Source organism: Agelaius phoeniceus, chromosome 15 (genome assembly GCF_051311805.1).
Source record: "Agelaius phoeniceus isolate bAgePho1 chromosome 15, bAgePho1.hap1, whole genome shotgun sequence".
NCBI classification, from domain to species: Eukaryota; Metazoa; Chordata; class Aves; order Passeriformes; family Icteridae; genus Agelaius; species Agelaius phoeniceus.
The window spans coordinates 5,506,939-5,649,669 of NC_135279.1; the positions used below are offsets into that span (position 1 = coordinate 5,506,939).

The 142,731-nt window shown below is 46.0% G+C and overlaps 2 protein-coding genes across 2 annotated transcripts; both read right to left on the reverse strand.

Moving 5' to 3' along the window:
- Positions 1-2,699: 2,699 nt before the first annotated feature.
- SAP30L (SAP30 like) lies at positions 2,700-14,222 on the reverse strand. Its single transcript, XM_054642642.2, has 4 exons — positions 13,765-14,222; positions 11,881-12,003; positions 10,174-10,272; positions 2,700-8,272 (listed from the first exon to the last, which is right to left on the reverse strand). Exons 1-4 carry the CDS (start codon positions 13,948-13,950, stop codon positions 8,144-8,146), a joined length of 537 nt encoding a protein of 178 aa, XP_054498617.1. The 5' UTR covers positions 13,951-14,222; the 3' UTR covers positions 2,700-8,143.
- A 7,171-nt stretch (positions 14,223-21,393) lies between these two features.
- Positions 21,394-99,325, reverse strand: GALNT10 (polypeptide N-acetylgalactosaminyltransferase 10). Its single transcript, XM_054642966.2, has 12 exons — positions 98,998-99,325; positions 62,081-62,183; positions 61,089-61,227; positions 57,610-57,776; positions 40,603-40,788; positions 38,912-39,095; positions 37,909-38,026; positions 29,744-29,851; positions 27,747-27,968; positions 26,361-26,477; positions 24,479-24,628; positions 21,394-23,693 (listed from the first exon to the last, which is right to left on the reverse strand). Exons 1-12 carry the CDS (start codon positions 99,169-99,171, stop codon positions 23,526-23,528), a joined length of 1,836 nt encoding a protein of 611 aa, XP_054498941.1. The 5' UTR covers positions 99,172-99,325; the 3' UTR covers positions 21,394-23,525.
- Positions 99,326-142,731: the final 43,406 nt, after the last annotated feature.

A 142,731-nucleotide genomic window follows, 5' to 3' on the forward strand; every position in this document is an offset into this window, starting at 1 on the left:
GGATTGAGAAGAAAAGCATTTTTTTCCCCCCTCAAACTGCAACTACCTTGACAAAATTGTCATGGCCTGTGACTGACCTGCAGGAGCAGCTGAGGGGAGAGCAGGGGCCAGAGCAGGCTGGTTTACCTGCCATGGCCAGGAGCTCCTCCCAAACTGAGATGGGAGGGATTTATGAGTTTGAGTTTGGAACCCTGAAACTCCCTCTGCTCACCTGGGTTCCTCCCAGGCCACAGCTGCTGGGCTGGGGGCAGGAGCTGAGAATCCAGACAGCAAAGTCAGGTGCAAAGGAGCTGGATCCAACAGGCTCTGCCCACACAGGTGTCAGGGCCAGGAAGACACGGGGCTTGTGGGGTGCCCATAGCTGCCCTCTGGCAGTCCATGGCAGTGGTAGGAGAAGCAGCAGAGCCACCTCAGCTACCTGAGAGTTCCCTCTTCCCCACAGCACCAAGGTACTCCTGCTGAAGGTGCTGGGGTGCTTCCTGCAACAGGTAAAGGGAGCAGATCTTGGAGAAAGTGCAAAAGACAATTAAGTAAAAGCACACTGGGGGGTTTTCAGGTGCTTAGGGAAGAAGCCAGCACTGCCTGCAAGGGTAAGAGATGTAAAATGGACCCCAGCTCCTGGCAAAGTGAGACTGAATGCTGGTGGAGCCGTGTAGTTATTCCTTATTGGATAGAGAATTTTTTAAAAAAAGCAGGAAAAGAAAAAAAGAAAGCAAGCCCTGAGTTTCTTCCCCCCACACTCCTCCTGCACAGCCACATCTCTAAGACACAAAACCATTAAATCCACATTCACATTTTTCCCTGGTCCTCTGTGCTGCCCTTTCTGCCGGGGAGCAGGGAAGCAATGCCTGGTTTCCATCAAGGCTGCGAGGAGGCCGCGGGACGGCTCACGCAGAGGATCGGACGTGTTCAATTTCAATGTCCAACCAGGAAAAAAACCCTCAAAAACCCAAACAAACCGTTTTTATGATCTCCACATCCCAGCACAGCATCATCCCGCTTCCGGTCCCTGACAGGCACAGCCAGCTCCTGCCAAGGAGGCGCCTTGGGGATGGGGACACGGCCCCGGTGCCCCCGCGGCTGCCCTGGGCTCGGAGGGGCAGCGATTCCTCCTCTGCCTCGCTGAGTGAACACTGCCCTCGCACGGCAGCCGGGGGTGCAGAGAGGGATGTGCTGCTCCCGGCCGCCAGATCAATCTGCTGGCTCCTTTGTCTGGCAGTGAGAATATCTTAAAAACACTGAGCAGATTCCGCCTTGGTTTCGAGGTTGAAATCTTCTGTGCGTTTCTTGGCAGGGAGCAAACCTGGGATTAAGCAGCATTATTCATTAGTCTATACAAATAACAGAGTAACTGGCAGTTTATTTCTGTCACAAGTTTGCATTACACCCTCTTGTACTAAAGTCAGCACCTGCACAACAGGTTGCTGCTTACAGCTGTCCTCCTTTAGCCCTGCTGCCTCTTCTTCTCACTGTGCTGGCAGAAGAGCCCCCAGTCACCAATTTGGGAATGCAAATGACACAGTTTTCCCCTTCACCGGGTTAGACTCTCCCCTGACACCTCCTAATAAACCCTTGACAGACACAGGCTGTGTGACGTGATCATGGTGCCCACCTGTGTCACCTCTGGTCTTGCCTTCCTCACCTGAGAGCTCCCCAAGGCAGGGACAACCTCCTGTGGCAGAGCAGCATGTTCCAAAATGATCCTGCTTCATTAAGGCCTCCAGACACCTCCACAAAGGCAGGCACTGGGGACACACAAACAGGATCTGTTTTGGGTGTAAAGCTTTGGACATCTAATCATCCTCCTCTGTGAGAACCCAAGTGTGTGAAATGCTTCACTACAACCTCTTCTGGTTAAAAATCAAGGCTAAAAGCACAACTCAAACAGTGCCAGCAGAGCCTTTAAAAACACCATGACAGAGTTCAGACAAACAAATACTCAAGTCCCAGTTTTTTTCACTTGCTTCCTCAGTGCAGCAAAAAAAGTGTAAGGCTGATGGTCAGGAGGATTATCAGAAAAAGAAATGAAACAAAGCATTCCATGGCAAAGGATCTTGAATGCTGGGATGGTCCATGTCATTACTGCTCTGGAGCAGTGCCCACCTTGTCAGCTGGGCATGCAGCTTTGACTCTGCACAACAGGAACTGTAAATCATGCATGAAACAAAGCCAAGGATGTGCCTGAGAAAGGAGCAGAAGCACAGGGCTGAACTAGACATAAAGAAGATTCAATAGGAAACATGAATCAAATGAGAAGCTGCACTTGAGAGACTCCTCATGATACAGGAGGGGAGGAATTCCTATCACAGAAACACACCCCAAAATGCAGGGGCACGTGGCTCTTCAACAGCCTCTATATTTCTTGCAAGTTGTATTTTTGAATTTGTATTTCTTGCAAATTGTATTTTGTTGTATTTTTGTTGCATTCAAAAGACTCCATGAACTGCGCCTGTGCAACCTACCTGGGTTTGTCAGAAAATATCCCATCACCTGAGATTTGTACTGCAGGCTTGGCATTCCCACTGAGCAGTGCCACTCTCTGCTCCATGTCTGCAGTGTTTTCAGCCCTGAGAGGTGGGTGGGAAAAGGCAGTGAATCTGAGAAGCCTGGCACAAAACATCCACACAAAGCAGAACTCCCCTGGCTCTGGAACCATCAGTGCTGAGGGCAGAAAGGCAAACAAGGGAATGTGGGCCTGGTTGCTAGATAGATCATTTATTAAAGTGAAATTCAGAATTTTATCTTTGTCAGACAGTACAGAGTTAAAGTCTCATACACAGTGGAAGCAGGACATTTCCTACACCTCAGAGAAATGAGTTCTACAGTTTTTGCTATAAGTTACTAAGTTGCTTTAACAATACACAGCTATATTACATAGTTAAAAATACAAGGTGTCCAAAACATTTGGCATAAGATCAGCACAACACATGGAGGCCAGAAACAGAAGAGGGAACACAGTTTTCTCTCCCAGTAAGCCTGCCAAAAGACTCCAAACCATTCTGCAAGTTACCTGCTCCCCAGCTCCCCTGCAGCAGCTGTGGAGCAGAGGTGTGGGTAGGACAGGAGTAAAGCCAGCCCTGGTAAGGCTCAGGTGAGCCAGAGGCTCCTGGAGCCTGCTGATGCACAGGATGGCCTGCAGAGCAGCTTGCAAGGGAAATTCAGGTTTAAAGCAGGAGCCTCCCCCTCTCCCCACACTTTGTTCAAGCATTTAGTTCATCCCAACCAGCTGTGTTCACAAGCAAGTCAAAAACAGGAGACCAGGGATAGCTGTGAAAAGTGCAAGGAGTATCTTACATCCTACCAGTTCATTTACACTCTGAAAGTGGAAAATGAGAACTCCCTAACTTGATAAGCTAGACATGATTAAAGGGCATCAGTGACACGAGGAGTGAGGCATCAATGACATTCCTTCACCTTTGGGACTCTTCTGTCCTTTCTCTGGGCAGCACAAGGACTCCTTTTGGAAGGGAGGCCACCTTGTATTACCCACGTTTCTAAACTGTAGAGACAAAGTGACTCTAGTGCTCCAGGCAGTCCAGGGATCTGCAAACTTAAACAAAGAGTCCCTCAGCAGACCCCTCCTCTCCCCTCCAACTGCAGTTCCTGCTGAAGATCTCCCATTGGTATTTACATTTGGCTCAACCAAAAGATGTAAAGTGCACAGCTCACCCTCCTCCCCCTCTCATAAAACATCCATCACAAGAGCTGACACAGAACAAATCTCCCTCCACGCTGCTGCTGCTGCTGTGGAAGTGTGTTTTGTTCAGTCTCCCTGTGGGCCATGTCCTGCTCTATCCTCCCTGTGCCATCATGACCCACATGAAAACTCCCATTTACTGTAGATTATTTCAGTTCTTGTGTTCAAAGCCTCTCTGAACCCAGCTTGCACTTTTGACTCCCTTGAAATGCTAGGCTTGACATGTTCTGGTCAATTTTTGCACCCTGGGGTATCTAGTGGTTTACAGCCACATTTCTAAGGAAAACTGGGACACCAGAATACTGGAGAGAAGTGGTATACAAAGCTCTGCTTTTCTCAGGCTGAGCATCTAAAGTGCCTGGCAAAAGAAACATTACTTTTTACTGCAATTGTTTACTTCAGGTTGATATACAGTAATCTTTCAGATTATGACAATTTGGAAACTGCATTCTAACAGAGCCTCCTTGGATGTGTTTGCACTTTTCAGCCATCAGGCTGCTACTGACTCGAGTCTTTGCATGCTTCCAACTCCCCTGAGTTGAGCTCAAGCCAATAACTACCAGCAATGATTTCTTCTTCTTCCCTGGAAGTGAGCAGAGGGTCAGCATACAGGATGAAATTAACCCCAGAAGAGATGTTTCTGCATTATTTGGATTGCATACTAATGGCTTTGGATCTATTCAGAACTCTAATTAAGTTAATGGAACTCTGCAATGAGAATTGAGCTAGGCTATGGAATTGCATTAGGCTATATAATGGCTGGAGACCTTCAGAGACAATTCCTCTGCCCCAGGGTGAATGTCACCTATGCAGGCTTGTAGGAAATAAGCTTCCACTATTATAAATAGAAAATGACATCTGGTCATCTTCCATGCCCCCAAGGCTTGTGCTCCATGGTTTCAAAGCTAGACAGAATTTAAGGCCCATCTGTGAAAAGCAAAATGCAAAAAAAAAAATATCATACCAGCCAAAGCGATTTGGGTCTTACACCTTTCCAACAAGTCCCATCTAAAAGTGCTGAGAAAATGTCCCACCTCATGGCTTCACAAGTGTGAGGTTCAAACACATTTAATCTGACATTTAAAATAAAAAGTTGGAAAGTCTTTTTTTTTTGTTTTTACTTGGCATGCAGCATAAGGAGTCGAACACACAGCACGGTATCGTACACGACAATTGCATTGTTGCGTTTTCTGGTTATTAGACACTAAATGCTTTTCAAGAATCACAGGCACCCTGAACATGGATATTGCTACTGAATTGACATGTGGTTTCAGTTCATAGCATGGGAGCCAGCAAGTGGCTGACCCTTCCAACAAGACCATCAGCTTTCTGTTGCTCAAGGTGTTTTGCTCTAGCTAAGTTGAGAACAAGGTAATAAGGCATTTGCAAGGGGTTTATAAGGCCATGGGGTCTGACAGCCAAAGATTCTTCTGTTTCTTTGGTGTCTTGCCTCCAAGCTTTCCACCTTATAAACAACTGCTAATGGCTGGTAAACATCTCTTCATCATCACACTTCACTAAGAATTTTTTTTTTTTTTTCAAAAAAGTAGAATTGCTTTAGAAGTGAAACCAACAAGGATCACGTTTAACATCAATTGACTATTTCAGGAAAAAAAGAAAAGAAAAGTTTCCGGGATACCACCTCGGCACAAAAGCATTCCAGTGAATACACCTGAACAGATGGAACCTGCCACCATATTTCCTTGAAAAGAATCATTTTGCTGCTGGCTACTAAAACACCCCAACAGATTTATTTACTCTTAAAAATAAAACAAAATAAAATACAACCACAAAAAGAAAAGTAAATCCCAAACAAACTACATTTTTACAGTTTTGGTCTAGAATCACAGAATCACAGAATCAATTAGGTTGGAAAAGACCTCTGAGATCATCGAGTCCAACCTATGACCAAACACCACCGTGTCCATTAGACCATGGCACCAAGTGCCAGTCTTTCCTTAAACACCTCCAGGGACAGTGACTCCACCACCTCCCTGGGAAGCCCATTCCCATATTTAATCACCCTTTCTGTGAAGAAATTCCTCCAAATGTCCAACCTCAGCTATCCTGGTGCAGCTTGAGGCAATTTCCCCTTGTCCTGTCCCTGGCTGCCTGGGAGAAGAGGCCAACCCCCACCTGGCTGCACCCTCCTGTCAGGGAGTTGTAGGGAATGAGAAGGTGCCCCCTGAACCTCCTCTCCCTCAGCTATTCCTCACAGGACCTGGGCTACAGATCCTTCACCAGCTTTGTTTCCCTTCTCTGGACCTGCTCCAGCACCTCAATGTCCTTCCTGAATTGAGGAGACCAGAATTGAACACAGCACTCGAGGTGTGGCCTCACCAGTGACCAGTGGAGGGAAGAATCACTATGAGGCATAACCCTCTCAACTCAGAAACTCCTTTTCCCTTGGTAGCATCCTCTGATTACATGAGCACTTTGAAGGTTAACATGCAGTCAGAGAATGTACCCTTCTAACCATCTGTCCTGAATGAGACAAGCCAGATCGTGTTGACTGATGTGGGAACTACTCCACCCTTTCAATAAGGAAAGGATCAGCACAAATAGGAAATTTTTAAACATTCATGAAATACTGACACAAGACATTCTCTCCTCATTCCTTGAACCTCTCTCTTGTATGATGTTCTAAAAATCCATACAGAATTGAACAAGGAAATGCTGAAATAATCACACTCCCCAGATGTCACAAATGGGACATGTACCATAACAGAGTATTTCTGCCTATGACACAGGACTTAAGACATGTTGAAGTTTGTTGAACATGTTTTTGGAGTATTAGCAAACAATTCAGAGTGATGTGAACAACTTGCTTTAAACTGCGACTTCAATTTTAAAGAGACCCTGGGAGAGCTTTAACAAGAGCTTCACTAAGTGAACCCTTCATGCCTTACAAAACACAATGCAGTACTAAGCTGGGACCATGACCAGTGTGTTCAGCTCTTAAACAAAGCTTCATCCAGTTTTGAAATAATAAAACCTGCCATTTACAAAATGCTAGCTGAAGTTTTCTACTGTTCATTTCGTTGCTTAAGGCTTGTTAAGAATATCCTCTCTATGTGGAGTCTTGGCATCTTGTACCAGAATGGAGACACTGGTCAGGACAGCAAAGAAACAGAGCAGTAATTTAAATCATGAGATCCCCTGAAGAGAATTTGAGGTTACTGGAGAACAGTCAGTCATGACCAACACTTTTAAAAGCTCCTTTTGCCAAAATAATCATTGTATTATCTGTAAGGGCACCTCGGCTTTAAATAAAATCAGGGTGATCTCCTCCTACAGTGCCCTGCCAGGGAGCACCAGTGTACCACCCTCACTCACACAGCTCTCATGAAAGCACATGTAATGTTCATGAAAGGCAAATGCTTTGATGCTTCTTGCCCATTGCAAAGGGAAATGAAATGAATCATGAAATGCTCCAGTCAGATCACTGCCCTGGTTATGGTGCCTCACCCATAAATCTGCTTTATACTAAACAGAGCCCCTGAATGCACACAGCAGTTTTGTGCCACCTGCTAAAGCTTCAGTATAAAATGCACATCACTTGTGACCAATACTGATCTGACACAGAAATTAAGAGACTGATGTCTCAAGCCATTGTTTTACCTATCATCACTGAAATATGCATAATTCAATTAAATAAGCACTTCTACCAACATGATCAGACATAGCAAATAGGTTGTGTTTGCCTTAATACCACATTCAGAGAAATGCAGAAATTTTTAAATGCTTACAGAAAATTTAATTAGTGAGTTCTTAAAAGAAATTAGAAAAGAGACTGCAGAGAGTTGGTTGGCATCTGTGTCGGATGGGGTCAGAAGGAAAAAAAAATGGCAAAAAAACCCCCATCAATTTCAGAATGGTCAAGTAGCGTTCACTGGAGTAGATCTGGTGAGCTGGAGCATTTGTAGAAGTTTGGGACTTGAAGCACTGACTCAAGGCAAGACAGAGCATGTGTAGGTGAGCAGCAAGCTTCAGACAAACTTCTGACCCATGCACCTTGATCATGAATTTTATCTCTGCTGCTCTTCCAGTCCTGTACCAAGACAAACTGCATGGTGGTTTGTGATGCAGCCTGAATTCAGTGAAAAAAATTCCATCTGGCATTTGAATTGCACTGAGATGTAGATTTCCAGAAATGGTTTAAAACACCAAGTTGACAAACTCCACAGTTCTACAGATTTATTTGGTTTCCCCATTATCCTCATTTCTTTATTCCAATATGACTTTGAAATGAGGGGAAGAAGTCTTCGGAAACATGCTGGACACATGTTTTCAAATACTCCTCATAAGAATGTCTATATTTTTTTCTGTCATCCCGACACTGCATTTAAAAAAATTTACAATATATTTTAACAGTTTTTATAAACCTAAAATGCACAATACCACATGTTCCTTCAAGGTCTCTCTTATTCCAAGCCTTCTTCATCTTCAATCGAGTTGTTTGCTGCCTTCTGATTTCTGGTCCAGCCTGCTCTTGTTGTTCTTCACCATGTAGATGAAATATGCAAGTGTCTCCTTCTCATTCACTGGAATATTCCTGAAATGACGACTGACAGTCTAGAAGGACAACAGGTAAAGAGACAGAAATGCTGGAATTAAAAACTAGAAATACTCAGAACAGGGTTTCTCTTCACTTTCCAAAAACGATTTTATGGCCACTGAGCGCATTATCCTTTGAGTGAAACATGCACCAATTCCAACTGTCAGTCCTCATTTACCTCCCTCTCTCTTTACAGCTGGAATGTGTGTATGAACACAGCATAGCCTTGCTATGTCAGCAGGATTTGCAGCCAACCTACAAGAGGAATTTGGAAGCCAGAATGTCCTCCTGCCAAAGCAGCACAGCTTCTCCTCAGCAACATTTTGTGCTGAGATTATTTGGCGAGGGAGTTTTCCCTGCACCTCTGTGTTCTGAAGGAGAGTGTCAGAAACGCTGCAGCACCTTGCTGTGTGAACCAGGTGGAGCAAAGTTTTAGCCAAAAAGATTTCCTCTGCACTCTTAGGTTTTCACTGAAAGGAACATCAGGGAATTTGCAATGGGAGGGTTAGGGTTTGGTTAGGGCTACCCCTCTCTAACAGTAGTAGAAAACATGTTGGAGCTGGACAAGATCTGCTCCTCACATAGAAGAAACTTTTTTTGGTACCCAACACAGCTCTAGAACAGGATTCTGATACAGGTTGAGCAATAAGTCACTCCTAGGAGATTTATGGAAGCTTGAGTTTCCCTTACAGTGGGACAGCATGAGGAGTGAAAGAGCCTCAGGCAGCAGTGATTCAAGCATGGGAGCTGGATGAGGATCCAGCAGAGAGTCAAAGCTGCTCAGGCTTCACAGGAAATCTGGGAACTGTGTGACAGCTTTAAGTTAGGTTCCCTTTATTTTCTGCCTGCACAGTAATTGATCTTTTCTTTCCTCTTGGGTACATTCATGGTAAATTCCTTAAGCAGGCAGTCCTTCATGGCAGGAGGCAGCTGACAGACAAGAATTGGTTAGTTAAAATATGACAAATCAGGACTGCTAATGAGGAACAACGCCACCCTACTTTGTTCAACTTACTCCTACATGCCCTACACTGCACATTCTCTATATTCTATATATTCACTCCCTGGATGACTTTGAAAGAAAGACAATGTCTTGCTGACTTCTTTGGTCTGTCAGGTTTTTGTTCTTTAAATCAAAAGTAAAAGCAAACCAGACAGTTTTAGGCAGACAGTTGTGAAAGCCACAACTTAGAAAATCAACCTTAGTACTAATCAGTAACTACTGCAGTTTTTTCAAGTTTAGAGAAGATTTTCCCACAGCATGGCTTCAGATCAAGTCAGGAAAGAGAGCAGAGCAGAAGCACAGCAAGCACAACTTGCCCAAATACCAGAGAGATACAGAGAGTTCTTTCTGAACAAATAGCCCATATGGTGAGAAAGCAGCAGAGGCCCTTAAGAAAAAAGCCTTTCATAACACAGATTTGTCAGGACAAGGGAGGGAAATGAAGACTCTGGATCCATGGACAGTGATGCTGCCTTTAATAATAAGCAATTCCAACAAGTTCAAGTGCCTGTGAGGAAAGAAAAACTAACAGGAGCACTTTGGGAGACGATGAGTGGGTTAAATCTGAGTTTCAGCTGAGCAGCCATCCCCAGATAACACCCAAAAACTGGATCCTGTTTCTGTTCCCTAAAGGGCACCAACTGGGACTATGAAAAAGGTGGGAAAGGAAGCAGAGACAACAAGCATGTTACTGAAACAGGCTTTGAACAGCCACTGTCTGTGCCTTCCAAGCCTGTCCCAGGTGAAAGCAAGCAGGCAGCTTTCTGCTGGCATCACTCCCTGAAACCTTCCAGTGGGCACCTGGTCCATACCAGTGAGTTCCACAGGTGTGAATGCCCACAAAATCTGCCCTTGAACAGAAGAGATAAAAAGTTTCCTTGTAAAAGAGATAACACCACTGCTGTCTTCACTTACTTCTGCAAGCTGAGCCTTGTTGAGTCCAGGCCTAGTCTGCAACTTATAATGTCTCTTGTAACGTCGCAGGGTGTTCACTTGGAGCTGGAACAAGTCAACCTGCAAGTGATAAAGAGAAGAAGGCATGAGCACTACCTTTAGCTTCTGTGAGTAGTTATTTTATCTACAAATATCTAAAAATAACTACTTCTTCCTCAACAGGACTTCTCCTTGCTTGCATTCAGAACCACACTGGTTTGTCTTACTGACAAACCTAAGTATATTTTGTATTTGTTAATGCTAAAGGACCAAAATAGCCCCAGGGAAATAGAAATTTTTGTTCTGGTTCACATGCTGTCAACAGAATTGCTGGCCAATTTCTGCTCTCAATTACACCTCTGCAACCTCCAAGCAAAGGGGAACCTTTTGTTCCCACAAGGTTTAAAAAGCTCACACATGAAATAACAATTTAGCAGGCACTGAACAAACGGCTTGTGACATAAAACAGAGTACAGAGATGAAATGAAATTCAAATACTTAAATAGGAAGTGCAGAGTTTAGAAGCAAAGGGGGTGGTGGCGAGGTTACAGCAAGGAAGATGAAGATCATGTGGGAAATGCCAAGTTTCAAAGACAAAAGGAATCTCTGCTGAAAACTGAGAGGGAAATGACATTAAAACTGACATGGTGCAGAGTTCCCAGTTCAGCTGGGTGACGTGCATCCATCAGGCTTCAGTCACCAAATACTCTGTGTGCTCTACAGCACCAACATTTTTAGATGCCAACTGGGTCTTCAGCAATCACCCTGGCAACTACTGCAAGCTTGAACAGGAAAGTTTTGATGGAGAAGCTTGTAGAATGGAAACATGAACAGTGATAAAAAAAGGTCAGGTTATCTTAAAAACAACTCCATACCAAAAACTTGCTACTCTTTCAACACCTCCACACAAGAGGTGTGTGCACCAGCTTTGCACCAAGACACAGCTTTGCTGGCAAAATGACTCTTGGTGGCTTTTTTTTTTTTTTCTTTCAGAAATAAACAGCTTTTTGCCAAAAGGGTTGGCATTTCCAGCAGAGGGCTCTGCTTCTCTGAACATCACCTCTGCACAACTTTTGCCATGTCAACAGTACCAGACACATCACTGAAGGAAGTGCAGCACGCAGTGGCACAGAGAAAGGATTATTCTAGAGTTCTCTATCACAGAAAACTTCCCCCAGGCCTATCTCCTGAAAATAAAAATGTGTCACAAACTATTTAAAGGTAGATTTAAATAGTGCTAAAAAATACCATTATGCAAATATCTGGAGCAGCTCAATATCTCTGGGTATCAAATACCCAATCAAAGAGAGTGACCTATTGAATTCTGTAGTGTGTTTGCAAAATGATGCATACGCAGTAACAAGGAATTATGTTAGGGCATCAGACACCACCAAAAATAGCTTATTTTTAGCCTTAAGAAAAATAGATTAAAATACAATTTTAACTGTATGTACATGAAGTTACCTTATCACAGCTCTTTTTATAGAAAACTTTACATGGGCAAAGAACTCATAGGGGAATGAAGAAAATTAGGACACTACACGCTAGAAAAAATTCTTCCTTGAAAGTGAAATTAACTCCACGGCAGCTTCAATGGCCTTGCAATTTAAAATATAAACATTTTCTGAAAGATGAGAACATCCAAGTGAAACTTCAAGATGCTAAGAAGGGGTAAAGCAGCCCACGAACCTCCGGGACATCCGTGTCGTGCTCAGGAGAGTCACCTCCATCATCGCTCGTCTTCCTCTTCCTCTTGTTCCGAACACTCTGAATGAAGTTCTTGTGGAAATCACAAATGTACAGATGTCTCACCTGAGAACCAGAAGTGGTGAAAAAGCAATCAAAAAAGATACTGTGAAACAGCATCCAACAGCAGCCACTCCAACAGCAGTGTCAGGTGCATCCCTCAAGACTGGCGTGACCGACTGACATCAAGGAATTTCTAATCTTAAATCCCAGCCCTGATATCACACTCTTTATTCAGAGATAACTCACCTTACAAAGACTAAAGGCAAAGAAAACAAAGAACTCAAGCTCCAGCTGAATTGAACCTCTGGAGATAATAAATTTCTTTTTTATGGCTGCATCATATGTCAGAAAAAAAAATGGGTGCTTGTCTGGAGGAAGGGCATTTATTTCAGGACTTACTAGCAGGTAGCTACCAAAAATGTATTCTATTGCATTCTTGTGAATTTTCTGGCTTGAATAGTACAGAAGATTATAAAGGCAAGTGTTTCAAAACCTTGACAAATAAAACTTGGGCTGATCACCTCAATTAAAACAGATCAAATGCAGAATACCCTCCTTCTGATTGCTTGTTCAGCAATGGAATCTCCCTTTTAACAAATATAATGTCACTAGAGTTAGCAAAACAAAGGACTTCAAATGATCCAAATTATTTGGTACCTATAATATAGGCAAAATATCTTCAGATAACACAGGCACTCTACATCCAAATTCACTCCATGCAGCCTGCTTTACACTTTCCCTTTGTTCTGACTGCATTAGTCTCATTTCCCCTTTTTGTTTCTAAAGCCTGGCATCTGTCAACAAAGACTCATTTCTAAAATGCAAGAAATTACTACGCCACTAGACAAATCTGCTGAGAACTACAACTGGGAGAAATGCTCTATTTTTTAAGAATATGTTTCAAACTGAGTCACTTTTCCCGTGACACGATGCATTTCGGCTGTGCAGAAGGGACCCAATCAACTGGGGGAGCTGCCAAACAGACTGACTCAAAACTTCACCTTTTTTTTTTTTTTGCTTTTGCTTTGTTTTCAGCGGTTTTGATCTTTACAGATCAGGCGAAAAAAAAGCATACAGAGCTGAACTCCGTTAACGAAGTCACTTCTGAGAAATTCCTCCTGTGATCTGCTCTGCTCTGCCTATTTCTCTGCTGGGCAAATATCCCGTCTGTATCTCGAGCTGACAGCTGTCAATGTCATTAGGCAGCAAACCGGGCTGTTCTGCGTGCGAATAAACCCTGCTGAAGAAGCAGCGCACCTCACCGCCAGCTCGGTCTTTAACCTGCTTCACCACAACACCAATTCTTACCAATTAAAGAAGTAACGTCAGTGCCGCCTGACTGAAGCAGCAAGCACAGCGCTGTTTGCACCTGACAGCAGCAGCCTCTCCAACCCGAGCCCGCAATGGGAACAGCACTCCTGCCTCCGAACACTGACAGCTCTCTCCTTTGCTTCCTCGCACACCAGCCGCCTCCCAAACACTGCGTTTAGTGCTTTAGCTACGTTGAGCTTCAGCAAGCCGGCAGAGCCACAGGGAAAAGCCGGCTCTGCACCCGGGGAACAGCCGGGTCCACCCAGGCACGTCCTTCCCTTTCCCGAGCGCTGTAGCGCTGCGGACGGGCAGACGCGGTCCGGAGGCACCGGGTGTGCCCCGCACAGCCCCGCAGCCCCAGCGCGAACCCCCCCGGCCGCCCGGGAGCTCAACTCGCCGGGCGGATCCGCATCTCCCCGGAGGCACCGCAGTGCGGTGGCGGCTGGGGCCGGCCCAGCCGCCCCTCCGGAGGGCTCGGCAGCGCCCGGCAGCCCCGGCCGAGGCCGCACTCACACTTTTGTCGATGTCCAGCTTCAGCTTCTTCTGCGAGATGCTCTTCTGGATCCTCTTGCTGAAGGACGCGTTGCCGGCGGGGCGCACGCAGCGGTCCCCGTCGTCGATGAGGCAGCAGCTCTGGCCGTAAAAGGGGGCGGCGGGCGGCCCATCCCGGCTGTCCTCCTCGGTGCTGAACCCATTCATCGCCCACCTGCCCGCCCCTCACCCCGCGCGGGGAGCCGACAACCGGGGGACCAACCGGGGGACGAGCCGCCGTCACTACTTCGCCCTCGGGGGGACCCCGCCGCCTCCGCGGGGGCCCCCCACTACGGCAGGGGAGGGGACCCCCCCTCCACCGCCGCCGTTCAGCGCTGCCCGCGGGGTCGGGCCGGGCCGGGCCCCCCAAGCGCCGCCGCCCGCGGGGAGCCGGGACCGCGCAGCGCTCGCACACACAAAACCGCCTCCCCGGCCGCGGAAGTCCCGCCCCCGGTCCGCAAGCGCGGCTCTGATTGGTCTGAACGGCTGGAGGGGCGGGGCGCCCCGCGCCGCTCAGACCGCCGATTGGCTGCAGGAGCTGTCCGTCCGCCGCCACCGCCCGGCCCCCGCAGCCGGAAGGTCGCCGTGAGGGGCGCGCGGAGGGAGCGGCGGCTCGGCCGGCCGGCCCGGCCGCCCGGCGCTGAGGGGAGCCGGCCGCTCCCCGCACTGCTCGGCCGGTGCCGGGCTGGTTCCGCCCGGAGGAGGCGAGAGGCATTCCGGCCCCGCCGGCCTGGAGCTTCCCCTGCTGCCGAGACGCGCACGGGACGCCCGCATGCAGCAGCGGGACCGCGGGGTCCTGCAGCCGCCCGCGGCGGCACCGGCACCGCTCCTGTGACAGACCCTGACCTGTAACAGGCCTGGAGCTGCGGCTCCCACCCGGCCCTCGTACAAAACTCGGGTCGGCATAGCCACAAATGCCTGTTCTTGGGTCATCGCCTAGGCTGGAGTTCCTGGCTGAACTATAATTTTTTACGTTATAAGAAATACAGTATTTATTTATTTTTTTCCTATTCTTTTTTTTTTCCTGGTCACAAGGCAGGGATAGTGAAAAGATGGGACCTGGAGAAGTGTTTCTCAAAGCAATGTGACTTTAAACTTCGCATTTTTCATCTTCAGGAAAAAAAAAAACCCACAAAACCAAAAAGAACCCTAAAAAACAACAAAAAAAAAACCGCACCCCAACCCCCAAATCTCCCCAAAAATAACAAAGGGGACAAAAAAGGAGGAGGCAAAGTTGGGGGTGGCAGGGAAAGAATGAAATTCCTGCTGATTTGTGAAGAGAAGCTGTAACTTCTGGAAATGCTGTGACTTCTGTAATACCAGACAGCAAATGCTGTTGTCAGAGCTCCTGAGCAGCTCTAAAAGGAAAAGGATTTCATCTTCCTGAAGAAAGGACTTTCTGCTCAGACAGAAGAAAGGTTCTATCGACTAAAATGACTTCAAAGCCTGAAATCCTGCCCATGGAACAATGTGAGTGAGCACTGGGTGAACTGTGCTGAATCACACCAAACACCTTCGCAAGAAAGAGACTCTTTAAAGCCCTTGGTCATCAGCTCAGCCTGCTCCACACAGCAACGCTGGCAAGCAGTTCTGCATGCTCTGCACCAGACAACTGAGAAAAGCCAAAAATCTGTATTTTCCAAGCATTCCTTAGAATACCGAACAAGCCTCAGAATAGATCTGGAGGGCAGAGACTTCATACTCCTCAAGAGTCCCGCCTCTTGTCGTGGCTTTTACTGCGGGTGCCCTCGGGCAATTAGTAATTTCTGTTTGTGCATGTGACCACAGAGAACCACAGTGCACCCTCCTGGGGACACGCTCCCTCGGAGCCGGCCGTTCTCACGGGAAGCTGCTGGAAACAAATGGCTTTACCCACAGAGCAAACAAGCAGTTAGCAAAGAGATCTAAAACAGTAAAACACTACGGCTTGTAAAAGCCCCAGACCAAACTGATTGGAATCTGCCTGCCTGAAGTAGCAGCCTCCTGGCAAAGCCATACAGATATTCCCTTGTTTGGGGGAAAGGGAAAACACCAAGAGGCTGACAGAGATCTCAGAGCTGCTGATAACAAGCTTTCTGGCTTTATCTTAACATTACCAATAAAAATCAAATGGCTGGCTGAGGAAATCTCGCAGAAGGATTATAGGGACAGATGATAATAACTGCAAGCAAGGAGATAAAGGGGAACAAGCAGAACTTCTTCCTGTCCCCTTGAGGAAGAGATTGTGCAGGTGCTCCCTGACTATATTTTGGGAAGAAACAGGCACCATAAGTATCAGAACAGGCTGGTACTGACCATCAGATTGCATTTCATCTTGGGCTGCAACCTCTCATCCCTGCAGATAAAAAGGTTTTAAGTCCTTTTGCAATGCTCACTAGAGGAAAAACCCAGCTTTTGTCATTGCCTGTTTGCTAATTCGATGCTAATTACCTCCTGCTCAGGCTAACACGATGACACTTTTTCCAGTCTTTCAAATAAAAAAAAAAAGCATGGAGGTGTTTTTATAATTGCAGTTTATTTCAGCATATTTATCCTCGTGGGAACCTCCAGATTTCACAGTCTGCTAGTCTGGAACAAGCTTTCTGCAAAATAAACTGCCTCATCGAGACATTCTTTATTAGGTATCTATCACTAACCTGATCCAATAATTCTTTGTGGGAGCTGCAATGAAGTGAGAAACAATGTTTCATAAACCCATCAGTACCCAGGCAGCTTTAGTACCTCTGAAGCAGTAATAGCCTGGCCATCCCAGTCAGCCTCTAATCAAATTTGAGAAGCCTGTGCAGGCCTGTAAATCTCACCTGGAGCAGCACTACCCTCTAAAGAAAAGTCAGTGTAGCTGTCATCTGGAACTTAATATTTTAATGGAGCCATTCAGGGGGCTCAGGACAGAAATACTTCTCTCCCAGTGGTCTGTGCTGCTTGAGATGTCCTGGGAGGAAGGGTTTTTTAAACTTTTCATCATCAGAAATCAGACCATTTCCTTCCACAGTACCTTGAGGAGGCCAATGAAAACACTGCTCTGGCACCTTCCCCCAGACTCCCACTCTCCTCAGCACTTTTCTAGGGTTGCACATATTGAACCTGCTAAAATGCTTAAACTGTCACAGCTTTTGGCACATCCTTACCCTGGGCAATGTTCCCGTGGCCAAGAATCACAGCACAGTCTCCCCTGGGGATCGTGCCTTGCTGGTCCCCCCAGAAAGGCTCCTTTACCCACACACACATTTTCACACATTTCATTGTTTGTCTCCCATCCATTTTTCCCCCAGTGGAGCTGAGTAAAAAGGAACATTGAGAAGGCCACTGAAGAAATGAAGTGGTGACAGCAGGAAGCACTGAAGGTCCCAGTGGGAACATGAGCAATGCTGATACACTTCTCTTGTGGAGATCAGAACACAAACAAGGCCATGAGCCTTGCAAAGCCCTCCCCTGCAAACCAAGGGGTGGGGATGGATCTCCCAGCAGTCACTCCCAAGGCCAAGAGGCACAGAAAGAAGAGTCACAGCTGGGTTATCATCTCTGTTCCTCTGTGCTCCCCCCTGTGCCCTGCCAAGGCCAGTCCACCCCAGGAGGGTCCTACCTGGGCACAAGTCATCCATTACATCCATGGTTCCTTCAGGATTGCACCACTGGGCATGGAGTGACAGGAAACCTGTGCTGGGGAAACACCACACCAGGGCAGCTGAGTTTATTCTCACAAGTAGAAGAGAAATCAATCACTGGAGCAAAACAGGCAGGGACAGTCACGTCTGCATACACAGTTTTCAGAAAACACATTAAAAATTTATTTTAAATATATTATAAAAGGAAGTCCATTCAACTTTAAAAACACTAGGCATTCTATCAATGATTCCCAATTTATGAAAGCTACTACATTAAAGTGCTACAAGTCCTTTACCACCCCCAGATATTAGGCTGTTGGTCCTAATACGCACAAAATAAATACACACTGATTCAAGAGGCACCATCCAGTTTTACAGAGAAAATGCATGCAGTACAAGGTACAGACAAACTTAGACCTAATCACCGAGATCCTAGAGAATGCATTTTGAAACCAATTCCCTTCTCCACCCTAGAGGCTAAAGCTATTTGTTGCTGTTATCGTAAGGGCTAAGGTTTCAGGCTGTTAGCTTGATCAGTTTTTATCTTGTTTTGTGGCTGAAGTTCACATTTGTTTGCTCACTACCAGGGATTAAGACTTTTCTCCATGAGCTGAACTAGTATATTTAAAACCACATTGATCCAATGGCTTTATATAAACTCCCAAATCACTCACAACTGCTGGAATCATTGAAGCCTTTTGGGTCATACAGAAGCATCAAGAAAGCTCAAATGCAGTCAATTGAGGAGTGTACTCAGCTAGCAGAGGCAGAGTCAAAAACAGACACAGGTTTTTTATTAGGGTTTCCATGATCTATCATTGCCTAGTTCCATACAGATTCTCCAAGCTAAAGCAGGGCACTACAAAGTAGAAATCAGAGCAAGAGGTGAGCTTATTTTGGTTACACTTCAAATTTATAATGTGAATAAATCAATCTGACTGGTTAATGAGGAATATGAAATGAATTGATGAGTCTGTGTTGAATGCTGATGGCAATTTCAGATCTCATTTCCCATTCTCCACCCACCACATCTCTCTCCACTTGAACCAGGTGAGGATTTGCAGCTTGTTTTAAAATCTGGACTCAACACTCATTAGGTCAGAAAATAAAGCACTTAAAGGTGAATCCTACACAAGCTGGGAATTGCAGCACACAGACTTTCCTTGCTCAAGGTAAGTAACAGGCCATGGCAGCTGGGAGCAGGGCCCAGTGCTCCTGACTCACCAGCCAGCTCCCCTTTGCTGTGTAACCTGTGAACCCACCCAGCACCCAGGAGCCCCAGCAGCTGGAAGTGGCTGTGGGATGAGGGTACACCTGCATCACTTGGGCTGCTTCACACTTGGCTTTACCAGGGCTCTTCTGACTGCAAGTGTGACAGGCTGACTGCCAGAGGCTGGCTGTTCTCTCCAATCAATTCCAAGTCCCTGTCTGTATCCTGAAAGACAATTGAGAATAAAATCTTCTCCCTTTTCACCTGGCAGTTCCATGCTTGCCCAGTGTGACTGTTAGGAGATGTCTCCCCTGGGTGATGTGAGCCAGCAGAGCTGCTGCCACAGCCCCAGAGCACTGTGCTCCTGCAATGCTGCTGCTTGCCTGTTTGACTCTCAGGGAGAAGGAAAGTTTGCTGACTGGAACACTCCAGTAGTGAAGGAAAGCAAAGCCCTGTGCACAGACTGCTGTAAAACCAGCCATGAGGAAAGTTAGGCTGAGAAATTGCTTTCTTGCTACTTCTGTATTAGAGATTTTAATACACTCTGGAAAAAGTTTCCCAGTGATGGAAGGCATCAATTTCTTCTGAAAGACACTTCTGCTACAGATTTTATATGCTTTTGGGACTTTTTGTGATTTGCATACTTAGAAAATAAAATGCAGGATCCTGCATGCCCGTGAAATCACGAGCCATCACCATGAGGTGAAACATCCAGCAGCTCACCAAGACATCTTCCAGTACAGCTTCAGCTGCTAGAGCACACCCAGAGGAAGCTGCCAACCTTTCCAAGTCTTCCTATTAGGAGTGACAAACCTCCCCAGAGTCATTAACCACATCGATTTAACAGAGGGAGCCCAGGAGCTTCTGAATTACTGTTGTTCACACAAATTTTGCACTGAAAATCAGACATTTAAAAAAAAAATCCCCCACACAAACCCTGCAGGAGTCAAGCTTTCTCTTACATCCTTATCCCCCAACCCCTTCCCCTCTCCTCTCTTGTCCAGCAAGGCACTAGGAAATGGTTCAAGTTTAAGCATTTGCTGTACATTTACATTTAAAAAGGCACATCTTTATTTTAATGATGCTGTATTCCCCTTTCAGGAAGGCTCACACTTTCTTCTATTGTGGTTTGAAAAAGATAATTAATTTCCTAGGTATGAGAAAAGACACCTTGCACATATGAGAGCCCCAAACCTATTTACTGTCTGTAGGCCTTAGAGATTAGCACCAGTATAGATCAACAACAGCTTCAAGAGCAAATCAAAGTATTTTTATGCAACATAACACACACCCTGTAGTCAGGGATTCTGATACTTAAAAGCAGCAAAACTTATGCAGCCACAAAGAGAGGGGTATTTCAATACCTTTGGGGGGAAAATATGAAAACATGTATTTGGCATTAGATAATCATCAGTATTTAATCTCCAGTCTTGACTTGCATGCAGATGTGAAGATTTGATTATGTACTCATGCTTTAGTGATTTTGCTTACAAATAACCAAAAGTAATTAGAATAATTAACGAGATTGCCCTGCAAAGGCTCAGTTACAGATGCAGATGATAAAATACAGCTTATATTTCTCAATCAGTGGATGGTTGGCTAATATTAAGTCTTTGCATTAGTCAACAAAGCCTCTGGGGTACTGAAAAGTGTAACTGATAATTAATAGCTCAAAGCCCAGTGAGCTAGTCAGAAGCATACAGAATTTGTGAGGCTCTCGCCACATTCAGATCCCAAACCTTCAGAAAAGAGATCAACCACACTGAGATGGACCTGCTGCAAGCACTGACACTAAATCTCTGGTTTCTGTGTACTGGTGGTGGTTGTCAAATAGGAATTGCCTCAACTATTGCTTAATCTGTTGGTGCAAGCTGCTAAGAGCTGACCTTTCTCTCCAAATTAAGATTACCAAGTGGTAAAAGATCTGTTCATTGCTGCAGCTCTCTCTGAAGCAAGAATCCAGTGAGCCAAGCAAGGGCTCCCTTCACAAGGTGAGCCCAAGTACAAAGCAAGCCATGCAGTTTAGAAACAGAAGCTAATCCTCTCATTAGAAAACTGAGAGACACAAAGCTGCAACCTGCAAGCAGAACAACCTACAGTCCATTTATAGAATATGCTGATTGTGTCCCAGTTATAAAAAACTAGCACTGTTCATGGACAAACAGCTTCTTCTTCCACAGGCATTAAAACATTCATAAAGACATCTAGTCAGGCCATCTAGTGGCTCCACAGTCAGCACTACTCTGCTAATGAGAGCATTAATAACTTAGGGAAAGCAGCAGTCAGACACAAAGTGCTGGAAGGTGACTCAGGCTCCCACAGAAATGCAAAGGGATGTAATGACAGACATACTGTAGTAACTGAGAACATAAGATGTCAACTCTGCTTGAAGCTGGTCTCACTTCCATCCAATACTGCTGCAGAACTGTCACAAGGGAAGTCTAGGGCTGCTTTTTCTTTCTTCACTCCCAAAATCTTAGATACCAAAATTTGCAAAGCCTGGTCCCAGCTGCAATGCAGTGCCCATGTTTCCTGTTCCTCCATGGACCAGCTAAGTTGGCAGGAAAGGTCAGACATGGCCTCAGCTGTGGGGATGAGAGAGGTGGAAATGATTCTGAGCCTCCTACACAATACAGCAGACTAGAGAGTTTGGGGACAGACAGATTCAGCATGTCCGACACAATACACCAGACTGGAGAGTTTGGGGACAGACAGATTCAGCATGTCCTACACAATACACCAGACTGGAGAGTTGGGGACAGACAGATTCAGGGTGTCCTACACAATACACCAGACAGATTCAGCATGTCCTACACAATACACCAGACTGGAGAGTTGGGGACAGACAGATTCAGCATGTCCTACACAATACACCAGACTGGAGAGTCTGGGGACAGACAGATTCAGGGTGTCCTACACAATACACCAGACTGGAGAGTTTGGGGACAGACAGATTCAGCATGTCCTACACAATACACCAGACTGGAGAGTTTGGGAACAGACAGATTCAGGGTGTCCTACACAATACACCAGACTGGAGAGTTGGGGACAGACAGATTCAGCATGTCCTACACAATACACCAGACTGGAGAGTTGGGGACAGACAGCTGTGTCCTTGTTTGCTCCCAGCTGCCAGGCACAGCCCTACATGGCCTCCAACACATCTGAAACAGGGGACACAACCCTACAATTGGCAACAAAAGGGCTTTTGCTTCTGGAGCTCTGCAGAGGGAGCTACCCTGCTTGTTTTGGGACACCAGGGAAGCATCTCCTTGCCTTCACTTGAGAGACATCCCAGAGCAGAGCTTCCCTGTGCCTCTGAGGAGGGGCAATGTGCTAACCATGCTCATCAAGCATCCCACAGAGGTCCCCTCCTCATCACCCCAGAACTGGGTGCCTGCTACCTACTCTTGCAACACCCCTGCATGGGCAGCTAGACAAACCAAGGAGCTGGGCAATTCCTGCCAAAGGAATCCTGTTCACTGCATCATCATTCCCAGCTTTTACCAGAAAATGCCACTGCTCCCTTCAGTACAAGACTAAGTCAGGGGAACTAGTAAATGTGTTTTTGCAACAACTTCATTTTAAAGCAGATTTTTAAAAAATACTTGCTTCAGATAGACTTGAACCAATGGTCCTCCATTCATTCTTTAGTGTCAGTACATTGCAGCTCCTGGGATGAGACAATCCTGGTTCATGTCTGGCAGACCCCACAGCCAAACCAGAAGGGGTAACACCTTGCACTGCTCACTCACTGCACAAAAGAGAGGGTACCAGGAAAATGGGTCCATCAGTCCCACATCTCTGCTAAAGCAAACAGATTTGCAGTCACAGTAAACTGTACAGAGCTGTGGGTGCTGGGAAATGAGAGATTAATAGCACATTTCCACAAGGCTAGAACACCACTGACCACACAGGACTCAAGAAACTACAGACTGATGAACAAATGGATAAAGACCAATGGCTAATCTCAGCCCTGACTTTATTATCCTGAATTAATCTGCTCACACCAACTGTAAATTAACTTAGCCTTCAAAGCTTTAAAGGAAGAATGGAAATTGTCTTCATGCAGTAGATTTAACTCAGAAATCCTAGAGATGTCTGTGCTAAAAAGGTTATAAGAGGCAAATTTGGAACCTGATATCCAAAGGCTCTTAGCATAAAGTCTTTACCTGTAAGAACTTATTATTTAAAAACCCTCTGCTAATCTTTCACCTTGAAAATTCAACAGTGAGTGACAAACTGACTGCAAAGTGAATGGACCAGAAACTCAGATTCCTCATGGCTAATAACAACAGCCATATTCCCAACACTTGGCTGCACTTCCACTAGAGCTCATTCCTTCATCAGAGCTATGATTTGGAAAGTAATAATACTCAACCTGTTTGAAATATATTTGGTTCTGGGCAAAAAAAAATACACATTTCATTTTACAATAATGGGCTTTTTTTTTTTTTTTTGCTTGGAGGCTTAAATCTTGTCTTCAATATTTTACTTATATGGAGTTTGGAAGATAAAGCATCTATGTGGGAATGCTTCAGTGGGTGGTATAGCAGCTACAAAAAGTCCTGCAGGGTCCTGGATAACAAAATCATTTAACACCAGACCCCAGTGGGAAATAAAACAAAACAAAAAAGGTAAAAAATAAAAAGCGCCATTTGAAACACATTCAGACTCCTCTAAAAACAGAGTTTCTGTTCAGTCTCAGCACAGAAGTGGCTCTGGCAAAGCCTTTAAAATTCCACCATCCCCAGAAGAGAAGGATGCAGCATCTTCACAATAAAGACTGGCCTGCTAATTAACCTTCTCCTGAGATTCTCCCTTTTACCTTCATTAAGTGTTTAAAAAAAAGTATTAAAAAATTTTTTTGTAACCCTCCCCAGTAAAAACTATAATTGTAAAATATATATATATTTTCTCTCAGTCTTTTAAAGGTCAAGATTTCTGTTAAATTTTTCCAAGATGGTTGAGTTTGTGTGTTCAAATATCCACTGCTGTGTTGGAGATGAAGGATTGCAGCTATTCATAAAGATCTTTCGATCGCTCTCACTGCAGTCCATACAGCTGCTGCTGACTGGGTGGTAGAGAGTCTTGTCCTGGAGGAGAGAAATTTGATGTCAGGTTGCTTAAGTGGAGAAGAAAAGTTGTTTTAAAACCAACAGAAAGAAGTCTTAAAAACCAATTATGTCACTTGGGTGTATCTGAAGTTGTTCCACACTTAAGTGGTTGACAAGTGTCTGGGTTCATTCCCACCCCTTCCAGCCCAATCCCTCACCTGCACTGGGACCCTCTAAAGCTTCCCAGGGGCTCTCAATGGAATGCTGTTGAATCCCACCCCCTCCAAGAGAATGCAGCCCAATCCCTCACCTGCACTGGGACCCTCTAAAGCTTCCCAGGGGCTCTCCCTGGAATCCTGCTGCATCCCACAGGGGCACCATGCCAGCAGATTGCAAGGACTAGGACAGAGCACTTAGACAAGAATTTACTTACCTGTGGCCTACAATGGCATTGCTTAGTAGGAGAATGAATAAATCCTTATCTGCTTTTGGCAGGACATTGCAGTGCTCAGAACAAACCAACTCTCAGAACACCTCTTTGCAAACTCAAGGGCATTGCACTACCTCACTGTCAGCTATGGGGACACTGCACAGAGATTGTCCCCTGCTCAGGAGCCCTGGGGTCCTCACCTTTCTAACCAGTGAAACAGGGGAGTCACCTCCTTTTAACCAATGGTACAATGACAACAGGCTGTCTGCAGATTCTCTTATTACAGCTACACCAAGAGAAGGAATAAAACGTTGTGGTGACATTTTCAGGAAACGTAAGCGCCTCAGGCAATTTGACACCTTAGATGAGAATACACCTACACACACAGACTCACTTTTCTGTATCTCCAGAGCTGGTTCCCCTTCATTCCATGACAGTCATAGAGGGTCACAGGGCTGCTGTGGGAAATGGCATCAAAACAAAACTTCTTGGTGTGCTGAGGATCCCCTGGACGGATGTCCTCTCTCCAGCTGAAGGTGAAAACCTGTCAGGACAAACAGGACCCTCACAATGGCTGGTCATAATACTTCCACTGGCAGAATGGTGTTCCCTGTGCCCACAGGGTGGGGATGCCTTCAAGGGAAGGACAGCATCTCCTAGAGGAAAAACTCCTCCTGTGTCTGGGGACAGGGACTGTTGACCAGGGGACTCTGTACCAGCTGTCACACAGCATGTGAAATGAGCCTGTGCTGCTGCAGCCAGCCATGCTGGTCAGCCTGGGTACTAGAGCAGCCCTGGATGTCTCTGCAATGCAGACATACATCAAGGATTAGGTGAGCAGCTGACCAATTACAGCCCTTCCCAGCCAGCAAAAAAAGTCAGACAGCTCCAGCAGCTCAGAGTTAACGCTGGCAGTGAACACCAGAGGCTGCACAGGCAGCCTGCAGTCACCTTGAGAAATTGTCCCACACTCCTGGGACAAGAGAGCAGGAGCCACAGCTTCCCACCCCACCCACAGGAGAGCAGGAAGGGCAAACACTTGGGCGTTGCTTCCTGATGCTCCCTTCTACTGACCCTGCCATGAACTCTCAGCACTGCCAGGTGAAATGAAGGAGGGACTCCAGAGAGCAGAGGAAGAGCTTTAACTCCAGTAACTGAGCACACCTATGCCTGGCAATGCAGTGTCCTGATGAAAGGGCAGCACTGGCCCATGTGCTTCTGCAGGGCTGCCAGCCAGCATGCCTCCCTTCCAGTCCCTAAGGAAAAGGCTGCTCTGGAGGCTCCTGTGGAGGCAGCTGGAGGAGCAGTTCTCCCCAGAGATCTCTCACAGGACACTCAGAAAGGCAAGTAACGATCAGGGAGCTGCTATTTGAAGCAGTGTGGCCAAAAACTTTTGTACAAAGAAACTACTTTGTTCTTGGCTGTCTTTTAAATCCCTCTTGAGACAGAAATTACCACAATCATTTAGGCTCAATGCTACTCAGAAGTTCAAGCCACATTCTCTTCCTAAACATAAGCCAAAACTAATTTTCAAGATCCTCCTGACACAACAGAGGCTTAGTTTTGGACTGTGCCTGAGTAAATTGGTTTTGTTTCTATTTTTCACGCATCAAATTGATATGCAATAACCCTCTGTCTCCTACTATTGAAGCCATTCCCTGAAGAGTTATGCATGGCTCTGTAATAGAGGCATTGTTTTCTTGATTCTTTCTCAGCTCAGCTGCTACAGTTTAGACAAACTAATATTTTCCTCCCTTCTGTTACAATAAAGCTGTCGTTTCTGGCACCTCATATGTTGAGAGGGTGAATCTATAACCTGGCTGGTTTCATCTCCCCAGCAATGGCTGGGTGTTTATAATGCATTTGCCTCCTGTCAGGAGGATGATAGTGAACAGTTATTGAATGCTCCTGCAGGTTCATTAATATGCATGATGCTCCTCTATCACTTCTTTCAGCACAACCTTTGAAGTTAATATTCACTTTGTTACATATTACAGCTGCCTTGTTACTGGTTTATTGTTTTGGCACACTGTTTTCTTGTCATTTCTTTTGTTCACTCTGAGAACTTCAAAGCAGGGGTAAAAGCTCTGCACAACCTGCCAGGCTCCAGACCCCCCTGTGCCACAAGCACCAGCCACATCCTGTCCCAAAGCACAAGCAGCATGTGAGCCTTGGGGTGCACCTGACAGCTCTGAATGCCCTTCCTTCCTTCAACACTGGTCCTTGGAACCTGTCCCTGCCCAGATCTAGTGGCTGATGATTTCTCAGGCTGTTACCTGCACGTTGTTCCATGCTGCCTCTCCTCTGTCCTTCACACAGTTTTCCAGCCTCAGTGGGGATCCCAGGGCTCCATGCTTAGTATCCACACACAGTCCAGTTCCCACATTGCGGATCTGAAATAGTGAATTAATCACTGAATCTCTGAAATAGTGAATTAATCACTCAATCTCCTACTCCTACAAGGAAAGAAAGCTCAAATAGTCTCAAATTGCAGCTGTATTTATATGAAGGTAGTTTTTAAGATTCCTCTCTTAACTATGAGTCTGAGCTGGTCAGTAACAGCTGGAAGAAAGCACAGAACTCAAAATGGGACCCAGCTGTACCCCCAGCACACAGCAAAACCCAGCAGTGACAGGACTGCAGAGCCCACTGTGGGCTGGGTTGTCTGGTAGTGCCATTTTTCACAGGTCTGTACCTTGTACCTCCTCTCTTAAGTCTGTGCCAGTGTGAATATTCTATAGCAAATGTACAATGAATGCTGCTCTTCTAGGTTCTTAAGTACTTTAGATTTGTGAGTTACTCTTGTGCTGTAGTAAATTCTACATGCAGCTTTTGTTGTATTATTTAACTTAAGCTATAGATTAAGTGCTGTTAAGTTTAAATGCTGTTAAACCTGTTGGTTGAGTTCAGAGCTAAGTTTAGTAAGGGAGTCCACTCTGAACCTTGTGACTCCACAGAAGGATCTCCCTTATTCTTTTTTAGCCTTACGCTTTCCATCTCCAGTCTTCACACAGGCTGATTTCAATTTTAGATTAATTGATTTTAGATTTTAGTTTGCTTTTTCTCTGTGTGCTTTAACCCTCAAGAAAGCAGTAGAATGAACCTTACAAATAAATTTTGTCATGCTTTCACTTTTATATCACACCTGCTTTTGCCAATACCTTTGCCAGTGAGTCTCTGAGCAACCCAAAACACTCAACCACAAGAGTTGTGTGTAACAATTCACAGCCTCAATCCCGTGGTGATTCTACTCCCAGAAGACAGCTGACTTTGAAAACTACAGTTGGTTTTCCTGCCTTTCACATGGGAAAGCTAAGGACAAGAGTAGCTCAACACAGTTGTGAAGCCCTTTGAAAATACAAGATTTCACTATTGCTCAGCTGCCGCCTCTCCCTAATCCTCCCTCTGGCATATTCTGCTTTCTGCTAAATACACAACATGCAGAACAAGCCAAGTCTCTATTCTCGTTGGAGCTGTGCACTAATAGAAGCAGCTGCCTGCCCAACTGCCTGCTTTGATCAGGCCAGTGCAATGGTAGAGGAGTTTTGGGTTTTGAAACATCAAGCAGATCTTTAAACACTCGCTCGCACCTTACTCACAGCAACCGAGGCACATGGGCAGCCTTAAAAAACCAAACTGCAGATGTCAGAGCACAAACTTGCCTCTCCCCAGGCAGCTGCTGGAGGCTCCACTGGTGGGTAGAACTTTGGCAAGTCCCAGGCGACCTCGTTCATGAACCACTTGAAGCTTTTGCAGTTGAGGTTGTTGCGCAGCTCCTTCTGCGCGGCAACGTCGCCCGCGGAGAGGTGCCGGTACTCGGGTCTGCGCTGGTAAATGTACTCTGCATATTCATCCATCCACACCTCAGCCACCCTCTTCAGGTTCTGGGGGGGGAGAGTGAGAGGGGAAACCACCTGAGAGAGCTGCACAAACCACCATTAGCATTCAGAGCAGCTCGCGTGTTTTTGCTCAGAAAGGATTTTCATTCACATCCACTCTTTCTCTCCAGCTTCAGGACAAAGATTATTTTTATTACTCTGTAGTTCCAAGGGACTTTTAGAAAGATATTTTCAGTTGAGGTCAAAACAGAATCCTGGCACTTGGCCATTATATCTAGTTCCTTGTGGCTAAGAAAAACAACATTAATCAAAAGTTGTTTTTTTTTTTTCCTTTTTTCTGTAAGGAAAGTAGTCAGAGCATGATGCTGGTAAATACCACAGGACATTCAAAGGTCTCTGACAAAAAGCTGCTTTCTTAAATCCTTCTTATTGCATCTTTTATATCCATCTAGGAATGGGATTTGAAGTACTCCCTTCTGAAAAGCTCTAGTTCACAATACTCTTTCTTAGCACTATTTTTCCATTTTCTTGGGTAAAACTCTTGAGATACCTCAGGAATACAGAGCTTTCAGGTGATGACCCTTCAGAATAGAAGCAAAGGGTTTTATCTTGTGCCAGCAGCACATTTCATGTATTACTGTAAAGCTTAATCCCCTGTGCACCTCCAAGACAGCAACAGACACCACCCACTCAAGACAACCTGCTTGTCACAATGCCCTTGGGAGTGCTGGAGCTTGGGCTGCTCTCTGGGAACATCAGGCAATTCTTGGTGCCCCTTGGTAATGTGCCATGTGCAGCTGTGGCTCCTCACCTGAAGCTGCTCAGTCCAGCAGTGATCATTTACTGCCAAAAAAGTTAGGAAGCTAAGAGTGAGCAGTGTGCTGATCCTGCCCCCAGTGCAACCTGCATACAACAGGAGCAGGTGTTTACCTCAAGGTGTCTGTTAAGATGCCAAGAATCAGCCTTTCCTGCCTCTCTGCTGTCTCCTTCCAGCACTGTGGGAGCTCACAAGAGCCAAGTACTTGAAATCAAAATACTATGAATCAAAAGGAGTACAGCTCCCTCCTGAAGAGATGGCACAGACAGGAGAGTGCTCTGCAGCCCTGACAGGTCATTGCTGGGCTGAGGAATAAATCCAGATCTATAACTGGGGTGATGCCATTAAAGCACTGTAACACTGTGCAAGCCTTAAGATTTCACAACAGCAGGGCACCTCTCTGAGGTTTTTAGTTTTGCAGCCTTCCTGCTCCTAGGATGTTTTTCTCCCACCAGAGGGCAATGCAATCCCTCCTCAATTTGAAAATTAGCTAGAGAAACCCAGTGCAGGATAGAAGAAAGCACTTTCTTCTTTGGGCTACACTAGATTAAGAAATAAGATGGCAAGGAACATTCCACTGTGGAAAATTACAGCTTGCCCATTCAGTGGTCTGTGATGCTTGAAGTTGAGAGGTCTTTCAATCACCAAAACCAATCACCACGCTGAAGCCTGCTGCTCTTAGAGAGCACAGCTATAAAATGACTGAAGTTATTATACAAATAAAGCCATATCTTGTTTTTATAGCCACGAAGTCCCTGCCCAGCACCCAGCAGTGGCTGATGTCTGGAGCATGGCAGCTGTTCATACACACATCTGCAGCTCCCTGGGCTCTCTTCCCTTTGTGCTACACATCCACCACTGCAAAACTGCTCAGCTTGCACTGTACAAGTGCAAATTACAGACAAAACCCCTGCATTTGCCTCCCATTGTGGGGTGAGAGTAGACAGCAGCATGGTCACACTGCAGTCAGAGTCCTGCTGTGGGCAATGCCACTGCCACTTACTCTTGCCAGGCTGACTCCTGTGGGAACCTTGTATGGAACATATTTCCTGTAGATATGACCAACTCTAGAGCAAGGGATGTCCTCCATGCGACCTCCACACATCCATACCTGTGGAACAGCAGAGAAACACATTCAGTCTTGGCTTTGTGGAGGAAAATGAAACAGAAAAGACTTCCCAGTAATAAAAAAACTTAACCGAGATTTTTACATTAAAGTACACTCTTCCCAAATCCCCTGCCCTCCCTGCCTTAGCCCCAAATCCTGTAACAACCCGCTTAGAGCCATTCAGCAAGCTTTGATTTAGCAAAAGTGCTCACAAGCCTTCTATACAGAAAAGAACAGGGAAAAAAATTCAAGCAATGAGAAAACAGCACACACCTCCCTTTAAACTGATCTATGTTATTACAGCAATAGTAACCACCATAGTTAAACTGGGCTGCCATAAAAACCCCTGGGTGTGGGTTGTGTAACAAGGCTGTAAAAGGGAGGCCATCTCCCTAGTACAGGTGATCATGTGTTATGCAAAAGGCTCCAGGGAATTCATGAGCCTGTTCAAGTGCCAGGAATCAGAAGAAACTGCTACTTTTTCCCGTGGTTATCACTGCTCTTTTATGGTTTCATTGCTGACATTCATTCATTGCTTTTGCAGCCTTACAATTAAGTGGAAATCTCTGCCTGGTGAACACATAAATAGCTTTAAAAAAGCCCTCAGGAAGTCACTAGAACACACTGCTAGTTGGAGATGACTACCTTGATGTCTAGGGCGGGCCCAAAAGCTTCCTTCCCCATCTGGGAAGATTTCACTTTGTGCCAGCACTCTGCAACAACTTTCTTTTATTCTTTATAGTGTGGATGTAGTAATTTTGTCCAAGTGAAACAAAAGGAGACACTTTCTAAACCAGCCAATCTACCTCATTAGATTTAAGAAGCATTTCAGTGTTTCTCAGAAATATGCAATCAATACTTAAAGAAAAAGTACCCTTTAGAATGCCAAAGAAATGACTTTCTGAACTCCTGAAGGGAGGCACTGCCTTCGCCCTTCTGTTTGTTCCCAGATCCCATGGGAGTGCCCCAAAGGCCGTGGATTTTGGTGCAGTGCTCTTGGTTTCCCTGTTCACTGGGGCTAATTTGAGCCACCAGAGTTCACTGTACAATGAGCTTAGTCAACAGCTTCACACAGAGCAGGCAATTCCATTAATATTCTACAGCGACAATATTAAATACTTAGCTCGGAAGAGAAATATTTGGCCAAGGCTGCTGCATAATTATTAGCTCTGACACTAAAGTCCTCTGGAGTTTCAGCTCTGTCTGCTGGCCCTAATAATTACAGTCATTTGCTGACTGCATATAACCTAATGGAGGTTGGTTGCTCTCAGTTAGAGAAATATTTTTCACGGGCAACTTCTAAAGTTCAAGGTACTTAATTACATGTCGTTATGGTGAGAGAGACAAAAAGAAAGTTGACAAACACTCCTACAGAATTTCATTCCTTTTGTCCCTGCTGTGTCCTGAGAGATGAAAACGAAACTAGCACTCAGCTTCTGTGAAGTTTCTTATGGAATTAGAAATGCTTTTTATTCTGCAGTGACTGTGCTTTTGGCTGCAAAGGGCCAGAGCGTGATTTCACTGCTGGGAAATTAACAGGCTGAGAAAACAAGGATTTGGACATGGTTTGTGTTTCTAGGACAGAAATGGTTTGTGCAAGGCTGTAAGAGCTGCAACAGTCCTGGGAACCATAAAAACCTTCAGGAGCAGCAGCAGAAGCCCAGAGCTGAGTTGCACAGACACACACACTCCTCAACAACCTGCACTGTATCCTGCAGCAAGGAGCCTGAGGGGTTCACAGCAGCTGCATTTTGGTGTAACACAAGCCTGGCTGCAAACACCAGCCTGTTCTCCTTGCTCCTGCCCACAGGATGCCTCACCTGCCCTGTCTCTAAGCAAAGCTTTCAGCCAGGCCACCACAAACCCAGTTCTCTGGAACATGAGGTCCCTGTGTAAGCTGAGCAGCAGAGCCCTGCTCAGTACAGCTGGAGAGGAGAGAGCTGTCCTTGTGCTGCAGAGCTGGAGAGGCAGCAGGAGTGGGAAGCTGGACAGAACTGATGGGCCAGGAGCTCCAAGCTGGTACAAGACTCCAGGCAGAGATGACAACATCACACAAACACAAGCAATGCGATCAGAAAAGCTGCTTAACTGAGTTGCTTAATAAATAAAACCTAACATCAGTTTGACTTGCTCTTTTCTTGCTCATGCTTTTAAATATTGCAAACAATGCTGCAATGGAGGCAATGGAAGGCTTCCTAATCCCTACCAGCACAGCTCAGTGACCCTTTCAAGGTACTTTGCCACCTCTGTGCCTTTTTAACGTTGCCTCACACTGCAAGTGACAGTATGGCACCCGCAGTACAAATCTAATTTTAAAGGCATGCTTTCTATTCATTCGTTGCTGCTTTGATTTATTTTATTAGTGAGCTGCTTTGTGTGGTGACAGAACTCATTACAACCTCCATAAAGACAATTACCAGTCCTTATCTATACAACTGGAAGAAAGGGGAGAGGGAAAGAGCGTGATATGCATTGGTAAAACACAGCTAACAAAAGCATTAGAAAGCCAGAGCTAAAGGTCAGAGAATCGCATCCAGGGGTCTGTCAAAGAGTAAATGCAAGAGAAGCAAACCCAAAATAGCTGTGTGCTAGCTGAGGGAATGCTTCCACTCAGCTACTGATATTTGGTTGTTTTTAAACAAGAGTACAGTTCCCAGGCATGACACACCAGAACGTACACTGCTAAAAATACCGTGCTGTCAGAGAGCTGAGATGGTGCTGGGCTGTGGGGCAGCACCTCAGGCCTTCCCCACAACACTGACTGTCACTTACTGCCTTCTCTAGGCCTGTTTCTTCTAGGTGTTTTACACACCTTGCCTCCCTCCTCAGCTGACATGACAGAAAACATCAGAGCTTGAACTTGCACCTGATTTCAAACAGCCATTATGCCATAAGAAGAAGAAGAAGAATTAAAGCTGGTCAGGCAGACAGTGCTTCTTACAATAATCTAATCAGATCTCATCAAGAGAGGACAGGAAATTTCTCTTCCTCCTCAGGCACAATTTTGCCAATCTTCATTTTGGGCTTGGAATCCTGCAGCTGACAGATCTAGAATTAAAGGAAAACCTGGCTACACTGAGGTCAATGGGCACACTGAGCAGATTTAGCTAAGGCCACAATCTCACCCTAATAATAAAAACTACACAAGGGAAATAAACTAGCACTGGTGATATTGCTTCCATCTTCCCAGCAGCCTGGAGAGCTGTAACTCCATATTCATAAAGTGACTCCAGAGCCTTTGATTCAGTCAGTATGCTGTGAAAGCAGCAGATAATATGCCACCTATTCTCTACATGGGAATGTTATGCTGATCCAATTCCCTTTCTGCAATTTCAGAAAACAATGTCAGGTAAGACAGCTGAACCTCTCCTCTCAAACACACAATACAATGCTGCAGTTGCTGTGTGAACACAAATTATCTGGGTATACAAGGTTTATGGTTTCCAAAGACTGCACCATGATGAGCCAATGCTTCCCAAGAGAGGGAAAAAACACAAAGGATAGTTAAGCCTTGAAAATAAAGCTGCTTCTGCAAGAGACAAGAGAAATGAAGACCATGGGATGGACCAACAGAGAGCAGCTGGCTGGTTGTGTGAGCACACACTGAAAGGTGGGAAGAAAAGGGCACAGAGGATAAGTCAAGGGGGTTCTCTTTCTAACAAAGTAGGTGAGAGGATGAAAGCAAGGGCAATAACTCAGGGAAATTGTAATCCTCTATACTGGAAGCATCAGCTGCTCCTGCTGCTGGGACTTGGTGCTCTCTGAGAGATTAAGGCAGCCCATGAGGCTGCACTGGGATCTGTGTGTTTGCACAGCACCTTCTCACACACCACACATCAGCAAAGCCCCTCCTCACAATCTGCAGCATTTGAGGGTAATGACAGCACTTCCTGATAATCACATTTCAGGGAGTGGAGGGGAGCACTTCCCTGCTGCTGCTTGGTGGGAGGCTGGTCAGGAGCCTGAACCAAGAAGAGGGTGCACAGAGGCAAAAAATTCAAGGCAATGGTCTGAAACTGATCTGTGCATCACCAGCTAGGAAGGGAGAAAGAAGCCACCCTGTACTGCAGCTGAGAGCCTTAGAATTAAGCAGCATGTGCTGGCTAAAAAAAAAACAACAAAAAACCACCCACAAAAAAAAGCAGCAGAATGCCTGGCCTGTTCCAGTGTGGGCAAATGTGAGCTGCTGGAAAGTGGAGTGAGGATGTGCCTGGAATAAGCAGTGCAGGCTCACAATCAGCACTAACTTCAGCTACACAAGTGGAAATGCTGTCAGAAGGGATCCCTTGGCAGCTGCACCCAAACTACACACCTGCCAGAGCCCAGTGGCAAAATGGGAATCAGAAATGTGCTGCTGGCATGGGGCAAAGGAGAGGCAGGCATTAGGCATGTGAACAGAAGCTGTGCAGCACTTGGATTTGTTGGAAAACATGTAACATGTTTTAAGCAATCCACTGATGGTTTGGGAAAAGGATCTGGAAAAATGCAATGACCTACAATGACCAGAATAAGTGCAATGGCTCTTTTCCCATTGCTGCAGCAAGAATTGAAGACCACAAGTACTAACCAGCTCTTCTGTCTCCCTTTTAATTGTTCTTTCCAGGGAAACTGTCAATTTGGCTTGTTTGCATGGAGCCCTTAGCATTTTATGAAGGCTTTACAATCTCCAAATTACAAGACAAACGTTTCTAAAACTGAAATGATTTATCACCTGGAGAGGGACATTCTGGATTCTCATTCTTTACTCTTCAAGCACAGTGTGCAATTAAAGGACTGAGAACCACACCACTCGGATCTGAGACACAAAGTACATCTCTATTTATGCCTACACAAGTCAGACATATCCCTTTTTACTCTTCTGTTTCCCCATAACCAAAAACATCAGAGACTATGTATTTATGGAAGAGAGGCGTGAAGCAGTTTAGTGAAGATTTATGTAAGCCAAACAGAATAGAAGCCACAAAAATACTGGAAAATAGGCAACACCATCTCAAATAAAACTGAGCATAGATAAGTGCTGTACAAAGTAGCACTTGCAGAAGGGAACAGTTTAAATGCTTCACACATACTGCTCCAAATTAAATGCACTTATGTCAAAAAAAATGAAGTGGTTACGTAGGCAGCTGTTAAATTGTGTTTAGAAGAGGAAAGCTCCATTATAACTTTGGGTAAAGAATTGAGTTTTGTTTCCACAATCAGGAAGATTAAAAAAAAGACCAGGAAAAACTGCAAGAGAGGAGAGGTGAGGAAGTGACTCCAAAAAAGCAAAGAACCCCACCTGAATGAAGCCTGCTGAACAGAGGAACCAGGGGGGCAGCAGAAAGGAAAGGTGACAAACGCTCCACAGAGACAGTGGGGAATGCTTGTTTACCCTTTCCAAAATCCAGGAACACACTTCAAGGTCAGCAGCACCTGGGAATTCACCTGTAACCACCAATGCAGACTGTGATCTGTCTGTGATCTGTCTGTGATCTGTCTGTGATCTGTCTGTGATCTGTCTGGGGTGACCTGAGCAGGAACCCCCTGACAGACCCCGAGCTGCTCCAGATGCACACAGGGCAAGAGAAGGAAGCAGAGCCTGTTTTCTGCTTCAATGTGGAATGGATAGATCAACTCCTTCCTTTCTGAACTAGGAATTTCTGTTTTAAGGGATTGCTAAGATCCAGAAAACAACAAACCAGCAGCGAAGGTTAGAAAGTTCACCTCAATTTTTTGTCCCTCCTACATGCAATGTTTTCTAATGATGTTTGATGCACACGTTTCATACAAAGTGCAAGGCTTCTAGAGTTTGATCTACCCTCTAGCTAAATATTTTCTGAGGTGTTAAACACTGATGCTTTCTCTGTTGGCTTGAAAATTTCTGCTCAGAAGGAAGCAGAGCCAGCTGATAACAGAAATACGTATGATTTCTAAAAAGAAAGGCAAGAGGTTCCTAAATAAACTTGTTTATTTCCAGTCTCTCAGCAACAGAGCCCTGTATTTTAAAATAAAGGCAAAACCAGCAAAGCACAGTCCATGAATGGCCAAAAAAAGAATATGCTTAAGGCAAAAACAGATCCAAACCACAAAAAACCTCCCCCAGAAGTCCTGTACTCCTGGTGAGGCTCGAGAAGGCCAGATCCAATGCAATGGATCACAGGCCAGCAGTACAGAATACCTGCACCCACAACACCCAGGGACAGGAACAGATTCTTTATTAAAGGTGGGCTGTAAATCTGGCATGCTTATAATCTGAATTCCCATGAGATAATGTGAAAGCAGGCACCCCACACCTAAAGCCAGAGCTTTAAATTATTTGACAGTGCACCTTTAACTACAAAATCTCAGTCTGTTTCTAAAGGTAAAAACGTAGCTCTAAGCTCACCAGGAAATGTCATAGCTTCATAAATTCTATGAACAAACCTTCTATTCTTGCAATTCCAGCAGAATTATTAAATCTATCAGCCACAGATGAATGTATCAATTTATCTTAATTTCTGAAAATACACTGAGCCTCTTTCAGTGAAAACTTCATTTTTCTGTTGCACAATGAAAGAAAAAAGGGGGTCTTTGCAGAGATTAATTAAAGCAAATGTATCCCTCCATAAATTACTATCTCTGGACTGAAATAAAACGCAGCATGTTTCAGAGGGGATAAGCAAACAGATGAATGAAGCAGTCTTATTTCCTGCAGATCAAGCAGTGTGACTGTCTGCTGTGGCACTGGAGACAAAGGGCTTGCCCAGCCACTGTCATCACTCTTGGAAACCAGAATTTTCAGAGAGGAAGAGCCTGAATGCTGCCCCTCCTGCAGAGAATGAGAGCCTTACACAATTTCATTACAAGCAACACAAAGGTGAAATGGCTCTAACCACAGTGACACCCCCAGAGAGGGTGCCCCAAGCCCTCCCTTCCTGCCACTGTTACAGAGGACAAGGGACATCCAAGGTGACTGATGGGCTCTGGTGAGGAAATGATGGAACAAAAGGCTGTCCCAAAATCAGTGGCTTTTCTCCCAGTCTGCTGCCCAGTAGCACATGGGGTGTGTGTATGGCAATGTGCCTTGTTGAGGATTGATATTCTCTGAACTGCACAGAGGCATGGAGATTCTGGAATCTGCTGTGTAAGATTTTGTAAGGCTGTCATATCAGCCATGACTTGTCAGGAGAGACAGGCAGAATTTTAGCTGCTGAAGCCAAACTGTGCACCACATCCCTGCTATCCTCTAGCCTCGTGCTAAGGTCAGCTAGCTTAGACCAGTGGCATGCAGACACCTGTAAAATCAAATATTCAACCTCCGAAAGAAACCTCAAACAGAGTTTAATGTAGATATCTTTACTCAGTTTGGTCCAGGCTATGGGAAGGATTCCCCCCACTGAAGAGAAGACTGAGCACCTGCCTTCAGGGCTTTGGGACATTCTGGTGGGTTTCCCAAATTGGATTTCAGAGTGCCATATTCCAACCTAGCACAGGTGCCAGCAGTCTTGGTGGGTTACAGTGACTTGTTATTCTTTGTATGCATTTTTGGTCAGCTGGCTAACTCTTCAAGCCCTCCACTGACCAGCTCAGTCAATCAGTAGCACAACTGTCCCCAGGCCAGGCAGATAATGACCCAAAGTCATTGTCAGCAACAGTAATGACTGCAGTTGTTGAAGATTTCTTCCCAGGTAAGTAAGCTTGAGTTCCTCACAGCCAGGGTCAGCTGGATTGAGTTCAGACAAAGCTGTTCTCCTCTCTGAGAACTCAAACTGAGCACTGAGGTCCTCTGGAACTGGAATCCTCCTGGAAGCCCCAGAGGCAGAGAGCTCCACACCAGCTGACTTACCCTTGCTGGGAAGAGTGCTTGCACCAGAGCTGTGACCACAGAACAGGCACAGCCCAGCTAATCCTGCTCCAAAACTCACCCTCACAGTCACTGCTCACATCAGTGCTGATTCTTCTGGGCACTATCTTTCTATTCCCAGCTCTTTCACCTTTAGTCACACGTAAAAGCAAGGACAAGACAGATCATTCATATTCTGCACCTCAGAACAAATTCTCACTTTTCAAAACAAAAGTAATTTCCAGAGAACATGGCTCACCTTAAAGGATATTTCATACTGCTCTCCTCCCCATATCTCCAGACCTGCATCATACCCTCCCAGCTCCCAGAACCACTTTCTATCGACTGCAAACAGTCCTCCAGCCATTACAGGAGACCTTAAGGAAAAACCAGACTCCATATTACAAACACATTACAAAGACACAGATCTCTAGCTAAACATTTAAAAAACAAAGCAAGATTTGACAAATATTCTTTTCACCCCCCAGTGTTCCCAGTGCCTGTACAACTCTGTCAGTACATCAAACAGCTGTTTTGGGGTTATCTACTGATTTCCCACTTGCAAAGGAGGAGGATCAGACCAGGCTCCCTTCAGAACCTGCCAATGCCTCTCCTCCAAGCAGGCAGGGAGTTGACTATTAAGTGACAGGACACCACCTCAGCCCAAGGGACCTGTATGCTGATGCTCTGCTTCTGTTGTAGGACTGAGTCTTTGAGTTTGACCTCAAAAAGTGTTTTGTTGGTTTTTTTTTTTTTTAAACACTGCAGAGTATAAAGGACAGCAGAACTGTCTCAATGTTGGCAAGCACAGCAACAGCAGAGCACAACTTGATCACAGATTTTCTTCTGCAGTGCACTGTAATAATCAAAATTGCTGTAATTATTCTGCTAAGTTTTCTTCTTCCCCCACCTGGGAACGACACATAACCCACCATTGATTTGTTGTTTTTGGCAGAGCAGTAGGGATACTAAGTTATGTTTGAAAGATCTCAGTAATAAATGACCACATTAATTGTTACACATTAGAGTTTTCAATGAAATGTTAACTTCTGCAGGAATTAACGTGGCAAAAAACAGCAATGAAAAGGAGAGTGTTCACAGCTACTATACAATGCATTTCTTTTAAACCAGCAAAGCAAACAGCTGCCAAAAAAGCAAGGAGCTTAACACCAGCTCCTGGCTTTTGCTACGCTGAGGTGTAAACCAAGCCTGCAGCAGGGTGTTATTTCATTAGCTGGCTCTTAGCAGTCTCAGTAACTTACTCAAAGGGATCACTGGGATCAGGTTTCTGTAACTCAGGAGGAATAGGGATCCTCTTGTAATACATCTCCCAGTCAAATGCCCCTCGCATTGCATCTCCAGCCTGGGTCTCGTATCCAAAGTGGTCGTGATCAATGACATCAATCATTGGGCAGACGATGGTCTTGCGGTTCCGGGCAATGCGATCTGAAGATGGGAGAAACACGTTAGAGAACCTGCACCAGCTGGTTCCTTTCACTGTGAAATTACAAAAAAAAGAGCATCAAAAGATGAAGTTGTCCAAGAATGACACAGCTTTCTTCCTGTTCCTTCTCTCGTGAGCAGATGCTCCAATTTATATCAATTTATCTGCTCCTTCTGCAATCACTGAGAGAAAAACACCAGGCACCCATCACCCAGAAGCAGAATGGGAAGACACAGCCACACTACCACAGAGAACTGACTGCCAGGCTAAAACCAGACTTCTTGTACTCAGTGAGCAATCCTCATTTCCACAAGTGACCAGGATGTGAACCCCTTCTGTGCAGATCCAGATCCAGGGAATAACCCACTGCACCACCCAGCCCTAACTGCCACACCAGAATCTGGCAGGAAGCATTTCAGACTAATGGCATAAGTACTCTCAGCAGCCTCAAGAAATGCAAGTGTTACCTCTTTCCCTCCAACCTTTTCTTCCAACCAAATAATACAACACAGGATAAATTCCTGCATAAACATCTGGAATTCCTTAAATACTTTGTTACTGAGATGGTCTCTTGTTGGAAGTTAGTTCTCAGAGCAGAGGTGATAAAATGATGTTTCAGCTTCCAAAACACATCTCACAGAAATCCTTTCTGTGCTTTAAAAATCAAAGCATCCTCTCTGTGTTCTCATTTAAATGGCACTGGAGCTAATTCTGTCCTCCCTCCCTGGGGTTCATAAAGCTGCAAATGTTTCAAACTATTGCCAAATATAAACTGTAGTGAAAGCAACAGGATAACCATCCATCAATCCTGCAGGAAAATCCGACTCTCTCTTAAACCTCTGCTTGACTATTGTTGCCACAGCCTATTTGAGAAAGTCACACCTCAGAGAGCTCTGACAGGTCACTGGCAGCAGGGCTGTGAAGGAGTTTGGTACTGGCTGGAGGCAGGCAGGTACCAGAAACAGAAGGCACTGTCCCTTCAATTAGTCATCCTTGAAAGGAACTGACACCTCCTCGAAGATGGAGTGCTGCCTTGGAAAGGGGTGCCCATGTTCCACAAATACACACCAGCAGCTCTCATTCACAAGAAGTATTTTTCACAGCCTTGCAGACTATGAAGTTAAATATAGTTATATAGGAGATAAAACCCTTAAAAGCTACTCAAAAACTGTATGTAAAAATCTCTTCTGTATCATAAAGCCATTCCTCTCTGCAAGCTGATGCGATAGTTTACTCTTCTAGCAAGAAGCAAATTATTTCATTTAATGAGGAAACAGAAGAAAACGATTTCTGCTCTTTAATTAACAAAACCACATGACAAGGTTACCGCACAGTGCAGGACCCCAGAACAGAAAAAAAATCTCGTACTGAACACTACAAATTGCCAACAATTCACTTGAGTCTTGTGGTTGGTTTGCTCTTTCTTTACGCTATCTCCCCTCTCTTTCACCCACCTACAGCAGGAGGGGAAAGCAGCAGGTGGGAACAGTTTCAGCGCCCCTGACTCACCGAGCAGAGGTGGCAGCCAGTTGACATTGGCCTCGCAGTGGGAGTCCAGGAAGGTGATGACGTCCCCGATGGCCACCGAGGCCCCCAGCATGCGCGTGCGGATCAGCCCCTCCCTCCTCTTGGTGCGCAGGATGCGCACGCGCGGGAACTGCGCCATGTAATCCTCCAGCCGCTTCTTCAGGTGCTCTGGGGGCAAAGCAGACACTGGCACCATCAACAAACAATTGGCTAAACGTGTACCTGCTCTGGCTGTACCGGGGGAGGTGGATTTTGGAACTGTGGACTCAGCAGGTAACTATGGTGGTGTTCGCAGGGCTCTCAGGATGAGGGAAGAGATGAGAATGTGGACTCCATGTTTCAGAAGGCTGATTTATTATTTTGTGATATATATTATATTATATTATAACTATGTAGCCATGATATCTTCTGAAAAATCCTTTCCTGCGGATTTTTCCTCCTGAGAAGCTGAGAGGCCTCAGGAACAAAATGTAACCAATGGTTATCTGCTGCTGTGGAATGCAACAGGTGCATCTGGGATTGGGCTCATGTGGTTGTTTCTAATTAATGGCCAATCACAGCCCAGCTGGCTCAGACTCTGTCCGAGACACAAGCCTTTGTTATCATTCTTTCTTTTTCTATTCTTAGCTAACCTTCTGATGAAATCCTTTCTTCTGTTCTTTTACTATAGTTTCAATATAATATATATCATAAAATAATAAATCAAGCCTTCTGAAACATGGAGTCAGATCCTCGTCTCTTCCCTCATCCTCGGACCCCTGTGAACACTGTCACAAAACTATACTGAAAGAATAGAAGCAAGGATTTCATCAGAAGGCTAGCAAGGAATAGAAAGGAATGACAAGAAAATCTGTTGACTGACCAGAGAGTCCGAGACAGCTGGACTGTGATTGGCCATTAATTAAAAACAACCACATGAGACCAATCAAAGATGCACCTGTTGCATTCCACAGCAGCAGATAACCATTGTTTATATTTCCTTTCTGAGGCACCTCAGCTTCTCAGGAGAAAAATCCTAACAAAAGGATTTTTCATAAAATGTCTGTGACAGGTAACAAATGCAGTAACAGGAAAAAGGAAATAAAGCTTACTGCTTTTAAAGGTCAAAAAATAACTGCCTAAGCAAGACTTTTGCCTAAGCATCTTTTGAAGATGTTCCAAAACTTTAGAAGCAATTAAACAGAGGAGGAAAAAAAAAAGGAATAAAAAGTATAGGAGGAGAAAGAAAGAAGCAGAGGAAGAGAAAGAGGAATAAAAAGACAGCTGAGCCAGGATTCTTGGACACTTGTGGAAAACCACTGTAATTTAGAAAAGACACAGGGGAATTGGTTTTCAGAAGTAAACCACACTCAGAGCATTTAAGCTCTCTGTGGTTTCTTCAAAACACACAACATAACAATCTACTCATGCACAAATAAAAGCCAGGGAAAAGCCAAGTCAGACACCCCTCCAAGCTGCAAGCAGGCACAGCCACAGTGTGTATGGGGATGGCTTCCTTAAATGCTTATCAGAGATCTGCATTAAAATATGGAAATATTTACACAGCTGAACGTGGACTGGAACCACATCTGAATTAACACAGTGGCAGTCACCATGATTAACAAGAATTCTAACAGGAGAGCTGCAGAGAGAGATCACTGAGTGATCAAAACAATGGACAGCTTGTTCCAAAGTGGAGATAAAAAGTTTGGTCTGCATAACGAGCGAGGGGAACACAGCTGTCTTTACATCAAAGAGTGAAGCAGCAAAGAAAAACCTAAAAATAGGCTGAGCTGACGCTGGCCTCATCACTAATGGGTTGATCTTTCAGGCATCTGAAGTTTTGACAGCAAAGCCCATTCAGAGGGTGCCAGAGATTGTTCATTAATGCCCCACACCACCCACTGCAGTTAGCAACAAATAACCCTGTGAGGGTATTTGCCTTCTGTAGGAACACATCCTCTCCACTCTGTACAGCACATCTTCCTCAGCTTCCAAAGCAGAAATGAAAGGCAGGGGCTGGAAAGGCCAGCAGCAGGAAAGTGTCCCTGATCAGGGCACCAGGGAGGCTGGGCATTGCAACTGAAAAGAGCAAAGGAGCAAATAAATTTAACCTAGTTATGAGCTGTCCCCCTGGTGCTGCCCTGGCAGCTGTGACAATGGTCAGGAGCCCTGGGCTAACACACACTCTGTGCCTGCTCTTTGAAGCAGCCATCAGGTGCCTTCCTTCAAACATCACCCAAATACACCTCCCTGCTTTTGAGGTATTCCCAGCAAGCTCTCTGCCCTGTTCAAAGCTTTGCTTAACATTCCCCAGGATTTTATTTCACAGATCCACTTTAGTGTTTTGCCTGACAAGTGTAATTGTCTCACAGTATCTACATAGGTTTCCCTCTCAATAGAGCCCTTAGGACTTCTTGATGTCTAGAGTGCTTTTCCCTTATCCTTTTCAGGTCTCTTCTGAATAGATCCTCTCAAGCAACCAGAAATTCTGTCCACTCAATTACAGATTTTTCAAATAAGGGCCTTCCACAGAGACTAGACATATTATTAGTGCAGCTGCCTTCCTCCTGAGGCAGTGGGTAGACTTAAAACGAGAAGGGAAAAAAATAAAAAAGAAAGAAAAGCTACCAGTGTTTAACATCACATCTCATCCCTTGCCATTGTTAGTTTGTCACAAAAGATTGTTTCATCACAGAGAACAAACAATCCTCACTTCAAGCATAAATCAGCTAAGCCCAAACCAGGATGCAGACTTTACTTAATGTACCCAAGACAAGATAAACACCAGAGTGGCTGCTGGTGCTCGTTATAATAAAGGAGGGAACTGTCACACAGACACTCTCAGTCTGATTTCCCTAACAACAGCCAGAGATTGATAATAGCAGAAGACACTTGGAAGATCAGACTAGACAATACTTACATTATTCAAGCCAAATCTGTAAAGCACTGGAAAGTCTTAAAAAATCCACAGCTCCAAACCAATGGAAAATATAAAGAGCCTTTCTTCAGCTCTTTATTTTGATTAAAATGAGAAAATGAGACTATGAAAGATCCCAGAGGTTTGCCTACCACATGTGCATTCATCATTTCCATTTTAGCATCACCTGCCTTTCTGAACTGCTCTGGTTTGTGGTGCAATTTCATCTGTGGGGACACCTGGGGCAGCTGAAGTGACTCCTCCAGGGACACAAGCACAGCATGCTCAGCCTGCTGCCAAACACAACAATGCCCTGGGATCTGCTCTGACACACCCAGGAGGTGAACACAGAGTCACTGGACTTGGCCACATCAGCTGTGAGGATGATGATGGCTGCTCTGCTACACTGACTGAGGACAGGGTGATTTGTATCTATTGATGAACAAGCAGCTAAAAATGGAGATTTCCCCATTTTTATAGTGTAATGAGGAAAGGAAGGCATTGGAGGCATGGAGTTTTCTCAGGCAAACACTCTGGAAAGAGACAGCAGAAAGCCCAATCCACTGACTTCTCACTGCATTCCCAAAAGCTGGGTTTGCTTCTTCAGCACTTCACTGCATTTCCATAGCAAGAAAATACCAAAGCATTCCACGCTTGCAGAGAGGAGCCTGCTGTTTGCTGCACTGCTGCAGTGCCTCACACATCAGGAATCCTGCCCCTGATGGTCTGGAGAACAGGGAGAAGCTGCAGGTGCTCCAGCAGCCCCTGTGAGCTCACTCTGCTGCAGGGGACACAGCTGCTGAGGGCTGTCCTCAGGGTGATGCTCGGCTAAGCTGCTCCTCCCACCTGCTGCAGAAAAATCCATCTTTGGTCACTGCATCTTGTAAGATTAAGGCTTCTCTATCATGAACTGCAAGTGGGCAGAGTTTATTGCATCTGCTTTGCCTAACTGAAGAGTCACAGACATCTGAGCAACCTCACAACTCAGTAAAATGTGGTTTTCAAAGAGATTTTTTTTATTTCCTTATCCTTGTGCTATTCCTGTCACATGGCCTGGCTTCTATGCACCCAGATAGAAAATAGTTATTTCATTCTATTTCAAATATTGTCCCAAATAAGCCAAATTTTGCTTTTAAAAGAAAATGAAAAAAAAAACCCAAACAAGTGTCGTTAACTACTACAAAATTTAATGAAGCTTTAAAAAAATATTATGGAATCTTGTCACACTGAGTAATTTTTATTACAAGGGCAATTTTCTTTAATGAAGGTTGTTAGGTGAACTGGACAGATTCCAATGGCTGTGCCTATGCTGGGCAAAGTAACACAGCCCAAAAATGTAAATGACAGTAAGATTATCTGCAGATTAAAAACTATTCTGGTAGTTTGTTAGCACACTTTGCAACAAAGTTGATGTACAGTGTATACCAGTCAAGAACTGCTGCTTTCCTTACTTAGAGCTGTAAATAAAGCTGTGTGAAGACAGCAGAGAAACTTTAACAAGCAGCCTGCTTTACAGAAGAGCCCCAAACTTTCCAAAATAAGGCATTATTTTCCCTAGGTCAAATTTCTCTGGTGGTCTTACTGTCCTTCTTCCTACTGGCCTCATCTAAACAGAGCTGCCCTCAGATCCCTCTAGTCATGGCAAGGACCTTCCAAGATTGGAATTCCTCATATCCAGTTGACTTTTCATTCCAACATTGTACTCTGCCACCTGAAGAGGCACCTAAGAAATTCAAAACCAAGCATATGCAGATGCTGGGGGAAGACAGAAGAGTCCAAGGAGGCTTTTTTGGCTTTTTTTTAATAGCTTATACTCACTGTAACAGCTCTGCAGTATTTGGCAGGGAAGGGAGTACCAATATTTGCCATAGAAAAAAATTACCAGCCATGACTTGAAACTATTAAAGTGATTTATGTCCTGTGAAAGAACTATGAGTGAAACACTTCTGTCCTGCCAGTGCAACATTTCATGGTTCATGTGATACCATCAGCTTTGGTATTTGGAATTTTACACTGTGCAGCACATCTGTAGCTCCAGCGCCTTTTCCAGATGTGTATAATGAACCCAAACCAGAAGGAACAGCACTGCAGAAAAAGGAAAACATTCCCAGACACCTTCCCATGTTACTCAGATGCCATGGATAGCACCAAAGGTGCCCCTGCCCGACAGGACCTGCTGAGGTGCTTTAGTTTACACTCAGTCCTGAAGCTGTGGAGATGGGAGAGCCACTGCCCCCTGAAAACCCAGGGAACCTCCCCCTCCCAGCAAAGGGCACAGGAGGACAGGAGTGGAGGATCTGCAGAATTCCATTTTAGGCAGAAAAGGGCCATTTCCCTTCTCTGCAGGTTATTTTGGCTGCTTTCCAACAGCAAAGCCTGGAGTGCCAGCATGCATCTGGCATTTGTTTACAGGTTACCCCAGCCTGCCATCCCCACCCTCCCACACACAGACATGCTTGTTGAAGATTACAAATGAATCCATTCATTTTTACTTGGCTACTTGGCCCCAACGTGCTGTTTAACAATTTAAGAACGAATTATACTTCTTCCTGAATCCATCATAATGTGCAAGCCAGGCCTCCCTGAAATAGAAGATTCTAAATCATTGGAATTAACTTCTCTCCCTGTTTTGGTGCAGATGAGTAATCCTTTGAAACAGCAAAATGTGCTGTTATCCAAACAGGCAGCACTTCCACTAGTTTTAATTTTCTTTCAATGTTTTCACGCTCTGATCACTGAAGTTGGTTGGGAGGATAATAAATTGATTTAACAAATTGTACTATGAGCACCAGTCTCAGTAATAGAAAACTGATTAGGCTGATCACAGCTTTCCAAGCTGAATCTTCTTACAAAGAGGAAAAGGCTTGAGAAGGGAGAGAATTAATATTTGTTGCTTCACTGATTATAGTTCTGGGGTGGACTCCAAAAGGGGAGGGGGTCCAGTTTCCACTGCCCATTCTGCATCAGTGCTGGGTCTCAGCACAACTTTAAAAACAGGAACTGAGGGGAAAGGGGTTTCTGTGCATGAGACAATAGCTGAATATCACTCCACATGATAATACAGCATGGTTTGGACTTTAACAAAGATTAAAAGGGTTTGCTGAAAACCTTACTGGTTTTGTTCTCTTTCTAAATGGTTTCAAACCAAGCTTCTGTTTCAGGTTCAATAAAGTGAACAGAAGTGGAAGAATGGTGGCCAAGAAATAAGCCAGACTGTGAGTTAGTGGGGAAAAGACCACCAGGTGTGAGCCTGGGCTGTGATAAACTCAGGTTCACAAATTCTGCTGTGCTGCCCGTGCCATCGATTCACCCTTCAGTTTGCAAAGGGAACTCTGTCAGTGCTTCCTCCACCCTGCACAGCAGACATCCCAACCCTGCTCAGGAATCCTTCAGGAGATACCAGCACTGAATGCAGAGACAAAGGTGTCATTTTAAAATGGGGGAATTCACACTTACTGGCATCAGTATATAAACACACCCAGACCCCAAGGAAAGTTTAGTAGGATGTAATTTCAAGCAGGGAAACACACAGGGAGCAATCATCTCAGTGACAGCACAACCTCTCAATCTCTCAGGAAAGTTTAATTTGTAAAGGAGTCTGTTCCAAGTGCTGCTTTCTGAGGGAATCCAAAAAACCCATGTACTTATCTTTCCTTCAGGCTGTAAAGGTGTAAACCTCCTGTTCCTTGGGAGCAGTGCAGCCACCCTGTGGTGTGTGCATCACCTCTTAATTCCTGCACACTGACCTCCTGGCTAACCTACAAGATCAGTTTTTCCCCCTCTGCCAGAACCATCTCTCCCAGGGGAAACAGTCAAGCCATTCTCATTAGTTTACTCTTCTCCCTTCCCATTTCATTAAATATGTATCAAGATTAAAGCACCCACTTAGGTTTTTTCCTCTTCTGTTGACTACATTTCATCTAAAGAGGGTATTTTGTGACTCTCAGTGATTTCCTGTTGATTGCTTTTAACCTCAGAGCTGCTGTGCTGGCACACACACACTGGAGAGATGCAGGGTTTGGCCTACACAGCCTTTGTAGCTGCAAAACAGGGGAGAATTCCTTGCAGTACACTTAATATTCAGCTCAAGTTTGATGTAGCCATGGTGACTGGCAAGGAAGGGCATTACTGTCCCAAATTCCTGCCTTCAACCCAAGCAATCTCTGCGCTCATCTTAAGGCCACATCAGTAGCTTTGTCTGACCAGTTGTTTAACCAAAGGAATTCCTGCACTCTCAAAATCTTTAATTGCTTTGAACCTACACCATCAACTGCTTTTGGAGAGACAAGGAGGGGTGCAAAAGCATCTCAGAATTTTGTTCCAAAGCCTCCTCTGTGCCCAGGGAGTGTTCCAGGACACAGCCACTGCTGCCAGTGATGTTCTGCACAGTGTGTGATGACAGGAGCCTAAAGCCCATGACCAACAGCAAGGCAAAACTTGCAAACATTTGAAGAGATGCAGGCAGATGAAGTGTTAAGACAGTTCCTACTGAAACATTTTGGAAAGTATCAAAGTTGCAAGATTAAAGCCTTAAAAGTCACTGAGTTTTGCAGGGGAAAAAAAGAAAAGAAAAGAAAAGAAGATGCCAAAACAAACCAATCCTCAAAGGGTTGGCTTTGTACATGAATAGTGCTGATAGAGGCAAAGAACTTCTTGGCCTGAAAGTATTTGCTCTGTGCAAATCATCAGAAAAGGAAATATTCCAGAAACAGCACAAGGATTGACAGAGAAATCTGCTCCAGACTTTTGCCTTGTGAGAGAACAGTCCATTAGAGATGTAACTCACTTGAAAGGGGCTTTGATTTGGTAGGAATGCACCCTTTGGGTCCCACAGGCTCTGATCTCAAGTGCCTAAGTGAGGAAGAACAACTATGAAACCTAAAATTAATAGCAGAGAACTACAGAGTTTTTGCTCTGGGGTTGCAGCCAACTTGGAATATTGGAAAACTCACTGATAATCCTTCAGCCCTACAATGATGTTTGAACATTAATCACCATGAATGACAAAACAGAAGGAGTTCTGTCCTGTAGTTCTGTCAGAGAACAGAAAACAATGTATTTGGCAAATGAAAAAATTAGCAATACAGCTGCAGGGAGAACACACTCAAATGACTTGCAGTAACAAACTCTCCCATGCCAGAAGTATAATTTACAAACTCACACTTTACTCTTCTTTTAGACCTCTTCACCATCAGTTCCCAACACTCTGGTTTACTTTACTCACAGGAAATGCAGCTATCACAGTAAGTCAGTGACATCTGCTAGAAAGGTCAATAAATCTATTAAATCCTGAAGCACAGATCCAGGCCTGTTCCAGCTGTACTGATACCAAAGCTAAGCCATCTTGTGGGCAACACCATTCTCAAGTAACACATTAATTTTATCTGGATGACAGAGGACAGGGCAGGGCTGATAGCTGAAGGTCCCTGCTTTTGAATCTGGAGCTTTGGTTCCCCCCTGCCCAGCAGAGTTAAATTTCTGTGCTCCATCAGTGCATCCCTGATGTGGGGAACAAACAGGCAGCAGTGCTCCTCAGGAGCTGATGCTACACTCACAGAACTGTGTGCCATTTCTTTACTAAGAAAATATAACTGCAATTAAAACCAGAAAAGGACTGTGGTTTGGCTTATCCACTTTTATTTCTCAGTTGAAGCAGCGTTTAGCTTCCAATTTTGAAGAAGCTAAATGCTTTTTGAAGAGTGGAAGTTTCCACCTTTATCAGAGTCCCTGTGTGGAACAGCTGCTTTGTTAATACCACTCCAAATGCAGGTTTAAATAGCAGAAACTATGATTACCAGTAATAGATATCATATATGGGCAGAGGGTGTTTGAATCACATTTCTAATTAACTTCTATAGAGAAGCAGCTGTAAAGCATTAAAATGCTGATTTGCACTGCAGCTGGCAGATATCTAGATTTTTGACTCCTAGCAGATGAGGACATGTACTTCAAGGTGAGGAGAATGAAATTAAAGCTGTTTTCCTGCAAAGCTCCTCTAACAGAAGCTACATGTGTAGGGTTTCTTAGTAGCAAGCAATGCACTGAGATTTACTTAATGAGCTGTAATGGAAACTCTGCTCCTCAATTATTTATTTTTTTTTAAACTTTAGACTGCCAGACATCCTTCACTACACAATAATTAGCTGAGGAAGAGGTCACAGTACACTCGACCTTTTAAAGCCACCTCATTTCCTTTCTAGAAGAATCTTTCAGCCACAGCAACTGATCTTAGAGAAATAAATACAGGATGATGAAAAGTAAACTGGTTAATTTAGGCTGTCACAAACAAAGCTGTAGTAAACAACTACAATAGGCCCTCACACTTCTTAAAACACCAGAGAATAAACTTTTAATGCTCCCCAGCCATTGCCTAATGAACAGTGCAGGTTTTAGACATCCCTTTATGAAGGGAATACACGAGTACAGACATTAAACACACATTAAAAATGGATACTCAAAGAAGGGAAAACATGAAATTGAATTTCATCCACATCTCACTGATCCAAAGCAGACTTTGTCACTGTTATCTAAAGTATCCCACACTCACAAGACACTGCCAGAAATGGAGAATAACAAATTACTCTCTTCTCATAAACAAAAATGGGACCTCTGCACCAGTTTTTATTTTATTGCTCCCTTTGGTGCTCACTATGGAAAAGAATGCTGGTGAGTTCACAAATTCACTGCTACACTCTTGTCCCTGCTCTGCTCTACTCCCTGGGAGCCATGCTGCAGCTTGGGGCAGAAATTTCACATCTCTCCACCCAAGAACCACCAACCTTCTCCCACTCACCCAAAGGGAGATTTATCTCACTGTCTGTTACTTCAAAGACATTTTTCATTAGTCTAAACAGATCTGCAATGAATTCTAACAAGGAAAAAAAAAATCCTCTTTATTCTGTGACTTAATTTACAAAAATAATCTTTCTATCAGTTGTTTGGGACAATATTTACCACACCTTTTATGAGACCTTGAAAGCAACACTTAAAGGTTGTGGAAAAGCACAGCTGGCCCAAAAGAGCGTGGCTTTTTCTTCTTTTCTCCATACTTTCTGGTAAGAAGCTTTAAGATGAAAATATTGATAATTCAGCAAGAAAGGCTGTCATCACTTTGTCCTAAGCACAGGCACTCCATACTGAGATGTACTAACCAGATGCACTCCAGTGCATTTAAGAGAAAAAAAAAATTACTTTTACAGTGCATGTGCCTGAAGATGAAAAGATAATCTCTTTAGCTGCATAAATCTGTTACTGTTCCATTTAAAGATCAAAAAGAATTCAAGTATTAAACCTTTTTCTATTTCAGATACTCAGAACATGATTTCTTTCAATTAAGGCCTGGCAGATGTGGTTAATGGAACAGAGCTGTATTTGTTATACACCTGCTGCTGCACCAAAGGACACATTAATCACCCCTGGCCTTCTCCTCACTGCATTACTCAGTGACTTCTGCCCTCCAGACCAAATCATGCTGCTCATGGTTCAGCCAAGTTCCCTCACTCACATTTGGTTTTCCATTCAGATTATCCCATACCTCCAGAATTACCTGTACTGCAATATAAAGAGAGGTTTAAAATGTCACAGGGATTTATCTGTCAAGGGAAAAAGAAGGATTTGGTTGTGCCTCCCCTCTGATAGGGAAGGAATTAAAAAACAAAATTTAAATGGTTGAACATATAAATAGAATAGACTCCTAAAAAAAGTTTTCACAAATTAAGATGAGGTTCAAGGTAACAGAGCAGTCTTGGAAGATGAAGCTGAAATCCAAAATCTTCATAATGCTCACCCAAGGGAAAATGAGTTCCCATACACATTCCTCAGAACAAAATTGTCTCCTTGAAATCCCCTGCAGCCAAGGATGTATTTACAGAGCCTCCTGGACAGCCTAAACCAGGCTGTGTTTAAGGTAAAGGCCAGAGGGTTCACTTTGCAAATGTCATTTTCATACTGGGTCAAACACATTCCAACACTTGGGCTCAAGGATTTGTTGCCTCCCAGTGCCAGTGCAGATTTTGCCTGGCTGCTCTGAGAAGGATGCTCAGATTTCACATCTTGCCACTGTACAGACATGCAACACCCTGGGCACAGGGCCCAGCTGGGTTAACACTTCCAGAACAATCCTGATGTTTGGAGACTGCAGTATTTTCAGTGCTGCCACATCCAGCTTGATTATTGCACCAACAGAGTGCTTTGCATGTAACTCATGCTCTGGAGATGACTGATGCTGCAGTTCTCATCTTCAACAAGGGACAACATTTGTTCTGAAACACTGTCATTTCTACCAAAGTAATCTTAAAAACAAGTAAGAACAGGCTGTCACTCAATATGCAAATAATTGAATGCTGAAACGTGAGTTTTATGGGAAATTCAAGCACTTAGCCACAATCACTGATTTCTGTCAAGCTCAGCCATAAAATAAGATAAACCCTGTGTGGTGTGTAGCCTTTCCTCTGAGCACACAGCCAGCCCCAAGTACACCACAAGATGCTTCTTTTAATGACATTCAGCAATTAAGTCACAGCCTCCTGCACACAGTAAGCTTCAAATGTCTTGAATAATTTTTAAATTTCCATTGCTGCAAAGGGTGAAAAGGTAAAAATCCTACCATGCCTGACATTAGGGGAAAGGCTGAAAAATCCATGATATCAGCTTGCTCCAGAAGCACATAAATGCAAACAATTAGTTTGTTTTAGAGGTATTCTTTTACAGGTGTTTCCTAGATAAGTTATAGGAGCTCTGCAGAAAAGGACCTGGGAGTCCTTGGGCACAAACTGAAGCACAGGAAATGCTGGTTAAGCATAAGGTATTTTTTAATTACTTTTTTTTTAAACTAGGTCACTGACAGAGTGACTGAACAGAAGAACAGGCTCCCCAGAGACATCAGGGAGTCTCAATCCTTGGAGATTTTCAACATTTGAGTGAATAGTAAGATCTGCAGAAACCTGCTGTAGCTGAGCAGAGGGGCTGGGTTAGATGATCTCCAGATTTCCATTCCAAAGTCAGCTATTTGTGATTCTGCACCTGTAAGAGACCTCTCCTCCAAAGCAGAGGAGTTTGCCTTCTGCCTTTCAGCAGGATGTTTGATGTTCCACTGCTGTGCTGGGCCACCAAACATGCACCAGGTGAAAAGCAAAGCCCATTCTGACAGACATCCTGCAAAGGGATCCCCCCCTGCTCCCCCAGCTCAGGGCTGACCACTCATTACTGAGGCAAGGACAGCTTTACATCTGTTCATGCAGACACTGAGACAGCTCTTACAGCAGAGGTGTCCACGAGCTCTGGAATTAGGGGGAGACCAACAACTCATTTAGTACAAGACAGACACCAGAGCTGAAGAGCTCCATTTCTCACCACAGCAATTCTGCTGCAGGCCCAGGGACTGAAGCAGACCCTCAAGAACCATGAACTGCCTGCCTGAGACTTGTTCCCAGCTATCAATAACAAAATGCCATCAGAGCTGACAGAAAAACCTGCAGTGCTACAAACTGACCTGCAATTCCACTTCAGTTCTCCTCCTGCCATTTTTATGAATACAACCAAATTCCCACTCAGCAGCATGGTAATTAGATATTCAAAAAGCAAACAAATTTCACATGACAGTCCCCAGGAAAAAACTGATATACATGGAAAAAACATTTTTGTTTACTTAGGGCCATTCTGGTAACAACAGGCTTGGAGGGATGCAATTAGTATCCTGCAAACCAGCATATGAAAAGGTTTAATTTAACCTATCAGACTGAAAGAATAGCTATAGAAATTAAAAGTGAAGCCACAAATCCACACAGGACTGCCACAGCTAGGAGTTTTTATGATCAGGAATTCTAGAGTGGTAATACACATGTGCTGCATTCAGGATTCTGCTTATCCAGAAGGGGAGGCATTATTTTGGACCACCCTGCAAGAGCTGAGGTTCATCAAACCCTGGAGGTCAGCCTGTGGCTCTCTGGCAGCTCTCTGTTCCATGCAGGAAGAAGCAGCCAGTGCTGGCCAGGTTAATTCTTATTCTCCAACAACACTTTGCTGAATTGGTGCCTCCCTCTTCAATATATTGAACTATTATACTATATATTCAACTTATTATACTATTATACTATATATTCAACTTATTATACAATTATACTCTATATTCAACTATTTTCTTCTGCACAGAAAATCCCTACAAGTGTTCTGAACTGGGGAGAAAGTTCTTACATCACTCTCAATCAAGTTTGTGGGGAAAAAAAAAAAAAGCATTACAGCATTCTTAATGCAATGCTACACATACAACAGAGACTAGCAGTAGAAAAAGTAAAAAAACAACCCTGCAATGTTCACTCTGCTGTGACCAATGGCACATGATGGAAAGCAGCAGCTCCTTTAAAATCAACCCAACCTACCAAGGGAATCCCCACAGAGGAAGATTTAAGTGTCAGAAGGAGCTGCTGGAGGTGGCAATAACTGCAGCTGGAGGCAAAGGGGATGGAGCCACCACACCCATGGACAGGCAGCCCTTCCCACAGCCCTCTGCCTGACACAGGATCCTGCACAGAATTTGGGTGAGAATTTGGGTGAGGTAAAGCTCTCGCCTTTTTTTAGATTTGGACCACTTGCATTATACTGCAGGCATACAAAAAAAACCCCAAAACGTTCCAGACAGCAAGTTGTTCCAGCACATTTTGACTTTCCAAGTACAAAGCAAAGGAAACATTTAAAAAACATGTCTTGTAAAGCTTTTGCTGCTCCCTGTTAAGATTTGCTGTCATCGGGACAGCATTTTTTGGATGAAAAATGTTTATTGCTAAAGGTCACAGAGTTGTCTCTTTCAAGCAAATTAAGAAATAAATGGCTGCTGACACTTCCAGATGATGATTCATCTGTCCAGGAGCTCCAATAATGCACAGCCACAGCTGCCCCTCAGGTTTGCTGCAGACCACAGCAGCCACCAACCAACCCAGAAATCTGTCTTCACTCTCCTGTTAGCCAACTTCTCAGCCCTCTTCATAGACACACCAAAAATTCCTTACACTCAAGCTTAAAACCAGATGAAAAACATATGAAAATAACATCTGTCAGGAAAAACACCGTTTACAGTAGCCAGGTTTCCACACTTACTATTTCCATTATTACCAAAGTCCTCTCTTCTTCATGTGCAGCAAAGAATCTCCATGTATGAGACAAAGGGATGAAAGAAGCTGATGGATCAGCACCAACATTCCCAGAAAGCAGTGAAACAGCAGAACCCAAAGCAGCTGGCAAACCCCAGCACACTGAACCCCAGCACAGGTCAGCACACCAGAAATGCTGGCAGGAGAGAGACAGAGAGAGAGAGAGAGAGAATCTCCTTGCCAGGGAAGGTCAAGCTATTGAAGAATATTCTTTAAAGAGTTATTAAAGTTCTGGAGGTCTGTTTAGACAACCCTCGAGTGAAAGGCCAGCAGGAGATACAGCAGAGATATCCAATGTTTTATCCTGTCAGAGTAACATCTCCATAAAAAAAAAATTAATAACAGATTTTTATTGAGTGATTATCCTTTCCATCCTTGGCTTTTCACTGGAGTTTATGGGGACTATTTACTGATCTCTTCAGGGAAGGAGATGACATTTACTGTTCCTCCTGTGCCCCTCTGATCTCAGCCATGGCCTCTACTGTCACTACATCCAACAGTGATTCTGTAACTTTAAAAGATGCTGCTACAAATTTAGGGGGCTATTATTTCAAACAGAAGCACAGAATTCTTGAGGACAATACAGAATACTTTGCAGACAATGCAGAGGACCAATCATTTATGACTTGCAAAGAAAAATCAAGAAATTTCTTCTCATTCTTTTTACTGTCTCCAGTTCTGTGGCACAGCTGTGATGATCATGAGCTTGGACATGGAGTTCTTATTATCTGCCCAATTTAATCATAAGAAACAGATAACCACAGCAGTTGCCTAACAGTCCAAATCCAAAAATGTGCTCTTTTCGAACATATAAGATACAAGTAAAAGTTTTCCTGGAACTTTTGCTCCTTCGTGCATTTGATGCATTAAACCATCAATTTATCAATTCCCAGTTACTGGGTTCAGGTGTTTGTTGTTTAGGTTTTGGGGACTTTTTAATTTGTTTTTTTGGTTTTTTTTCTTTTTTTTTGTTAAACAGTGGATAAATTACAACCAGAAATTTGTAACCTTTAGCCTTTCAAGTCAAGATCATGTGATTAGGATTTAAGAGCCCTAAGGATCTGTTTAAGCTCACTGAGGGATGTGCAAGCCAACTCCAGTGTGGGTAAGGAAGAAAAGTGCAGAAACTGACAGCACTGAAGGAAAGATGTTTCATCCTAACCAGCAATTGTCCCAGTGTGCAGAAATCAACTCTGCTAGCAGGAAAATACTGGTTTAAAAAAAAACAAACAAGAAAAATCCACCCCAAAGAGAAACCCCACACCAGTTTTTATTAACACACTCTCTTTGCATGAGTGTTATTCTCTTCCCTTGATTTAGCCTCCTGTCCAGCACCTGGAGTCTTTTATATCCATTTATAAATAGATGCTGCACACAAGTGAATCCCAGCTACTTCTTGCAACCTTTGTATGAAAGATGGATGACCAAGGGAGAAGAATTTTTGTCTTATCAGAGGCAGGGGGAACAGAGAAGAGTGAGCTGGACAAACAGCACAGGTACAGATTGAGGAGCAGGGGGGGAACCAGGAGGGCTCTCTTTCACCTGCTCAGGCCACATCTAAAGAACAAGGAAAACAGACCCACAGGAAACGAAATTTCATTACTTCTACTTCTCTGAAAAGAACCCATTTGTACAATTCACTCGTGGTTACAGCATGAGCTTGTCTAATTTGCTTCTAGACTGAGGAGCAATAAAAAGACCTTGTCAGGAAGGTGGGTTTTCCTTCTCCTCACCTTAGCCTGAAAATTCTCTTAAGAAATACTTATTTCATGTAACATTGATTTGTTCAATGCAGCATGCCTTGCTTGCAAACTAATGAGAGAAGAACTTCAGATCAAGTACTACAGCAGTTGGGTAGTGCCTATTTGGAAAGCAGTATAGGTCAGAACACTAAATATTCAAAAGCTTGTTTCCAAGCTCATTTAGGAGCTTCCTAGGTGTAAGGTTTTTGGAGATGTATCCTTTAGGATCTGTACAGAAAGCTCTTTTGCCTCACTTGATCAGTGGCTTGAACTCTCTGCAGCTCATAAAGCTAAATAGTAACTTTACAGGAGAAAACAGAGTTACTAGATCTGACCATAACCCCTCAAAGTCACTGTGCCCTCCTCAACACCAGTCACAGCACTTCCCATGGGATTTCTCCCCCTATGCAATGACAGGGGCATTGATTCCTCCTTCACTTGCCTTTTCCACCACAGCAGGAGTGCAAAACACAAGGCAAAGTGCAGCTTAATTTGCATCAGGCACCATTTAAATGGCTCAGAGAAAAAGATCTCAGCAACCACAGGCACACATTGCTGCTGCAATGACAAGTGGCTGTTCCATTTGTGGTGATGTGTGAGTGACTCCACACCTCTGCAGACAGCACTTCAACCCAACCCAAAGTGACTGCTCCAGGCACTGCAGTACAGAATACCGAGGGAAGTTCCCAGAAAGGGAGAGAAAAGGTTTGGATGCTGCACATTTACTTTTCAGGAGCACAAAATTCATGAGAAAGGCAAGCCAAATCATAGGCAGTCCCAGATGGGAACCTTTTATCAAGGATTCTTTTACATGTTCTGCATCAAGAAAGAAAAAAAAAAAAAAAAGTAGAATGTAAGGAGTGAGCTATTCCCCCCTTCCCACCTCTTGGCTTTTTTTTTGTTATTTCAAGAGTCAACATTTAACATTTTACATTAAGGGCTACACAGGCCCTTAGCTGAATATTAAAACCAGCTTCTCTGGCTTTTGATACTGCCCAGAACACAGGACAGCCCATCCCAGCAGCAGCTACACCAGCACACCCTGAATACGGAACACGAATTTTCTGCTTTCAAAGGTAGCAAGACTGCCCTGAGCTCTGCTGCTGGCAAGTGAAAACCCTCAGGTCATTACACACATATTTACAAGTGCACTGATCCCTCAGGAAGGGAAGGCTGGTGGGAATGTCACAGAAAACCATCCTACCTCTGTCACTGAAGTCATCCACCAGCACGATCTCTGCCACCAGCTCGGGCGGGGAGCGGTTCAGGACGCTGTGCACCGTCCGCAGCAGGGAGGACCAGCCCTCGTTGTGGAATGGGATTATCACACTGGTGTTGGGCAGCTTCTCCAGGTACAGCTTGTTCTTGCAGCTGGACACACACAGAGCAAGTCAAAAGGTGCTGCCAGAACGCACCAGACACACCAAAAAACACCCAAAACACAACAGCGCTTCCATACTAATTACCAGCAAGCAACTTGGTAAAATAAATTTAGTAAACTTCTTTACTCCTCAAAATGATGCAGAGTGCATTAATTCTCTTGATTTTGAAAAAGGGGTAACAAACTCTTGTGGAATGGGATTATCACCCTGGTGTTTGGCAGCTTCTCCAGGTATAGCTTGTTCTTGCAGCTGGACACACACAGAGCAAATCAAAAGGTGCTGCCAGAGCACACCAGACACACCAGCACTTCCATATTAATTACCAGTAAGCAACTTAAAGTAAAGTAAATTTAGTAAACTTCTTTACTCCTCAGAATGATGCAGAGTGCATCAATTTTCTTGATTTTGAAATAGGGGTAACAAACTCTTGCCTTGTAGGGTTCGTTTCAAGGTAGCTTCATTAATAAAATTCTGCTGTATGAAGTGCAGAGTTTACTTTCCTGCAGGTGTGGCCATAAGTGGACTTTACACCTGGTTAAACAGGTAACCTCTAAGGCCACACAGTGACCCAATGTACTTAAAAAAACACCCAGCAGCTCTTCAGTAGGGGCCAAAAATCTGTTCTATCCCTGGAGCCCCCTGTGTCCAGAACCAACCAGTGTGTGCCGTGTGAATGGAGGTGGTACTGTGACAGTGCCAGCAGGACAAGCTGCCCTGTGCCCAGGAGTAGCACAGGGAGATGCCACACTGTCCCCTGTCCCTTGCACAGCCCCCAGGCTGCTGTGCAGGCTGTGCCCTGCCCTGGGGGCTGTCACTGTGCACCATCCCAGGCACACAGGCAGCAATTCCTTGCCCTGGCCCCCGCAAGGACACACAGGAACGAGAGCCACTCTGGCAGCAGCAGCTTCTCCCTGGTACCTTCCCAGGGCACAGAGAAGGATGTACCTATGTTATACAAGCTCAATACATCTGTGCCTACAGGAAGTTACTCTGGAGCCTGTGTGAGAGGACAGTAACTTATTCTGGGTGCAATGAATTGTGCTGGGGTGCTGCCAAGAGCCTGCAGGCTGCGGCTGCAATGCACAGATGCAAGATGCAAACTGAAGCTGCAGGGATTGCTTTCATCCAGCCCTTGGCATTGCCACCCTAACCTTCTTCCAACAGCTACTAGCTACAGCTCTGTTCCAATATGAACCAAGAGCCCTTGAATTGTTTCTAACTCTTCTTACACTGGAATCCTCATTTTCTAGCTTTAACAAGTGGAAAACTTTAGCTATTAAGTTTAACCATTAAGCACGGAGAGAAATTGCTTCCCTCCAGCTACTGTATCTACAATTGCTTTACAAGACCTGCAAAATTAGTATTTAATATTAAAAACCCTAGAGGAGCCTAAAGGAACTGTTATCAGGGGAAGACATGACTGTTGAAACAAACAATTGTATGTGTGCACCAGGCAGATCCAGTACATGCTGTGCCCATCTCCCTGAGTCCCACAATTAACAGAAAGCAGACACACTGTTTGGTGGATTAAAGCCCACACAAACCATCAGCTGCTTCTCTGCCCTTCCCCAGCCAGGGCAGCTGTTGGGTGGAAGCCCAGCTGTGGCCCCAGAGCTCAGGGCAAGGCAGATGATGCATTTTTCCCCAGCACACCTTCTCCTCGTGCTCCTCACTGCATGTAAGAAGCTCTAAACCACAGCTCCCCTCTTCCTGCAATCCTCTTTATGGACTTGTAACTTCATGGCTAGGTCTCAGCCTAACTTTGTTCTAAACTGCCCTCCTCACCCTCTCCAGTAACACAAACCATACCATCTCATGCCTATCTTTTTTAATGGGCACAGAGAATGCACAGCAGATCCTTGCAGTTGTGAATTCCTTCTCTGCACATCCCCACCATGGGAAACCCAGCTCAGCCAACCCCAGCACCATTAGGCACATGCTGTTTATCCACTCCTTGAGGCCCCCACAATTACAGCTGGCTGTGCTGGGGGAAAGGATTTGTCAAGCAACAAGCAAATCACTGCAGCAGCACCATTAATCACAGATTAAGTTGTTGGTGTCCCTTCACTTCACTTATTAATTTTATCTGGGGCTGGAGTTAGAAGTTTCACATTTTACAAAAGTTTAAATAGTAGAATTAGCAACACTGCGTTGGGAATTTCAGGAAACACTGGAGCATGTGAGGTAACACATTTAACCCTCAGATAACAAAATACTGGCATTATCTGATGTTCAAGTTCCCAGAGCCCAAGGCAGACCCTGTAAATGGAGGCCAGGTAGAATTTAGATTAGTGAACTCAAAATGTATTTCCTAGAACTTGAACATGGGCTGATCCACAAACATCTTCAGTTACCTGATTTATCTCTATGTTTAAACATTTCAGCTGCATGCCTAAAACATTTATGGAGCTACACTCACAACCTTTTTTATGTGTTTATATTGAGAAAGAGTGTCAAGCCAGTGTATTTGATTAGTTTGCTGTGACAGCTGAAGAGGTAATATCTCAATTGTGCAGTTAACAAATTATAAAACCTGACTTCTGGAACTTGTATCTTGTGAATAAAGTAGATGTTGAATTCAGATTTATTAAACTGTGATAAACACAGCTTTACACAAAAGAATCTCAGATTCAAATGTCTAACAATGCTTTCAGATTAAGAACCTCACAAAAAGTATTTAAAAACCTCTCAGCTTTGTATAAACAAGGTCTAAACCCTAACTGATGCACTTTTGCAAGAGAAAAACTTCTGGCTTGCCCAAAATCCAGTTCAGCACCATCCTACAGCATAATGTCCAAAACCAGATGAACTCTAAAGTCAGTATTCAATTGGAACTCGTTTCTACTTGTAAACCCTGATGAGGCTGCTTTTATGAGGAAGATGTCCACAAAAATAATCCACAAACCTGGTAAAACTCTTCATACATAGTTGAGTGAAGCTACTCACATCTTTTTCTGCTCCTGAGCATTCCACAGTCATTTCCAGCTAGGGGCCAACATAAGTGGGACCTCAGGGTTACATTAAAGATTTCTTATGAGCAGGATTGCAAGTTTGTGGTAATTTAAAGTCTTTTGAAATCAAAAAGAGATTTTTTTTTCTCCCAGATTTGATCTCTTCTATTTCCCACTGAAATTACTATACGCTGTCCTTTATTAAGGAAATACCAGGATCCAGCTGTGCAAAGATTGGATTTTATGAACAAAGGTACAAGAGTCCATAATAAAAAAGAACACATTCCTGTAGAGGTGGTAATTTAGGGCTTGCAAAGCTTCACTCCTAGAAATGCAAACTGTATACTCACTTTGGGTGCCTGATGTCTGGAAGGGAACGATTCAGAGAAATTTTATCACTCACAAAGATATTAAAGCCATTTTCCCTGTATGCCTGGTCCACTCGCTCTGCATCAGTCATTGGGTAAGGTTTTCCCTGTTCTCCATTTCCTGTGGATAGACAGAAAGTAAATACAGATCATTGCTGCTAATTAGTGCTTAACGGGCCAGAAACCAATCCATACAGCAGAAAAAAGAGCATCTTAAGAGTCCTTTGAACATTACTTTATGAGTTTTGTGCTCTGTGTCATTTAGCACCAGGTCAACCATGTCAATTTAACAATTTTATCTGATAAGCAGTTTTGCTGCAAACCACTCAGCTGTGCAAATCCAAGGTAAAAATCTTCCTCCTAACACCAGAAACAGATGAAGGGGTTTTGGCAGTGCTGTGGAAGATCTCCAGAATGCCTTTTGTTTCACAGTGGGAAGAATCCACGTGGTTTGAATATCTCAGCACTGTTGGAATTCTCAGCACAGATGGATTTGTGCTCTTGCACTGAGGGGCAGAGCCCTTGCAAACACATCAGTGTAAAGCTGTGACATTCAAAATGGGCCTTGTTTGCAATGCAAGGCAAACCCCAGAATTATGGAATGGACTTGCATGAATGTTATAGTCCAGAACGTTTTTCTTATTCTGGATTTCCCATTTTTGGGAGAGGTACATGCACACTTTTTTGAGGGAGAGGGGTAAGTTTTTTAAAGTCAGTTTTCCACCTGTCATAAAAAAACCAAGATTTAAGAGATGCATTTGCACCTCAAAATAGTTACTGTGGAGATGAGGAAAAAGGAATTTAACTGGGATTAACACAGTTAAAAGATTAACAGATGAACTGGCTTTAATGCTGCATCATGTCAAGAACATCACCTTGACCCTAACATTGAACATGTTGTTCTACACTCAGCCTACCAAATAAAATCAAAGTTGCAATCTGTATTAAAACATTTTTATAGCAATCTTACATACCTACACGCTCCGAGTCCCTCCTTATGGCTTCTTTGTTGTGCCAGTCCTTTTTCCTTTGTCCATCAGCAAAGTAAGGGTCTTTCTTTTGCCTCACATATGGTGCCTTTTAAACAAAAAAATTGGATATGTAATAAATACACAACAAATGAAACCTTTCCTCAGCAGCCTCCCCTTCCTGTAAGAGGAAATTAAATATCTCCCTTAAGGTAAGAGCATCACAGGCAAGTGGCTTTTAGCCTGAAAGGGGTGAGGGAGGAAGTGAGTTTTGCTTGTCTCAGAACTTTATCTGTGTCTGTTAAGTGATATTTTTCCAGGCACCATCACATATGCAGAACATTATTTCTTAATCAGAGATTCTATTAAAAACTCCCATTTTCATTTTGAAAACCTCCAATACATCTTACAGCCTTTTTGTTAATTAAATAGGATGTATTGGGAGACCTACTGCAGGATCACTATTAATGAGACACTACCACACCTGAATAAAATCAAAATAAGATTTAAAAGGTCATTTATTAAGACTCTTGCTGCTGAACCCAATTAGAGATTCTATTTCATGATGTTGTTCCTGAAATTCAAGCCACAGGTGCTTTGAAAACAAGTCAGCAAATGAAGATCCCCAGAAATCCAATGTCTCCAGCTCACCTCTGACTGCTCAGGATGGAGACTCACATTTGCTGAAGGGAAGAGGAGGCATGAGAGGCACTGCAAAAGCCTGATATTGATTCACATCATGCAGGGGAAGGCAAGTGCAGCCCCAGAGCAGCTGAGCTGGTGAAAAACCACACACTCCTGTCCTGGACTCACCAAACATAAATATCAAACTAATTTGCTTAACCTGCTTTGTGGTTTTCCAGCTGTCCTATTTAACAGCACTGTTCTGCAAATTCCTGCCTGGTGATAATGCCACCCCTGCTAATGATTCCCACTAAATAACCCACACCAGAGCACACTGCCATGCTGTGAAATTTTTGCCTCTGTTTTACAAGAACAATTCTTTGCCAGGCCAGCTCACTGACCAGCCTCCTCCTCTGCCAGGAAAAGTCCTGGAAAGCTCTCACAGACCAGAGCACCTCCTTGCCAGGAGAGTTTTGCCAACTTTCTGAGCGCTAGCCTCCTGCACAAGGATCATAATGGGCACAGGAACAACTGGCAGGTCTGAAATTTTTATATTTTAGGTCTCTTTGTCTCTTGTTTGTAGTGTTCTGGACTGAATGCACACACCAGGAGAATCACTGACAATGCCACTGTCCCTCCGGCCATTTGCTGGATAAAACATGTGAAAACCCCTTAAAAGCAGTTGCTGTGGAAACCCCTCCCAGCCCTGCAGAGAAGAGCATGGCCAGAGTGTCCAGGGACTGGATCCAGAAGGAAGAACACAGGGTGCAACCCTGAACCTCACAACACCCACTGTGCTTGTGGCAGCCCAGCAGCCCAAACCAAACCCTGACAAAGTGAGCAGGGAATTGAGGCAACCTGGGGAAAAGGAGGAAAACTCAGACCCATCAGCAAACAGCAAATCCAACCTGTCTAACAGAGCCTTGCTGAGGGGGCTTAAATCTCATCTCTTTCTGGGACTGGGGCAACTAAAACTAGAATTGCAGAAGCACCTCCCTTCCCTCTGAAAACATCCATGGAAAACACCTGTCCATGCTGCAGGCACCCACCCATGGGGACTGCTCTCTGAGCTGGTTTTGGCCAGGGTAGAGTTAATTTTCTCCACAGGAGCTGATAGGGGGCTGTGACTTGGCTTTGTGCTGGAAAGTGTTGATTAAACAGAGATGTTTTTGTTGCTGCTGGACAGGGCTTAGCCAGAGTCAAGGCTGCTTGGCTTTGCCCTCAGAGAGGAAGGTGGCAGAGCATGGGAAGCTGGGAGGGGACACAGGCAGGACAGCTGTCCCCAGGGACATCCCAACCATGTGGTGTCCCACTGATAAAGCTGGGGGAAGGAGAGGAAGCAGGGGTTTTTGGAGTGATGACATTTACTTTCCCTGCTTTCCTGGGGAACGCTGAACACCTGCCTGCCCGTGGCAAGGAATGGATCCCCTGGTTTGTTTTGCTTTGTGGGGTTTTTGCTTTACTTTTTCAACTCTTTCTCTCAACCCATGAGTTTTCTCACTTCTAATTCTGCCAGCTCTCAGCCCCACCCCACGGCAGCTGGGACACAACCAGGCCACATTCCAGCCACATTCCTTCTGAAACACACTGAAATGCACTGAGGGCATGGATCTGGAGCTGTCCTCCACCACAGCTCCCAGGAGACGGGAGGGAAGTTGGAAATAGACCCCAGAGGATTCACACCAACATCTCCAGACCCCTCTGAGGGAGGCCACAGCACTGGGCTGGGGCAGGAGGGGGCATCTCTCACCCTCACACAGCTGTCCCAGCACAGCAGCAGCCTAAAAGCCATTAGAAAGCACTCACAGCCATCCCTGCTCAGTGGGTGCAGCCCCAGGCTCTGGGCTGGACTGGTCCTTGTGTTTGTGTGCTCAGTGCAGGATAATGTGTACAGGGAAGGAAATTTTCTGCACAGCTTTGAGCCATTCTTTAGAGGGGTCAGCAATGTGCATGTAAACATCCTCAGAGCAAGCAACAACCTAATGCAAGCAATTTAAACCCTGAGATAGAAGGAAAGCAGGCAGCAGCACACCATCCTCCAGGGCTGTGAAAATAAAGGAAAACAAAAACAGGAAAAAAAAAATCACAGAGACTGCCACTGTATTACCCACTGCACCAACCAGACACACAGACAGCAGAAAGCCAAGCACATAGATGGATTTCTCTCAGTCCCAGATAAATTTACACACAAAAGCATCTGTGAGCTGGGTTAAGCTAACCCTGTCAAGGCCACACATGTCAGTAATTCGTAAACTTTAAATGAAGCAAGAGGGAAAACGATGAAGCACATGCATCAGTTATCCAGACCTCTCTGAACTGCAGTGTGGGACTGCAGAGGTGCCCAGAGTGAGAGTTATTGATCCTGAAGGGCTGGGAACAGGCTCTGTACTGCTCTCAGTCTGGAGACTTCCAAGGATCAACACTTCTTCACGTTGGCACTGACAGAATGAAATGAGGACTGTGCAGGGTGAGTCATTCCCAGCTCCTCTGCCTGCACTGCTCGTGGTGCTTCTGCCCTGTACAGCTCACCCCAAACTGTCCTATCCACACAGGACAAGCACAACCTGAACCTCTTGCTGCATGTACACAAACCTCCAAGTGGCTTTTAGAATCCTGAAGGGTAGACACAGTTCCAGGTCATGGCAGACATGCTGCATTCTGGAGCTTTTTTTGGTCTTTGGCAGAGAAGTTACCTTAGTTCATCCAACACTGGAGTCCTCCATTACATTTAATTCAGCCTGGGTAAATGTTAAGAGGTCAGAATATTTCTTACTGTATCCCTTGCAAGCAAACACCCAATGCTTACACTGGTTTTGCAGGTCGCTGTTAAAACAGCATAACTGAAAAGTCTGCTGTGAGTCACTGACAAGTTCTGTCAACAGTGTCTAAACATTCATTTTGAAGTGACTTTCAGTGCTAGAAAAGGAACATCAGTGTCTCTGCCTCAGTGACCTTGCCAGCCCTCACCATGCACACAGCCCTGGAGGGAAGGTGCAGCTGCAGCAGCCACATCAGCATTGCATTTCTGATTAAAAACCCCACTTTCAACACCAACTTAATTTGAGCAGACCACCAAAAACAGTCAGTGTGAGCTCTAAAACATTTCCTTGCCCCTCCCTGACTGACTGCATTATCTGATGCCATCACTCTCAGCAGAGCTGTGTGTAAGGCTGCAGGCACGGTGCCACCACGGGCACAGGAAGGGTGTGCACACTTTGTGTGTCCTCAAAGTGCCTCTCACTGGGAAAATGGGCAGATTTTGGAAGATCTTTTCCTTCTTTCTTGCTTTACCCCTCCAGCCCCCTCTTTGTAAAAGATGTCTGAGGCTCTAGAGATCCAGACACAGCATACAGAGAGACCAGAATGTTGCTTTTTTTAGTGGTTTCCTTCAGGGATGCTGCATGGGATTTGACTCAATTATGCAAATCACATAACTTGATGATACTCCTTCAACAAATGCTCTAGACTGTGATATCAGAGCAATCTGCAAAACACAGCAAGTTTCCTAGGACTGACTTTTTCTTTAACTCTTAAACAAACATCTCATTTATGGCGAGTTATGTCATACATGCAATGCTGTATTTCATCTCTATTTACACTCTCATCCTAATTTTCTCATTAATTCTAACTGCATAGCAGGAGGTAGAACATTTTTGTCCAAACCCTCCACCACATCCCCCTTTATGTGCATTTTATCTGTGGAATGCAGTGACCACTGTTTGAACATTGGAGCTGTCAATTCTGCATGGTTAGGGTAAATGCACATTATGGATGTGGATTTCTATCCCTATAAAAGAGGTCAGCAATTTTCACTTCTGCTCTGTGTTAGCTTCCCATTTTGCAAAAATATTGCTGTTTTTTTAAATGGTCAATTGTAAACAACACGTAAAAATCAGATTTTAAAGCGTGAAGGTTTCATTATGATCACCTACTCAGGCTATATAAATGTACCATTGAATTCCATCCAGGAACTCCTCCAACAAGCCCAAAAGTTCTATTTCAGCTCAAGCACATTTTCTTTCCCTTAAGAACTGAAAGTTGTTTACCACTAAGGAGTGATTACTTCTCCAGCAATATCTTAAACCATTCTCCTGCCTGTTTCCAGCCTTCATTTTTTAAAAACTGAAAATGAACTAAAGTAGAAAGGCATATTAAGCAATACATTGAAAATGGATTTAGACAGATTGCTGTAAATAAGCCACTTCTGTTGTCTACCACACTGTTACTTAACACGCTGCCAAAGCAATTGATCAGCGTTCAAACGCCAAATGCACAAAAACAGAATTTTAATTTTTTGTTTAATCACTATTTAGTGTGTCTGGCTGCAGCCAAAATAAAAAAAAAAAAGGAAGTGCAGATCGACACATAAGCCAAGAGTTTTCTACACACGAGGAAAAAAGATTTGCTGAAGCATTTATGTTAACCATAATGCTGTAGAGATCTCAAACCCTCTTCAAACATTTGTTTTGCTGATTTATTACTTTCTTTCAAACCAAGGAGCTATAATCAGACCCATGATTTTTGGAGACAGTGTCAAACAGGGCATCTGCTTCACTCCAGATCACTTATCCCAGCACCTCAGCAAGACTGTCTTGCACTTATATCCTGAAACAAGATGTTGAAGATGCCAAAATAATTCAAGGAAAACAAGAGGGAGAGGGAAAGCAGCAAATAAGAACCATTCCTCTGTTTATTAAAGGAACTTGCAACCTGAGGTGAACTCAGTGGAACACTCAAGAGCACACACCTGGGAACAGCCCAGTTGTCACACTGTGTGACATGGCAGAGCAGAAAGAGAAAACATCCATAGGCAGATTCCTTCCAGTCTTCCAAAACCTGCAGGACCTGAGGTGTTTCAGGAAGCAAAATGTGAGGGAAGCCAGGTCTAGGAGAAAACAGGAGGAATCCTCCCTCTCACTGCAGCAAACTGAGGTTTTAATGATCATAGGGCCATCCATGCCAAATGTAAGTAACCCTTTCATAAATAAATAGATAGCAAGTGTTATTGCACCATGAAGAAATGAAAATTCTTTTTTTGGTTTGTCAGAGCTCTATCAGCAAGTGTTGAACAACAAACTGGCACAGCACTCACGCAGCACAAACAGACTGCATCCTTTTCACTGGCAGGAAAACAGCTGAGACTTTCAGATGAGCTAATGAAAAATAAAAATATCACCAACATCAGCTGGAGGCTGCTCCTGGGTCAGGAAGCTGAGCATAACCTCAGTCAATCAAAGCTCCTCATTTACTGGAACAGGAGGCAGCACACTACTGGAAAGAAAGGCTGCTAAAAGCCTGTTGTGTGATCTACCCAAGTGTTTTCAAAAGGTTAATTTTTGAAGCTATTTCAGTCCATAAAAAATTTAAAAGGTACATTAACATAATTCAAACCTCCAACATTTGAGGAACTATTATAAAGCAACGCAGGACTAAATGGTATCCCATCATGCAGAATTTTTAAATGCTTTCAAAGACAAAAAAGCCAAGTTCATCATCACAGCTTGTTGGGACTCACATCCCAGCAACAGGCTTGAACCAGACCTGAATTTTTCCTGCAGAATGCTATACCTTGGCCATCATTTTCTTTCCCACCTGTAACACCAGTTAAAAATTGAAATTCAGATTTGTGCTTTGTTTTTGAGGAGGCCAGGCCTCAGAGCATGGAAATATCCTGATTCCTTCAGCAGCCCCAGGACACTGTGGGCACTCCTGGATCAGCCTTACCCTGTGTCAGAGAATGAAACCACAGCTGGACCAGCTGAAGGGACCAGTGCAGACAGGCACAAAGCAGAGCCTTTTGTGCAGAACACCCAGGGACATTTGGGAGCTGTAGAGTTGTTAAAGAATATGTTCCTTGCAGAACACTCAGTGGATGGGACAGCCTGCTGCTTTCAGCTGACTCTGCTTTTTAATGCAGTAAGTTTTTTGGATCAAGTGCTAGAACAGTACTTGTTTGAACTGAAACTTCCTCCCCCCTCTTTAAATTCCTTTGGTTAACAAGTTTTATTCAACATCAACTGCTGAAAATCCCTTAACACAAAAAAAAAAAAATCATCTTGCAAAAAAGTCCTGGATCATCAGTGGATTAAAGTCTGCAGGCATCAGCTGAGGACAGTGATATGACATCCAGCTTAGTCATCTGTCTCTGCCAAACCCCTCACACTTTGTTCTTTGCTTACCTTTAGAGATAATATTGTAGTTTTGTGATCTCTGCTGTTCTGAACTTACTGTTTGACTAATTCAGCCCAGGCCTGCAGAGGCACAGCCCCTTCCAAGGTCAGCACAGAGCTCCAAGCAGCATTCTCCTCCCTGATTTAAGCACATCTTGTGATAGCACAGCAGTTTCAGTCTCAGACTTTCCTTTCAGCTGTTAAAACCCCAGCTGGCCTAGTTTTAGAATTCATTTGCCCACAAGAGCTTTCTCATCTTTTCTGCTCACTAAAACGTTTACAGCCCTCTCCATCTCCAGAACTGCTCCACCTCCCACACTGAGCCTGGCTCAGGAATCTGCTGAACACCCTGGAAAAAGCTCCTGCAGGCATTTAGCTGGGGTAAACCACCTTGTTTTCCCCTCAAGCAATAGGAATAATTCTTTGACCTTGCTCCATGATACAGCAACACCCTATAAAATTCCCAAATAACATCTCATACCCTGGCTAGCCTCTGGTTGATGGAGACAGCCCACTCCTCACCTTGCCTGAGGTACAACAGCAGGAGGGGCTTGGACAATAAACATACAAAATGAAGATGCAGACAAAAGTAATCTCTCAACTGCCATTCCAAATGAGATTAGACTTCCCACCCCTCCCACCTTCCCTTCCTGCTGGAAACATAAAACTAGATGAGCTCTCCCAAGGAAGCAGGGCACATTCACTGTTTTATCACAGGTCCAAGAGCTGGTTTAGGACTGAACTCCTGGCAGAAGCTAAGGGCATGAAATCCAGAGAGATGCACTTTGTTTTCCACAGAAGCTAGTGCTAGCTGAAGCTGTCTAAAATACAGCCTTGCATATAGAAGGAGGGAGCAAGCTGCTTTTGACCATTTGAAGCAGAACCTGGCACATGCCTGCAGATACCCACACTCCATTGAACTCAGCTGAACAGCCCACAAGGTGTAGTGGCTTCCTACAAGGGCCAAATCTGGAGCACTGTTTCTGAAATCTGACTTTCCAGTAAGACCTACAGATTATGCTGCATATGCAAAAAATAGGTGAATAATCTGTATGAAGATTTATTAAAAATGCAGGACACAAATCCTATTAATTCCATCATTTTGGTGAACTCCCTGTACTCGAGCCATAAACTCCAGATCAGATTATAGGAATGTTAAACCAATCAAGGACTGCTCAGATGAACACAACTTCCAAATATTTTATACACAAACACAGAAGCACACCCTGTATAATATTAGCAGAAATCTCATTAAAAATACATCAAAATGAGCATCCTGAACATCCTCCAGACAGAAATACTGCACAGAGGTGAAATTCCCAGCACTCAACCAATACAAGATGACAACTCAGGTGGTGCTGCACGTAGGTGGACCTGGCAAAGCTGTGACTGCAAATTTGACCTGTTCATTTTACAGGAAAAAATGTACAGCATTTCTAACTCTTTGAATGATAAAACATGGTAATTTGTGCCTTTCATTCAATGGAATCCACCTGATTGGGTCCTTGGGAAACCCTGGTATAAACTGGGAAAACTGGTAGGAAAAAAGAAATCAAATTATATAAAAAAAAAAGATAAAGCTGCTAATGCTTCAATAATCACTGAAGCAAGGACAGGAAAAAAATGTGGCTGCTAGACATGCAAAAGAAGAATGCTAAGTACTTTCCACAGAGACAGACATTTCAAGAGAAAAACACTTAATTTTGGGGACTTAGCAATGTGCAAAGTATACTACCAGGACACTCTGCACTTTGTGATAAAGGCACAAGTGAGACTGCACTGGAACATGTTTTCTGAGGTAAGATGAGCGAGGCAGTTTGAAAGCTTGCCAACAGTTATAGTTCATAATAGTAAACAGAAATGCTCAGGATTTTGCCCAAAAAAGCAGGCAGAGCACCATAAGGCATCCATAAGCCTGAGAGAGCTGCTGCAGTCTGCAACAGCTGACAGTGTAGATCAGATATTTACCTTTCCTCATGGAAACTGGGCTGCTGCCAAACTTACACAAACAAAATTCAAGGGCACGTTATGGAAGGTTTGATGCCTAGTGAGGGGCAAAGATTTGTCAGCAAGCACAGTACACTGGCTTCAGAAAGGTTAATGCTCTTCTGAAATCTCCAAAAAGGTAAAGAAAGACCCAATGTTCAGTGCTATGGAAAAATATATTCAATCCATACAAAACCTACATGACAGATATGACTCAAAAACTGGAATAAGAACTGGAGCTGCCACTTTGTTGTGTGCCAGGTACTGAGAATGTGTTTTATGTCAGCACAGTGCTTCCCACAGCAAGTTGCATATCATACTTAGAAACTGTTTCTCCTCTGAATTTTGAAAGCTACTAGGAAAAAAAAAAAAAAAATCTGTATTTTAGTTTTTTTTCCTTGAGCCTTGATCCATCATTAGGAATTACATATAATTAATGAAGTATCTGTAGCCAGATATTTGAGAGGAGGCACAATCTGACTGTCATCTGTGGAAGAGTCAGACCCAAAAGCAGAGGATGGCAGAACATCTATGAACAGCACCCACCAACACAGGAATGATCCCCAGAGCTGCTCTGCAAACCATGACTGCAGCTTGACCCTCAACTGTCCCTGGAAATGCAGGCAGGTGCACAATAAATACTCAGCCAAAAGGATTTCAGGGAGAACTTGAGCCATCAAGAGGCCTACAGGTATTTTCAGAGAGTGCACTCTTCCCCCATTTATCTCCTGCTACCAGGAACAATTAGCCTGCCTACATAACACACACACATCTTGAACCAAATAGTTCCTGCTAATTCCAATAAAGCAAAAAGAACCACAAGCATTTTTCTGTTTGATTTCCCACACTCTTCAGGCAGTACCTTCAGTGCTGACACTGCTCACTTGCCTTGCAGACACTGGGAAATCAAAAACCACTCTGACAGCTTTAGTTCAGGGAAAAAAAAAAAAAATCATTGTTTTCAATAAACTGTTACTGTTCCTTCAGGTGGTGCTCCAAAACAGGTTTGCTGCCTGATTCCCACCAACAGCATCACCCTCAGCACAGCTTTTTCTTAGCAGCAATACAGAAAACCCACAATTTTCTGGCTTTCATCAACAGAATACTCCTATTTCCCTTTTAGCTGTTTAAAGATTTTGAAGTGAATTCCTTACCACCTTCCTGGCAAACTTGATGCTTCTTGACAGTGTTATGTTAAATGTTAAACTGAAAAATCAGCACTGAAAAGAAACATTTAACAGGGCTCTTCTTCCCAAGGAGTGATTTAACTGTTGCTCAGCAAATGCACAACTTCCCAAATTCTCAAAGATCAGAGTGCACAAAAATCCCAAATTCAGTCATCAACCTCTTCTAGGAGACCAGGTCACCACTGATGGGTGGCAAAAGTGACTGGGAGAACACACACATCACACAATAATGGACTAAAAAGTCCACCAGGAACCACTGAGGGAAGGTTATCCCATGGACGAGTGCTGAGCACCTAGAAAATAATTTACATTTGCATTTCCAGCAATGTTCAGAGGGCTGTCAGCAGTCAAAAGCTGAGTGCCAAGCACAGCACCCAGCGAGGGAGAGCGTCTGGCACCCCTTCCCCACCCCTGCCTCCCCAGGGAAAGCTGGCAGAGCTCCTGCAGCACTCCTGGGCACCCTGTGTGCATCATCTCCTCACTCTTCCCAAGGCTCAGACTCCTCTCCCAGGCAAGCTGCTCACGAGGCTTCACTCCATCCCTTTTTTCAGCCACTGCATGGGGTTGGGAATATCACACATCTTTATGCCACCCCAAGGTTTAACTGTCCATGCCTGCAGCCTGGGGTGAGGTGAGGCTGAGCCAAGGGCAGGAAAGGTTCAAATCCCTGCTAGAGATGCCCTCAGTAGTGACCACTGAGCCTGTAATAGGGGTCATAAGTGGCTGGAAAAACAAATTAATTAGGTCTGGGAAGAAGCTGGTTGGCAGTGTTAGGCTGCCTGTGGAAGGCAGATAGTATTTCCAATAACTGAAAGATGCTGAACACTCCTGGGGAATTGAGGAAGAGCAGGGCTGGAGATACAGACACCAAAACATTGTATATGTCTAAAAGGTGACAAATCACTTTTGGATGTCATCTTAAAAGTGACAAACTGCTGCTAACTACAGCACTGTCAGAATTAAAAGGGAAGAAACAAGCAGACCAGGCAGGCAGGAGAGAAAAGAGAGGAGTCACTCAGTGATGTAAAACTGAGCATGCTGAGGCTTGTTATTGTTAATATCCAGATTGGAATTCACTCAAATCTAATCAAAACTTACAAATTCTGATGCAAACATTCAGGTCATGTGTCAAAATAATCTTTGCCAGAATCTTTCTAGACCCTGTGAAATTATCTATCGATTTCAATCCTGGAATAGAAAACAGGCTTGTTAAATCTGCTGATGTCGCTAACTGGAGAATGGAATTAAAATTCAAAAGCAGTCCTGGCCACAGAAAAAAAGCATCAAAAATTTAGGATACAATTCAAAGGGTAAAAAAGACATTAGCTGCACAAATGTGAGACTTCAATGATTTTTTCTGCAGCTGTTCAGCAGCTGTTCTATCATCATGACTGTATGGAACTCTGTCCTGCTGTTTGAAAAAAGCTAATTTCATCCTGAGATATTTACAAAAACATCACACGCAGGAAAATGCAAAATAATGGATGCTGATGAGGGCAGAGATGACTGGGCAGAAAAGGAAAGGCATGCATTACAAACAGCCCTCACACTTTTCCACACTGCTGCAAAGAAGAAACGGCCAAGCCATGAAATTGGAAGTACCACACATGGAATTATGGAAGAGGCTTTTCAACTACGTGAGAAATTAATATATTCCATCCTGGTCCAAGAGGTAATTAGACTTTGAGGAGTTTCATTTCACCACAAGGATCTTAAGGGAGGTCTTCCCCTTGAGAATACACTGAATTCCTGAAATTTTACATGTCCACTTCCTGGATAGAGTTATAGCAGCCAAACATCTTCATGAGCATCCTTTAGGCATTACATTAAAATATACCACAATATTTTCTCTTTTCCTAGATCTATTCTAGCTCCTATAGCACAGCAGAACTAAATTCCAAAGAAGCTGAATTATTTAGAGCATTTACTGTCCTTCAGGGTCATTACAAGAGCATAGAAGTTAGACCTATGATAAAATATAAATTCTCTTCTCTACGGCATAGTCTGACCTCGCTATAATGAAGCTCCATGGGACTGAGAAAAATTGCTGTACACCAGGACAGTCTCTGAAATACAGTTTTTGTAGCTTCTCATACCAGAATAAAGAAGCACCCAATTTGACTAGAATTTGTTATATCTGGTATTGAAAGAATACTGCTTAAACATCGACAAAAAGGGGGGAAAAATCAATAAAGAAATAAAACGCATGGTTATACATGAGATGCAGCAGAGAATGACAGCTACAAACCCCTCAGATTTGCTTAGGTGTTTGTTCTACCAAGTCTCATTAAACAGGAAAAGAGAATTAAGTTCCCACTGCTGGGACTGTTTCAGAGAGGGCAGCTATTAGCAGGTCGTGTTACAGAGTGCCTGACTAATTCATTGTGTGTTCATCTCTCTGGAGCCCTCTGAAAATTTATGGTGTAACACCTCATGGCAAAAACAGCACTGGCAAAACAGTGCTGGCTGCTCAGCTCACACAGGGAGCTCCACTTCAGCTCCTTGGAGGAATTCTGAAGGTGAATCTCTGTTCAGCCTTGTACAGAGCAGTATAAACTATTTTAAAGCCTCCTTTTAATGGGGACAAGGACTGAGACACAACTTGTATCCTGGATTTTGTGTGTTCCCTGGACTCAAGGACAGTTGTTCTGGGAGTATTCAGGCAATGCTCAGATGTTCCTTTTAAGAGCCACATTCATTGGCTTTCAGCACAGACAAGGATAGCTCTGCTGAAAGGGGTTATGGTTGATGCTGTTCTGCACAATGTGAATGAAGGAAGAAGGGCCACTGCCCTCTGGAGAATGATGTCCTACAGAAAAGCAATGGGAAGATCATGGGTGTAACACACAGCATTTTAAAGAGGTTTTCACAACAGCCTTTGTGACACTGACAATTTTTCCCCTCCCTGAAGCAGTGCAGATGTTTTGAAAATGGAGCACTCCAAGCCTTAAGCATTTCCAACTGTGGTGGGCAGAGAGGAGAGGCTCCCCCTGCTCTGACGTTTGTCTGCACTCACAGCTCCCATCAGCCAGACCTCCTGAATCCTGTGACGTGGTGAACTGCAATCAAACAGAACTGCTTTAACAAAAACTTCATCTCCTTCAAGCTCTGTGGTTTTTAAACGCTCTGCCAGACTTGCACATCTGTTGAGTGAGGAAGTGACCTTGGAGGAGAGTAAGGAGGCTGAAGAAGCTGCTGGGAACAAAGAGATGCAATTACTGATGATTAACTGGTCTTATTACCATAGAAGACTGAAGTTCAAGTCTTGGTCTGTGTCATAAGTGAAGAATCAATCTGGTTAATTTTGCCAATAGCCATTCTTCGGAAACCATTTTTCATTACTGCCCAAGAAAGAGCTCTGACCTGAGGAGTGAGAGCATTAACCAGAGCATTTTGGGGCAGCCAACACTGCCTGGGAGCTGCTGCCCTTCAGACCCATCTCCTGACCACAAAAAGCTTTCACAGACATCCCTTTTGCTTGTGACAACAGCCTGTTTCACACACACTTCATGCAGAGAATCTTAAAAACCCTACCAATGCTGGAATACTATTAAATATTAATTTAAGGCTGAGATAATGGGCATGGGCTTCCTTCCTCTCTTCCTGCAAGTCAAAAAATAGCTTTCCATTCAAGAATGATTTTGAAGAAACTATATGACATATACACATTTAGCAACACAGCCTATCACAAGTTTTTATCAAAAGTGACAAGCTCGTGGCGTGAACATTACAATGTCTTAAAACCTTTCAGCACAAAAGAACAGCTAAAAAGTCCTGAATGACTTTGCTCAGGAGATGGACATTGTGTGTGCTCCAGCTGACCTTACTAATGATCATTCAAGCTTCAAATCTGCTACTAAAGTCTCTGTTGTAAGCAATTATTTGCTTCTGTGCAAAAATGTTCATTTCATGCTCTGTAAACACATCTCCTTGTGAAAGACCAGCCTGCCCATAAAGATTGCTTCTGACAGCCTGCTGACCATCTCCTGCAGCAAGTGCCTGGAGCATCTTTTGGAGGCAGAAACATCTGCTCTGCCCTCCCAGAGAAGAGAAGATGTTTACAGGTGAGCCATGTACAATGACCTTGACAAAAGGCAGCTGGAGAGTGTTGGGACTTAAGTGAGACTTGACACTGTCAAATTAAAGACAGAAGCAACTGCTTTCAAGTAGCTGTAATAATTTGTCATAGCATTTAATCAACTAACCTCTTGTGGAAAACATCCCCTCTGCAGTGCTGCTCTCAGGGTAAGGATTCATGGATGACACAGGCTGTGGTAAGAAAGATGGCTTTTTAAATAAAGGTGGAACTGCAACAGGATGGGTGCTTGTCAAGCTTCAGGGGGAAAAAGCACCACACTGCTTACCAAAACTAGCAGTAATCAGCAGACAGATTATTCAGCCCAAACCACAGGCAGCCACACCTAATCCTGTGAGCAGTCTCTCCCCATGAGACCATGAAACATGATGCTCTATGGCAAGTGTGTTTGGCCCAAGAACTTCAGTCTGAATCCCAAATCCATTACATACAGTGCCAGTTTTGGGTGTCAGCACATGCAAAACCACTGGGAGACAAGCTACATATTTTAAGGTAATATGAAAAAAAAAAAAAAAAAGAAAAGCAACTGCCTTCCCAAAACACAAGCTAAATGTTAGATGTGGAAGTTGCCACCTTTCCTAGAAAGGCAAGAGAATCATAAATATGCCAGACATTTAATGCATAGAAACAAGTCAACTTTGAATAATTTTATGCTATTAAGAGATGCACATTGAATATGGACCCAGATCACTTCATAATTCATATCTAACACATACTAAAAGTCAGCCTTGGCATTTCACAGCAAGATGCCAAGCAGAGTGGTCTTTCAGATGCATCCAAATTCACTTCACCACGCAGACAGAGCAAGGAAACACTTTCACCCCTCCTCAGTATCCACCTCAGAGAGAAATGCCACTTCTCTCTCAGTACTTCTTCACAGATGACTTCAAGCAGACCTACTTTCCAATGCCTCATGTCACAAAACACTCCAGAGGCCATACATAAAGTGAACCAGTCTTTTTTATTTCTAAGAACAGCTTCTGAAACTTGAAGTAAGCAAAGAGACTTCAAGATTTAAGCATCCACATGATGCTCCCAGATTAGGAAATATTTATGTATTTCCATAAATTTACCACTGTGCAAAGAGGCAAGACAAGTTCACCATCCCAAAAAGCGTAAGCCAGAGCAGTTGACTATTATGAATTATAAAAGCAAAAAGCTCAGATAAATGTCTATGTTTCAGTAATCCCATTTAGGACAGCTGCTCACAAGAGCCTACATAGGACAGGATTTTCACAAATTACATTAAAAGGAGGGAGGACCATAACACTTACTGTAATGATGAGATGTCAATCTAGCCGAAAAGTAAAAAGAAAGATTTTTAGTACATGCAATTCAATGGAATTAGTGTCCAATTTGCATAACAAGACAAAAATCAAGGCTGCTCTGTACTTTCAAGTAAAGCTAATCTTAGATTGATAAATCCTGACACTTTTGTCCATGGTCTGAAGTAAATCCTTGCAAATTCCTTGAAGGGGTGAGACCAACAATCTTTTTACTCCATGCAGCTGAGCAAAACCAGTTTGCTGAATTACACTGCTGTTCTGCACTCATCATCTTCAGAAGCAGGGCTCAGTTTAAAGGCTTTTTTCTTCTCTCAAACCCAGCTTCTCTCATCGACCTGGTTGCAGTAAGTCCCCATCCAGGGCCAAACCAGCTCAGTGGAGGGAAAAGTAAACTGGAAGATGGGGGCAAGATCATGAAATTGCCTCTATTACTGAGACAACCCCTGTCAAAGTCCTCCTTAACAGGCCCTGGTTACTGCATCCTTATTTTTCAGGCAGCAGAGCACATTCAGGCAATTAATTTACTATTCTTCCTGCCATCTCTGCCACTCCAAAAATCAAACTCTTTCAGACTTCCTCATACAGAAACATGTATCAATCTCCACCTCCCCCTAACTTTTAGGCTTATCAAACCAAAGAGGTTAAAAACCTTTTGAAGCAGAAAGTTGCTTCTGTCAAAAGAGAAGGGAAACCTCAGTGCCAGCCTTAAAGGAATCAATAAATAATTATTAGTAGGTGAGAAATTCCACACATTTTTGTCTGCTCAGTACACCTATTTTAGCATCTCCAAACAGTTGAATCTAATTTGTTGCTGCAATTTAAGCCACCTTCCCTAGATGGAACTTTAAAGAGGCACTTGCTTTAGTTTCTAGAACTGCATCAATCCTGTGTTAACATTTTTAATCTCAGTAACAGTCAAAGAAGAGCCCGATTAAACAACAACTCCACAGTAACACTGTTCTATTTAATCTTCTTTGCAAGCTTCAGAAAGACCTTTGCATAAAAAAAAAATCAAAACAAAAAACAAACCCAAAACCCAAAAAAACCCAAACTAACCCAATGCTCGTGTAGTTATAAAAGCTTTCATCACTTAATCCTCTCTCCTCTGTAAGAACTCTCCTGACTCTAGAACACTTTCTGCAGCAGCTCTCACTGCATTAAGCTCAACATTTTCCTCCAAGAGGGGGAAAGTCTGAAGAAACTACAGTACATGATGAGTGACATGGGAAAATCAAACACTTTAACCTCCAAAATTCCTTTAAATGCATTTTTTAAAAAGCAGCAGTTGTTTCGAACAAGCCAGGATATTCCACTTAGACCAGAGAGATGAGAAACCACCCCAAATTCCTTCCAGTTAAATGGAAGCCAACCTTCTGCTAGATTCCATCAAAGGTAGGATCATTTTCTTTTCCTTAAGAAGATGCAAGCCAAAGTTCATAGCTTCTATGGATTTCAGAGTATTCAGATCAATCTTCTAAGAGCTCTACAAAAATACTGTGTGCTTTTGACTGATGTTTCAGAAAATGAACTGTGGCTTGTCTTTAATCTGGAATGTGAGGGATTCAGGCTCCACACACAGTAGAGAAAAAGGACCTCTGAGCATAATTATGTTGAGACAGCTGCAGCTGAGGGGCACATACTATCTTTGAGATTTTTTTCCTGATGGAGTTGTGGCATGACACCAGAGCAAGCTCAAGGGATGGTGGAAATATCCTGGGTGACTGGAGGAAGAAACTTCTTTGTGGCTCAGGTGAGCAACCACCAAGAAAAGATTCATATTACAAACATCAACCTTCAATGTATAAACTTTCTTAGTAATGATTTGTAAGCCAAGGAAAAATGTCCAACTCAACACATGCAACCAGTAGCTCTGGACTCTGAACTCAGCACAAGTTCTCCTCCCTGCCAAGGGTTTTATACATACATTCTGTGATTTTCCAGAGCCACCACACAACTGGCAAGCATCAAACTAAACCTCTGCCTGAATGTTTCATTTGTTATAGCATGTTGATACAAAGACCCATTTTATGCTCCTGTACAAACAGAATCAGACATGAAAACTTCTCCTCTTTGCCAGGCACCAGAGAGAGCCTTTGTTCAGCTGCACAAGAATTCAGTGTAACCAGTTCATACTTAAAAATCAGCGTGCAGCAGCCAATGTTCACCATCCCAGAGCATGGAGAGATTTGCTGGGGGGATTATATCTAAGCAGTTTTAAACACTAATGTGAAAATAGCAAAATCCAAATCATTAGACCTGCATTTGCTGGGCTCTGCTCCCACCCAGGGCACTGTGCCATGTCCCTCCCAGCAGAGCATGCAGGTCCCTGCTCCAGCACTCACCCATTGATGCTTCCAGCCCTAATCTGCTCTTGGAATGGCTCCCCAGTGCCAGGCAGACCCCAGGGATTCCAGTGAGCACAAGCTGGCTTATATTTAAACCAGACCAAGGCTCTTTGGAGCAAGGAGATTCCCTTTGGTCACCCTGTGTGGCACAAACTAGATGCATTATTAACCTTTTATACATATAATCAGTACACACCATGTTCTGAAATATCTTTTTACCAAAACAGCTCTCACACACACACACACACACAAAAAAAGAAAAAGTTATTGATAACACTTCAGCAATTCCCATTTTCCTTTAAAACTCCATAAAGAGTTTTGGCAAGACTCCCAACAAAATTTCAAGGAGCACCTTTACTTGGTGAGCTGCTAAGACATGAACAAGCCCTGTCAGATGCAGTGCCTGTTTGGCACATCCCTGCCTGAAGAGGTATTTCTCCCACCCAGTTTTCAGCCTTTAGTCACTCAGCCTGTCCCCTCAGGACACCTCCTTCCCCTCCTGCCTTGACCTGAGAACTCTGAGAGCTGCATATGGAATCACATGGTAATGAGGTGTCTCCAGCAAAGCACAGATATTTCCCCACTCTCTCTCAGGGTATGGAAAAATGAATGTGAATGGTTTATGCAGTGATGAATCAAGCTGTCTGAATTTTGCAAGTCAAGGACATTAGATGCAATCCCCATGTCAATATTCATATGGTCCCTCTTTCCCCACAAAGCCACACATCTGATACAGAAGCAACGTTTTGTATCCCATATCTATGGGAAAATGTCCTTCTGGGTGATTCAAAGGATTCAAAGCTATGCAGAAAAGACAAGAAGCACAAAAAAAAATTTCAGTTAAAACTATTCACTTCAGTCTTGAACAGAGCAAGTGAAATATCACAAGTTTTTGTAGCAGAGGGCCATGCCCTGCTCACTGATGCACAAAACACAACATTCCCATATGTTTTAATAAATGCTTCAATTTTTTTGCCTTAATGCTGAATAGCTGTACACCTGTTACAAATTCCAGGTCAGCCTTTAGTTGTATGTCAAGGTACCTTTTCAGGTGTCCACCTTCAAGTATTAGCAGTAGAGGGCCAGTAAATAACACCATGCAAAACCATCTGTGGCAGTATTTGTTCCAGCCTCCATGTGTGCCTTGACTAACATCTGTGCCTGTCTCACAAAATAATGGTTTCAGCTAGCAAATCCCCCTGAGAGAGGCAGAAAGTAAATTTTCTTGATTCAGACACTGAACATTTAATTCCTAAAACTTTATTTTCAACATTTCCTTGGAATACAGTGTGTGTAATATTTAGAACTGCTGGCTTCCAGGAGACATTTGTCAGAGCCCATTTAGAAGCGATAACTTCTAAAACATCTGCACCTGGTTATAATGCATCAGGAAAATAAATTGTCTGGCCTTAGCACCGTGCCCATGTTTAAAGGAAAATAAAAAATCAAAACCATATGTCTGCTCTTAGTTTAGTCTCAAGCGATCCATATTTCATAAGCTGAGTTACCATTAATTTTTAAACTCCTATGAATTGAATTCTACTAATTGGACTTCTTGGGTTTTTATAAAAATGCTTTAAAAAGCAACCCCTTAAAATTCCCCAAATCCAGCTGGTTTTGATTGTACCAGTCAAACATCCATAATCTTTCTGGTAAGAGGAGCAAGAAGTTATCATAAAAGTGCCATGGCTGAAATACCTCCCTTGGCTGCTCCCCCAGAAATAAGTTTCCTGCAATTGTTTTATTCAGCTTATCACCATTATGGGTGCACAAAATGACATCCCTTCCCAAGTAATTTACATCGTGGGTTTTAAATTTAACCTTCATCTCAAATAAATAGTGGCTTACTGCTTCAAAAGAAGTACATGAGAGCAGGGATTTTAAATCAGTCAGGAACTCGGTGTTGACCCAGGTTTCCATTCCCTCTGAATGAGAGCCATTCAAACAAGGTGATGGGATTTTCCTGCTGCAAAGGTTCTTGAGCTGCTGCTCCTATGGCCCTAAACAGGCACTCCTGAATGTAAAGGCTAAAGCCAGCTTAAATAACTTGTGCTACAGGCAGTCAAAAATGTTCAATTTAAATAGCAAATGTTCAGCACAATTTTGTGGCCTCTGAGCACAGCTCAGCATCACTAAGGGCACTCCACCAGCCAGACCCAGACCAAGAGCTGGGAGAGTGATGTACTGCAAATGGGAATGCTCTAAACAAACACACAACTTGTGCTCCAGATTGCAGTGAAGTGGTTAAAGAACTATGTAAACCTTCCCCAAAAACTCCATCTTCCCAATAATTGCTGTTTTGTGGGTCAGAAAACAGCAACTGCTCACACAGGCATGATGCTGCCTTGTCTTTTAAATGCAAGCAGCTCTAAACTTCATTTTACCTCTGCTGCCCTGGAGAAAGCACCTCTCACAAACCAGGCACATCTGCAAAACACTGAAAACAGAGCAGGAACAGAGGAGCAAGGCTTGTGCTAAAAACCTGACCTCTCTGGGCAAGATGTTTTACAAAGGAAGCATCTAGCACAGTGATGGAAGAGGCTGAGCACAATGTATTTTGAGTTCATACCTCCTGTGAAACTTAAGGGAGATAAACAGCCCTGTCAAACTTTGTTATCTTAGGAAAAGAAACATTTTCTCAGCGCCATGGATTAATGCACTCACTGCCTTCACTGCTTAGACTCTGATCTCAGTGCAAAGTTTGTAAGAGCTGCCTCCCATCCTTCTTTCAGAACACAAAAGACATTTAAAGATTTGTCTTCTGCTCCCATGTGCTCCATAGATGCAGTTTCCCAGTAATGCTTTTGCTGACTGACCCCTCAGCAGGCTTTCCCATTCCTTAACAGCAATTGCACAGCAAACATGGACACAGTCATCCATTCCCACTGCTGGACTTTTAATAAGGAAAGATAATTACACAGCTTTTGATACAGCAGAAGACTGCAGAGCAAACAGAAAACAATTAACACTCCACTTACTGTAAAAGATTTTGGGATGATGCACATGACAACGGTGCTCTCTACAACCACACATTTGTTTTCAGGCCAAGTTCTGACCTGAAATGCTCTTCCAAATTCCAGTCAGAACTGGAACATCAACTTTATCAGCTCTTTCACAGCTGCTCATGGGTCCCGGCAAAAGCAACATAAACTGACAAGGTTCTCATTCAATTTTTTTTTAAACCTTTTGTAACTTCACAGAGCTGAGCAGCAAAATGCCAAAGCAAACTGCAAGCTCAGGAAGGCACCAGTGCCCTGACTTTACCTTGGAACCAGCAGCCAAGGTTTCCTAACACTGAGTCAAGGGGACATTGACTTCATCTTCCTGCAGAAGTTAACTACACCAGCCAGGAAAAGGTGACAACTCCACTGAAGCTCCTCCAAAACACCTGCAAAATAATCTATGCAGAACTTGGATCTGCAAAGGAAGCAGAACCAGAGCTCTCTTACAAACATGTATTTTAAGCTAAGAAATCTACTGCTACAGAAATCCACTTCCCTCTGATACACAGCCTTTTCAGGTTGATACACAGAGTATTTCTGGTTGCAGGGTGCCTTTAAAGCACTAAGAGCCTGATTCAAACCCAGACAACAGCACTCAGTCCATGTCAGCACACATCCACAGTCAGGACAGGGTTTGGCTCTGAGGCTCTCACTGCTATTTTGGTGGCTGAGAACCCTCTCTTCTCACAGAGCCTGGCAGGGACAGACCCAGGACAGCACAGCTCCTCTTGCTCTGGCACTTGTCACCTTCAGATCACCTCAGCAGCACACTGAGTACTTGCAGAGCCACAGCTGAGTGAGCAAACTTGCCACACAGTGCAATTCTTCTGTATGATGCAAAATCTATCATCTATGATCACCCAGTCTTTTAGAAGCAGACACAGGTTCTGCAAAACAAAACAAAACCATTTTAGATGGCTGTTAATCCATTGCCCTGTGCAGCACTACCTGTTCTGCCACAGCCAGGGATTTTAGAAGTACCCTCCTAGGCACATGGAACTTCTGCTTCCATTACTGCTGAAGAACCACAGCTACACAATTGCAAAATCCTAAAGAGTGACTCAATAGCAGTGTCAGTTCACAAAAAGGCAAACTACTGCAAAAAACCCCTAACCATTTGTTTATTTGAACTTATCTGTAACCCACAAGCAGCACAATATTACTTTGTAACTCATAAGAGGCAGTAGATCAACTTTGAAAGGAATGTACAGTCAGCTTTCAAAAAGACTTCTACAAAATGCCTGGAACATTTTAATAACTTAATTCTGACTTAGAGAAATCTTTAATTAACAGAGCGTTTAGAAAGCATTTTCAGAACAATCTGGAATCCTGTGGAATGTGTTAAGGCCTCCAAGGAAGGCTGTTCTGCCCCAGCTGAGATCAGTCATGACTTAAAAAGGGAAAGCAGCAGTCAGAAGCAGCCAGCATCATCCAGACCTGAACACACAACTCATCTGCTGTGCTGCTATCTGCCTCCAGGATCACCCCTGCCACTCTTTTATCACTTCATTTGAGGAATTTGCCCTGCTTTTTCCACAAAGATGGCATTACCCAAATCACAGCCATACAGGACTTGACTTACAAGAATTAACTGCTGCTTACTTTTGCACCAGCAAGCCACTGCTAATCCATGCTCCAGCAAAACAGCAAGTGAATTAGGTCAGGGGAGCTTAAGTGTTGCACAGCACCTTATATCCACAGCTCAGACAGCCCTTCCTCACCCAGGAGCAGACAACAGTAAGTCAAGTCCAGATGGCCACAGGGCCTTTGTCTGGACACCAATGAACTTTCATTTACTCTTTAAAGAAGGCTTATGTCTTGAAATGCCTTATCAAGTACTTATTTAGAGGAGATTATACCCTGCTGGGCGCTGTTTTGTAACTTCTTTCAACTGTAACCTTTCCAAAGTACAGCCAGTCCCCTTCTAGCAATAGAAATGATGATAGAAATAGATGGAGCAGCAAAGCTCCAGCAGAGACATCTTTCTCTTTCTGAAAGCTGCCCATCCAACCCGTGCCACTCTTTCTGGATGGTGCCTTACACTCTAAGATACCAAAACACCTCCGTGTTTACAATTTGTTATACATAAATATTTACATGACAGATATTTCCTCTCAAGCTGCAGACCAGGAGAGAAACCAGAGCAATTCTGACACGTGAAAGCAAGAGAGAGGACACACAATGATCACCTCAGGTGATCATCTGGTGCTAAGGCCAGACAACTTTATTTTCCTCAGAGGGCTCCTTTAGTGCAGCCACCCTCTGCATCAGACCTGCTGAAAACACAGCTCCCACCCTGGAGCTGGCTGGGAGCCTTGGGAGCAAATATTCAACCCCACAGACTTGAAACACCCCCTTGCTGACTCCACAGTGAAAAAACTAAGGCCACTCAGGCAATTCCATTAGCACAGAGCAGGAGTTTTGTCAAGCCCCGTGTCAGATCCACAGGATGCCAGCTCCTAGCACACAGCCCATCAGCTTTCCTGGAGTTAGTGTTTGCCCATCACAGCCCACCCTGGCTGCTGGGTTTGGGATTAGGATGCTGCCTGAGGAGCAGATGAAGAAATGGATGTTTCTAAATGCCCCTGGAAAGCTGTTCTGCAGTATGTTTGCTACAGAGCCTGTTTGATGCTTGCACTGTTCCAGCTGCAGATCACAGAAATCTCTGACACACTTGCCATGGGGCACCCAAGCCATCCTGCAGACCAGCAAGGAGGAAATTTTCATAACAAACTGAAGCCAAGATTACTTTGAACCACAAAGGACACTTAAAACTCAAGGAGCCTCAGGAAACTAGTGGGTATCTTTACAACTGCTGTCTCTCCCTCCCTGCTTTTTCAAGTATTTCCTAATCTTTAAATCTTTTGGAGGAGGTTCACTGTTACACAAAGAGTTCAGCCTCATTAGGTACTGAGCAGAATTGCTAAAGTCAACATGAAATGCACAAACCCAGACATGCAATTAAAACCTTGGATTACATTTCATTAAATTTTAAGAGTACACTATAACCCATCAGATTTCAGGGTCTTGTCTGCCAACCAGTCTCCTCTTCTGAGGAGCTGCTGAAAGCTTTTAGAGGCTTTAGAAGCTTTTCACCCTGTGATTTCAAACGAGATCCAGGTGCATGATCTGATCCCATTATTTAAATCCTGCCCCTTCTTGCTGACTGCACAGAGCCCAAGCAGGTTGCACACACACTGAATGGTGATGTGTGTGTTACAGGCTGCTCCTGTTTAGGGAGGCAGAAGAGAATCCCAACTGCATCATCCAGCAGCACTGAGCACAAGCCCAAAATCATTCATGTTAAGCTGACAAAGTTCCTAAGCAGGATGGAAGGAGATTTCCTCTGTTGGTCTCTTCCACCTCCTGAGCAGAGATCACTGCAGATGATGAACAAGTCCACAGGAACATCACAACACTCCACCAAGAGCCACAGCTTCCACCACCCTCCAGCAGAAGAGAAAAAAAACCCCAGACTGTATCTGCAGACACAATGAGAACCCATTTCAAATGGATCCAACTTCCACAAGCTTGACAACATTTTGCTGAAGACACCAAGCTGTGACCCACAAATGAGGTAAGCTGGTGCTCCTCCTCTTAAATGTTTCGATCTTTAACAATTGTAAGGAAGCAAAAAGATTAACTATAACCAAGGTTTCAAAGTCAGTTCCTTTCACAGCTCTGACAAACGAAGGAAGAGGAAACTGGATCCATGAATCTCATGCCTGAGCCAGCAGATTCAAGTATGAAACAGTCAGAGAACTTAGAGACATCACATATCAGACTGAAAACACCAAGATCTTTAAACACTGGATTCAGTCACCAGTGAAAATCCAGATGCCCCTTTCAGAAATCCATGCAGTACTGGTGACACAGTACAAAAATCTAATTATTGCACTGCTGAAAAGCTTCTTTTTTTTTGGTACAAGTACCAGTAAACAATCCAATTTTTAAGATATTTTCTACAAGAGCAAATTCAGGGAAGGAAAATAAATATATACTTTCAGTTTGGGTTACTTTATGGGAAACAGTCTGCCTTTGGGTGCTTTATTTTCTCCTTGCAGACTTCTGATTAGGCCTCCTGTGTGCTACAGAAATACAAATCAAATCTCATGAAGCCTTCACTTTTCCCCAAAGGGCCCAAATAATTTAATTCTGTTTTTCCAGTTATCTCAAGAGTTATTCAAAAGCAAGAACTTTACAGGATTTTTTAGCAAAAACCAGACCTAAAATAGCTTTAAAAACACTCAAATATGAGGGAAAACTTTGCCAAAAAAGTCTAAATCAGGTAAATCACAAGTGTAGTGAGCTGAAGACAGTTATAAAATAACTTGCATTTAATTGAATATTGCCTGGCTTCTTGCATTATTTCTTTAAATATTAATAGCCAAATATCTCCTTTGCAGCAGCAGTCTAATTTTGATACCAGTTAGGTAATTCTATGTAGCAATCTAATCTATTCTTTTTCCAGTTTTCAAGGATTCTCTAACTTCTTCTGACTTCCCCTAATACAAGTTGTATTGAGCTGCTCTGACAAAAACATTTCAGAGGGAAAAACCAAGCAGTTTTCATAAACAAATACTGGCAAAGTTCAAGTACAGGCATCAATTGTGATAAAGGGAACAGAGCATTTTCATTTTCTTCCCATTTATGTTGAATAGCAAAAATTTTGGAGCACGCCAATGTAAGTGACAAGATACGAAAAACAGGGTGAGGCAGCAGAACATTTTTGCAGCACTTGACTGATGACTAACCTATGATGTCAAGGGCTAAATATACAAGAAACTTGAAAATCACAAGGCTGTGCATCTAGCAGCTCAACTCCCAGCTTTGTGTTTCCACAGTGGGGTCTGTGGGCACTTTCAGGATCCCATTAAACAACTGGGTAGGAGAGGCTTTTCAAAATCTACGTACAGTGCTGCCTCTATATTGCTCACAAATCACTTGTAGCTGCTTGCATGCTTTGGTGCCTGCAAAGAACACAGATATTTGTTATTTTGGATGGTCAAAGCAGGGAGACAAAGTCCACTGAGGGCTGTAGCTGCTGCCCTGCAGCTCTGGAGTGAAAGCTGTCCGTGATGCTGGAGAAGGGCAGCAGGGCTCCATCCTCCTCCTCTTCCTCCAGCCCAGGAGTTGAACACAAGCGCCCAGAGTCCCACATGGCTGGTGCAGAACCTGGGCTGAGAGCTCTGCTCTGACCTCAGCATCCTTCCCAAGGTGGCTCTGGGGGGAGGAGGAGCTGACAAATCCAAACCCAAACATGAGCACACACCTCAAGGGCTCGACTGGAGCCAGGGTGTCGGGTCTGGAGAGACTCATCCGGCTCCTGAGGATCATTCTCTGCCCTTGAATGCACAAATTCACAAAAAGGGGTGGGTGCCAAAGTCTTTCACTTCCTGAGGTTTCCAGTTCACCCTGAGCATACAAACACCTGCATTATGTAACACCTGCAGAATGCAAACAGCGATCCATTCAAAGGGAAAACAGTTTTCTACACGAAGAAGAAATTAAGGGGAACACACAGAGAAAGACAGCAGCCATCCTCTCAGTGAAACCTCAGTGATTTGGAAGACAGCATGTCAGCTACATACAGACATCCTAAAAATAACTATTTTCCATTCCTACCCTAAACCTGACCCATAAACCACTACATTTCTCACGTTTCTGTCCATTCAGCTTTTTTTTTTTTTTCACACAGCCATATTTCTTCCACTTCATCCTGCAGCACTGGTCCCACTAATCACTGACATATGCTCCAGCACAGAGTATTTCCTCTGGCATGCTCTAAAAAGAAGCACTGTCACCAGAGCAATATAAGTGCTGGCAAATATGGTCTGTCAGGTTTTGTTTTCAAGGACTATAAAAATAGACTTCACTGCATTAGGCTTGAAAACTCATACCCTCTAGAAATAATTTCTAAAACAAGTTTTCACATGACTTGTTATTGTTTTTGAGTATCCAGAGAGAAATATCTGTTCTTTTCTATTTAATTTCACATGTTCAGTTTTAGCCAACATTTGAGTTCTACCACACAACTGACAATTCCCAGCTAATTTATCAGCAATGCCAGTGCTCTCTGCTCATGTATTCATGACAATTCATAACTTCTCAGACGCTTTTCTACCAGGAGCAGCCACTTATTATAAAAATATCAGCACTTGAAAAGCCACAAACCATCAGTTGTTTCCACAGCTTAGGCCTTTCACCCAGGGTGATTGGTGTAAGTTTATGCTGATAGCAGCTTTGGCCAAGATGCACAGAAAAGGATGTTGGCACAAATTGAAATTCAAGACGCTTTCTTGTTAGTTTGTAATTGCTTTGCCAAGGACTCTTTCTCTGTAATCAGCAGGCCCAAGTTCCTATTTGCAGAAAATATGACAGTACAATGAATGAAGACTTGTTATCTTTTATACAGATTTTACACAGATTCTGTGCAGCAGTCAAAATCAAGGACAACAAGTAGGACCTTCACACATTGCAGATAAGACTTTTCCCATCTCCCATTAGCAGAGCACACAATTCACATCTGAAGATCAGAAACAATCTGGGGCACAATGGGTCAAGAATCACATTTCCAAAAATCAGCTACAACAGCAACAATGATAACCTGGATAGTTCTCTGGTCTCCATGCACATAACCAGATACAATTCTGCCAGTTTCTACATAAATATCCTAGGTCTTCCAATACCTCACAGATATTTTTGCAGTTTGCTTCCATGCCCTCAGTACCAAGCAAGCAAAATAATCTTGAGAAATTTCACTCCAAACACTTTAACAGTACCAATATAACTTCTTCACTGCTGCAAATAAGACCTGTGAGCAGATGCTGGTTTTCTGAAGGGAGATTTTTTTTTTTTCTAGCCTAAATTAGTACCTTGAATCAGTTTCCAAAACAGCCACACACATAAAAAAAACAGGCAGCATGCAGCAGCAAGATATCCATAGGAGTTTTAAATATTTCTGACACAGCCTGAGAATCAAAGGGAAGTGACAGCCCAGAGTGTATTTGGTGGATCAGCAAAACCAACAAGCGCAGGAGTGGAAAAAAGGAGTTATTCCTTCTTACTTGGCTATCACACATAAAACACTGGCAACAGGCCACCAGGGAGATAAATGAGAAAACAGAAGATAATCAGAGGGTTCACTTCTTTTTGAGATCCTGAACAAGCCTGGCACACAGTAGCTAACATGGATGGACAGGTTAAATTTAAGTCACCTTCTGTAATGTTACAGAAAATTACTTCCTTGCCCAATGAAAGCCTTTTACAACACCATTATGTCTTACTTATCTAGTTTTTGGGGTTCTGATTTTCTTCAGTGATGGAATATATTTTGCTTGTATTTATCTGAGCTGAAATTACAGTCTCTAAAGAGAGCCACTTCCAAGGAAGCAGAGTGAAGATTAAAGTAAGTCTGAGCAAAGTGAAGGAGCTGCTTACTCTTTTAAAAATATTATAAAACCCCCCAAAAAACAAACAAAAAGAAATCTTATGGGATGCCAGTCCTGGTTGTGGTTATTTTTATACCATACTCTAGATCAAAGTCACTAAGACTCTTACTTTTCAAAGGAACATCATACTCTAAGACATCTTTGAAAACTTTGGTCTAAGTGTTAAGAACACTCAAACTCTGTTTCACCTGTTTTATTTATTAAGAAAACGCTCATGCTTACTAATCCCTGTGAACATTTCTTCTTTGGACTCCATCTGAAGGATGGGAAACATTAGGGAAGCTCAAGAAAGAAAAAAAAACCAAACCTAGTTTTTTGCCATCATGGAGAAAAATTGTTTCCTTGCTAGTGTGATCAACTAGGTAAAAGCAACCTCCCAAATGAATCTGAACACAAACAAAGGCAACTTACAGAAAAACAAGCCTATGGGATCTTCCACTGAGAAAAAAACAAGACTGGCTACTAGGGGGATTTAAATATTAGGTCTTCTGAATAATCATAAGCAGACAGAGAATGAAACGACTTTGCTTTGAAAAGTCACCTTAGCTTGCACACATAGCTGCAAGCAAAGGATTTCAGGCTTTAGGGATCAAGCAGAGCAGAACTTTTCATAGCAACTTAAGCTTGTAAAAAAGCCCCGGTTGTTCAGGAGGGCTGAGGCAAGGCAGCTCCGTGGAGGAGGGACAGCTGGCTGTGTTTACAGACAAGATCTGGTGAAGTCCCAAAACATCACAAGACCTTGACTAACAAACACAAAATGCCAATCTAACCAGATTTTTTGAAAGGGAGAGAACTCAAACAAGAAATTCCATGCATCCAGAAAATGAAAACTCTTGCAGGAGACAGACTGATTTACTGTTATTCTGTGAATCTTTTATTTTTATGACCAAACAGTTCTGCAGCAGGAAGACAGGCTTCATTTACAAGTTTAGGACACGAGTTCTTTTTGTTTGAAATTTAACCCCTTTGCTGGTCATTATTTTAGTAAACAGCTGCATTTTCTGTATATTAAAAAAAAAATTCTGATATGCCTTTTGGAAGTTCCACTTCAGCAGCTGCCTTGTGATCTGCAACCACAAAGAACAGGACAAGTTTTCTCTTTGAAAGCTACATCAGGGAAAGGTGTCAGGTCACTGTTAGATCAGCTACACATGGCACACACATGAGAAATACACATTAGTGGTGAGGGGAGAAGCTTTGATCAGGAATTAGTTACCTCTGGGCAGAAGCAATTTGCAGCCTAACAGGGAAGGATGTCAGCATTCACTGTTTTCAAAGACTGTTTAGAAGTTGCTTTCTGCTACTTGTGCTAATTGCAAAGGAAAAAGGTATTAAAGCTGAGAAATTAATAAGAGGTTGAGACTGAAGACACAGTCATTTTATTTGGTGACATTAAGAATGAGCTTCTCCACCAAGCTGGGCAGCACAACACAGTCAAGCCTTCCTAGACTCCATCCTCCTTCCCTTCCTTTGCTTTCCGTTTCTGGCCAAAGAAAGAATCAAAATATCCACATGAGTTACATGAATTTGCTTAAAACGGGGTTTCCATTTTAAACCCTCCAGTTCTGTGAATGTACTCATGAGGGAATGAATGATTTGCAGTAGAGCTGGCAGCCTGTGTTTCCAGAAGATGACAGGGGGGCTAAATAAAACCTTTTTATTCTTGTGAGCTAGAGAGGACATGCCATTAATGGTCATCAGCTTTAGGAAGATAACTCAGCAAAGTGGGAAGGCATGAAGCAGTATCAGAGGAAACTCTGTGAGTGGGACAGGAGAGATTTTGTTTGTAATAAAATCAACAACTTTTCTGCTGAAGCAAGTTGCTCCCTTGGATATTGGTCGCAGCAGAGCACCGCTGATGCTCCACTGTAATTGTGGTTTAAAAGCCTTAATTATAGATATATGCTCTAGGGAGCTCTCTTATAACCTAGAGCTAAGATTAGAGAAAATGGAGGAACTGCAAAAGGGAAGAAAGGTAATTATTTAGAAAGAAAAGCAAACTTAAGCACCAAAAACTGGTAGACCTCCCTTCTTTGAAGCTGCAAGTTAAAGCTTTATCAAGTTTATACAAGGAACAATAAGGAGACATGTCAAACAACTCATTTCTTGTATTTTAGAGGGTGCAGAGCTGCCAGCAGATCTCAGACACAGTAGAAGTTACTCTTCTAGCCAGGCATTTGAAAAGGAGGCCTGCCTGGCAACTCTTTGTGCTGGTATTGATTTACTGATCTGTAGCTTTCTGCAATCGTTTGCCAGACCCTGTAAATTTAACAAAAGAGGCAGAGTCTGACAAGTCAGCCATAATTTGATATCCACTACTACTTATATTCTTAACAAAGCTGTGTAGATAAACACTCCATTCCTTGTTGCCTATCCATCACCCATGCAGGATAACACAAATGCAGGAAATACCACCATGGGTGTTGGTTACACTGATAAAAAAGATACCATTGCCACTGAGGGGCCAGGCTTCATGTGGAATAAAGCAGGACCAGCAGCACTTACTGGCTCTCTGAGCTGTAAGAAGTCATGACCTGAAGGGAAAACCACAAGCACACTCTTCAAGAAATAACAGAGAATAAAGAAGTTTTTTCACCACCACCACCAAGACAAAAGGCAGTCTGAAAGCAGAACATGAATTTTTAAAATTGGAAAGTGGGGGCTATTATCCCTGGATTTGGAAATTAAGCATCACACTGTTACACTCTTGGAAGTGACTCAGGCACCAGAATTTGTTCAGGAGTCTGTGAAACATGATAAACAGATTCACACTATCCCTGAGCTGCTAAAAATCCCCACCGACAGCTTTGGTTCTGCAAACAATCTGGGGCCTGAAGGCAAGATAGAATGTCATTTATACAACTCCCTAGAAGCACAGGAATCCCAGGCCAAGCTGTATCCGGAAGAAATATCCAAGTGGCCAAACTGCACTAGCACTGACCAAAATCCTTCTGTCCAGGGACAGGAGATCAGGTTAAGACAAAGTGCAAATGTCAGGCAGAAAGGCTATTCCTGATTTGATTTCAGAATAGGAACAGAGAGCAAATTAAATTAACAGAAAGTAACTATTCCCAATCTAGCTCAGTCTGACTGAAGCAACATTTAAATAATATTTAAATGAATGACTGTTAAAATAATCATTAATGTCTGCTTGCCATCACAGCAGACAGTTTTTAATGCATTCAGGCTTTCCAGTTTTCTATACACAAGGAAGCAAACACAGAGTGACAGGAAGGGAAACTGCAGCCCTTTATCTTTTCCTAGTGACACCTGTACCTTGTATTCAAACAGGGAGTGGAAGGTGGCACTATAAAACAAAGTCTGGTTGATAACATTTTCCTGCCTAATTTCACCAACCCTCCTCACTGGCAATAAGTAACTTCCTGTTAGTTTTTCCAGTCCTCTTAAGTCAAATACCTGATAGTTATCTGTAACTGTTGTTGCTCTTAAACCAGTTGTCTCTTAAAATTTGATTAATATTCTTTCAGCAAAAGCACACAGCTGTGGAGATCAGCACACAATTATGGTTTTCACCAGTGACCTAAAGCACAGTCCAGATGCCAGGAGCAAAAAAGTTTTGCAGTAGAAATCTTCCTACTACAAAGAAAGGTCACCATTGCAGCAATTAAGTGCATATGAAGCATGTTTGAACAGTGAAACAGAACCACTTTTCCAATAACAGAAGGACCTGCTCAATGATGAAGAACAAAGTATAATAAACCATTTATTTTCACATGGCATAGGAGACCTACAATACAGCCCATTTGTTCATTCAGCTCTGTGTTGCCATTACAACAAAGATCACCACAATGAGACCTTGAGTGAAGGCCACTGAAAGCTCCAGTTTCTTTATAAGCATATTTTCAAATTTTACTTTGCACTTTACAGCTGTGAGATGGTTTAGACACTTCACTTCAGCTCCCTTTGCCAACCACAAGTGCAGGACATGCTTACCTAGCTCAGGAAACCCTGCTCATTTCACAAGTGCACTCACTCAAGTGATAAACTTCAGAGCAGCCCACATTCGACCAGTCACTCTTAAATTAAAACAGGCTTGTTCAGCTGTAGCACTTGTCCTCCAGTCCTTAGATGCCAGTTGTTTTACACCATACTTACAAAAACAAGCTTTTCAAAGTTTCCCTGTACATCAGCTGATGGAAAACACAGCAGTGCCCAAGAGCTCTGTGGAGCAGCAGCAGGGTCTAGGACAGGACCAGTCTGCCATAAACCTGTGAAGCACAGCAAGCTGGCTGTCCAGCTCCCTTCTGGCTCTCCAACTCCCTTCTGGCTGGCAGAGAGCAGAACAGTGTTCCTCTAATTTTTCCCAAGCCCTTCTCCTCCCTTCTGTTATTGGAAAAGTGGTTCTGTTTCACTGTTCAAACATGCTTCATTATGAATTTAATTCCTGCAATAATGGTGACCTTTCTTCGTGGTAGGAAGATTTCTACTGCAAAACTTTTTGGCTCCTGGCATCTGGACTGTGCTTTAGGTCTTCCTTATTAGTTTTTGCAAACCACACCACAATGCTGACAAACCTTGACAAACTCTTGACAGCTGCCCCCAGGTCAGAACAGCAAAGCCCATCCTCTTCCTCAGCTGAGGAGGACATCAGCAGAATCACTCCCCACTCAGTCCTCACCAGGGCTGCATTTTCAGCCATGCTGGCTGGAAACTTTAGGCTCACTGGCACTAAAGCCAAAGTTTATCACCCCAAACTTTCCAACAGCAGCACCCTCCCCGGGCATTTTTCAGTCCCAAGTTTGCAGTTGGTTTCTGACTGCCAAGGAAGCAGCAGGAGGGTGTACCCCACATCACTCCAGCCAGCCGGCAGCAGAGGGCACCACACAATCACCGATGTGATTTATACACTTCCATCATGCTCCCGAGCTAATTTATAGAGCACAAATTACTGCCACAACAAGCTACAGGGCGACTCCATAAAGCATTCATCATATCAGATAAAAACGCACTGCCACCAAAGGCAGCTCATTTGCTACAGTGCTTTCAGCCAGCAATTCAAAGGAAAACCTTCCAGCTCAGTATCTCTGCGAGCTCAAAAGCCACATTCCCAGAACAGCAGGTTTCACACAGGGAGGATCTCCAGCCTGACCACAGAAGAGCAGAGCAGCAGCTCTGCAGAGCGCTGAAAGCCACATAAACACTTGCATTAGCCCAAACACAAGCCACCAGCCCACAGCCTAACTCATCCAGGGTTTACACACTGCAAAGCTACATCCACATCAATTAAACATTTGGGCTGAGGATGCTCAGCAGCCTCTGAGGCAGACAGCAGAGATCCAAGAGACAAAAGGAATAGCTGCATTCCTTCTGCTTCTTCCTACCCCCACACCCACAGATCGTATGTTTTTACTTATTGAATAGTTGTTAAAAAAAGAAAAAGATGAATCTACAGAAAAGTCAATCTGCATTCCGTGAGCACGCTGAGACACACGTAGTGATGAGCAAACAGCACAGTCACGAAGTCAAAGCAGCTTCTAAAGCTGTCAGCAGAAACGCTTCAGTACCACGATGCCACCAGCCCCATTTAATGCCAGACCTGTTACACAGCCCAGGAAAAAAAGGACTTCACAGATCATCTCCTCTCTGAGCACTGCACAGAGTGACAGAGGCCACTTCTGAGCCCTGCACGGAGTGACAGAGGCCACTTCTGAGCCCCCAGCAGTTAAGCAAGGACTAACTCAGAGCTCCAGCTTTTCTGAGGAGATCTGCAGCACGACCTTGAGGCCAAGACCTTGCTGACTTCTCTCCATCTCTCCTGTGTGGAGGGAGAAACACCCACAGAGCTGCAACAGAACAGACCCAAAGGCAGAGGAAAGAGCAGATACCTCACCCTCCTTATTAAAGCAAGACACTATTTTCAGCCACCATAATGTTTCCCCTGAACATGTAAATACAGAAGCAATTAGCTGCCTAGGCACTTCCGCAGAAACCGTTTAGAATAATCTTCCCTAGAATATATTTACATCGTTTCTGATTGCTTAATTTTCTGACATATTTGTTTCGGGCACTAGAAAGATTAAATAAAGCCAAATCACCTATAGTGATGCATATTGCCACATTACTGAAGGTAACATGCAGCACAGACAGACAACAAAAACTCCTGGGTGGTTTCAAACTTCAAAATTTTAGCAATAAGACAAGGTTCTAGGAATTGTTTTATAGCTTTAATTCTGCTGTTTCTTAAAACGTTTCCCCCTCTTCTGCTTTTACTCTGAGGGATAGAACTACTGACTGAAACAGCAGACACCATTTAAAGACAAAGAATGAGCCTGGACAGAGATTTCATTGAAAAGCTCAATTCTGAAGTACATAGGAAATGTCCTCAATTCAAAGATTAGCCTGCACAAAAAGGCAAATTAAAGCCAGAAACAGAAGAAAATCTTTTCTGACTGCTCTGAATATATTTTTTCATTATATTGTCTCCTATCATCTGGAGTTTTTGTATTAAGAAGTCAGCTCTTTCGAAAGGCTTCAGGAACAAGAAGAATATTCAGACAAAAAGCATATTCATTTACAAGCTGGAAGTTGGTTATTAAATACAAAACCCATGAATGCTTGTTGGGACCAAGGAAGGGAGGCTGGAACCATTGATTGTGAGGATGCCCAAAAAACTCTCTGCAGTCAGCTGGCAGATACCTCTATGACAACAGTAAAACAAACCCACACAACTAAACAGAAAAACAAAATCACATTTGAGTTGTTTTTATCCTGCTTCATCTGAAATTATTTTTACCAAGACAGCCTGTTGTCCTTAAGGCTATGTTTTCCCTAGCGCAATGTAACTGGAGCTATCATTGCAAGGCCAAATCATTCAAAAAATAAGCCCATAACACAAATATATCTTCACTCACAGACCCCCCTGCAGCCCATAATTCCACGTTAATTAGACTGGAAGATGAAGCCTTCAGCCTAAAACCCAGCAGCTCTGATTTACACAAGTGCAGAGAGGTTTTACTGCAAATTTTCCTGCGAGCTGCACAGGCGTTTCCAACTCCACACACCATCAAAACAAAAGCAGATCTCAAATCACTGACAGCTGCCATACTTTACAGAGACATAAAGAAAAATGGAGCAGGCATTGTGTACAACACAGGCAGCTCAGGATAGCTGAACACTGAGAACACTGCAAGGACACAGAAATCAGGAGAGATGCTGCCTGGCTTACGTGTACCCAAAGCCTACAGTACAAGGACAATTTTGGAAGACCAAAACCATAAAAGCCAACTTGCCACTTTGAAGTCTCCTAAGAATAATTCCCAACTTTCTCCTCATTACCTCTGGAGGACACATGATTTTACAAAGGTCTTCATTTCACCCTAACACATGAAGCTATGGAGCAGGGCTTGGTTTTTACCAGCCATGCAAAATAGATTCCCTGCATCCCACAGAAATACAAGCATAAGGCAGCAACATCAGGAACTCCAGGCATGTAATGATCACTGTGTGGTCAAGTCCAAAGGACTTCTGTGCAGATTTGAGGATCTGCTGCAAATTTATGTTTTATGACAGGCAACAGCTGATCCCCTTCCCCAGCAGCATGGGACATGAGCATGGTTTTATCCAGACTTACACTAAAAAGCTTGAATTTGAAAAAGCGTTTCTTGGGGGAAAGAAGAGCTCAGTCCCAGTTTGAGTACAGCTCTTTGAGAGCCTTCTCTCCCTCAGAGCAAAAATTGTCACAGCAGGTTTCTCCACCTTTACGGTGCAGTTACAGCAGGAAGTCTCCAAGGAGGGGAAGATTTAGAAGAATAAGAGTTTTAAGTGGTTTTGAACAAGCAGAGCCTTTTAGAGTGGCAGCTGAACTGATAGTTACACAATGACATTTCAAGCTTTCAAGTCCCAATCATTCTTAATGGCACAAAGCTAAACCCAGAAGGGGACAGAGCTATTACACAGCCAAAAGTAAGTGCAGCTAAACTGTGCTTCCAAACGTCTAATTTGGGTGATCCAGCCTTCCTGACTCACACGCTGCACAGACAGGTTTGGCTGTGAAATTTACTACTACACCAGTGGGACAAGAAAGGAAAGCAGCCATGTGTTGCAACAACCTCAGGCCACATATCCGGCGGGCATCCTCTGCCTCTCAGGAAGAGTTATCCGCTTTTCCCAAAGGAGCATCACTCCTCTGACACCACCCGCAAGCTCCACCTGCTCCTCCCTGCGAGCCCTCGCCCTGAGCTCTGCGGGGACGCCGAGTAACAGGTGATGTTTGCTTCCCACACCCTTCCAAGGCAGGTAAAGGGAAATGGCACGGAGGCACACCCTTGGGAAACGGACTCGCCGTTCTTTTCTGTGCACGGCTGGGACCAGTCCTGCCTCGCTCCTTGGCGCAAGAAGCAAAGACCTTGCTTTATTATACCCTTACCACGCTCAGCCGAAAAAAGGCGAGGAGACCCTCCCGTGAATTGCCAAGAAAGTACTCGCGCTCCTCCTCCACCGCAGGCACAGGATACACAGCCCAGCTCCTTCCCGGGGACCACCGAGCCCACCCCGGCTTCCCTGCCCTGCCCCATCCTCTCACGGGGGCGGCTGCCGCTTCTCGCTGCCCTCCGTGCTGGGAGGGGTCGCGCCCAGCCCCGCACACGCCCCGTGCGACAGCGGATCCCACCGGAGCCCCCCGACCCTCGCCCAGCGGATCCCACCGGAGCCCCCCGACCTTCGCTCCCACCGGAGCCCCCCGACCCTCGCCCGGAGGCTCCCACCGGCCCCCCCGGCACAGCCGGGGCTGCTCAGCCCCCCCAGCCCCGCCACTCACCGGCGCCTCGCCGGCCGCTGCCCCCGCGGCGGCCGCCCCGTCCCCGCCGGCCGCGCCGCCGCCCTCCAGCTGCCGCTCGCGGTACAGGGACCAGAGCCCCACGTTGGGCAAGAAGACGAGGGCGGCCAGCGCCAGCCCCACCGCCTGCAGCAGCCGCTTCTGCTTCCGCCGCATCGGAGCGGCTGGCGGGAGCGGGCCGAGCGGCGGGAAGGGGCCGAGCAGCCGCGCGGTGAGCAGGGAGCGCGGTCCGGCCGCCCCCGCCGCGCTCCCGGAGCGCAACTTTCGCCCGCGCTCGGCGGCGGCGCCGGGCGGCAACTCCGGCACTTCCGCTCCGCTCGCGCGGGGGGCGGGGCCTCGGAGACCCCGCCCACCGCCCGGGGAGGCCCCGCCCCGCTCCCCGCTCATTACCCTGCGCTAATGACCCTCCGCTAATGAGCCCCACTAATGACTCCCCGCTAATGACTCTCTAAGAACGGCGCTCCCAGGGTGCCGCGGCACGGCGGGGTGTCTGGGCGGAGCGGGATTCGAAGCGGCCGTCGGTGCTGGGGGGGGGGGGGGGGTCACAGTGGTTAATTGGCTTAAAACGCCTTAATGAGGGAGGGACCCCTTGGGTGGGAGTGAGGACTGGGAGAAGCGGGGCAGGCTGAAGGGTAAGAACTGTAAATGCTCCCCAAAGGGTCTGGGTGGCCCCCAAAGGGCTGGGGTTCGCCCCATGGGCACACAATAACTGGGGGACAACAAGGCAGTCTCCAGCAGGGATGGAGATACCCTCGAAGCATCCCTCCAAATCCATCCCCACCCCTGGTTCGCTTTAAAAACCAGTGCTGTTTAGCCGGATAGCAATTAAGTGGCTTTAACTCTAATGAAAACGACATAATTTAGAGGTACGGGATAGTGTTTGGAGGGTGTTTTTAGGGAAAAAAGCAATGGCGGCACAGCTTTCCCAGGAATGGGGAGCGGATCCGTCTCCTCAATGAGGAGCAGCAGCCCCGACGCTCGCTCGGGAAGATGCTCTGCCAGCAAAACAGCCGTGAGGCTCGGCTGTGTCAACAGCAAGGCTCTGACAATCCGCTGCCCTGCTGGGCACTGGGAAAATAAATATTAGTTCTCTTCCAATGCAAACCCCCGCAGGGAAATACCGAATTTCCTGGAGCGACAGCAAAAAGGAATCATTATGCACCCCAGCATTTGCAGCTCTTGCCACCCTCGCCCCACATCAGCAAGTGGATTAAAACTTAAATAAACTTCCATAACCCACTAGATGGCATCTTCTAGCAGATTTCAGTGCCTGCTGCGAGAGGCAAATTATCAAGGAGAGCATTTAATTTAGAGAGCAGGTTAGGGTTCCTAAGTCTAACTACACGTTAAGGCAGCTCGCGCTTTCATTTTAATTATCGATGAGAATTTGTCGCCAGCTGATTTCTTTACCAGAAGTGTTAACGCTTCCATTGTTTCTCCGTGGGTGGAGAAGATAGCGACCCGTGAAATCCCTTCACTCCTGCTTTAGAGCAAAGCGTATTCCCTTTATCATCGCTGAATCACCTCCGGCAGTGCAGAGACTCGGGCTGCTCCTGAATAATGCATAGCCACTAAAATTGTACAACAATAAAGCTACATATACATTACCTGGTACTGTGAGAATCCGGGCTGGAAAGCTACAATTCCTCTGATTTAATGCTGCAGTGCCAGTGTACTGCCATATGGACCCTTATAATAACATCCACATCCCCTTACCCCTGCAAGAGCTCTTTGAAAAGTGGCTGTGAAATAGCAGGAGGTTTCCTAGGGATGCACACAGGCTCACAGGCTGCCCTTGGCAGAACATCCTCGTTTATATAAAGAAATGACAGCCACAAAGTTTGAGAGTTAATTAAAACAAAGCCACTAGCTGGCTTGACATATGTTTAAATTTAGGATTGTGAGCCTGCTCGCTAAATTAAATGTTTGCTTCATAAATTGGCTTCAGCAGAGTTGCACAAGTTTTAACTGGGAGCAGATTATGGCTGGTGCTGCAGGTAGATTAGTACTTTGTACATGTGAGAGCATCCTGAATGATCAAACCCTCTGAAGAGCCTCTTAGGAATTGCAGTCTGGCTGCTCCTCAGTGATCACTCTGGAAATGGATGTTCCAGGTCTTCCCTTTCTGCTTTAAGAGGGAGTGAGTCCTGTTGGGCTTACCAATTAAAATAATTTATACTCCATGCAGCTGCCTTGGTCCCAAATAAATAGATGTTTCTTCTAGTAAAGGTAGAGCATGTCTCCCTCTGCTCTTTCTCCTGAAGTGTTTTGGTGGAGACAGAGCTCTGATTTTGGCCTGTTGGATGCAATGCCTTGGGGATTGATGGAGTACATGCAAAATAAACATGGATTTCCATTTCTGAGAAAGGAGAAAGCCTGTGGCTGTTAAGCCTCTAACTGGAAAGGGAAATGGTGTAGCTTCCCCAGGCATCTTTTCAAAACAAATATAGGATAAATTAATAGCAGCTCAATCCCTGTCTGGAAGCTCTCTTTGCTAGCAAGCTGGGTTGCCTGGTTTGCAGCTCGTGTGCTGAGCTGCTGCAGGGCAGAGTGCAGCAAAAGTGGGTAACAGCATCATGGAAATGAAAAGCCTTGATGAAGGACGAGGAGCAGGGCTGACCAGAGGGACTTGGTCAGCAGATGCTGGGAAAGGGCAGGAGAGCACTGAGAAATGCTAATGGGAGTGGATGTGACAGGAGTTCCTGGGATAAAGCCCACAGATGGCATGACAGCATGGAGATGAGATGGCACAGACTGGGGGAATCAGTGCTCTCCTGCCTTCTGGTCTCTGCCTGCAGCTCCTCAGGGCAGGGACTGACTCCTGTGAAGGGCTGCATTTCGACCTTGGAGCTTCTGCAGGGCTGGCTAAAGGAAAGCAGGGAGTCCTTTGGATCCTGCAAGCGAGGTGAATGGTTATGGGATCCTCTCCTCTCCTGCTAAGTGGTCATAAGTGAGACAAGAGCTGGCTTTCCCTGCTCCCACTGCTGTGCCAGCCTCACAGCATGGGTTAGGGGAGAAAACACTGCCAGGGGGAGGGCATATCTGCAATGGGAATAAATGGGGAAGAATATCACCCAAGAGCCTGCTAGGTTTTTCCCTTGGGTTCCCAGATGCTGCAGGTACACATTGCCACTGTGGGGGATGGAGCCAGGGAGCTCCATCCAGGTCTCTGTGTCCACCCTGTGTCAGATGGCTGCACCCATAGGGAAAGGCAGCTCCTTTTTTGATATGTGTTTGTATGCTGGTGATGCTTTCTCTTTTCTGAAAATCTCATTTTTAGCCAGGAGGAGAAAAGGAAAAACAATCTCTAAAAAATGAATGAACCTCAGCCATGGCTGTGTCACAACAGGACTTTTGTTTTCGTGGCATTTCTTTATCCTTCGGTGTTTATTAGTTGGAAGTTCAGCTCGTATTTCATGTGAACAGAATTGATTTGTTAGGGTTTTTTCCCCCTTTTTTTCTTTCCTGATAAAAGACAATGCAGAGGAACCTGCTCACCTCTGGGCAGGAGCACAGCCCTCCTCTGCTCAGTATGGGGGTGCCTGTCAGCACAGCCCCCCACAGCCACCCTGCTGCACTCCCCCAAACCCTGGAGCTGCTTCCAGCCAGCACTCAAGATGCTGAAAAACAATGTAAATGCCTGAATAGCTCACAGAAGTGAGATGATTACAGGCTTTTAAAAAGAAATTGCAAACCTTGTCACTGCGGGAGAGCATCCAACCCTCTCCCCATCCCTCCCAAGAAATGAAGAGACAGCACCAACATCCATGAATCCTTGTGCCCTGGCTGGGAGTTACCTGTGGCGTGACTGACCTGGGGTTTTATCCACATAGAACAGACTTTTAGCAGAAAAATAAATAAAATAAAAATGGTGATCCACCGGAGCAAGCAAAATCCCCACGGTCAACAGGGAAATCTGCCTGAATTTGCTTTGGACAAACAGAGCCCAGCAGTGCAGGGCAGGAGAGGGTGGCTGAAGCTGGATGCTGGTGGAAGATGCTCAGAGTCCTGTGGGAAAGTGGTGCCATCACCAGTGGTCACTCCTCCAGCCTGGTGCAAAATGGAAGAAGTGACTGGGTCTGTCTGCAGACGGGAGATGTGCAAAAGCAATGAAGCTGTGGAAAGAGTTTTCCAAAGTGTAACATCTTTGACTCCTCTGGCCTTAAATCAGGTAATTTCACTGATTGCCTGTGGCAGGGGAAATTGCTGATGTCTAAGTTGAAGCACAGTCCTGGAAGATGAGGCAGTGATGGCTTGCTGGGAGGATAAATACCACAGCAGAGTATGAAGCAAGGAGGGAGCCTCACACATTCCACATTGCAAACAGATACATATCCTGCATATCCACAGATTTCCTTTGCACAGGAATATATTTTCCCTCAGGAGAAACATGAATCCATGCCCCTCTTGGCCAGGCTGCCAAATTTTAACATTTTTCAGGAAGATTGGTGGCCAAGAAAAGAAGTTCTTGCTGCACTGTGCAGGGTCTGAATGGTCCCAGCTTCCCTGCTGGACTTTGGTGGTCATTGAGGACACCACTTCTCTAGGCAAAGCTTTGCATGTCAGGCTGCTTCAGCTCTAGAACTGCTTTTCCAAAGCAGCCCTGACAGTTTGTGCATAATTATCAGTGGGGCTCAGTATAGGAAGGAGGAGACAGAGTGTCTATTCCTGGCTGTCTACTCAAGTAACCTTATTTTAAAGAAAAAAAACCGAAAACCACAAATGTTGTTGCAGTCTCTCTGGCTGGAATAGGCAATGAGCCTTGTCTGCTCCCTCTGCTCTGAATTCAGAGCTGCTGCAATGAACAGGACTCAATCCAAGGCTGGTGGAGCCAGGCAGACAGACTGCAGTCAAGATGTCCCCAAACCTCCCTGGATCCCTGGCTTCTCTGAGCACGCTGTGAATTTTGAGGCCAACACTCCCTGTGCTTCTCAAGGGGTTTGGAAGCTCACGCTCTAATAATTAAGGCAGCTTTGAACACTGTTGCCTTCAGCCTTGCTTTTCTGTTCCCTGAAGCAGCATTAGTGCTTGGAACAGGTACCAGCTCTTAGAATGGGCATGCCAAGGGCTTGCATGGTTTTGACAAGGAGGAATTTAAAGATACTCTCCAATGTGTGAGAGCAACAAAGAGCTGGTTCCAATGGAGGTTTGCAGCTTTCCTGTGAGGAGGATTCATTTCTACATCACTGAGCTGAACCTGGAGCATAGGTCTGCTCTTCTTCCAGCTTGCTGGATGCATTCTGGGGTGAGAGGAACATCACTGGGGTCCAAAGTCTTCTTTAGGGTGGATCTGCAGTGGATCAGAATGCCTATATGCTCAAGCTCTCTTTTAACAGATTATTTGCTAAGTGTGATAAACTCCGTTTACACCCCTAAAAAATAACCATGTATAAAGGGGAAATCAGGATAAAGGTGCTTAACCCACCACTAAAAAAAATTTGGAAAGGGAAAAATAAAGCTGATTATAAGAAAATTTAGGTGAAGTGATTAAAAACTTAAGTGATACGGATAATATCATCTGAATTACCAAGGGGAGAAGAAAAAGGGCTATAAAACCTAAATAGAGGAGAATCAAATTCGGAACAGATGTCAAGAAGAACCTTCCCAAGTGAAGAATCAAAAAAAGCAGGGAATTACCTACCAGGCAAGGCTGGAGTGGGCACACTGGGGCTTTCCAGGATGAGATGTGACCCTGGAGCACAAGCTGCTTTAGTGGTGGACTTGGCAGTGCTGGGTTAACAGTTGGACTCCATCATCTTAAAGGTCTCCTCCAACCTAAATGATTCCATGATCCTAAGCACAGAACAAAATGTGCCAAGTGGCTTCTGTGGGATCTTCTGCATCTGACATAAAATCAGCTTCAGGATTTTTCATACTCAGGAAAAAAATGATTGCCCCCAGCAAGGGGAACCTGGGCAGCTCTTCCAGCCCTCTGGGTTGGAAGCACAACATGTTCAGCCTTGGAGGGGTCCTGAGCCCCCCAGGTGCTTTTGCCCACTCCAGGGAAAGGTGGCATTGCTGCCCCCCGTGCCATGAGCCAGTGCAGAAGGTGTGCAGGGGGGGTTTTGCCTTCCCCCCTCTTCCCCACGGACCCTGCCAGGGTTTGTGGTGGAGGCAGTGATTTGTGCCCCTCTGGAGGAGCATTTGGCAGCTGGAGAGGCTGCCAGCAGGTGTCTCAAGTGCCCGACTGGAGGGCACGGCACTGAGCCTGCCCTTGCTGGGCCGCTCTGCCAGCACTGGGAAGGCTCTCCTCTCCTAAAATAGATCCTCTCCAAGGGCTCTTGTGCTCAAGAGCTAGAAGGAAACCAGGACCTCTGTCCTTTATATTCTGTCTCTACAAAGAAAGGCAGAAAAAGCTGTGTTTGAGAAGCAGGGAAGGAAGGCAGATGTGTATCAGAATGGGCTGACCCCCATGGCAGGGAGAAATGATGAGGAGGACTCCATTGGTATCAGAAGGCTAATTAATTATTATATTATATTACATATATTATATTACATTACATAATATATATTATATATTATATTATTCCATATTATATTATTCTATATTATATTCCACTATATTAAATCTAAACTGAATCTGCCAAGCACTCAACTGCACAGAATCTTGTGACTGTCCTGATACACACACACAGACATTGGCCCTGACAGGCCAAGGAAACAAAACACCATCACTGTGGGTAAACAATCTCCAGATTGCATTCTGCTTTGGCACAACACAGGCACAGCAAGCGAGATAAGAATTGTTTTTCCTTTCTCTGGGGTTCAGAATGTGAAACCCAGAAATATTCTTGGGAAGAAGTGTGCCTTGCTTTTCTCTGTGAAGAGAAATGTGGCTACAGACGTGGTGTGGGATGGGATGAGAGGATGAGGCTGGGAGGGCAGGTGCTCCCTGGAGTGGTGGTGCTGGTCCCTGGTGATGAGCAGGGACAGCCAGCAGCTCTGTGGCACCAGGAGCTCGCTGCTCAGGCCCTGCTGGGTCAGCCCAGACCTTCAGCTGTGTCTCAAAGTCACTGATGCCCCCTGCATCTTCAGGGAGCCTCACTCCTCCAGGCTGCCCTGTGGCTGCAGGTAGAAATCAGCCAGGGATGGGGCTGCTCAGCTGCTCAGTGTATTTTGCCAGTTTTTTATCTTTTAGAGATGAATTCCTATCTTAACATCAGAGGTTTGGATACCTCATGTTTTCTTATTCACATCCCCAGGGTTGCTCTTGTTCTTTCTATTTCTTCAGAGCCTGATAAAGCTTCTGGCCTCTGAGACACACAGAGACGTTGTGGAAGGAATTGTACAGCTCCCATCAGCTGAATCTCGTAATTCAACATGAAATTCTGTTACATTTTGACTCTGATATTCAGAAGTACACAGAGATTATCTGGAGGTCAATGAAGAGGCAGTTTTCTCCCTGGAAGGCTCTGTCCCAACAGGCATTTCTAACAGGCAGCCTCTTCTTTGGAGGAATTTTCCCCTTCTTTGGCTGGGAAGATGTTACAGTGACTTACTTGGACCAGATGTTTGCACTTGGAGAGGTGAAGTTCAGTGCTGCCTTCATCCTGAAGATCCCAAATGTCCGTTCTTCTCCTCCCCCTGCAGTCTGCAGTTCATCCCTCCCATCCTCCTCCTCCTCCCTCTCCTCCTGCCCTGTGAGGCAGCCAGTAATGAGTCTCCTGGGGCAGCAACCATCAGCCTGAAGTGTCTGTGAGAGTGAGAGGCAGTGATTAACCTGGGAGCATCAGGAGCACTCACTGTGACAGCCTCTCAGTGCTCCCTGGGCTCCTTCTGCAGGGAGAACCCCATGGGAGGAGCAGTGCTGGGCTGGGCTGGGAGCAGGAGCAGAGGAGGGATGCTGCTGCCTTGGGAGGAAGCCTGGGAAGCAAAATCCTGCACGTCCCACACCTGTGAGTCTGCAGGGCTGACACAAGGCACCAGAGACATCCCAGGCTGGGGCTGTCACATCCCACTGCTGGGGCTGTTGTTGAGGATTGTTAATTCAGCAGCCCCATGTTAAAGACTCCAGCCTGGTGAGCAAAGCCCTGTGCAGAGCCTTCTGCCTTATTCCCAAGGGACAGAGCAGGATGAAAGATGACTGGCAGCTGCTTTGAGTGTGCTAATAGGCATCTCCTTGCAGTACACAGCACTGTAAGACCAAGCACTTCCCACGGGATTCCCCCAGACCTGCCCTCCTGGGAAACACATCAAAAAGCTTCAGAGGAGACAGGAAAACTCCTGCACCCAAGGAAGACCTCAGGGTGAACCCTGTCCACATCACAGAGGGGAAATACAGGCAGAAATTCCTTAGCCTGAGCTGTGGGGTCAGAGGGGTGGTATTGGGGGTCCCCCTATTACCAGGGCAGAGACAAAGGGAAGGGGTTCATGTTCTTCTGTGCCCCAGAACTCTCCTGTCCAGTTCTGGTGTTTGCTTGCTTAATTTGTTGGAAACTGAGCAAGAAAGTCAGTTCTGGGACTCTTGGATTTCAGCCTGAAGCTGCCACATAGATTTGCCCAGGAAAGCAAGCAAGGGAGGAGCTGGGTGAAGCAGAGTTGAGAGAGCAGCATCTTGCTTTGCTGCTGGGCTGTCTGAGAAGGGAGAAGGGAAGGAAAACACAGCAAATGTGTCCAGCACTGGAGAAGGGATGCTCTCATCTGGAAAATCACATTTCCCTGCTCCTTGCACAGAGATTGCAGAAGTGTGGACTCTCCTGTGGGAATAGTTCCACATGGACTGTTTCTCCAGCCACCATCATGCCTAGCTCACCTTTTCTTCCCTGAAATAAATACAGACAGACCAGGGAAGAGCAATGTGACTGCAAATCTTCTAGAGAGCTGCATCAGAGCCACAGAGAGTCTCATAACTGTGTAATGGGGTATGCAATGAGCCTAATGAATCTCCATCTCCAGCCCACAGGCGTGTCCTGGCCGTGTGCATTGTCCTCCAGCACCCTGAAGGCAGCCAACAAATAATCAAATTAGGACCATCCCAGACTGGCTGGTGATGGCTCTGCCAGCTCTGGCACAGGGCAAGCAAACTCTCCCCACACCACCCTGCTGCCCCTCCTGGCTTGGGCAGGACCTGGCCCTGCCTGGGTACCACTGGGAAAGGATGTGCACTTGCACATCCCTGGAAATGCTGAGTGGCAGAGTAACTACCAGTGGTGATGGACAGCAGTGGAATGTGCTGGAAATGAGCTGGAGAGGCAGGAGGTGCAGGGCAGGGAGAGCCACCCTGGGGATTGTGTGTGGGTTGTGCATGTCTGCCAGTGCATCAGTTCCTGAAAGAAAAATACAGTGACCACAGAGCTGGTGGGAAATGCTTCAACAGAACAGGGGTTTTTTCCCCTCAGAGATTGCCAGTTTGTTAAATCCCAGCTGTTTTGCACCAGCAGACTTCAAGGACGCTGTGACAAACCTCAGACAGGTCACAAGCCCCAGCTTTCCAGCTGACAGACCTGAGAACTCACATAAGGGCTCAGTCCTGGTGCTGCTCCCATGGGAAGGAGGGGACAGCACAGCAAATGTGACACACTGAAGCTGCAAACTCCCCAGTGCTGCTGAGAGCTGAGCACAGGGGCAGGGGGGCATTCCTGGTGTCTGTCACCCTGCTGACCTGCCCAAGATGTGCTGACACTCTGGGCATCCCCAGACCCACAGCCAGCCACAATTATTACAAGCTGCTGGGCTGGAAGCACACAGATCCTTCACTGCTGCCATTCCCTGGTGGCTTTCCAGAGCTGCCTGTGTGCTCTGCTGGGATGCAGGCTGGGCAGAGAGCAGGGGACATGGTCTGCTTCCAGCAGGCTGTGCCTGACATCCAGCTGGGGACCACAGGGGCTCTCAGCACAGAAAGCTGCTCCTGTCTGGCATTTTCCCTGGCTAGCACATGATTCAGGTTGGGCCAACATGGTGAAGATGGATTTTGAGCTTGCTAAAAACAAGTGCCTGCCCATCCCTCCTGGAGAATCACCCACCCTCGTCACAGGCATGTTCTATGAAAAATCCTTTCCTTAGGATTTTTCCTCCTGAGAAGCTGAGAGGCCTCAGGAACAAATGTAACCAATGGTTATCTGCTGCTGTGGAATGCAACAGGTGCATCTGGGATTGGGCTCATGTGGTTGTTTCTAATTAATGGCCAATCACAGCCCAGCTGGCTCGGACTGTCTCAGTCAGTCACAAGATTTGGTTATCATTCTTTTTCTGTTCTTAGCCAGCCTTCTGATGAAATCCTTTCTTCTATTCTTTTAGTATAGTTTTAATATAATATATATCATAAAATAATAAATGAATCCTTCTGAAACATGGAGTCAGATCCTCCTCTCTTCCCTCATCCTGGGATCCCTGTGAACACCAGCACCCACCCTGACAGAGGCTCTGTGCTGGGGAGAACAGGACACTCCAGGGTGGGAGCAGCTGTGCTGCTGATGTAGAGCCTCTGGGAACATTTCTAGAAGCATTTCTGCCATTCCAGGCACAGGGATGCAAATGATTGCTGGAGGGTCTCTCAGCTCTGTGATGTGACACAGCCAGGGGAATCAGGGAGCTTCTGTCCCAGCTGAGACAGCCTGGCTGAGGGTTGGAGCACTGGGAGCTGTTTCCCCAAATTGGATTCCCTGCAGCAGTTTGGCTTTGCTAGAAGTGGCATTTTCCACCTTATCACAGGACTGATGCTGCCAAATTTGTGCCTCTTAGAGCCTGGCTTTAGGTAAATGCAGACACATGTGGCTGCTGAGCTTTGCGTGCTGCCCTTGAACTGGGCCCATTTCCTCAGAGGGAAAAGGAAAAAAAAAAAGCCAGAGGAGAGTAGAACACAGGGGAGAATCTGAGGGGAGACCCATAGGGATCTGCTGGGCTTGGAGAATGTGAGTGGCACCATATCTGGGTGGGATGTGACTCTGGAAATCATCTGAGGTTTTACAATCTAATGAGAGCTCAGGCCACCTCTCCTAAAGAAGAAATGAATACATTTACAGCACCCAAAGGAGAGCTCCACTGGGAAGACACAGCTTGTGGGACTGGCAGAGCTTTCTCAGGAATGAGGAAGGAACCTTGGACTTGGCCAGTTACAAATAGTCCCAACCATTCAAAGCAAGTAGTCCTGAGAGAAACTGAGATACAAGAGGCAGGTGGCATTGAATAAAGTGTGGGAAAAACGTTCAAAAGAGCAGATTCCTCTTTCAGGCTTCAGACAACCCTTCCACTCAGCACTTAGGTGGAGTCTCATTGGTGTGGGGTCACTCAAAAGGAATCTGTGTGCTGGTGGGAGGGTGCTGTGGCCCTCAGGCACTCTCAGTCAGGTTCAGGGACAGCTGCTGCCTTATGTCTCACACATGCATCCTAAATGGGCTTTTTCCTCCACAGACCTGAGATGTGTGCTAACAGCTTTCTCCTGTCCTCTGGGGGCTCTCAAGGCACTTTATGGAAGGGGAATTCTGGTGTTTCCTTCCCAGTGTGGTGCCAGGGGACTCAGTAACCCCTGTGGAGCTGCTCAGAGGCAGAAGAGGAGCCTCAGTGCCCATTCCCTGGGCCCCTGCACCCACAGCCCAGGGGAATGGCCCCAGCTGTGCCCTCTGGCAGGTGCTGTGCTCTGCTCAGGGCTGCCAGGCTGCCACTGCCTCCCTGGAGCTTTGGGGACTCCCAGAGTCCCTGAAATACAGGGCAGTGACTTAAGGGGGTGCTGGGAGATGATGCTGGACAAGAGGAAAGAAATTAAAACAGTAAAAAATGAGCTGACATCATTCCTCTGAGCTTCCACAGACATAAACCCTCTGCTCTACAGGCACCTGGGTGTATCTCATCAGCTTGGACTGGGCTGTTCCTCTGAATATTTTAGTTGTGTGGATGAAGAGAAAAGAAATGTTGTGGCAGAGAAGAAGAAAGACTGGAGAACACTACAAAAAGATGTGAGCTGCCAGTGTGTTTTGAGTTGCTTTATTCTGAATCAATATTGAACTGAAGAGGAATTATAAATCTAACAGATTACAGCTGAAGCAATGCCAGGGCATCTGTTTCCAGATATTCTTTTTTATTTTTTTTTTCTTTTACTGGCTAGAGCAGCTGTTTTTACAAGAATCCACAGTAAAAGAGTTATTAAAACAAAGGTGGGAAAGAAATAACAATAACCAGAAGATATATAGCAGACAAGGAGCAGCAGAGATGAGGGGCTGGGAAATAAATGGTAGAGGAAGAATTTGACAACCAACAGTTTGTAACCAGCATCAGGTGCTACAAAATCTGGAAGATGTTTGTTTTACAAGACAGTGATCCCCAGCTCCAGGACTGTGCTTGGTGATTTATGGCTCCTGGCAGCTGTTGCAGAGGTTGAACAAAGAGCAACAGAGACAGAAAAGCGCAAACCACCCCTGGTGCTTGCCTGTTGTTCCTAATGGAAGGGGATTTATCAGCAGGGAGCCCCTGGGGGTGGCTGGGGGCACCTGTGGGCAGGTTCCCAGCTCCATTTCTCCCCGTGCCCAGGACCAAAGTGACTTCTGATGAAATCCAGGCTGTAATTAAGGCAAGGGCCACAGAACTGAGGGCATTCGTGTGGCTTAAAGCCTGCCTGAGCTTCAGCCAGGAGGATGCAGTCAGCAAAAGCATGCTGGTGGCCAGGCTGAGCATGGAACTGCGTGTCAGAATGGAGCTCTGGGAGCTCATGAAGTCACTTGTCACAGTCCTGGCTGCCACCACAGGAAAGTGTGACCCCCTCAGCCTGGGGTGCCTGGTCTGTGCATTGGCCTCCAGTGAGTTACAGTCTTTACCTTCCCAAACCTTTGTGTATTGTAACAGATTTCCCCAGAAACTATTCTAAAACAGGCAAAATGAACCAAAATCTGGTGTCCCTCCCATAGTTTGACCTTTCCTTACACACCAGCTTTTCACAGTCTCCAGCTCTCCAAAGGGTGGCTCACAACCCTTGAAAAGCCATTTACAGTGGCATTTTGTAGGATTTACTCTGCTACAACCCTCCAGTTATTTGGAACCCTCCATGGTCCCAAATTTTTGGGAGCTCTGCCATGCTCAGGTGCCATTCCCTTGATATGTACTTGAAATCTGGAAATCAAGCAAAGACCCCTTTTCCAAGCACAAGAGGGGGTTCATATTCCTCTCATTGCTTTACCAGCATTCATCATTCTGCCTGCCAAAACTAAAAAGAGGATTTTGAGTTGTATCTGAAGTTGCTTAAAAGCCAGAAAAGAAAATAATCTGTCAATAATCCATATGCTTAACTTTCTGTCCCAGGAATGACCCCTGTGCTGGCAAACAGCACCCCTGAGAGTCTCAGGGGGGATGTGGGAGGCAGCCCCTGCTGCAGCTGACACAGAAACCATTCAGGATGTTGAGGATTTGGCCTTGTGCTTGCTTCAGGTTTATTGATTCATTTTGCAACAAGGCACCATAAATAGATTTATTCTTATGGTTATAATCGAGCCGATGAGAGCTTGGGAAGCGGGACTGGAAGCAAGCAGAGCAGAAATCAAGCCTGAAAGAAGACACTGGTAGAATGAATACATCTCCCAGGTGGTGGGAAAGAGGAATTAATATTTCTCCTCTGGACACTGCCCTGGAATGGCCCTGCATGCCCAGAGCCAGCACTGCTCTCCTTTGGGGCCAGCTCCACTTGCCCATGGGGGACACTGTGCCCGCAGCCTGTGCTGTGCTGCCACCAAGAACCCACACCCAGTGCTCTGCTGCCTCCTTGGAGGGTTCCATAAGCCCCATTCCTCCCTCCCTCCCTCCTTTTGGCAATGCTCTGTCTGCAAACCTAAATTTTGCTTCTTTTTCCAACCTCAGCCCTCTCTATTAAATGAGGAGAAGCAGAATTCTTTTCTTTCCCTTTCTTTTTGTAGCTTGTGCTTTTAATTGCTGAATCTTTCATCTCTTCTAAAGCATCTGAGGAGCACAGGGAGCAGGGGCCCTCCAGCCACTGCTGCAGCTCCAGGATGTGACCCGAAGAGAAATTATTCAAAAAAATTTGCAGTCACCTCACAAACAGCTGCTGAGCAGGAAGGCAGGAATCTTCCCCTAGTCCACAATTTGATGCAGATTATTCACATGGTGCTGCTGAGGAGGAGTTAATACACTTGGCTGGGACAGGACAGAAATGATGCCTGCTTAATATGACAGAAAATAAATAGAATCTGCTTTCGAAGGATGCATTGACCGAGCTGTCGTGCCTGATGCTGGGGAGACAAGTGTCTACAAGCTTCAGCTTAATGTGGCATGGAAATGTATTGGGTTGTATTTATGGCCATATACAATACTTAACTGGCTATTGTGCTGATTAAATATTTAATTGACTGTCTGTGAGGAGAAATGCACCATTAGTCTATAGGGAATTACACTGTTCCTTGTGCCTGCTCTTAAATGAAATGTGTAATTCGTTGTCACTTAAGCATAATGTTAACTGCCTGTTAAGGACATATTTTCAAGGGAGATAAATACAAAACTTGCCTGCTGGCATGGCCCCAGGTGAACCCTTACGTGCCTCAGTGTGGGCACAGCCCTCAGGGGCATCCCAGGGCCCAGGGGACAGCAGGGAGGGACAGCCAAGGAAGGGATTTTGGGGCTCCTACACTGCCAAGTGGGTTTGGAGGTGCTGGTTTAGGATGATTTCAACCCCTTTTCCACTGGTCTTCAGCACTGTGGCTGTCCAGGTCCTGTAAGGGGAGAGAGCAGGATGCTCCTGAAATACCTCTTGCTGCAGAGAGCTCAGCCAGACACCACCAGGAGAGTTTCTTTGCTTAGTTTTATTTGGGAGTCTGAATTCAGTGGGGAAAATAGAAGGAGGAAAGAGGCAGGGAGGAAGGCTTGTGAAAGAAATTGTTTCTTCCCTTCCTCAGGGCTACCCCAGGGTGCAGCAAAAGCAAAGTACACGGAGCAGAGCCCTCTTGCCTTGCAGGCTGCACTCTGCTGAGCACCTGCGAGCGCTCAGGAACGTGCTGAGTTTTATTCCTTACCATTATCATTATCATTTAATGTAAGCCCTGCAGCTTGTGATGCAAAACCTGCTGGTATTCTGTTGGAAACCCACCCTGCTCCTGGTGCCCAGCATCACACTGAGAGCTTCCAGCAGCACAGACCCCGATGGCTGCACAGCCTCTGCCGGGCAGAGTTCCCCACCACGGCTGCCACGGCTCTGTGATTCATCCCAGCAATGAAACTGCCATCTCTGCTGAATAACTGATCCTTCAGCAGTGTAACTCTTTTCCCATTGACAGTTTGGCAGGCTTTGACAGCTGGCTCCTTCTCTTCAGCAGATTTCCACGTCCCTGCCCGCGTGCCGGCTGCAGAAGCAGCTCCAGGGCAGCATCCCGACTTGCAGCGAGATGCCTGCTGTGTTTGATGCTTAAAAGCACTGGCCAGCTATTGACATTCAATAGCTAGAGCTCATATTCTGAATACTGCAGCTTTACCAGTGTCCTTAGAGCCAGCATTGATTGTGCTGAACTGTCTGGTAAGTGCAGCTCCGTGCCGCTCTCCCACGCTCCCTCAGCTGAGGGGGTTTTTAACTTCATGATGAATGGTCCTGAGCTCCAAAGCTTCCTTTAACAGGATTGACCTGAAGACACAGCTATCCTAGGGCACACCACAAGGAAAGCCCTGCCAGGACTGGAGCAGTGAAAGCACAGTGTTAATTTTAGCCAGGATCCGTATCCTCGATAGGGGCAGGCAAAGTGTGGCCCTCCCTGGGCTGGCAGGGGCAGCTGGGCTTGCCTGGCACCAAGGCTCCCTGCCCATGGCATGCTGCAGTGTCCCCAGGCAGGATCACCTCCTACAAGAAGCCCAGCTCAGCTCTAGCACTGTGGCTGCTCGTGTGGCTGCCCTCAGCCTGTGCTGCAGCTGGGAACTCCCCAGGGCTCCCAGCCTTGAAAGGAGCTGGCTCAGAGCTGGGGAATCCCCTGGGGATGACAAGGTGGTGGCACCAGTGATGCAGGACCAGGAGCAGAGCTGCATGCAGCAACACCCATCCTCTCAGTGCTGCCTGGGAGAGCTGCTTTGCCACAAGGGAGGTGGAATGTGACTGTAGCAGCCAGGGCTGCCTCTTTCCTCTGCTCTGCCCTGTGACAGTGTTCACAGGGGTCCCAGGATGAGGGAAGAGAGGAGGATCTGACTCCGTGTTTCAGAAGGCTTGATTTATTATTTTATGATATATATTATATTAAAACTATACTAAAAGAATAGAAGAAAGGATTTCATCAGAAGGCTGGCTAAGAATAGAAAAAGAAAGAATGAATAACAAAGGTTATGGCTCAGACTCTCTGTCCGAGCCAGCTGGGCTGTGATTGGCCATTAATTAGAAACAACCACATGAGCCCAATCCCAGATGCACCTGTTGCATTCCACAGCAGCAGATAACCATTGGTTACATTTTGTTCCTGAGACCTCTCAGCTTCTCAAGAAGAAAAAAATCCTAAGGAAAGGATTTTTCATACAGCATGTCTGTGACACTCCCCTTCCCTGATGGTAGGGGACACACATGTGGCTGGCACAAACTCTGCTTGTGCTATCCCAGACACATAGTGGTGATGGTTTGTAGGGAGCTTCATTCATCAGTGATCAGCAAAATTCAGAAAATCCAGCCTGGGTTTGCTGCAAACAGCTCCAGGACAAGGGACACTGCTGGGAATGAAGGATGCACCTCGTGCTGTTTCTGCATATCTGAGTCCCTGAGAGCTGTGCTGGCAAGAGAAGAGCAGAGTAGGGGTTCTGTCCTGCAGCTCCAGTGGTGTCACCTGTTGCCAGCACCCCCTACCAGCCCCTGGGATCCCTTGCTGTGTGCTGGGAGTGTGACCAGTCAGAGCTGCCACGTCTGGGAGCACCAGGGAGGTGTCACCATGGCTCCCTGGAGGTGTCTCAGCTCTGAAATACCCCAAGTGCCAGGCCCCCACCTCCCAGCTCCAGGACCTTCAGGGAGGCAAATGCAGATTGTCTTAGGTTGGTTGGCTTCTCTTTATTTTTCTCCTGTTTTCTTTCTTTCTTTTTTTTTTTTTTTCCCATGGCTTTCACACCTCCCCTCACTCTCTATTTTTAATCAACTGACTCAACCCTGGTTTCAGTGCTTGAGGACTGGAAAGGTGATCCCACTCCATCAGCAGGGCACAGCCCACACATCTCCCCTCTGTGCTGCTCCCCAGCCCACACAGTTCTGCTCTGTCACGTGTGTATCCCTGCCAAGACACCACTATCAGATATTTTTGCCTCTATGGAGGTGGGGTTAAGGGGCTGAGCATCTGAAAGTCCTGGTTTGGAGCTGCATCAGCCCTTGGGAGATGCAGAAGAGCATCCTACCAGCTCTGCAGACCACAGCCTGAAATGGGGATACCAGAGGGACACCAGCAGCCCTGAGTGGGGGACAAGGGCTGATGAAAGTGAGGGGCTGGTGGAGAATTGGAAGGAAGCTGATATGGGGTCAAAAGCCCCTTCCCAGTCCAGGGAAACATCTGTGGGAGCAGCTCCTGGGAATGCCTGTGTCAGCCCTTCCCAGAGCCAGAAGCACATCTGGTCTGCCTGGCCTTGCTCCAAGCCTGGTGGTTTGAGCCATGCAGGGTGTGTGTAGGTCCAGTTTTGGACCTTACTTGGCCACCAGCAGTGATTTTGGTAGGACACCATCATCCCTGTCATGGGCTGAGCCCATCCCCTGCAGCCTGGGGAGAGGGGGCAAGAAGAAGCATGGGGTTTGAGCTTTTCTTTAGAACATTAATCACACTTTAATTATATTGAAACCTGGAGACATGGCAAAGGATTAAGTGGATTATCTTCAAAGTAATTTGTTATCAAATATTTATTCTTCTGGGAAGGGAGATGCAGCCTGAGAAATTCTGCATTATCTGTGCTGCCAGCCAAGGACGTGACATGTCCTCCATGCCTGCCCTGCCCTCACCCCCCTGACCCAGGGTGCAGGTTTGAAATGCAGAGCACCATCCCTTGTCCCCTGGCGTCCCCTGTCCCCTGAGGCTGGTGGCTTTGAAGCCAGCTCTGTGTCATGGGTTTGCTCCTGCAGGAGGGGATACCAGTGCCTCACTGGTGTCTCTTATATTGGAATATTACCAATATAGCAGGATGGGATGTGCCTGAGCTTGTCTGGGCTTGGTGCTGAACCAAATAGTGGCATTGTGGTGTTTCACCCCACAGACACTTTTGGCTGGCTGGGTGTGTGGTGTTTCACCCCACAGACACTTTTGCCTGGCTGGATGCTGCAGTTGGGCACGTGGAGGCAAGTCCAGGCCTGCAGTATCTCTGGTGGTGCTGGGATGGAGCTTCCCCCTGTAACAGGGTCTGCTCCTCGGGTTTCCCTCTGGTGGAGAAGCTTTAAGGCGATGGTGAAGGAAAGGAGTCCGTTCTATGGAGGGTTTGGATCCAGAGCTTTATTCTGGCCCACAGCCTCTGAATCCAGCAACTCCTCCAGCAGAACTCCCTGAGCCCGTGGTTGTTGTTCCTTTGAACCCCGGGGAGAGGGGGAGAGAAGGGGTAAGGAGCCACCAACCAGGTACAGGAGAGGAGATCTAAAGGGACAAAGGACACCTGGATGGGCCAATGTCCCCCCAGGGGCAGAGGGCATCCTTTGAATCTGCCAATCCCTCGATGCCCTTCGGGAATGCCAGGATTGACAGACAGTGCTGGGCAGGGGTCAGGGAGGGGAAAGGAGAGGAGACTGACACACCTGGGAGGGACCAGGTTCTGGGGTAAACCCTGAAATCACAACACAGCAGTCTCCGCTGAGTGGGAGCAGCCAGCAGTGCTCTGGCAGGGGGATGGATGCTCCTGTTCCCTGCTCCTCTTCCCTGCTCCTGCTCCCTTTCCCTGTTCCCTGCTTCTGTTCCCTGTTCCCTGCTTCTGTTCCCTGTTCCCTGCTCCCTTTCCCTGCTCCCTTTCCCTGCTCCTGTTCCCTGCTCCCTGTTCCTGTTCCCTGCTCCCTGCTTCTGTTCCCTGTTCCCTGCTCCCTTTCCCTGCTCCTGCCCCATCCAGGCTGGGAAGGGGCCGGGGGCTGCAGCCCTGCCGGAGGAGCTGCCGAGATGCAGCCGTGCTAAATCGGATTCAGCCAGAGCTCTTTATCCGTCCGGCAGACAGTGGGTTTAGTGCTTGGATGCTTCATTAACTAATAATAATGAGTCATTGTATTTGCCTCCTGGGCATTGTAAATGATCCAGTGTCCAGAGACGCCGCGAGGACGCGGAATCGCAATGAGGCTGAGCCTCGGAGCGCTGCTCAAAGCGTGCAGAGGCAGCCCCGAGCTCCCCCAGCACCTGGGGACGGTGCCCGAGGAGGGGACACCTGCACAGGGACCTGGCCCCGCTGCAGAGCATGGCCAGCCAGGCTCGTGTGTTGTGGTGTGATGCCGTGGTTTGTCTCAGATACCCCGGGTTCTCCCTGTAGATTCCTTCCCCAGGAGTGTCAGCCACCTCTCCTTTCCCCCACCCTGAGCCTGCTGAGCGCTGTCTGTCAGTCCTGGCATTCCAGAAGGGCATCGAGGGATTGGCAGAGTTCAAAAGATGCCTTTCAGCCCTGGGGGACATTGGCCCATCCAGGTGTCCTTTGTCCCTTAAGACTTCCCTCCCCACCTGGTTGGTGGCTCCCTACCCCTTCTCTCCTCTTCTCCCTGGGGTTAAAAGGAACAGCAACCACAGGGTCAGGGAGTTCTGTTGGAGCTGTTATTGGATTCAGAGGCCTGTGGGCCAGGAATAAAACTCTGGATCCAAACCCTTCTTCAGAACCGACTCCTTTCCTTCATCCTCGCCTTAAAGCTTCTCCACCAGAGGTGAACCTGAGCTCCTGCATGTCTGGACTTGTCCCAAGTGCCCAGCTGCAACATCCAGCCAGCCAAAGGTGTCTGTGGGCTGAAATCACCACAGCTGCCACCTTTGGTCCAGCAGCGAGAGCCAGACAAGCCCAGGCATGCTCCATCTGGCTGTATTGGTAATTATTGCAATACTCGTGGCTGGGATGCCCACGCTGTTCCCCTCTTCCCTCTGCTCACCTGCCTGGAACAGAAGCTGTTCTCTCCATGTCCTTCCCATTGATAAAGAGATTTTTCAAGCCCTCCCCGCGAGCAGCTCTCGCAGTTCCCCTCTGGTGCTGCACCTCGAGGTTACAGACACTTGGGGACCTGCCTTGGTTGGACATCTCTGCATTTTTTCTGAAGATAATTCCTCCTCAGGAGTGAGAGCAGGGTGATGGGCAGCATGGCAGAAATATGAATGATAACTCCCTGTCCTGGCATGTGGGGGATGCCTGCCCAGTGCCCATCAGAGCCCTGCATGCCTTGGCACTGTGCTGGGGGGGACAGATGTGCAGGGCACTATTGGATGTGCCTGTCCCCTTCCTTGTGCCTTGTTTGTGGGTCTATTTTGCCTCCAAAATATTATCCCTGATTAAAACAAAGGGGAAGAAAGAAATCAGCAGAAAAACAACAAAGGAATCATGGAAAGAAAAAAAAAAAAAGAAAAAGGGGGGAAACCAGCTGGTGGACTGACTGTGCGAAGAGCAGGAGTGCAGGTGAGGTCATTTCATCTCACACATTGCCGAGGGGGACAGGCAGAGTCCCTCCTGCAGGAGGGGCAGCCCCCAAAGTTCTCCTTCTGCCTCAGTTGACACGGGACACTCCAGCCATAGGAGCTGAGGGGGTGGCAGCAGGGTCCCTGTGCCTGTCACCACAGCCCCAGGATGAGCCTGTGCAGTGTCCCTGCAATGCTGTGAGCCCCACAGTTCACCCCAACTGCACAGCCCTTGCTGAGAGTCTGCCAGCCTCAGTTTTGGGGAGCCAGGCCCCCTTCAGTTCAGAGCCAGACCCCAGGAAATGTGGGTTGGTGCTGTCACCTCTGTTCACCCAACACCACCCCAGCACGGACTGAGCCAGCTTTGTTTGACAAGACATTGTTTTCCATAAACCATGTGGACTGGCATTAATTAGATTTCTATCCTTTAATTCTTTATTAATTGAATCTTACATCAGCTTGTCTTTTCCTTGCCCAGGATTAAAGCCAGGCTGAGCAGGCAGCACCGATCTGGGTCATCCCCTCTTTTCTCTCCAGGAGCCAACTCACCTTCCCTCCTGCAGCATCCCTGGCTCTGGGCTTCCCTCCAGGATCTGGCTCAGGCAGGGCATGGAGCTGAGCACCCTGGCCTGCCACTTCTGCAGTGTTTATTCCTGGCAGATGATATTTAATAAGGCCACATAATTAATGAACTAGAAAGTGCTTCAGCAGCTTGACGTGAGACAAATATAGCTGCCTGCTCATTTCCAAGCACCAAACAGAAATATTTGCTGCCTGTTTCTGCCTGTTATGTATCATTAGCAATTTTGCCATCTCTATTAAGCATTTGTCAGTAACAATACAAATACAATTCGAAAAACTCTGTTCTTATTGCCCTTAGCCCTTCTGGGTATGCTTTTTCCCTGCTATTTTCATTGTTTTTTGAATTCTTAACATCTCATATCTTCCATAACATAAGAACCACTATTTGCTTTTCCTTGGCCAGATATTCATATGTACATTTTCCCATTGCAATTGCTGCCTTCACTTCACCACCGACCCACAGGCTTCCATCTCTGACCCTGTAACCATCCTTGTTGACTCTGAAAGATCCCTCCTAATTCCCAGCTGTGTATTTTTCCATCTGATTTTCCTCCCCTGGCAGCCGGGCAGAGCCCAGGAGCCCTCCCAGGGCTGTGCTGGCTGTTTGCAGATCCTCCTGCCTCGCCCCGGGCACGTTTATTCCCCGCCATGGCAACGAGTTCTGCTGCAGGGATGCAGGGATGCTCCTGCTCAGCCCCCGTTCCCAGAGGACTCCTCTGGCCACGGATCCCCAGGCGGGCTGGGCTCACTCTCTGCCCTCCCCTGTCCCCCAGCCCACCCTGCCGTGACTCAGTTTCCCCTCCCGAGGGCTCCTGTTACACAACACCCCCCTCCACTGGGCTGTGGGAGGTGAGGCAGTGAGAAAACTCCCACTGCTGGGGGTGGGAGCATGGGGAGAGGGAAAATGTGCCAGCAGAGCCTCTCCAGCAGCAGCAGCAGCAGGACACTTTTGTGGCTCTGGCTGTGTTCCCCCTGTGTGAGGCACCCCACAGGCCATGACCCAGGGCAGGGAGGGATGGACAAATGGACAGAACCTGCTGCAGGGAGTCAAAGCAGACAGAGACCTGGAGGAAACCCCCCGTGGGACTGCTGGGACAGTTCCACCTGGGAGGTGTCCCCTGGGAAGGGGATGGTGCTGCTGGTGGTGTCAGGTGTGTGACAGGAATGGATGTGGTGATGTCCCACCAGGTCCCTGTGGTGGCAGCCCTGTATCAGCTCCTCTGGGACTGTCCCAGCATTGCCCTCAGACCAGTTCTGGGGTTCACTGCTGGACTCTCCATCTCTGGAACAGTTGTTTCCACCCCTCTGCTGAGCAGGGGCTGATGTCTGCCTTCCCCTGCTGATGAGAGGGGAAGAAAATTCAGGAGGAGCTCCCAGCTGAGCTGGTCCTGCCTCCAGGACATTTCCTTGTGTGTGGATTAGAAGAGAAAATAAGTGGATTAAGCTCTCTGCAGCTCAGTTCTTCCCTGGACCTCCTGGCATTTCCACCCATGCAGATGTTTGTTCTGGTGCCCAAGCAGCCCTTTGGCTGGAGGCACAAGAGGGAAAAACCACGTGGGATGAAGTTTTGGGAGCAGAGGAGCCAGTGAAGCTGGACTCTCAGAAAGCTGCCACAGTCCTCAGGGTGGAGGTGGCTCAGCCCTGCCCTGACAAAGCAAACCAAACTGAACATACCATGAATTTCTACATTTATTCACATTTTCTGTGATCTCACTATTCTCCTTTGGGTTTCTGAGCTTTCATGCCCGTTTGCATGATTATTTCCAGGTCTCCTCCTGGAGTATGAAATCTCAAAAGGTGCTCCTGGTACAAAGGAAAGGCACAAGGCAAGGAACAGCCAGCCCTGGAGGGAGAAGGCAGCAGACACCACGAGGCTGGTGGGAATTAGCAATTTCACAAACTGTGCCTTGTGAGCAAATTCCCTGCTGGAAGCTGGCTGCAGCTCTCCCTGAGCCAGCTGTCTGCCCAGCCTGGGCAAGCACACACACAAAAGGATGAGCTTGCTTGGGCCAGCCTTGGATCTGGAGCCCCATCTGGGCACTGCAGGAGCTGGCAGCTGAAATGCTGCCCTGAGCCCAGCCAGGAGCCCCTCCCCAGCCCTGCCTTCCTTCATGCTGTGGGGTTTTTACCAGCCAAGCCCCATCATTACACCCCTGCCCCGTGCAGGGTGTAGCAGGTTTGGGTTTATGGTCCCAGGGTGTGACCGTGTTCACAGGGGTCCCAGGATGAGGGAAAAGAGCAGGATCTGACTCCACGTTTCAGAAGGATTAATTTATTATTTTATCAAATATATATTTATTATATTATCAAATAATATTATTTATTATTTTATATTTTATTTTATATATATTATATTAAAACTATACTAAAAGAATAGAAGAAAGGATTTCATCAGAAGGCTGGCTAAGAATAGAAAAAGAACGATAACAAAATCTTGTGACTGACTGAGACAGTCTGAGCCAGCTGGGCTGTGATTGGCCATTAATTAGAAACAACCACATGAGCCCAATCCCAGATGCACCTGTTGCATTCCACAGCAGCAGATAACCATTGGTTACATTTTGTTTCTGAGGCCTCTCAGCTTCTCAGGAGAAAAAAATCCCAAGGAAAGGATTTTTCAGAAAATATCATGGCTACACCGTGGCAATCAGGAGGAGCTCTGGAAGCACTCAGTCTGTCCTAGGGACCATGTCACTTTGCTTATTCACTGCCAAAGAGGTGGATCAAAAGGAAAATATCAATCTGCAATGGTTGGGACTTGTGCTTGTGTCACTCTTTGCAGTGCAAGGACTTCCTAAAATGGGGTAAAGCTCCAGCAGGATGGAATGCTCCAGAACAGGAGGGCCATGTTACTTTTCTTATTCACTGCCAAAGAGGTGGATCAAAAGGAAAATATCAAGCTGCAATGGCTGGGACTTGAGGTTGTGTCACTCTTTGCCGTTCAGAAAAGCTCCAGCAGGATGGGATGTTCCAGAACACTGGGGACCCTCTTTGTGCCTGGGGTGAAGGTGGGAGAGCTGTGCTCTGGGCACACAGACACTGCTGTTGTGCTGGGAATAGGGTCCAGATCTCTGTGCAGGACAGAGCATCCTTCCTCAGGTGGCAGAATATCCTCCAGCTCCAAAACAGGCAGCCCCAGGTCAGTCATGGGGCAGGGGAATGGACGGGGCTCAGGGGCTCAGGGCCAGGCCAGGGGAAAGGGCAGGAGGGGGAATCAGGGCCCTGAAGTGAAGCAGAAACACAAAGGAGATTTTCCCTGTGTCATTTAGCTGGCAGAAGGTGACACTGGGCTTGTCACCCGCTCTCATTACGTCTCCAGGGCTTTTCATGCAAATTCAGGCAAACAATTTCTCGGTTCCCTTTTAGCACTCTGGGAGGGCCAATTTCATTTCAGGAGCAGTGGGGAACAATAATCATCTTGAAGTGTCTTCCATCCTGAGAGACGCAGATAAGAGCTGTGCAGTGGACTAACAGCACTAATTTGACGTTTTCAGCAGATAGCTTTGCAGATGACAAAAATCAGACACCATAAAAAGCTGGTAAACTCCATAGCAGCAGGGTTACCCCCTCCTGCACATCCCTCCCACTCCCCTCCTCTACCCTGAGAGGGAGATGAAACCCTGTCCCTGCTCACTGCCATGGGAGCGGGCTTTGCTCTGGCTGAGGCAGCTTTGGCTGCTGGGGAAGGAGCAGGACATGGCTGGGGCAGGCAGGGAGATGCTGGTGAGACAGTCTGGCCCATTTGTGCTGCACTTCTTTGGAAAAAGGGTATCACCTGATTTATACCTTTTTGGAGAAGTCTCTGGTCATGTATCCAAAGGGAAAGAGATCACTTTAGTGCTCTGAGATACCAGCTGAGATTCCTGATCCAGTTCATGGAGCCAAGCAAGAGAAATCCCACTGCAGCAAACCTTTCTGTGGAATTCTTCTGATCCCCTCAGCCGTCTGAGCCCATGAAGAATTTGCAGGCAGTTGTGCCCCTGCCATGCACACTGCCAGCCCCTTGGCTCAGGCAGGGATGCACAGGTTTGTCTTGCAGCTCAGTAAATCCAGCTCCCCTCACAGGAGGGGTGCCTGGGTGCCCAATCCAGCTGGGTACCCCAGCCATGGGTGGCTGCTGCTGCTGCTTGGGAAATCAAGTGGCAAAGTGACAAAAAGTGGCTGTAAATGCATCCCCAAGAGAGTCAGGCAGGGGCTGGCCCTGGTGGGAAGTGGAGCCATTGAAACCTCAGCAATTTCTGTGGTCCAGAGCTGTGTGTCCAGCCAGGATCAGCTCCCTCTGTGACCGTGTTCACAGGGGTCCCAGGATGAGGGAAGAGAGCAGGATCTGACTCCATGTTTCAGAAGGATTCATTTATTATTTTATGATATATATTACACTAAAACTATACTAAAAGAATAGAAGAAAAGATTTCATCAGAAGGCTAGCTAAGAATAGAAAAGGAAAGAATGATAACAAAGGCTTGTGGCTCAGACTCTCTGTCCGAGCCAGCTGGGCTGTGATTGGCCATTAATTAGAAACAACCACATGAGCCCAATCCCAGATCCACCTGTTGCATTCCACAGCAGCAGATAACCATTGGTTACATTTTGTTCCTGAGGCCTCTCAGCTTCTCAGGAGGAAAAATCCCAAGGAAAGGATTTTCCATAAAAGATGTGTGTGACAGCCCCTCTGCTCTGCCCAGAGTGCAGCTCTGTGCAGTGCAGTGGCAGTGCCTGCCTCTCCCCAGCCAGCCTGCCCCAGGGTTATCTGCTGTCCTGGAAGGCTTTCCCTGATGTAAATCCCCAATGCTCTTCCTGCTGCTTCAGTCCATCCCTCCTTGTCCAGCAGAGGATGAAGAACAGGCCCCTCCCTTTCTTGCCACCACTTTTCCCATTATCTCCTTATTACAACCTGCTCTTTCTGTGCCTAAAACCCAGTTTTGCCAGCCAGCCTTCCATGTGTCCCTCCTGGTCCCTCTCTGTCCCCTCCTGGTCCTTCTCTGTCCCCTCCTGCCTCTGCTGAGGGTTCTCTTCCCTCCATGAGTCCCTCTGATGGATTAATCCCACTCCCAGGCTCACACCAGCAACCTGGAAAGCTGCACATCAAGGTTCAGTGGAGGATTCATTTCCCTGAGGTCCCTTTTTTATCTATTTTCCTCCTTAGATAAAAGACAGCATTGAGTGACCAAGCATATGAATCCAACTGGGCCCAGTCTCTGAGTTTTAATTTCTTCCAGGCTAGAGAAAAAACCAGAGACAGAGGCGCTGATTTCTCCCTGGTGCAGGCAGGAGTGCAGCCTGTGGAGCACAGCAGGGTCTGTTCCCATGAAGTTAAGCTGAGCCACGGGCACTGGGAGCAGCAGCCAATTAAACTGGTGACACTGGGGCAGGCTGGGCAGGGCATGCTGCAGAGAGCAGAGTCTTGCTGACATCTGCTGCCAGCTGGGAAATGAGACCCCACCCAACACTCAAAAATGTGTGATTTGGAAGCCATTTTTGTGTACCTGAATTGGGGTGAAATGCAATATCAGATTTTTATTTTCCATGGGAGGAGATGTTCAGCACAGCTTTAGGAGAGCTCAGTGGGGTTTCTCAGCTCAACATGTGACTGCTCAACCGGTGCCCATTAATTTTGTTTTCTCCCTGAAGGCAGAAATGGGACTAGGAGAATGGCTCTGGCTCTCCCACCCTTTCTCCCAGAGGAAACTCATATTTTTTCATCAATCTTGAAATATTCCCAAGGAAGAAATGTTCATTTTTATGAGAGTGGCATTAGAGCCAGCAAGCTGTAACCATGGGAAATTCCTACCTGATATGAAATTCACCTCACTCACCTGAGCTTTGATTGCTTCCTGCCTCTTTTTTTTTAATTATTATTTTGACCACAAGCTGCTGAGGACAGGCACTGCTCCTCCTGGGGCTGCTATGACTCTCCTGTGGGATGAAGGACAGAGATGCCCAGCCCAGATTGAGTCCTCCAAGAGTTTGGGAAAGAAGAATACCAAGTGGAAATTACAGAGCACCTACAGCTCTGCTTCCACCCCACATCCTTTCCCTCTTTTTTTATTTTTTTTTGATTGCTGATAGCAAGCACCCCTTTGAGATTTCCCTTCAAATCTCTGCTAAAGCTGGAGGTATCATTTTCCTGATATGATTTTTGAGTGGCTCTGCACCAGCCCAGCTTGGCTTTGCTCCTGCAGCAGCTGTGTCCTGCAGACACCTGGCGTGGGGAGGAGATGGCCTCAGCCATGCTCCATCAGCATCCCTTGCTCCATCTCACACTGCCCAGGGCAGCAAGGGCTGGCCCCCTCCTCCTCCTCCTCCTCCTCTGGCATTTATTGTGGCTCTGCCAGGAAAAAATCCAAAAAATCAAAAAAAAAAACCAACCAAAAAAGCCCCCCACCAAAAACAAAACAAAAAAACCTCACCCCCCCCAAAAAGAAACCCAAAAAAATCCACAAAAAACAAAACAAAACAAAAAACTCCCCAAAACAAAAACAATAACAAAAAAAACCCCAAACAAACAAAAAAAAACCCCAAAAACCAAAACACCAAAAAGAGAAAACAAACCAAAAAAACCAACCCAGCCCTGCTTGCTTTGTCCCTTGCAGGGAAACCATTCAAGATTTCTCATCTTGCTCCTAAATATGAAGGAATAATGTCTTGCTGGCCTGGCTGGTTGCAGTTCTGGGGAGGGAGGCTTTGCACAGTGCTGGTGGCCCCTTGCTGGGGTAGGTTCTGTGCTGCCCATGAGTCTCAGGTGGGTGTCACTGTTTTTATTTTCCACAGGCAGATTTCATAGGAAGGGACCCCCAGAGGTCACCCCCAGCTCTGGGGCAGGGCCAGCTCTCCCAGTGCCAGTGCTGGTCAATATTGCCTCCCCTGTTTTTAATCCCTCCCTCCCGTTTTCCTGCTCTTGGAGCTGGGATTGACACCCCAGCATCTCCCCCAAACCCCCTGTGCTCCAAACTGAGCCCATTTTCCTGGTTTAGGGGCTCTGGAAATGTGTGTCCAGCCCACTGCAGTGGCTTCCAGCAGCCTGCTTATGCACAGGACCCCTGGGAATTAGCAGGGAATGGCCAGGGCATTAGACACGGGAGATAACACTGCTGAGATATTTACACTGCCCACTGAACAATTCCTCATCTTGCCAGAGGGCAGGCTCAGCCCTGCCATGCCCTGGCTGCTGTGAGGAGGAGAGCTCCTGCTATGGGAAAAGCTTTCTCTGTAATTGGATCATCTAAAATATTCCTCCTTTCATTATCTATTTTATTTTATTTTATTTTATTTTATTTTGGTTTATTTTTATTTTATTTTATTTTTTCTTTATATTTTATTTTATTTTGGTTTTATTTTATTTTATTTTATTTTACTTTATTTTATTTTTGTCTAGATTTTATTTTATTTTGGTTTATTTTTATTTTATTTTATTTTACTTTATTTTATTTTTGTCTAGATTTTATTTTATTTTGGTTTATCTTTATTTTATTTTATTTTACTTTATTTTATTTTTGTCTAGATTTTATTTTATTTTGGTTTATCTTTATTTTATTTTATTTTACTTTATTTTATTTTTTCTTTATATTTTATTTTATTTTGGTTTATTTTTACTTTATTTTATTTTTTGTTTATATTTTATTTTATTTTATTTTACTTATTTTATATTTTATTTTTATATTTTATTTTACTTATTTTAAATTTTATTTTATTTTATTAGCGGTGAGGAGGGGGTAGTTGATGAGACAAATAGCACTGGAGGGAGCAGAGCTCGGGGAAGCCCACGAGGAGGTTGAGCAAAGCTGCCCCATCCCATGCAGGGTCAGCCCTGCCTGCCAGTGGCTGTGCCACTCCTGTAAAACCCCCAGGATCTCCTCCCTGCTCTTTTCCAGAGCAAGATAATGATCTTGTACTTGCTGGGATAGAAAATAGCTCTAGGAAATGCAGCCCTGAAAGGGACACCCCCAGACTCTGCACCTGCCTCACCTGTCACAGAGCACATTGCAACTGGGATTCTTCCCTTGAGGGGAAAAACAATCCAGTATTTGGTCAAAGAGGTGGAGCAATATTTGCAAAGTGTAAGCAAAAGCTCTGAAATGTGCTCATCTCTGCAAGCTGAGAGAAATGAGGGTGTGGAGAGGGAGCTGTGGCCCCTGTCCTTCCTGAGAGGTGCTGAAGGAGCAGGGCTGCAGCACCAGCATCCTTGGGTGCCCAGGCTGGGACTCCAGCTGAATAAAACCACAAAGCTCAAGAGATAACTCCACAAAACCCAGGGGGTAGAGATTTTTGCTGGCTCTTCTTCCTCCTGCTGTGGCTGGCTGGTGAATCTCATTAGCCCAGTTCCAGTAAAATGCAGATGAGGCTGTTTGAGAGTCCTGAGATGGGGCTGGATCCAGACTCAGCCTGCAGATCTGCTGGCAGGGACCCCCAAAATCTCACCAAGCTCTCAGCTGAAGGATGCTCTTTGCTTCCCTATGGTATTTTTGGGTCCCCTGTTGAAGGGAGGAAATGATGAATCTGACTCCATGTTCTTAGAGGTTATTTTATGTTATTTTATGTTATGTTATATATTATGTTGCGTTATATTATATTATATTATATTATATTATATTATATTATATTATATATTGAAATATTGAAAGGATGCAGACAGAAGGCTGGAAGATACTAATGAAAAACTCGTGACTCTCTCCAAAGCCTTGACATGGCTGGCTGTGATTGACTTTAAGTTAAAACAATTCACCTGTTGGATAAACCATCTCCAGCCACATTCCAGTGCAGCAAAACACGGGAGAAGCAAATGAGATAATTATTGTTTTCCTTTTCTCTGAGGCTTCTCAGCTTCCCAGGAGAGAAATCCTGGCAAAGGGATTTTCCAGAAAATATGACAGTGACACTTCCCTTCACAGGAAAACTGCAGAAAAGTTCATCCTCTGGGGATCCCTCAGCCTTCATGGCTGCTGTCCCCAAAATCACAGACCCAAATCCACATCTGGGTGGAGCCTTTGCTTCCCCTGCCATGGGGCAGCTCCTCCTGGAGCAGCCTGGGCACACACTGGAGCAGGCTCACACTTTCCCCACCTGAATCCTGGGTTTGGCATCATTAGGAAATAATACCCTCATCCTTTTTATGGTTTTTTTTTCCCTCCTAATTTATAGCTTCTGGCTTTGTGCACTCTTGGCTGCTTTCTCAGTCCCCAGCTGGTCATCCAGGACTCTGCATCAGTCCTCAGCCCTCCAGCCAAGGATGCTTTTTGCCATTGTCCCCAGTTAGCGGGGCTTTGCTCAAACTGGTGTTAACAGATGACAGCAGAAATAGCTCAGAAGACTTTTAAAACCCTGCTGCTCTTGAAACTTTTATTTAGTTTCAATAGCTCCTGTGTGATCTCTGCTTGGGTTGCTTGAACAACAGCTGGAAACTAATGTGGGCTGTGGCTCTTGGGGACGACCAAAGCCAGAGAAAAAGGCCAGCAAGGATAGTGGCAAAAGTGATGATCTTGCTAAGAAATGCTGTAACAGAAAACCCAGAGCTGCCCATAAATCCCATCACCTTGTTATGCTCCTGAGCAAAAAACAAAGCCAAGGTAAAAAAAAAAAACCCATCACAAAAAGTACCCTGCTGTAAAGCCTGTGTATTGTAAAACTCAAGACATAAAAATAATAATAAAGCTGCAGGAAAATCTGGAGGCACAAGCTCTGACCCAGCAAAAACAGAGCATCCATCCAGGCACACTGTGGGCAGGAGAAGGCATCCAGTGAGGGTTTCAGCATCAGGCTGTGGGGTCTGACTGGCCAAACCTGGCCTTCCACGTGCTCAGCTAATTAAAATTCCTCGGACTAAGAAATAATCATATGCATTATGAAGCGTTTCCCCCCTGCTAATATTTTAATTGCCAGCTACTCCCTGCTCAGGGTGGGGAAAGGGGAATAAGGAGTTGAGAAGTCACAGTGAATCATCTGAAGGAACAGATGGAGTGAGGAGGGGACAGGGGACCGGGCAGGGATTAGCACTCCACACACACCCCTCTCGCTGCAGGGCCTCTCTCCCAGCACAGCCAGGAGAAACCTGTTCAAACAACAGGTCTTGCATTAATATCTCATTCTCTATAAATAAATCAATAAAGGAAGCTCTGTTTGGCTGCTCCTCTGCTTCATCCCTGCGCTTTCCTCCTTGGCTGGATGTTGGTGGGAAGGGAACGTCACCATCCCCTCTCTTGCATGGGCTGGGAGAGGCTGTGCCAGCCCTTCTGAGCCCTCCAGAGCTCTGGAGGTGTCTCTTCTCTTTTGGGGGAGCAGCACTGGGGGGCAGCCTGGCCCAGGGGTTTGGAGTTTTGCCATTTGTTTATAGCATCAATGCTGTGGAGTTACTGAGCCAAAAAGGAAAGTTTTAAGCCTGCTGCTAAGTCCCTTACAAATAAATGACTTGGAAAACATGTTGGGGTGCTGGGGGGATGTGCTGCTCTGTGTTTCCATAGAGGTTAGAGGGGGAACTGGAATGGTCCTGTGGGATTCTGCTGCCAGGGTGGCCCCATCCCAACATTCAGGCTGTGAAACAGAGGAGGGTTTGGCAAAAGATAGAGTGGCTAATTAAGAGCCTCTAAAGATGAAAATGTTGTGATGGGAGCATGGGGACAAGAACAATTCCCACTGAACATCTGCAAAGCATCTGGGCTTTGGATGGCTTTGCCTGCAGTTGGTTTGGGAATTGAACATGACACTGAAGAGCAGGGGTGGGAAACCCAGAACCTGCTCTGCCTTTTCTCCATATGTGCTCACAGGCTCCCTGTCATTTCTGTGGTGTGTTTACTCTTTTTTTTTCCAACAGCTTGTGTCTTATTGAGGAATTATGATCTAAACCACCGAGGCCCTGAGGGAGCAGGGCTCTGAGCAGAGAAATGCTGTGTAACACCTCCCAGGGTGGATGGATGCTGCCAGGCACTGCACTGGAACAAGAAGTTCAGGTGGTTTAAGATAAACGGCGTGTGCAGGGTTTTAATGCAAATGCAGAGCTGCTCTGGCTTCTGACAAAGGCATTTCTGAGTCTACATGAAATTACTTACAGCAAAAATTATTAATATTACCTACAGGAAGCTGTGCATGCAGCCATTGATCAGCAGTGTCCCACAATGGAGAATTCTGCTTTCTTGGAGTATTTGTTCAGCGTCCAGGGCTGAGCAGCTGCTTGAGGCAGGAGCAGTTTTGGCTTTTGAGGGAACAGCCACAGGACTGGGTGTGAGCTCTGCCAGCAGCAGCATTACAGGGCTGATTGTCCCAAAGGGAGCAGAGCCAGCCCCTCCTTCTCTCCCATGCCTCAGGCAGCTCATCTGGAGGCACATCAGCTCCTCTGACAGAAGGAAACCCTTTGCCAGCAATGGGTCTGTGCACTCAGCACTGCAACTCAGTATTTTCTGGGCAGCTCACCCCAGGCCCCTCATCTCACGGGGTGTCCTTGCTGTCCTTGTCTGTGCTTGGCATCCCTTTGCTCCCTGGGACATGCAGAAGTGTTTGCCACCCCTGCTGGGAGGCTCTTGTACCCGAGTCCCAGGTGTGAGCCGAGCCCTTCAGCATCTAATCTTTAAGAAATCAAAGCACTGTTTCCCCAGCACTGAGCCTTCCCCCTGTCCCCTTGCTGCCTGCATGTTCAGAGAGGCAGCAAAGGCTGCTGAGAGTACCAAGGGGACCCTGCAGGGCACCTGTGACTCAGGATAAATCCTGGTTGCTGACCCTAAAATCTTCAAAAACATAAACAACTGATATGCCCTGGACTTCTCCTCCTCTCTGGCTCCCAGGTACCTTGGGAGTGCATGAACAAAGGGCTGTGTTACAGCTATGAATCCACTATAGTGATCAGCTGTGCTGAGCATGTTGTGCTCTGTTAGGAGCAGGTAAGTAAAGGGATGTGTTAGGATTGCAAACTGATGAGCTTCTTCCTCCTCCTCTCCTCTCCTCTCCTCTCCTCTCCTCTCCTCTCCTCTCCTCTCCTCTCCTCTCCTCTCCTCTCCTCTCCTCTCCTCTCCTCTCCTCTCCTCTCCTCTCCTCTCCTCTCCTCTCCTCTCCTCTCCTCTCCTCTCCTCTCCTCTCCTCTCCTCTCCTCTCCTCTCCTCTCCTCTCCTCTCCTCTCCTCTCCTCTCCTCTCCTCTCCTCTCCTCTCCTCTCCTCTCCTCTCCTCTCCTCTCCTCTCCTCTCCCTCCTCCTCCAGACACTGATGGCTCCATAACTCAGGGCTGCTGGATCACAGCACAGTCCCAGAGTGTTACAAGGTGATCAATAATGAGTAGGAATTAATGCACTGGAAATGATGGATTCAGAGTCACTTTGGAGTGTGGCTGTGGGCTGTCACTGTTGCTTGGCCTGGTGGGGACAGCAGAGCAGCCGTGGGTCACAGCAGCTCCCAGGGCTCTCCCTGCATCAGTCTGGGCTCAGAGATGTGCACACCATGCTCTCACCACCTTGGCTGAGCTGGCTGAAGTCAAACAGCTCATGCAGACCTTCCCAGGAGCCTGGGGATGTCTGTCCAGGATGATAAAGGTGAAATAAATCCCAACCTCAAGGCACCTCGTGCCGAGGCTGCCAGGCAGAAAAGCAAAGCTCCTTCTGGACTGGAGATCAAGCTGAGACCCTGCTGAAGCTCTTTAAAGAGTGGCTGGCTGCAGCTCAGCGTGGGCAGAGCAGCCTTGATGTGGCAGCAGGACCTTTCCCAACTTTTCCCTGGATGATGCAGCCTCAGCTGTGGTGGCTGCACTCCCCTGGGTCACTCAGGGAGTCCTGGCTCTGAGTTTAGCAGGGGGAAAGCAGCAGCATTTCCTCTCCTGCAGCCACTAAATATTGCTCTAATCACCAAAAGGCTTTTCATCCCTGCAAACCACATCCTGCTAATTCCTCCTGCAGACACAAACCAGAACCCATCCTCTCCCACCTTACTCATTTTCCACTTTCTCTGACCCTTTATTGCCTAATAAATGTTGTCTAACTCAATTCTGGAATCTGCTGCTATGGTGGTGGTGGTCCTGCCCAGGACAGGCACCACCCCTGGCTTGCCTGGGCTCTGTCCCCAGGTCCTGCAGGAGCAGCACTGCCAAGGGGATGGGGACAAGAGCAGGGGCTGGAGCTGGAGCAGAAAGCTCCTGGATCCCTCCCTGAGGAGCTGGAAGAGCTCTTTGGCAGCCAGGTCCTTGCTCCAGAGAAGGAGCTGTTTCTGAGTGAGACCTGATCAGGAGATGACCCCTCAGTGCTGGTTCATCTCTTTGGCCTGAAAAATGGAACCCCTTTTTGCCCTCTCACCCCAAAGCTGTGATTGATTGTCACAGACGTGTTCTATGAAAAATCCTTTTTTTAGGATTTTTCCTCCTGAGAAGCTGAGAGGCCTCAGGAACAAAATGTAAATAATGGTTATCTGCTGCTGTGGGATGCAACAGGTGCATCTGGGATTGGTCTCATGTGGTTGTTTCTAATTAATGGCCAATCACAGTCAACTGGCTTGGACTCTCTCAGACACAAGCTTTTGTTATTAATTTCTTCTTTTTCTATTCTTAGCCAGCTTTCTGATGAAATCTTTTCTTCTATTCTTTTAGTGTAGTTTTAATATAATATATATCATAAAATAATAAATCAGCTTTCTGAAACACGGAGTCAGATCCTCCTCTCTTCCCTCATCCTGGGACCCCTGTGAACATGGTCACAATCGATGGCACTGAGGGGACAGGGGCTGTGGGAATGGTGTGACAGTTCAGAGATTTCAGCTCCAGATCAGGCCAGGGGCTCTCTGGGCTGCTCAGTGGCCCCAGGGCTCCAGGAAGGGTGGAGGATGGCACGGTGTGGGCCGTGGGACTGGCACACACCCAGATGTGCTCCCTGCCTTTGCCTCCCCCTGGGAGCACTGGGGGAGGCAGCACTCACAGCAGACACATCTGCACCTCTCCACGGCCTGGCTTTGCCAGTGCTGCTGTCATCTCACAGCACTTCTGGTCTCTTCTGCATCAGAGAGAGATCTCTCCATTTGCAGCAAGCACAGCCAGAGGGTCCTGTATTTCCAGCAGCTGCTGAGATGAGGAGGCTGCAGGAAGCTTCCTGCCTCATCTGCTGTGGTGAAGCCACCAGCTCCAAATGTCCTCTGTGAGCTGGAGACAGCAAGGGGCTCCTTTGGCAGGCTGAGCCCATCCTCACACGCTGAACTGTAATGTTATAAACACAGAATCTCATCAGGGCTGCCAAGGAAAAAGCTCCAAATCACAAATACCTGCCATTACAGCCACGTGAACAAGCAAACAGCTTCTTGCACCAGCACTGCCTCTGAAGTGCTCTCAGCTGGGGGCTGATGCAGCTTCTTTGGGTTTGTTGTTCAAGAGAGAAAACAAACCCATTTTCATTTTAAACAGTAAAATTGTGGTCACTGCCCAGATTCACTGACTCCAGCCCCTTTGGAATGATGAATGTTTTAGCCAGGGAGCAAGAGAAGTGCCTATCTTTTGTGGGGAGGATGGGTGGGTGCTGGTTCCATCCCTCCCCAGCAGGAACCTGAGCACGCTGCTCCCAGCAGCTCTCCAGGCACTGTGGCAAGCTTTCCTGAGCACTTCAGTGCATAATAGGACTGGTTCAATAATCCCATTACTGCCTGTCTTCAGGATGCCAGCACTAATTGGCAGGCACTGGGACCTTCATCCCCAGCTGGAATTTTATTGCTCATCACAATTAACCACAATGCTGAGGTCCCTCAGCCACACATGTGCCATTAGCTCAGTCTGGAGCTGTGTCCTTGCTGGGCACTTTGGGGGCCCCATTGCACCCTGTCCCCAGCCTCCAGCAGGGACAGTTCCCAGCCATTGCTGCAGCTGCTTTTCTTCACTTCACGCCGTTTGCAGCTTAATGGGATTTATTTTGCGCATGCCTGGCTGGGAGGCACTGTGCCAGCAGAGCTGGGGAAGCCAAGGACAGCCCAGCCTGGTGCTTGTGGCATGGGGAGAGCGGCCTGAGCTGGCACTGCCACTCTGAGGGGCTGTCAGTGGGCTTTGCTGGGCTGGGGACATTTCTCTGTGACCTCTCCAGACTGCCCTGCCCTGCAGAGCTCTTGGCTTGTGCTTCCCCTGGAGGGCAGCCAGAGGCACAACTCACCCCACTGCAATGGGCACCTTGGTTAAAGTCTGGGCTTTGGGTTTTTCCCTGCTCTGAAGTGCTTAAACAGCAACTGTGGCCCATCTTGGTGGCTTGTTTTTATCTGGGATGTGCCACTTCTAGGGAGTCACACATTTTCTTTTAGGGAGACAGCAGAGAGGTGAGGACAAACTCTGACAACACAGCTGGTGTTGGTTTTATTTCCTCTTAAGTCTGAACAGTCTCAGCCTTCAGAGACTCAGTTCCCACTGGGGCACTTGGTGGTGATGAGGAGTAAACTCCTGGCCTCTGTGTTTGTATTTCCCATCCTCAGACGTGACTCAGATCCCAGTGTCACAGACTGAGCTTTGAAAGCACACAAACCTCTACCCACACTGTGTCCTTCAGCTGGAGATGAATTACAAGATGATACTGGACATGCCAAAACTTTACAAGGCTTCAGAAAGTGATTAGACAAATTCTAGGAAGGGAAAAAAACAATCCATCAAGAGCTATTAAGCATCAGGACAAGCTCTAGGACCCAGATGGGAGGATGCCAGGAAAATGTCCCTCCAGACTGTTCACTACAGCCATCCACTCTTCCAGAACCAGCACTGGGATGCTGGGCTGAAGAGACCTTTAGTTTGGCCCAGACACACTAATTTTGGGCTCCTCTCCTCTCCTCTCCTCTCCTCTCCTCTCCTCTCCTCTCCTCTCCTCTCCTCTCCTCTCCTCATTCATTAGGGATCATTTCAGGGTCTGTGTGCTGTGCAGGGCTCTTTGCCATCACTTTCTGGAGTTTTTAAATCAGGGGCTGCTGTCACTTGGTGCTAGAGCAGAATGTCAGGCACATCTGGAGTGCTGCAAAGAAACCTTTGGGATGAGGATCTGTCATGGGGAAAGCAAAGTGTGGCTCTTCAGGCAAAAACTTGTTGAAAAGAAGAGAAAAAGCAGGCTGGAAGAGACTTCTCTTGGTTTTCACAGCTGAGGCTGGCATGCAGGAGTGACAAAGCCTAAAAGCCCACAGGATGCAGCTGGGGAGGGCTGTGCCATCAAGCTGTACCAGCAGCTGGCTGGGCTGGGCTTCAGCTGCTGCTGGAGAAACCACACCACAGCAGTGATGGCTTTTATGTTTGTGTGGGCTACAGAATCAGGGATCCACTGAGCAGCAGCCTCAAGTCCATTTCAGGGCTGCCCTCACTGCTTTTATATTGGATAAACCCCTGGTTCAGTCCATTTCTCCCAGCTAGAGCTGTCAGTCTAAATAAACCCTGCCATGTTTCTGGTCCTGCTGTCTTGGTCTCAAGCCCATCAGAGCCTGGCAGCACAGTGGATGCTGTGCCCAGAGCCACCCTGGGAGCCTGCCATGCCCCCAGCAGAGGCAGTGCCTGATCCCTCTGGTGCCCAGCTCCTGTGCATCCCCCTGCCTGTGCCTGGGGAGTGGCTCAGTTATTTGGAATGAAGAAATTATTATGCCATTGTGTCATTGCTACTTATTACCAGGTCATAACAGAAAGTACAAACGTAGCATAACTTGGAGAAAAATCTGTAGCATTCTGACACTAACTTCTGACATTCATATTTTTATAAACAGCAATTTTCGGATGCCAGTATTTCAGGTTTCAGACAGTTATATCCTGTGACTGTGTTCACAGGGGTCCCAGGATGAGGGAAGAGAGGAGGATCTGACTCCATGTTTCAGAAGGCTTGATTTATTATTTTATGATATATATTATATTAAAACTATACTAAAAGAATAGAAGAAAGGATTTCATCAGAAGGCTAGCTAAGAATAGAATAGCAAAGAATGAATAACAAAGGTTTGTGGCTCGGGCTCTGTGTCCGAGCCAGCTGGGCTGTGATTGGCCATTAATTAGAAACAACCACATGAGACCAATCCCAGATGCACCTGTTGCATTCCACAGCAGCAGATAACCATTGGTTACATTTTGTTCCTGAGGCCTCTCAGCTTCTCAGGAGGAAAAATCCGCAGGAAAGGATTTTCCATAAAAGATGTCTGCGACAATATCCTTACATTTTTGTTCAAGAATAATTCAGTGAAGAAGCCACTCCTGTGTCCACCAGCTCTTGGAGGATGGGATGTTGGTCACACAGGCTCACTGCCTCTGCCCTGCCCTGCTGGCTTTGGGCTGCCTGGCCCTGGCTGTGTCCCAGGAGGGGACCTGGGCATGGGGAGAGGTGAGAGCTTGGCTTCTGCCTTCTCATCTGGTTTTGAGCTGTGATTCCAGCACAGAGCTCTGTGTTGGGGCAGTATTTCATGCTTGCTGCTGTCGGCTGATAAACCTTTGATTTTCACTTCTGGGAATAATAGCACAGTAATGAATTATATTCACAAGAATAACTGTAATAGTCATAAAACCGCAAATAGAAGAAAATTGTAAATCAGTCACCCCCTTGTAATGTGCTTGCTTCATCTGAATCACCCTCCCTGGGCAGATTATCAATTTTATTTGGCTTTTCCATCCTAAACTTTTATTAAGTGGGGTGCCTCATGCGTAAAGATACCGAGCACAGGCCATATGTTCCAGGGATTTATCTGTTTACTTTGCCTTCCTCCCCTCCCTCTCCCCTCCCTCTCCCAGCTCTCAGGACCCACAGGCAGCTGACCTCAGACCATAAAAGACACATGTCCCCAGTGTCACTTTACCTTTATTATGCAAAAAAAAAAAAAAAAAAATCAGGCTGTCAGTGATGCAGAGGCCTTGCTCTGTGCCATGCAGCATCAGCCAGACCCTGCAGCATGTTTAGACTTCCATGTAATTAAAATAGAAAGCCATTAGCATAGCTCCAGGGTAATCAAGGGGACACAGCCTCAGCTCCAGCGTGTCCAGGGCTGTGGCACGAAGATGCTGCTGCTCCCAGTCCATGGGACAATGCTCATCCCGGGCCCTGTGGGTAAGTGGGACAGCCCCTGGGCTCAGAGAGGGGTGGTAGGCAGCAGGGAAGCATCAGGGGCAGGATGGTGACACTTTGCCACTGTGCTGGTGACAATTTGCCCCTGTGCTGCTGGGACTGAGCAGATGCAGAGTGTGGCTCTGAAGGCAGAGCCATGGCACCAAGTGCTGTCTGTGCCTCTGCTGTGGCACTCCCTGTGCTCTATCCTGGCCATGGAGGGAGGCAGCAGCAGAAAAAACTTCTGGGCCCAAATATCTTCTCTTGCTCGGTGCTGTACGGTAAGTTCTAGCAAAGTCTTCATCTTCTCCCTTTCTACTACAGAATCATATTTAAAAAAATTCCTTTCTTTTTCCTCTAAAAGCCACCTGTTCATGCCTTTTTCCTTGTCTTCTATCAGAAATCCTCTGGTTTCAATTGTGCTCAAGGGGTGCAAGGCTGGCACACAACCAACTCTAAATCAATGCTGATGGGCAAGAGGTGAGAGCAGCCCAATGAGCTGGGGAAAGGTGCAAATTCCAGTCAGCAAAACACAGCTGTTGGGTTCAGTGACCCTTTTGGAGGCAAGCTGCATGCAGGAGTGGAGTTTGCTTCAGCTGGATGTGAACCTGCCAGGGCCTGCACGGCATTTCATGGCTTTTGGAAACACCAACTGCAATTTTCCATCATAACACAGCAGGGGAAAAGGGAAAAACCACAGACTGTGTGATTTGCTAGATGCTTCTCTTGGATTTCCATCTGTGATCTGAAATTACCAAGCAATGTAGAAACCCCGAATTGTTGCTCCAACTGCTCCCACCGTGGGTGCTTTTGCCATGATTTTTCATGCAGCTCCAGCTTCCCCTTCCCTGTGCCCAGCAGCCTCCAGTGCTGGCTCTGGCCCCTTGCCCAGCAGCAGGTTGGTTTAGTGGTCCATGATGGTGAGAGAATTTTGGGTTGTTATTGATGGCTAGTGGAGCTGAAACCATCTGCACCCATCAGGGACTCTTGGTCAGTCTTTCCACAGCTTAGCAGGACCTGGAACATCTGCTGAGTGAAGGATGTGCTGGAGAACAACATTTTCTGCTCTGGCAAATAGCTCCTTGCAAACTCAGGCTGGTCTGGCTCAGCAGCAGGGTCTTGGCAGCCACTGGAGCTGTGAGTGTGTGTCAGTGCCACCCTGGGCTTGTCCTCCTGGCCCTGCACACGTGGGCATTGCCTGGCTTGCCAGGACTGCAGGCTCAGGGCTGACCAGAGAGGGGTCAGGGGTCTTTTTCCAGCTCCCCCATTTCTCCTCTCATCACTTCTGCTGAAAATCCAGGCTTGGAATGTGGTTTTCCCAGTTTTCCTGAAGAGGCTGGCACTTTCAGCCTGGAGGTATCTCAGATCACCAGCCCTGCTCCTGCTGCTGCTGGATTCATTTGGGCTTTTCCAGAGCTCCTGTTTGGCCTCATCTAAGGAAAAGCAGAGCCTGTCAGGCATCCTGCACCATCAGGAAGGCTCCAGCCCTGCTGTGCAGCTCGAATTGTCCCTGTCTTTGGCAGAGCTGTAAAACAGGCTGGGAGCACCTGAGCTGCAGAGGTGGCTGGGCAGGGGCACAGGGTCACTGTGACTGCTGCAGAGCTTCCCTCAGCACCCAGCACCAGGGGTTACCTGCACCTCTGTGAGCCAAAAACTCATCAGGGGACAGAACTGTCACTGGGGCATGGAAAAGGGAGGTGGGAGTGGGAGAGCTTGAAAATACCACAGCATCTGCTGGAGGTTCAGCCCAAGAGGTGCTCCCCAGAGTCTTGCTTACATTTTCCAGGTGATGGATTGACATGTGCTGCCCATTCTCTGTTTCCAGAGATGCCAGAGGCTGGGGGGAGCCCACAGTGAGAGCATGAGAGCAGAAAATCCGTTCTGGGATCCCTGCAGGGTGTGTGAACTGCCCTTGCTCCTCCAAAAAGCACTGTGGGAGGGAGTTGTTGCTTCTGCTGCTTCACAGCCCTGCAAGGGGTTGGGACAAAAACCTCACGGGAACTGGGTTTTAAAAGCAAGTTCAAAGTTCAAAAGTAGCTGTAATGTGAACAGAAATCTGCTCTTTGCAGCCAATTAGCAAGGCTGTGAAAGCAGCAGGAGCATCTCATGTTTTGACAGCATTAAAAAGGCAACAAAACTAAACAGTGTGGATTGAACATGGCACCCACAAGAGCTGCTCAGAGCCCATCTGGTGGTGGCTGCAGCAGCACAGCAGGTCCTGGGACCAGCAAGGTCCCAGCAAGGTCCCAGCAAGGTCACAGCAAGGTCCCAGCAAGGTCCCAACCTGCCCTGCCCTGCCCTGCCCGGCTGCTGTTGGCAGGAGAAAATGACACATTTTTTGTTGACTCCATCCAGAGCAGTTTTGTGTGCAAGGGTCTCTGTTTGCTCCATGTAGTCCCCTCTTTATTCTTTTTGGGTTAAAAATTTTCTTTTGTGTGGAAAGCTCTGGTTTTGTGTGGAAAGGTCTGGTTCTGGGTGGAAAGGTCTGGTTTTGGGTGGAAAGCTCTGGTTTTGGGCTGTCTCTATGCAGGGCAGGCAGCATGAGGGGATGCTCTGTCTGCCTGGCTGTGCTTGCATGAACAGATGAGTGTGCAGCTGTTTCACTGTCCCAGCAGAGTGAATCAATGAGGCTTTAATTAATTTATTAATAAAAGAATATTAATTGGTTTACATTAATTATTTTAGCAGACTTGGGGAATCACACAGGTCTGGCACAGGAGGCAGGGTGTCACCTAGGGAGGACAGAGGAGGAGGACTCTTCCTGAGAGGGGCTTCCCTGTGTGAGGGATGGTCCTGAGGATGCAGGAGAAGGGTCCTCAAGTGATTTCTTTAGGGCCTATGAAACACTGAGGCTCCCAAAGAGACAGATTTTGCTTCTCTCTCGACTAACAAATAGTGAAAGACTCCACATTTGCTGCCTGGGGCTCACACACACAGAGTCCCTCTGGGACCTGCTCGTATCAAGAACCTCTAGATGCAATCCTCGATGGGTTTTTTGTGAAAAGGTGATTACCACAGTGCAGGTGTGCCCATAAATGAGGGCTCCAAGTGCCTTTTGTCCCAGCTGAGGAAGAGGAGCCTCTCCAGACACTTGTTGCATGTGGCAGGAACGGGAGCCAGCAGCATCCAAGCCCCTTTATGGTGGCACCTGAGAAGGGTGGAGAGCCCATCCCTGGGGACCTTCCTGCCCCACCAGGATGAGCTGGGTCCCCTTCTGGGGATGCTTCTGAGCATCAGCCAGCCACCAGGCCAGGAGCTTTGGGAAGGGCGCTTGGAGGCAGCTCCGGTCCCTGGCGGAGCCGGGGTGGAACCGCAGCCCCTGCAGCAGCCCCGGGCTCGCATCCCGCTGTTCCCCCCGCAGCCCGGGAGCAGGGCCCGCATCCCTCCTGTTCTGCAGGGATAATCCAAACTCCACAGCTTTTGTGAAAGCTGGAAAGCCGCTATGTTTATTACAGCGCTGGACACATGTGGGAATTGTTCCTTTAAAATGACATGCGTACTTCTGGGAACTTCAGGTCCCTTTTTGTCCCCCTCTCAAATCCATATGCATCCAATTTCACAATAGGTTCATACAGATTCATTTTTACGAATTTCGCGTGACATTTGCCGCTAGTTCTTCTTTATCAGAAAGAATTCCTAGGTCAGGTTCACCTGCTCTCACAGCAGTCTCTGTCTCTCCCTATCACCTTCTGTCTCCCCCCCTTTATCTCTGTCTTTCACTGAAGCAGTTTCTCTGAGCCTAGGCTATGTTTTCTAACCACAGACTCAACTCAAAAATGTACATTTCACCTAAATCAAAATGTATTCCTACTCTGGAAAATCTCCACTCTGCCTCCCTCCCCCGGCCCCACAATCCCATTACCGAGGAGCAGCATCCCCTGCTCCGGCCGCGGGTAGGGCGGAGGATGCTCTCCGTGACTCAGTGATCCACTCCCTGCTCAGCCCCTCTCTCCTGGAGGTGAGCACTGGAAAGCAGCTCCCTCCTTCCCTCCCTCTCCCCTCCAAGCCAAAAATAAGCTGTGACAGCTTGATTTAGGGCTGGATAATGAGACAATTGTGAGGAGGATGGGTACAGCGGGAGCCGTCGCTTGCCAAATCATTTGGCTTAATTGATCAAATATTTTTATGCGTCGTTTATTCCTTTAAGGTGACCATAAGCCGCGTCTCCTGCAGCTCTGAAATGAGAAGAGCGAGGCCGGAATTCAGCCAGGCTGAAGCCGGTGGGTTCAGAGAGGGGTGGGTGGCCCCAGGGACCTCCCGGCCCCCGAGCACTCGGCTGGCAGCCGGCACTGCCAGCGCTGCCTGTGCCAAGCGAGGGTGGGAGAGCGGACCCGGCCTCTCCAGAGTCCCCCAGGGCACGGAGCAGGCAGGGGAACCGCTGCAGGTACTGTCCGTCTGTCCGGGCTGTGGCTGTGCCGTGCCAGGCTGTGCCGTGCCAGGCTGTGCCGTGCCAGGCTGCTCCTGCCGTCCCCCGGGCCCCAGCGAGCCAAGGCAGGCACCCCGGTCACGGCCAGGAAATGTTTTGCAATTAAATCTCTATGATCACTAAACACTTCAGTCAGAGCTGGATCTGTTAATCTACAGAGGGAAAAAAGGACGAATGAAATCCGCTCCTTGCCGGCTGCAGGATGCCAGGGGTGGGAATGGCTCTGGGTGCGGGCAGGAGCGGGGCACA

Coding starts and splice junctions, on each gene's coding strand:
- GALNT10 (XM_054642966.2), bottom strand. CDS start 99,171: ATGCGGCGGAAGCAGAAGCGGCTGCTGCAGGCGGTGGGGCTGGCGCTG. Junction 38,027..38,911: donor GATCCCAGTGATCCCTTTGA/GTAAGTTACTGA, acceptor TTTTTCCTTAAG/GTCTCCTGTAATGGCTGGAG. Junction 24,629..26,360: donor CAGCATGGAACAACGTGCAG/GTAACAGCCTGA, acceptor TTGTCCTGACAG/GTTTTCACCTTCAGCTGGAG.
- SAP30L (XM_054642642.2), bottom strand. CDS start 13,950: ATGAATGGGTTCAGCACCGAGGAGGACAGCCGGGATGGGCCGCCCGCC. Junction 12,004..13,764: donor AGCTGGACATCGACAAAAGT/GTGAGTGCGGCC, acceptor TCTGGTTCTCAG/GTGAGACATCTGTACATTTG. Junction 10,273..11,880: donor ACGACACGGATGTCCCGGAG/GTTCGTGGGCTG, acceptor TATCACTTGCAG/GTTGACTTGTTCCAGCTCCA.